The sequence below is a fragment of the Carcharhinus amblyrhynchos genome, chromosome 12 (genome assembly GCF_965287045.1).
Source record: "Carcharhinus amblyrhynchos chromosome 12, sCarAmb.v2.hapA, whole genome shotgun sequence".
In the NCBI taxonomy this organism is placed as follows: Eukaryota; Metazoa; Chordata; class Chondrichthyes; order Carcharhiniformes; family Carcharhinidae; genus Carcharhinus; species Carcharhinus amblyrhynchos.
Genome location: NC_137335.1, coordinates 65792994 through 65937172, shown reverse-complemented (window position 1 = coordinate 65937172; position 144179 = coordinate 65792994). Strand labels below are relative to the sequence as shown.

Below are 144179 nucleotides of genomic sequence, written 5' to 3'. Positions count from 1 at the left end.
TGTGGGAGGAAACCGGAGCACCTGGACGAAACCCACACAGACATGGGGGGAACGTGCAGAATCTGCATAGACAGTGACCCAAGTTGGGAATCGAACCCGGGTTCCTGGCACTATATGGCAGCAGTGCTAACCACTGTGCCACTGTGCCACCCAACCACAGTGCCACATTGTCCCCTGCTTTGGCCTATGTGCCTTCAAATGAGACAACGATAATGTGGAGCCAGCAGAGGCTCCACTTCCTGTCATCGCCATCTCTGTCGTTCTGCTTCATTGTCCTGCCAGCGTTAATATGTTAAATATTATGTTAAATATTTATGTTAAATAGACATTCAGGGCTCCCTGGCTCTTTAACAATCGTTTTGGCAAGAAAGTGGCTGAAAGAGGGCGATTCGGAATCAGGGAATGAGTTAGGGAGCCATTCTTCCTTTTCCTCAGAGTTTGCTGCAACTTCTGGGACTTTCCATAGACAGGCTGTGGAGCTTGATGGACTTTGATTGGACTTTGATGACGTCATAAAATAAACCAGCAGATATTTACAAAATATTTGCACTTTTTGCTTCAGCAAGCCCATTCATCCAGTTCCCTCTGGGAAAATGGAGGCAGGATTGAAAATGCTCTGCAGCTGTACGGCATGACTGGATTTCTCAAAGTCCCAAGCATGATAGATTGTACCCAAATGATTATGCATACTCCTTTTCCTATTCACCTCTCCCCTTCCCTCCTTTCCATCTCTTTTTTTATTCATTCAGGGGAGGTGGGCAGCACTGGCAAAGGCAGAATTGCCGTTGAACTGTGATGCTTGCCAGGCCGTTTAAGAGTGACGTAAAGGCCAGACCAGGTCAGGATGGCAGATTTCTTTCCCTAAAAGTGAACCAAATGGGGTTCTACGACAAGCGGCAATGCTTTCATGATCATCATTGGATGTTTAATTGCAGATTTTTATTGAATTCAAATTTCACCAATCTGCCATGGTGGGATTTGAACCAGGTCCCCAGAGCATTACCCTGGATCTCTGGATTGCTAATCCAGCAACAATACCATAATGCCACTGCTTCCCCCTCCCCTCTTCTCCACTGTCCATCTACCCTCCTCTCCCTCCAACTCTCTCACATTCTCCACCCGTCCTCCATTGGAAATGTGCCAAGGGACCCACAGGTGTGTTGTGGAGGCAGGAAATAGTGAAAAATGAACTAAATAGAGCAAAAGTGCATATAGTGGAATGGAAATCAGCCCAAGAACAAGCTAAGTACAGCAGCGAATGCGCTGAGGAGTACAGAAATATACTTCTTAAGAAGAGAATGACAACTATCCAAATGCATTTTAGAAAAGACATTACAGCCAGCAGATAGGGAAGACTTTCATCTCATCACAGCCTGGCCTTGACTGGAGATGAAAGGTTAGCATCTTAATGATGCTGACAGCCAGTTCCCAGTGCTCACTGTTCAAACTAAAATCCCCAAATCAAAAAAGAATAATATTAGTAAAAGATGCTAAAAGTTACTGGCAATTGACTAGAAATTGCACTTTTTGTAGAAGGCTTTCACTGCTTTTAAAGTAATTAGTATTCATGATTTGCATTGCCAAAAATTTAAAAGTGCTTTAAACTAAAATTACACTGCAAACAGAAATAAAAGATTATAGAGTTGAAATAGTCCCCCATGTGAAAATGTATTCTTTTTTGCCATTACCTGATTCACTGGGGCAAATGTATCACTCGTTTGAACATTTTTATTTACAAACCATCTGTCAGGGAGAAGAAAGCAATATTGCAGATTGTTACTGATACAGTGCATGTACTGCTTTGCCAATAGCCATGGGAGAGGACCAAATGCAAACATCTGGAACAGCTGTCCCTGGCCATGTAAAAGCTTGCAACATTCTAGCCTCATTTCTGATGGGTTTACAACAGGCTCTAACAGGTGTGTAAAAGGAAAGACCCTTTTTGCATGTTAAACAGCACTTTTGTTTTACTTGTTGTCAATTACAAGCTATGGTTGCACCTGTGGTCAAATGGACTGAGAAATTAGGCCCAACATAAAATTGGGCGCATTAAATTAATACAGCTAAAACTGCTTCTCTGAGGTTACCACAGGTCAAAAGCCAACTGGAACACATACCAGAACTGTCTCGCATATCAAACAGGGGCACTACACTTTAACAATAAGGAGGTCATCATGGTCCGAAACCAGAAAGAAGTCTCACAACACCAGGTTAAAGTCCAACAGGTTTATTTGATAGTAAACGCCACAAGCTTTCGGAACACTGTTCCTTTATCAGGTACTCACCTGATGAAGGAACAGCGTTCTGAATGCTTATGCTGTTTACTATCAAATAAACCTGGTGGTCTTTAACCTGGTGTTGTTAGTCTTCTTACTGTGTTTACCCCAGTCCAACACCAGCATCTCCACATCAAAACCAGAACCCAGACCTCTTACATATTGAATAGAGAGGCTCAAGCTTTACATGGGAGCTTTACATTGTTTGGCCTGACCCCCGTCAGAAGGTATTCAGCCAGAAGACATTATGATTGTGCATTCTCTAGCTTTAGCCATTCTCCCTGCTGTTACTCATATCCTAAAGGAGATATGTACAACTAGGCTGATCTGGCCTAACCTCATTGCGTGTTGTGACTCCTGCCCTGCCTTGTCACCCCACTGGCTGAAAGCCTAGGAACATTTGAAGAAGACAGAAACAGCCATTTTCAAGTCAAACTCCAGCGAAAACTCCACCAAACCTACTGTGACCTGGGATGACACAAGAGGGCATGCAAGACCCGAGTTCATTGGTCGCTGTGAACTCAGTCAATTGAATCCAACAGCCCAATTGGATTCACCAGATCGGGTAATATTTATTTCTCAGGCAATTAGCCTAGTTTGGGGAAAGTTAATTTATTATGTAAGAATTGTTTCTTTAATCCGTGAATGATTTTAATAAAGCTAAGTTTGAACCACAGTCCTTTTGTCTGTCTCAGAAAGTAAAAACACTTGAGTAAATGTGTGGTAAATTGCTGGAGTGTCTGTATAGAATATTTCATAGACAACACATATTCCTACATTGAAGACAACCTTGCTGGAAAGGTAACAGCAGTTAACAATACTCCTTATTAATGCACAAACTGAAAGGTTTTGATAATTTTATTCTTTCTCTTCTCTTTTAAATCAGTCTTTCCTTTCCTTCCTGCAGTTTGCTTTCTGACTTGATTCACCTTCACTCACCTTCTTTCTCTATCATTTTGTAGTTTCTTTCTCAATCCATAAATGTCATTGGTTAAGGTGATAGGTAGTTGATCATGTTGTTCACTATGGTCTCAGATGCCCCATTGCCCTTGCTGCACGGTTATCACCAACATTATCAGCAATCTATAAGCAATGTATCACCAACGTGTAAGCAATGTATTCTCCAATATATTGAGGGTAAACACTCTCCAAGGTGGCCTTTACGATACACGACAGCATGAGGACGGCCTCAACTGGGATCTTGGGTTCATGTCACATTATCTGTAACCCCCACGACTTACCTGGGCTTGCAAAATCTCACTAACTGTCCTGTCTGGAGACAATACAGATCTCTTTAACCTGTGCTTAACCCTCTCTCCACTCTCATTGCCTGGTTAGGTGCAATGGCCATGCTAAATTCTCCCTTACTGTATCTGAACAGGTGCCGGAGTGTAACTTCATTGCAGTGTTAATGTAAGCTTACTTGTGACACTAATAAAATTAAAACTAAAAAAAAACCCCGGTGTACAAACATTTAAGAAATTGAGACTTTTCTTGGGCAACCCTCCTCACTACCACTGTTCACCACTGGATCCCTAGATTTGAATATTGATGAGGCATTTTCTGCCAATTTTGTTTGCGTTTCTGAATGGAGGGCTGTGACAAGTGGTGTTCCTCAGGGATCAGTGCTGGGACCTTTGCTGTTTGTAATATATATGATTTGGAGGAAAATGTAACTGGATTGATTAGCAAGTTAGCAGATGACGCAAACGCTGTTGGATTTGCAGGTATTGAGGAGGACCATCAGAGGATACAGCAGGATATAGATCAATTGGAGACTTAGGCGGAGAGATGGCAGATGGAGTTTAATCTGACAAATATGAGGTAATGCATTTTGGAAGGTCTAGTACAGATAGGAAATAAACAGTAAATTGCAGAACCCTTAAAGAGTATTGATAGGCAAGGGTATCTGGGTGTACAGGTACACAGGTCACTGAAAGTGGTAATGCAGGTGGAGAAATAGTCAAGAAGGCATATGGCATACTTGCCTTCATCAGCTGGGGAATTGAGTTTAAACATTGGCAAGTCATGTTGCAGCTTTATCGAACCTTAGTTAGGCCGCACTTGGAATATAGTGTTTAATTCTGGTTGTCACACTACCAGAAGGATGTGCACGTGTCCTTTGTTTGAATAGAGGGGAGTATGGTAGGATGAGAGAAGAATTGGCGAATGTGGACTGGGGGAGTGCGTTGGAAGGTAGGTCTGCTGAGGAGCAGTGGAGGATCTTTAAGGAGATCTTTCTTGGTGCTCAGCAGAAATTTATTCCGATGGTTAAAAAGGACAGTAGGAAGAGAGGTAATAAGCCGTGGATAACGAAGGAGGTGAAGGAAAGTGTTAAATTAAAAGCGGAGGAATTTAGAGTAGCTAAGAGCAGTGGGCGAGAAGAGGATTGGGAAAGGTTTAAATGTCAACAAAGATTGACAAAAAAGTTGATAAAGGAGGGTAGAAGAAGCTATGAAGCTGGGCTAGCGCTTAATATAAAAAAGGATAGCAAGAGTTTTTATAAATATATAAAAAGGAAGAGGCTGGCTAGGGTGAACGTTGGTCCTTTAGAGGATGAGAAAGGGGACCTAGTGGTAGGGGATGGGGATATGGCTAAGGTCTTGAATAACTTTTTTGTTTCTGTCTTCACGGAGGAGGACATGAATAATTTGCCGGGTGTTAGCGATGGAAAGGTGGTAGGACTGGAGGGTCTTAATGACATTACTGTTACTAGAGAGGTGGTGCGCGACAGACTGGAGGGGCTGATTGTGGACAAGTCCCCAGGACCGGATGGAATGCATCCGAGGGTTCTGAAAGAAATGGCGGAGGTGATAGTGGATGCCTTGGTGGTTATTTTCCAGACGTCGCTGGATTCCGGGGAAGTGCCGGAGGATTGGAAAACGGCTAATGTTACGCCGTTGTTTAAGAAGGGTGCCAGGCAAAAGGCGGGGAATTACAGGCCGGTTAGTTTAACGTCTGTGGTAGGTAAAATGTTAGAATCCGTCATTAAGGAGGAAATTGCGAGGCATCTTGAAGGGAATTGCTTGATAGGGCAGACGCAACACGGTTTCATTAAAGGGAAGTCGTGTCTGACAAATTTACTGGAGTTCTATGAGGATGTGTCTAGGGCGGTGGATAGAGGAGAGCCGGTGGATGTGGTCTTTCTGGATTTTCAGAAGGCGTTTGATAAGGTACCTCACAAGAGGTTACTGCAGAAGGTCAGAGGACATGGAGTTGGGGGTAGGGTGTTAGCGTGGATAGAGGATTGGTTGTCAAATAGGAGGCAGAGAGTGGGGGTCAATGGGTGCTATTCGGATTGGCGGTTGGTGACTAGTGGGGTGCCCCAGGGGTCGGTGCTGGGGCCTCAGCTATTTACCATTTATATAGATGATCTGGAGGAGGGAACCGAGTGCAGGGTGTCGAAATTTGCTGATGACACCAAGATTGGGGGAAAGGCAAATTGTGCGGAGGGTGTGGAGAGTCTGCAGAAGGATCTAGATAGGCTGGGCGAATGGGCCAGGAAATGGCAAATGGAATTTAATGTTGGCAAGTGTGAGGTGGTCCACTTTGGTAGGAAGAATGGTAGGAAGGACTATTACTTACGTGGCGAAAAACTGCAGCAGGCGATGGTGCAGAGGGACCTCGGGGTCCTTGTGCATGAGTCGCAAAAACCCAGCCTGCAGGTGCAGCAGGTGGTCAGGAAGGCGAATGGGATGCTGGCCTTCATAGCGAGGGGGATTGAATATAAAAGTAGGGAGGTCTTGCTGCAGCTGTATAGGGCATTGGTGAGGCCGCAGCTGGAGTACTGTGTGCAGTTTTGGGCGCCGCACCTGCGCAAGGATATTTTGGCCTTGGAGGGAGTGCAGAGGAGGTTTACTAGGCTGATACCGGAGTTGAGGGGGTTGAGCTATGAGGAGAGGCTGAATAAACTAGGCTTGTACTCGTTAGAGTTTAGAAGAATGAGGGGAGATCTCATTGAGACGTATAAGATGATGAATGGGATGGATAGGATAGAGGTGGAAAGACTCTTCCCGCTCAAAAAAGACAGTAGGACTAGGGGGCACAGCCTCAAGATAAAGGGGGGGCGGTTCAGAACGGAGTTGAGGAGGAACTTCTTCACTCAAAGGGTGGTGAATCTCTGGAATTCTCTGCCCGTTGAAGTGGTGGAGGCTGCCTCGCTAAATATTTTTAAGAAGCGGGTTGATGGGTTTTTGATAAGAGAGGGGATTAAGGGTTATGGGGAGAGGGCGGGAAAGTGGAACTGAGCCACGACAGATCAGCCACGACAGATCAGCCATGATCTTATTGAATGGCGGGGCAGGCTCGAAGGGCCAGATGGCCTACTCCTGCTCCTATTTCTTATGTTCTTATGTTCTTATGTGGAAGCTTTGGAGAGGGTACAGAAAAGATTTACCAGGACGTTGCTTAGTATGGAGGGCATTAGCAATGAGGAGAGGTTGGAGAAACTAGGTTTGTTCTCACTGTAACAACTGAGGTTGAGAGGATACCTGATAGAAGTCTACAAGATTATGAGACACATGAACAGAATGGATAGTCAGAAACTTTATCCCATGGTGGAAGAGTCAATTACTAGGGGGTATAGGTTTAAGGTGCGAGGGGCAATGTTTAAAGGAGATGTACAAGGCAGATTTTTTACACAGAGAGTAGTGCGTGCCTGGAATTCACTGCTGGGGGAAGTAGTGGAAGCGGATACCATAGTGACTTTTAAGGGGTGTCTTGACAAATACATGAATAGGATTGGAGTAGAGGGATATGGTCCCCGGAAGGGTAGAGGGTTTTAGTTAAGTCAGGCAGCATGGTCAGTGCAGGATTGGAGGGCCGAAGGACCAGTTCCTGTGCTGTAATTTTCTTTGTTCTTTCTTCAATAGAAGACATCCTTTGGTTCTCGGAGATCCATCAATTAAAATACAACCGCAGTGGGTTCGTACCACCCACCATCCCGCCCAACATCCTAACCCCATCCACCATCCTAGACCTGCCCACCATCCTGACCCTGCCCACCATCCTAACCCCACCCACCATCCTAACCCGCGTCCTCACCTGTCAGGAGGGCACAGTTAAATTTCTACCTGCTGTTTCACTTTGTAACTGCCTACTGAGGTCCCACCCAAATATGCAAGTAATGATAAGAAACAACTTGCATTGATATAGAGCTTTAAATGTAGCAAATCATCCCAAATAGCTTCATGGAAGTGTTACCAAACAAATCTTTGGGCACATTGGCCAAGATTTTTAGGATGGCAGGGTTTTCCTTCAACAAGAGTTGAAGGACGTCCGCCCCTCATTCTGTTCCTAGAAATCTGCCAGCCAAGCCCTCTCGACCTTGCAGTACCAGAGACTGCAGTGGGCATGTACGGAGGCTACAAGCAGCCCCCACAGTCTAAGTGCTGGGAGCCTGGGAACAGGTAGGTCTGAGGGGTCTCCGGGTGGGAAGCAGAGTTGAGGTCGGGGGGGGGTTGGGTGGAAGGGTCTGGGGGTGTTGGTGGAGATGCCAGTGAGTGAGGAAGTACCTGCATGGGCCAAATCTTTTGGGGAAGGGAGGCACCCAATGTTAAAAGTAGGCTGATGATGGAGGTGCCTTCTCCCCCAATACCACCACACCCCCCACCCCGTCCTCAGAATTCATTTTCAGTCCCCCCCCCATCTCTGAATACCTCCCAGCAGCCTGGAAAATTGAGGCTGGGTGAGAAATGCTCCTTAAGTGGTCAATAATTGGCTTATTCAGAGCCTCAATCGGGGCAAGGGTTGGCCAACCGGCCTAGGCCTTGTCTGTCCAAGCATTTAATTACAGAAGGTTCAGGGTGAAAGGGGGCCCAATGGGAAGACCATTTAAAAAATTTCAAAGTCAACTCACAGCAGGGACAGTAACATTCTGCCCATTCGGCAGTATTAACATGGATAGCAAAAAACTGGATCAAAGAGGTAGGTTTAAAGGAGTGTATAAAGGATGAGAGAGTGAAGCACAGAAGTATCATAGAATCATCGAATCCTACAGTGCAGAAGGAAGCCATTCAGCTCACCCACCTGCCCCAACCACAGTCCTATCCAGATTGCATCCCCATAATCTCATGCATTTACCCAGCTAGCCCCCTGACACTAAGGGGCAATTTAGCATGGCCAATCCACCTAAGAAGAGAGTTCTGAGGATGGAATTCCAGAATTTGCAGTATAAGCAGTGAAGGCAGGGTCTCTGACGGTGGAGAGATTAAAATGGAGACAAGAGACCAGAATTGAAGGAGGACCAATATCTTGGAGGACTTCAAGTCTGAAGGAGGTGGCAGATATCAGGAAAGGCAGTGGCTCCTGCTGTGTGTTTGTAGACCCATCTAATACTCTTTCCTTGAAGATGCTATTTGGTTTGGGGTGGAAGAATGTACCTTTCTACATTGCATGCCGTGTTTCCAATGAATGTCATATCTTAGAGTCATAGCTGGAGTCATAGAGGTTTACAGCATGGAAACAAGCCCTTCAGTCTAACTTGTCCATGCTGCCCCTTTCTTTTAACCCCACAGCTAGTCCCAATTGTCTGCACTTGGCCCATATCTGTCGACACCCATTTTACCCATGTAGCTGTCTAAATGCTTTTTAAAATACATCATTTATCTGCCTCTACTACTACTTCTGGCAACTTGTTCCTGACACTCACCACTCTATGTGAAAACGTTGTCCATCTGGATCTTTTTGTAACTCTCCCCTCTCACCTTACATCTATGCCCTCTAGTTTTAGACTACCCTGCCTTTGGGAAAAGAACAAAGAACAAAGAATAACCCAGCACGGGAAACAGGCCCTTCGGCCCAACGAGCCCGCGCCGCCGCATCACCCTACACCTATTCTACCCTGCATGTCTACGAATGGGACCCTACTCAGTCAGATTCAGGGAAGAAATAGTGTCAATTTGGTGGAAACCAATTAGCCTAAGAGCACATCTTTGGGGTGTGGGAGGAAACCGGAGCGCCCGGAGGAAACCCACGCAACCACAGGGAGAATGCACAAACTCCCACAGACACAGGCCCAAATCCATGTATCTGCACAGCTAGCAGTGCTAGTCACTGAGCTGTTGTGGAGCCCGTCTATCGGTCCAGGATCAAGCACACACACCGACATGAAGTACTAGGCCACTCCTGGACTTCCAAGAGCAGCCCACGCACGACCCGCCGTGTGCATGCCCCTCGCTTGACACGAGGTGGACCTCCACCTGTGGAATAAAGACAAAAAATATTAATCATACAGCCTGCCCTTCCGGTGTCTCCCGAGGTTTAACCCTATTTAATAGCCCCTACCATATCCCTCCATTCTCGTTTCACTCATGTGCCTATCTAACTGCATCTTAAACGAGTCCAACGTTCCTGCCTCCACCACCCTACTCGGTAGCGCATTCCAGACCCCCACAACTCTCTGCGTAAAGAACCTTCCTCTTACCTCCAAATTATACCTCCCCCCTCACCCTGAAGTGATGACCTCTCGTGTTCGTACCCAGTCTAGGGAGCAGTCTCTCACTATTAACTCTATCTATTCCCTTCAGTATCTTATATACCTCTATCATGTCCCCTCTCAATCTCCGTCTTTCCAAGGAGAATAGCCCCAGTCTCTTCAATCTCTCCTCGTAACCCAGTCCCCCCATGCCAGGCAACATCCTGGTAAACCTCCTCTGCACCCTTTCCAGAGACTCCACGTCCTTCCGGTAATAAGGTGACCAGAACTGGACGCAGTACTCCAAATGCGGTCTAACCAACGTTCTGTATAACTGAAGCATTAGACGGCAGCTTTTATACTCTATGCCCCTTCCTATAAAGGCTAACATCCCATAAGCCTTCCTAACAACGTTCTCCACTTGTGACGCAACCTTCATGGATTTGTGAACCTGCACTCCCAGGTCCCTCTGTACATCTATACTCCTAATCGGCCTACCTTTTATCACATAGCTCCTCTCTGCATTATTCCGTCCAAAATGCATCACCTCGCATTTGTCAGGATTAAATGCCATCTGCCACCTATCTGCCCACTGCACCAACCTATCTATATCCTGTTGTATCACCTGACAATCCAGTTCCGTACCCGCCAACCCTGCCATCTTGGTGTCATCAGCAAACTTGCTGATCACACCACCTACGCCCTCTTCTAAGTCATTTATGTAGACTACAAAGAGGAGAGGTCCCAGTACCGAGCCCTGCGGCACACCACTGGTCACTGGCCTCCAGCCCGACAAGGTACCCTCCACAACTACCCTCTGTCTCCTATTTCCCAGCCAGTTCTCAATCCACCTAGCTACCTGGCCTCGTATCCCATGCGCCTTAACCTTTTCTACCAGCCTACCGTGAGGGACTTTGTCAAACGCCTTACTGAAATCCATATAGATGACATCAACGGCTCTCCCATCGTCAACCGTTTTTGTCACCTCCTCAAAAAATTCCACCAGATTCGTAAGGCAAGACTTCCCTCTAACAAAGCCATGTTGCGTATCCCTAATCAGATCGCAACGCTCCAAATGCTCATACATCCTACCCCTAAGTATTTTTTCCATTAACTTCCCTACCACCGACGTCAAACTCACCGGCCTATAATTCCCAGGGTTATCCCTACTACCTTTTTTGAACAACAGGACCACATTTGCTACCCTCCAGTCTTCTGGGACCTCACCTGTGTCCAAAGAAGAGACAAAGATGTGCGCCAGAGGCCCAGCAATTTCATCTTTCGCCTCCCTAAGCAGCCTGGGATAAATACCATCAGGCCCCGGAGCTTTATCCGTCCTTACGCTACCTAAAAGCCCTAGCACTTATTCACGATATTCACGACCTAGCTGATCTATACCCCTTATTATTTTATAGACCTCTATAAGGTCACACTGAAGCCTCCTAAACTCTGGAGAAAAAAGTCTAGTCTATCCAGCCTCTCCTTATAATTCAAACTATAGGAGCATCCTAGTAAATCCTTTCTAGATTAATATTATCCTTGTTTTAATAGGGTGACCAGAACTATACACAGTATACCAAGTGTGGCCTTACTAATGTCTTATACAACTTCAATAGGACGTCCCAACTCCTGCATTCAATGATCTGATCAATGAAACCAAGCATGCTGAATGCCACTTTCATCACTCTGTCCACCTGTGACTCCACTTTCAAGGAGTTACAAACCTGTACCCTAGATCTCTTTGTTCTATAACTCCCCCCAGTGCCCTGCTATTAACTGAGTAAGTCCTGCCCTGGTTAGATTTACCAAAATGCATCAATTCTCATTTATATAAATTAAACTCCATCTGCCATTCATCATCCCCCTGGCAAAATTGATCAAGATCCCGTTGCAATCCTAGATAACCTTCTTCACTGTCTACTATGTCACCAATCTTGGTGACATCTGCAAACTTACTAACCATCCCGACTAAATTCTCATCCAAATCATTAATATAAATGATAAATAACTGTGGATCCAGCACCGATCCCTGAGGCACACCATTGGTCACAAGCCTCCAGTTTGAAAAACAACCCTCTACAACCACCCTCTGTCTTCTGTCATCAATTCTGTATACATTTGGCTGCCTCATCCTGGATCCCATGAGATTTAACCTTATGCAACAACCTACCTTGCAGTACCTTGTCAAAACCCTTGCTAAAGTCCATGTAGACAATATCAACTGCACATTCCTCATCTATCTTCTTGGCTATCCCTTCAAAAAACTCAGTCAAGTTTGTGAAACATGATTTTCCACTCACAAAGCCATGCTGGTTGTCCCTAATCAGTCCTTACGTCTCTAAATGCCTGTAGATCCTATCTCTCAAAATGCCTTCTAACAACTTACCCACACAGATGTGAGGCTCACCAGCCAGTAGTTCCCAGGTTCTCCAAATAAGATTTCTTTTTTTTTCAGGTGATTGAAGAACGCACCAATCACTCTATCTGAAAAAAGGATAACACCATTCAGAATGCTGTTGCCATCTTCACTCAATACTCGTGCTGTTTTGTTAAATGTAATGAGGTAAGTGATGTTTCATTGGCAGAACACATTGAGACTTTCTCACTCCATTTAAGCATCACTTTCCTGATTGACTCCTCGAGCTACCATCTGTTGTCAAGGCTCAAGCAGGCAAAACTTCAGAAAAAAAATGCTTTACATTCTCATAACACCTAACAACTCTTTTTGACTGGATTGTTATTTCTTAAAATAGATGAGTCCTGGTTTAGAAACCCTATCCCACGTTTTATCTTCCTCCGTGGATCAATTTATTCTCGGCTGCATATGAATGGAACTGTTTGAGTATGTATGTGGCATCTCATGGTGACAGAATGGTTGATGAAATTATTTTATTTCTTTAAATCTTTTGAGAATCGTATCATTTATAATTTGGAAACCAATTGAGGTGTGAATTGCAAATGTAGAAAACCTTGGACTCATTTATAAAAGAGAAGAGGACAGCTATGTTACAGAGAGTGGTTGCACTGGTGAGTTTAGCAAACTCTGACACAGCCATGTAGGGAGATGTTAGAGCATACGATCAAAGGTTTGGTCAAAGTGATATGTTTTAACTCGCATTGTAAAGAAGGAGAGATAGGCAGAGGGGCAAGGGATTTAGAATTAGGGAATTAATGGAGCTTCAAACCAGGGCAGATGAAGGCAAGACTGCCAGTGTTGGAGCAATTGATATCAGGGATATGTAGGAGGAGGCTGGAATTGGAGGAGTGCAGATATCTCACTGGGTTGGAGGGCTAAAGAGGTTACAGAGAGCAGAGAGGTCAGGCCATGGAGGGATTTGAAAACAAGAATGAGAATGTTAAAATGGAGTCATTGGGCAGAATTTTCTGGCTGTCCCCAATCCCCTTCCCCACCCCATCCCTGAAGCGGCATAGCTTCCGATAGCAGCGGTGGGTTGTCATTGGCTGCCATCAGGATCTTCCAGTCCTGCTGATGTCTGCAGCGTTTTATCTGACCCGTCCGTCCTGTCCCTGGAGAACCACTGCAAGGAGTCATCTTTGATGGGACTGGAAGGTCTTGTCAGAGAGAACCCATGCAGGGTCTATTCAGTTCCACTGGGGAAGAGAAAAGGTTTACAAAAGGTAATCTTTGAATTATTTTTGTAAAAAGAAATCTGGGCCATCTCCATCCTGAGGCCCATATCCTCCATCTATGCAATTTCTTCTCCCCTCCCCACACCCCCACACCAATACCACCTGCTCCCCCCCGCCACCCCCCAACACCCCACCTGCCCCCCACGCCAACCGATCCATCTCCTCTCAGTGCCGTGGCTCAATCTTCAGGCTTCAGTCTGGTAAGTTGTGTTGGGACACCTGCTGAGCTCAGAACCTTAAAATCAGGGGAGTCCCTTCACTACCGGGTTAGTCACAACCTCCCCCATTGTGTGTCAACTTGCTGCAGGACATTTCGAAGAGGCGACCTAAGACACTTAAATCTAGAAATCCGTAAGGGACACACGTATTTCCCAGGAACTAATCAGGCACCTAGGCCTCAAAAATGGCTCAGGATACAAACTCTCATTATAGGCCAGAAATGCACAAGCCACCTTGATGTAAAAGTAAGAATTTAGGCCAGGAATTGCCTTCAACCTTCTGTCACCTCCAGACTTGATGAGCTCAATGCTCTTTCTATTTAACCTCCTATTTTCCACCTTCCACAGATTGTAGTTCAGATTGTGCCCAGTATTGCTGCCATTGCTGACTTACATTGGCTTCTGGGAACACAAATGCCTTAAACCTAAAATACTAATTTTCATGCTTAAACCTTTTCAGGACCTTTCCCCTTCCTTTATTTTTTTGCCAGTATCTTCAGTCCTACAACACCCACATCCAACCCACAGAACCTCTGCTATTGACTTTGTCCTCCTGCACCCTCCTCCCTTCACCCCATTGTCACTATAGTAGCGAGCTCCATTACAAGGTGAGTGTCACCAGATCTCCCAATGGGACTGGACAGCATGAACCCTGGGGCTGAGCACAGGCTTGTGCCATCAGAATCGAACTTAGGGCTGAATGAAGAAGGTGCATATTGAAGAACTGTGCCCAGAGTTTGAATTAATGTTAAATCCTGTTGTCAAAGCTTCTCCTCAACAACTGCTCAACAGTCAAGCATCAGGGAACATAGCTCTTTATTCAGTGAACTCATTCCACACTCAAACATTGCCTGCCTATTCTGGGCGGATCCCAACAGCTCACCCCCCACTGAGGTCACTTTTTTTATTCATTGATGGTAAGTGGGCATCACTGGTTGACCAGTATTTATTGCCCATCCTTAATTGCCCCAGATCAATTGAGAGTCACCACATTGCTGTGGCTCTGGAGTCACATGTAGGTCAGACCGTGTAAGGATGGAAGGTTTCCTTCTCTAAAGGACATTAGCAAACCAGATGGGTTTTTCCGGCAGTCAACAATGTTTTCTTGGTCATCAACAGATTCCTAATTCCAGATTTTTTAAAATGGAAATCAAATTCCACAATCCGTCATGGCAGGATTCGGATCCAAGTACCCAGAGTATTAGCTGAGTTTCTGGATTAATAGTCTAGTGATAATACCACTAGGCCATCACCTCTGTTCCCTCAAAGCGGCTATGCCCCAACGCATATAACAGTTAACAACTAGTTGTTGTCAACCTGGTGGTCGTCAATCATTAGGACTATCACAATTGCCGGTTGTAATTTCAGATGTTTATGCCCCACAGTCTAGAACTTCCTTCCTAAGCCCCTCTAATTTGCTGCCATCCTGTAAAGTCTTTCTTAAATTCCATCATTTTAACAAGTCTTTCAGTCGTTTTCCTATTTGTAGCTTGGCATCAATTTTTTTTTTAAATCACACTTCTGTGAAATATCTTGGGATGTTCTTCCACACTCTGGGTGATATATAAGCTCCAGATGTTGCTGTTTCTTTCGAACAGCTGGAAGCAATGCCAAGTCAGCCATTACAGGTCCGGATGGGGAACGGGGAAAGGAAGAAGAGAGGAAGATCCCATGTTGTGCCAAATTAATGAGTGCAGCTGTAAAATGGACTTGTACCACACTGAGTCTTTAGAGCATGAGCAAGCAGCTCTTTTTACAGACACTTAATTTAGTTAATTGGGGAGTATATTGCATATATTAAGTACTTCATTGGAATAGATAAGGAAAAGATGTGTGGCAACATATAAGCTGTCAAGCCCTAAATAATTCTATAAGAGAGTAAGAATGCCTGTGGCAGGTTGTGACCATGCTTATGATTATCATGTGTCTGTATTCTGTTCTTAACTGGAAATAATCTGGACCCAGAATTCTGTCCTCAACTTAAAAGGTTGTGATCAGTTAACTCCTGTGGCTGTATATGGAGACAAAACTGATGATAACCTGTATAAATGGTTCCAATATTTCAGTGTAAATGTCAACATTCATTTTTGCTTTATGGGCAGAACAGGTGCCTGGCAACACCCAATGGCTGGCATGCCAGTTGAGGAGGGAGAAACTGACTCTTTGGCCAGGTGGCACAGTCGAAGTGGAGGGAGGGTTTTGCAAAGCGAGGATTGCCCCGTTTGCCACTCTAAGGCATCCCCCTCCTGAAAAAATGAATGCAGCCCACTTGGAAGGGGTAGAGGCAAGAGACATTTGAGGACACAGCTGATGATTAATGCCACTGTCAGTGCCAAGCATTTTGACGTGGGTGAATTACAGGCTTCCTTGCAGCAGATGGTTGTAGGTATGAAACCACCTCTCTGGTGATCTAGGGAATTGGGGGTCACGGCTTCTTTAAATCCAGCTAAATGTGCTTCTTCCCCATTGAAAACCCCTCAGTCTTGCCACCAGGAGTATGCCTCCAGGCCCTGACAGGCTTTGGCCTCAGTGGGTTGGTGGGTAAGGGAGTGGGGGGCATCTGCCATTGAGAAGACACTGATGACGTCCCTAACTGACCACAAGTGGTGGCATTGTGGAGCTGACTTGGCTGCCCACCGCTGCATGGAGGGTGGCCAATGCGAGTGTCAGTCTGGCCCCACTTTCAGCAAAATTGCCCGGAGGCGATAAGAGTCAGATAGATGGTCCAACATGCAACTTACAAAAATTCCTGCCCAAAGTCACCTTCGTGTGGCCGATAAGGTTCCATTCGAAGACCCTATGCCACTGTCTTCCAATAGTGTGACCAACCACCCCACTGTCTTCCAATAGTGTGACCAACCACCCCACTGTCTTCCAATAGTGTGACCAACCACCCCACTGTCTTCCAATAGTGTGACCAACCACCCCACTGTCTTCCAGTAGTGTGACCAACCTCCCCACTGTCTTCCAATAGTGTGACCAACCACCCCACTGTCTTCCAATAGTGTGACCAACCACCCCACTGTCTTCCAATAGTGTGACCAACCACCCCACTGTCTTCCAATAGTGTGACCAACCACCCCACTGTCTTCCAATAGTGTGACCAACCACCCCACTGTCTTCCAATAGTGTGACCAACCACCCCACTGTCTTCCAATAGTGTGACCAACCACCCCACTGCCTTCCAATAGTGTGACCAACCACCCCACTGTCTTCCAATAGTGTGACCAACCACCCCACTGCCTTCCAATAGTGTGACCAACCACCCCACTGTCTTCCAATAGTGTGACCAACCACCCCACTGTCTTCCAATAGTGTGACCAACCACCCCACTGTCTTCCAATAGTGTGACCAACCACCCCACTGTCTTCCAATAGTGTGACCAACCACCCCACTGTCTTCCAATAGTGTGACCAACCACCCCACTGTCTTCCAATAGTGTGACCAACCACCCCACTGTCTTCCAATAGTGTGACCAACCACCCCACTGTCTTCCAGTAGTGTGATCAACCACCCCACTGTCTTCCAATAGTGTGACCAACCTCCCCACTGTCTTCCAGTAGTGTGACCAACCTCCCCACTGTCTTCCAATAGTGTGACCAACCACCCCACTGCCTTCCAATAGTGTGACCAACCACCCCACTGCCTTCCAATAGTGTGACCAACCACCCCACTGTCTTCCAGTAGTGTGACCAACCTCCCCACTGTCTTCCAATAGTGTGACCAACCACCCCACTGCCTTCCAATAGTGTGACCAACCACCCCACTGTCTTCCAATAGTGTGACCAACCACCCCACTGTCTTCCAATAGTGTGACCAACCTCCCCACTGTCTTCCAGTAGTGTGACCAACCACCCCACTGTCTTCCAATAGTGTGACCAACCACCCCACTGTCTTCCAATAGTGTGACCAACCACCCCACTGTCTTCCAATAGTGTGACCAACCACCCCACTGTCTTCCAATAGTGTGACCAACCACCCCACTGTCTTCCAATAGTGTGACCAACCACCCCACTGTCTTCCAGTAGTGTGACCAACCTCCCCACTGTCTCCCAATAGTGTGACCAACCACCCCACTGCCTTCCAATAGTGTGACCAACCACCCCACTGTCTTCCAATAGTGTGACCAACCACCCCACTGTCTTCCAATAGTGTGACCAACCACCCCACTGCCTTCCAATAGTGTGACCAACCACCCCACTGTCATCCAATAGTGTGACCAACCACCCCACTGTCTTCCAATAGTGTGACCAACCACCCCACTGTCTTCCAATAGTGTGACCAACCACCCCACTGTCTTCCAATAGTGTGACCAACCACCCCACTGTCTTCCAATAGTGTGACCAACCACCCCACTGTCTTCCAATAGTGTGACCAACCACCCCACTGTCTTCCAATAGTGTGACCAACCACCCCACTGTCTTCCAATAGTGTGACCAACCACCCCACTGTCTTCCAATAGTGTGACCAACCACCCCACTGTCTTCCAATAGTGTGACCAACCACCCCACTGTCTTCCAATAGTGTGACCAACCACCCCACTGTCTTCCAGTAGTGTGACCAACCACCCCACTGTCTTCCAATAGTGCGACCTGACCACCCCACTGCCTTCCAATAGTGTGACCAACCACCCCACTGTCTTCCAGTAGTGTGACCAACCACCCCACTGTCTTCCAATAGTGTGACCAACCACCCCACTGTCTTCCAATAGTGTGACCAACCACCCCACTGTCTTCCAATAGTGTGACCAACCACCCCACTGTCTTCCAATAGTGTGACCAACCACCCCACTGTCTTCCAGTAGTGTGACCAACCACCCCACTGTCTTCCAATAGTGTGACCAACCACCCCACTGTCTTCCAATAGTGCGACCTGACCACCCTCCATCTACCTTAAAAAATCATAAGTAAAGGCAGATTCGCAAAGGCCAATGTTCTGCTTATCCCAAAAAACACTTGGTGCAAAGGCTCGATCATCATTTACTTTTAGCCAAGTACAGTTTTGCATTCGGCATGTTGGCACAGTGGTTAGCCCTACTGCCTAACAACACCATGGACTTGTGTTTGATTCCCAGCTTGGGTCACTGTCTGCGCAGTCTGCACATTTTCCCCGTGTCTGTGTGGGTTTCCTCCAGATGTTCTGGTTTCCTCCCGCAGTCTGAAAGACGTACTGGTTAGGTGCATTGGCCATGCTAAATTCTCCCTTGGTGTACCCGAGCAGGCGCTGGAGTATGGCAACTAGGGAATTTTCACAGTAACTGCCCTGCAGTGTTAATGTAAGCCTTCTTGTATCACAAATAAATAAACTTTAAACTTCTCTCCAGATACTATGATAATACAGTGCCTTTAAGAAATATATTTTAATTATGTTCTGTTTAGAAGTGTTTTCATGAGGTCTGGCCTTTTTGTTTTGATACCATATTGCCTGTACTGGTATATTGTATTGTTGCTGAAGCAGGATAATTGAAACAATGTTTACTTTCAATTTAGCCTAATGCAGTGTCCTGGAGTTTTATGCCCTTTTGGGAATGCTGCCTGGGGTTTGATTTACAAATGATTGACACGCACTCCACACTATCCTGCGCAATACTCAGGGTCAATCCAGCCAAATACTAATGTGTGAGTGGATTGACAGGTGAGGAACTGCATGGAAAGTTTTTTTCACAGTAAAGTTCAGGGTTTTAGTTTCATTTTGGTCAGAAGCTGTTTGGACTGCAGACTTGAAGCGATCTTTCTTGTGTCTCTCTCTTTGGAGTGAAACTTCTGCTGTTGGTGGTTTGCTAGCTAGGAGCTAGAGGCTCTTCATCCCGAGGACCGCCTAAAGCTTCAGGACTAAGAAGACCTCATGTTTTCAATTCATCATCCAAAGGATTAATCCACAGCAGATGTTGGGAAGCTGCAAGGTCCAGCATTATATGAGCGTGCTTACTGTCTGTGCCAAGCCTAGAGAGGAGTGTATGCGTATGCGGGTTGTTTGATTTGAAACAGTATAGTTAGCTGTTATAACTTATGCAATGTCATGATTTTTTTTTGTAATTGGTAACAGTTAAGCTTTTTTTTCTTAATATATATCAACTGTATTCTTAAATGAACTTTGTTTGATAAAAGCTTCCAAGTGGGTCACTTGAATCATACCTGGAGTGAAACATCTTATGTTTACCCATGCTAAATTCTAAGTGCAAAACTTATGTGCCAGAATCTTACTGCCATGGGAATCAGAGCCGGCAAGGGATGGAGCAGGGGAAAGTCCGTTGACCTCGGGTGAGATTTTACGGTTTCGGGATGAGTGAGGCTGTAAAATTCCGGTGAGGTCCAGACTGGCTTCATAAAACACCTTGTAGTTTCTGGCCTGGGTCATAACAACACTTAGAGTACTCTCAAGGAAAGAACTGCAATTGCAATAGTTCCAGAAGACAGTCAATTCTCATCACAAGTTAAGTGCTAAATCTAAACAGATGATTAACTTTTTTTCATTTGCGTTACTCATTCACTGTAGACTTTCATGTTTTAGTTTTCATGGAGCTGGGTGTGATACCAAGAGTGATGACAGCTTGAAGAGAGCATGTGTGCATTTTCTTTGAATATAGATAAGATGTGGGAGAAAATGAAGAACATCAGACTGTGAAGATCTTGGAGCAGCAGTGGTTCAGAGGCTCACCTCAACCCAGTGAGTCAGTGTCCCAAACCAACCGCACCAATAGAGAAGTTAACTTCTGAATGTCCATATGGATGCTATCATTCTGTAATGCAGTTTGTTGCCCATTTTATGCTGAACTTATTTTTTTTCCATTGCCTTCTTTTTTCTTTAGAATCATGGATTCCTACAATACAGAAGGAGGTCATTCGGCCCATTGCGTTTGTACCAACCACAATCCCATCCAGGCTCTAACCCCATATCCCCATGCATTTACCCTAGCTAGTCCCCCTGACACTAAGAGGTAATTTAGCACGGACAATTGCTAACGTGCACATTTTTCTAAGGAGAGCTACATTGATGCTGAGGAATTAGATTTGGGTCTTTATTTTTGGATTAGAGTTATTGTTTTGGGCACTTAAGGGAAATAAACTTCTTGGGCCACAGAGACTGAGTAGTGGAGTGGGATTGATTGGAATACTTCACAGTGAGCTAATATGAATTCAATATTCTCTCCATATTTCCTGTAGTTTATTTAGTTGTTTATTAGTCACAAGTAGGCTTACATTAACACTGCAATGAAGCCACTGTGAAAATCCCCTCGTCACCACACTCAGGTGCCTGTTCAGGTACACTGGGGGAGAATTTAGCATGGCCAACGCGCCTAACTAGCACGTGTTTCTCACGCAGACACCGGGAGAGCGTGCAAACTCTGCACAGACATTGACCCCAGGCCAGAATCGAACCTAGGACCCTCCGCTGTGAAGCAGTAGTGCTAACGACTGTGCCACCATGCCGTCCCTATGCCACCATGCTGCCATGTCCCTTCTCTTGCACACTGGCCAGCAGAACAGGCCAGACCATCCTCGTGCCTCCTGCACCCACCAAGCTCCAATAGTTCAGAGGGGACTTCACCAACCCCCCTGTTGAAGAGGTGTCACAGCTGTCACCCGCACCCGGTACCAGCACAGATACTCACACCTCATGGGTTCAATAAGCAGACAAGCTTCTGGGTCACCCACTGGTGAGCAGCTCACAGCTGAAGATCCACAGCAGGCAGAGGCCAGGGCACTCCAGGGAATCGGCAGTCAGAGGGATGCTGGAGCCCGAGTCTCTGCTGAGCCTCTTGCTGATGATGTGCTCTGGGCTTGGTCATCCCACAACTGCTGGAGCTGCAAAGGCAGAGTCGCAAGTATCAGGAAGGGGTGACAGCAACCCTCCTTAAGCGCAAGGCCAATTGGAGGAGTCCGTCGCCTTCTATCCAAGCAGATGATGCCATCGCTGCAGCACACCCACGCCAACATTGTGAAGTTGGCATCCACAATAGAGACATTGGCGTAGGACGTGAACTCCATGGTAGGAGATGTCTTCACCATGGTGCAGGGCTTCAACTGTATGGTACAGACAGTGGTGGGAATCCGTGAGTGCCTTTGCCAGAGAACGGTAGGTGTCCTGGATCTCACTCCAGCTGCTCTCCCGCCATCCCATGGAAGAGCACTGAGGCCCTCAGGAACCCGAGGGGAAGAGGATCGGCAGGAGAACAGCCCGGGACCCTCCAGCCAAGGGACTCTGGGCATCTCCAGCTCATCTGTCCCTGTGAGTGACACATCCTGATACCGAAAAGGGAAGCAATCTAACACCCAAACTTCCTGACAGGTGGTCTGGACCCTCTAGGTCCCTGCCCCCCCTCCAGGGAATGCCCGCCAAGATCATCTCAGGCAAAAGGGCATGGAAGTCAGCAGGTCACCTCAGCCTCAGCTGTTGATCCTGGGGATACATCTCGGCATAGTGGGAGGGTCAGGAAGATTAAGAAATGGTAGCCACTTAGTGAGCACATGTGAATATAGGCACTGTTGCAGTGAGATCACCATTTTGTACTGAATGTCTGATAAATTTCATTTTGTTCACTCACGGTCTTCGCCCTCTCTCTTCATGCTGTCAAGATTGGAGAGAACCATTGTACTCACCGGCACATCATCCCTGTGGAGTGTGAGAATGACAGTGCTATGTTCCTCCCACCCACTTGCCAGCCCCCCACTAAGTAAGGGCACTCCCAAATTTGCGGTATGGACGGCAGGAAGGAGGGTATATCGGCACACACTGAGTATCTGTTAGGGGGTAGGGAGGGAGTCCCGGAGACAGTGTTCGCTAATGACAAGCCCTTGGCTTGCTACTATTCACCACAACGTAGTAACATTGAGTCTAGCATGGAATCAGTGGGCCGCATGGGCAGCACGGTAGCATTAGGGGCGGTACAGCGGTTAGCACTGCTGCCTCAAAGCGCCAGGGACCTGAGTTCGATTCCCAGCTTGGATCACGGTCTGTGCAGAGTCTGCACATTCTCCCTGTGTCTGCGTGGATTTGAACCTGCATCCCCAGAGCATCAGCTGAGTTTCTGGATTATTAGTCTAGCGATAATACCATTAGGCCATTGCCTTCTATGCCACAACTTACATTCATCAGGTCCAGGTACTCAGCAAGTCCCTTCCGAAAGCCCTCGCCTTGCTACTACTCACAACATCAAAATAACAATGAGCTTTCCTGCGGAGTGTTTCACGCCACTCCACTCGCGAGGGGCCGGTAAGATCGGAACTCGGAAACTCGGCATGATTCACACTCCCTGGATTTTGAGTGCATGTCGCCATTCCTGCTGATGGAGAGTGCGAACTCAAAATCGCCCTCAGAGTGTTTCCTTTATCTGTTCCAACTGTCTTGTGGCGTCTGTAAGTCCAAGTGTCAATTAAATATCCAAAATATGATCAATTTTGTGCCATTTGAATTTTTCCTGCACTAAGCATCACTGACTCAATTCTCACTGACCTCACCCCCATGGTTTCAGCATCCTGACTCACATCCTCAATTCTCTTTATAGCTTGATCTTTCCCTGCTTCTGCAAGGCCCTCCACATTTAAGTTCAAGTTTACCCTTTGCATTCTCCTGTCTCTCACTTACCATGGGTATGATGTGATCAGGCTGGGTAAGGATGGCAGATTTCCTTCCCTAAAAGGATTACTGAACCAGGGGGCTTTTCCAACAATTAACAATTGTTTCATGGTCACCAGATATCTTTACTGAATTCAAATTCCATTATCTGCCACAGCAGGATTCGAACCCAGGCCCCCAGAACATTGGCTGAGTTTCTGGATTAATAGCCTAGTGATAGTACCAGTAGCCCATTGCATCCCTATGCCACAAGTTATATTCATCAGGTCCAGGTCTTCGACAAGTCCCTTCCGAAAACCCTCGCCTTGCTACAACTTGCCACAACATAGTAACATTGAGTCTAGTATGGAATCGTTGGGCCAAATGGGCAGCACAGTAGCATTAGAGGTGGCACTGTTGTCTCATAGCGCCAGGGACCCGGGTTCGATTCCTGGCTTGGGTCACTGTCTGTGCAGAGTCTTCACGTATCTGTGTGGGTTTGATCCGGATGCTATTGTTTCCTCCCACATTCTAAAGAAGTGTGGATCAGGCTGATTGGCCATGTTAAATTGCCACTAAGTGTCAGGGGGCTAGCTAGGTAAATACATGAGGTAACGGGGATAGGGCTTGAATGGGATTGTGGTTGGTGCTGACTTGATGGGCCGAATGGCCTTCTTGTGCACTGTAAGGACTCTATGATTCTTCTCTGCCACATTAGCTCTACTGACTCACCAGCTGTGCTCAAAGCCCAGCTCTTGACCACGCTGTTGCTCGTTCTTTTGCCACTATCACTAGGTGTTGGTTGACCCCTCTGTGAAACAACATGGGGCTTTTTTTATTTTAAAGGAATGCTATTAATGTAAGCTTTTTTTGTTGCTGTGCAGGGGACTCATTGAGGCAAAATCACCAATCCTGCTCTCCTACTGTTGAGCCTTCCGTGAAATGAATGCAAGTGAAATCGGGTCATTTTAATCTAATCTACACAGCAGGAAACTGGGGAAATTGGATCCTCCTGATTGGAATGAAATTTACATCAAGTAAGATGGAAACTGGACAACAAATCTGACCCTCTTCCCTCACCCCCCACCAGTTTCTGACTGGGGGATAGGGTTGGTTTAGACGCCGTTTTAGCAATGTTGGTAAAATAACACAGAGGAGTTCCAGTCGAGCATGTTCAACATTTACATCCTGACATCCTGTAGAATCAGTCTAGCGCCTGCGTTTTTAAGAGAGTGAAGAATTTCATTACTTCTTTGCAGGAATGTTTTTATTCAGCCATCGCAGCATTAGAATAATGGGGATGGTACTCAACGAGGGCATGCAGTCTGAAGCAGAATGACGTATGCAGACAGCAACCTTCAGCAGAGAAGCAGATAGGGTTCGATGATGAATGAAGATGTTTGATACGAAAGAGTAACAGTGGGGACAGTTTAGTTCATGGTAAAAGAGGATAAGCTGTCAACGACAACACAGATATTACAATTTGAGTGAAACTTAGGCAGCAAAATGTATAGCTTTGCTAGAGAATCATATTTTGACAATTTGCTTAGAAATGTAAGGTCCTAGATATTATTAATAGCTTTGGAGGTGCGACAGGCAATAACAAATGATTCACTGAAGTGTTTAAGGGTAGATTTTCAGAAATGCATTACAAAGGATACGAGATTATCTGTGATGCAGAGAACCATATCCTTGATCACAGATTGACAAGATCATCAACTTCTAAATTGGATTTTGTACCATGCATTGGTTATAAAGAGGGATTTCATTCACTCACAACATTCCAGCCTTTCTTTCTCCACAGATGCTGCAGCCCTTGGATATCCCATCCAAGTGGGCCACGATAGAACACATCAGGGGAGGGATGGGAAATTTGAAGATGCAGCCAAACATCCATTGACTTTGAGTGGGAATTTGGGCTGCTGGTCCCCGCCTTAGTTTATAAACTTAGGTATTAAGACTGTCAGTGAATGGAAGAAGATCATTGCTGAACCCTAGAATGTACCCACTTATCATCCATGCCTGCACACTCCCCTATAAGAACCATTGGATAGTGAGCGGGAGTCAAAGTGGGTGAATGATCTTGGCCACTCTGCCAGACCTCCATTATAACCTAAATGTTACAAGATGACTGGGGCAGGGGCAATGTATCTTGACTTTGGAAATTCCTCCTCTCGTGTTGCATTAGGGAACCAGCACAAGACTGGAGGCTGACAAGATAGTTAGGGCAGGATTTTACAGCCTCGCTTGGGCAAGACTGGAAAATGTCTCCGGAGATCAATGGAGAGTTCCATTGTCGGACCCACGCCTGCTCTGATTCCATGGCAGGTGAGGTGGTAGCGTTCCGGCCACTAAGTCAGTTGAGATGTGGCACCTTCCAGAAGAACACAAGTGGACCCCACAGGGATAGGGGAGGAACCCTGGCAAGGGAAGTAACTTGACCCTAAAGGCGGCAACAGTTTTTTTGGTATGGACTCTGATACACAGGAGCTGATGGAGGTTGGGAAGGAGGGTGCAGCTGGAGAAGGGAGACAACTGGGCATCTTTGTCCCGCCAACCCACAAGCTAACAAGCAGTATGGGGCAGGCTGGCATCTTTTGGAGTCATCCAAATGAAATTCCCTCCCGTGAACTCCTGCAAACTTGGAGGGCATGTGCAGACATGACCCCCACCACCCCCCCCAACAACACAACACATTCAACCCACCCAGCCCTCCACATCTGCCGGGATTGAGTCCCTCCGCTTTTCTGCTCCACAACTATTTACTGTATTTTTTTCTTTCCTCCAACCCAAAGACGCTGAAGCTAACTGTGGTCCCACTGATGCAATTATCCCAATGCAATACTGAAGGGTTTGTTTTTAATTGGAAGGTATTTATAACATACTAGTATCCACCATCATCCCCCTTTCACTGCTGAAGTAACAGGATGACTTGGTCAGGGAAATAATTGCCAGGAAAGGTCATTAAACATGAATAGCCACTCTGTGAGATGGCGCATTTGGATACAAAGTCCGCATAAGCCTAACTAAGGCCAAGGGCAAAGAAGGAAATTAAAAAACAGAAAGAAGCTGCAATTGCACCAGTTAATGGATTGCTTGATCGGAACAGTGCAGCCTGACTAATATCATTCTATTCATCTTTATTCAGCTGAAACAGACAACACACAGAGATCAGGCAATTAGAAGAGAGCTGCTTAGTAATTTGGATGAGCACTGAAGTAAGCTTATGACACTTAGGTGGGGCTTCTCATGCATTACTATTAATAACAGTACAATAGCAACTCAAAACAATTCCACAGCCAAGGCATCTTCTTTCTTGTGTTTCCTGGTATTTGTCATCTCTGAGATTTACTTCTGTCCTGATCCCCCTAAGTCTGATTGTAGAATCATTGAATAATGTCCTCTCAACCTTCTTTTCTCTGAAAGGGGCAACCTCATCGATCCACATAACTAAAATCTCTTACCCCCGGAACCATGCTCATTAATCTTGTCTGCACCCTGTCCAAAACCTTCACATCCTTCTTAAAGTGTTTCCAATTGGACACAACACTCTAGCTGAGGCCAAGCTAGTGCTTTTGTACTCTGCACCTTTATCTGTACAGCCCAGGATCCTGTTTGACTTTATACTCTGCACTTTCATTTATACAGCTCAGGATCCTGTATGATTTTATATCCCAAGCTTAACAATCATTATAGTCATTCTGATTGTTATATAGACATCTGGTTTACAGCACAGCCTTACTTTACAACAATATAGAGTAGCCTCATATTTATGATGTGATTCGAAATGTGCTCTTCATTCATTTTCAATTTGTATAATCAGCTATTTTATGTCTCAATCTAATTTTATGTTACGTTTTGACTCTTTTACTGTAATGTATAGGCAACCAGGGCTAAAATATATTGTTTGATTATATGACGTATCCTGATTCCATTACTATAATGCAACTTCAGCCTAAGTGTAGTTCGAGTGTTTTTACAATGCTTTTACTCTTTCCCGATTTATTACAACGGCTGTAATATAATCTTATTTTTATTTTTATTGTAATTAGATCCTCCCAAAGGCATGTTAAAATGAGATCTGTTCCACTTTTCTGGGTATTTCCTCCTCTGTAATGTCCAGCCTAACCAAACAGGCAAGGGACCAAATCCAAAGGGTCTTTTTCTCCGTGTTCAATGGTCATGTGGCCCATCTAAGTAAGTTCCTTTCATTCACTTTCCTCTGATGGCTCTTGGTATAGCCAATCTGATTGATATTCTACATTTCACTGCATCACCAGGCAGCCTTAAAGATTTGTTTTAAGAAATATGTGAGTGTGATTATTGCTACAAGCCCAGCTAATGTTAATACTGGTCAGGTCAGATCCCAGAGTGAAACCCCACTTCGTAGGTCTTAGCTTTATTTTCTAGAAACATGGAGAAGTTATTGAACAAATTCACAGGAGTCTGCTGATGAACTTTTAACACAAAGAATAAAATATTTATTAAACAAGAAAAACAAACTATATTACATGAGAGTTAAAAGTTGGAAGGATCTCAATACAAATGCAAGAAGGTGTTTCAAATTCATACTATTCCTTTACCCCAGCAATATCTTTACAGACCCATAACCCATGAAGGGTTACCACTAGCTTGACAAAGAGACTCTTGCTTCGGACTGGCACACAGTGGCGGATTAACTATCACCCGGACCCCTAGGCTGAGCTTTAGTAAGGCCTCCTGACCTTGTCCCCTGCCCTATCCTTCATTTATTTCATATTTATTTGCGTGTAGTACAAGTCTGGGGGTGAAGCTCCCTCTATTTATAGGTATTTGTTATATTAATTCACCCACGGGGTATAGTTATGAAAATTTATTCACCCTTAAAAGGGTTTTGCTCTTGGGTTCACCTCCCTTCTGGATCCCTACTCAGCCTAATGGTTAATCCACCACTGCTGGCACAGTGTCATAGTTTTCTTCTGGTGAATTCCTGAGCATTCACTTTTCAACCAACTCATATCACTCCATGAGATATCCAACCCGCACTCCAGATACATTGGGCAATAACTTCCACCCAGCAGTATGAAGCCATGGTCCGCTGGAATTGCAAGAGCTTAAAGCACATTGGCCTGCTCTGGAAAACTTCATTCAAACCTAGACACAAACAGAGAATGTTGGAAAAGCTCAGCAGAACTCTCTGGAGAGAGAATAGAGCCAGTGTTGCGAGCCTGAGAGTCCAGACTTGAAATGTTGGGTCTATTCTTTCTCTGCAAATGCTGTCAGACCTGCTGAGTTTTCCCAGCACTTCAGGTTTTTGTTTCAGATTCCTGCGTCTGCAGTGTTTTGCCTTATCCTTTCTTCAAACCTTTGCTGGCTGGAGCGGCAGCAAAAAAGTCTCCAAAGCAGAGGCAGATTTACAGTTTGTGGGACCCTGCGCTCACCGTCATTTCCCCCCCTCCAAACTCACACACTGTCCCTGTCCCTGCAAGTCCATAACCCTGGCTAACCCCCTCACACACTCTCATCCTCCCCACACCCTCACACTCTTCCTCCCCACTCCCATCCCCTCACAGTCTTCCCCCACCCTTCACGCTCTCCCATTCTCACAGTCTCGCTCGCCTGGGTTCTTCAAGGCAGAATCCTGCCTCACTTGGCTTCTCCTCGTGATTGGGGCTTGAGTTGGGGCGTCTTGTCTTGTGCCTCGCTGTTGCTGGCTTGGCCTCCCCTGGGTCGAGTCGCAAGCCTGCTCGCCTCGCCTGCCCAGCAGCTCGCGGTGGCTTGAGTTTAGCGCCTCCTGTCTCGCTGCTGCTGGCCTGTCCTCAGCCCTGAGTCACCTGTTGACCTCACTTGCTGTTCCCCTTGGTGCCCTCACCTCTCCTGTTGGTCAGTTTCATTGGAAATCCACAGCGCCCAGTGCAGTGAAAACCAGCCAGGCCTTTTTTCAAACACTGGGTGTTGGGAAGTGGGTAAGTTTAAAGGGCCCAGTAAAATGGAGGCCTGTGTATTTTCTGTTTTCACTTTTTCTTCTCATTTTCTGTTTGTCAAAACGTTTGATAGACAATGAGGGTCTTATGGTAATTGGCACAAGGTGCGACCAATCTGGGCACAAAATGAACGGTTGCAGATCCGCTTGCATCCTGGTTCGATTCCCGGCTTGGGTCACTGTCTGTGTGGAGTTTGCACCTTCTCCCCATGTCTGCGTGAGTTTCCTCCGGGTACTTTGGTTTCCTCCCACAACCCAAAGATGTGCAGGTTAGGTGGATTGACCGTGCTAAATTGTCCCTTAGTGTCAGGAGGACTAGCTTGGTAAATACATGGAGTTATGAGGATAGAGCCTGGGTGGCATTGTGGTTGGTTCAGACTCAATGGGCTGAATGGCCTCCTTCTGCACTGTAGGATTCTATGATACCTGTTACCTGCCTGTCCAATTTCTCTTCAATTCTCCCCGAAGCTTAAAGCTCTGCTCACAATTTCTCGTTTCAGGCTTCCTTCCCTGCATGGGGATAAATTTAAAATTAATTTGCATTAACTGCCACATGGTAATATAGCTGTCAGTTGTAGCGATTGCCTCTCCCTTTTTAATTACCAGAGGAAAGTAGATTCCCTTATGTGCGTGGCTAACCTCACCAACTGAGTTCCTCATTATGAATTCACACCTTATGCATATAAGTAGTTTGGATAGAATGAAAATAGTCGTGAACCACGAAAATAGCACCTTCCACTAATCACTTTTATAGATTTCTTGAAGAGATGCACAGAGATAGACCAAGCTGCAAGGGGGCTTTTTACATGCTGACCTTGGTCCTGACACCATACGTGTTGCAATATTTTAACTGTGAGTGTAATGCAACAAATATACTCAAGAAATTTGTCACATGTCTGGACCAGAGTAAAAAATATCTCATATTTTACTCATACAGGGGACCATGCACCTCACAGATGGATTGCTTGCTCTCCTTTACAAGTGGATTCTTGTTTAATCCCACTCAGGAAGCTTTCGCTCCCACCATCAGCTGTAGAATGGCCATTATTTGTATTCGGGCCTGTTTGACTGACCAATGTTGATCACAGTGTTTATGATCGGTAGTACAGCATCTCGTTAGCAATCCTCTCTAGCACGATAGAGATGTCTTTTCCCCACAGTAATATCAACATTTTAAAAATACATCCCAAGAAACATAGAATCAATCATTGAATCGCTACTGTGCAGAAAGAGGCCATTCGGCCCATTGAGCCTGCACCAACAACAATCCCAACCAGGCTCTCTCCCGGTGACTCCACATATTTACACTGCTAATTTTCCTGACACTAAGAGGCAATTTAGCATGAGCAATCCGCCTAACCTGCATATCTTTGGATGTGGGAAGAAACAGGAGCACCCGGAGGAAACGCACACAGGCATGGCAAGAATGTGCAAATTCCGCACAGACAGTGACCCAAGGCTGAATTGAATCTGGGTCCCTGGCGCTGTCAGGCAGCAGTGCTAACCGCTGTGCCACCTGCCAGCCATGTTTGGCTCAGACAATGTAACTGAAAAAAATACCTTGTTGACAATTTTTGAGCATTTTGCTATTATCACATAGTAGTAGTTATCTGTAAATGTTCTACAATTTTCACAATACATGCTGGACATTGGACTCTCATAGCATCAGAGTAAAAACTCCTATGTGTGTCTTTTGCTCCCAGAATTTGTCACAGCAGGTGGAAATCCACCCCCTGCCCTCCCCCCAACCTGCCCACCCCTCCTAAACCAAGTTCAAATTTTCAACTGCAGGGATCAGTGACCAGGGGGCATTGATGTAAGATGAGGGACAGAAGGTTTAGAGAGGACGTAAGGAAAAACCTTTTTACCCAAAAGATGGTGGGAGTCTGGAACTTTTATTCTGGAAGGGTGGTGGAGGTAGAGCCCTCATAACAGTGAAGAAGTATTTAGATGATCACTTGTGATACAAGGCTGTATAGTTGGGTGGTTTGTCTTTGACCAGCACAGATATGATGGACCGGTGCCCTTGTTCTGTTCTGTATAGCTCAATGGGCCCTATTTTACCATTTTGATTCTAAGTGCTGGGCGGACTTTGAAACTGGAAGTGTTTCAGATCCGACTTTTAGACCCGTTCACAGGTTCCCTCACACACACGCAAAATATCAGCAATTCCATATCGTGCTGCAGAAGCCTGTGGATGGGGCTTAACACGCCCAAAATCCGGCAGCTCCGATCGGTACCTCCAACGTGCATGTGCAGAAAAAAAAGATGGAATGCTGCTCCTCTGCCACATCCCTCCCAGCCCGGATAATGCCTCTTCCTACCTCCCACAGACATTGCCCCACCACCACTACATTACTGACCCCATTATCCCCTACCCCCTCTCACCACCAGACTGATAATGGGCTCTTCCCAACCCTTTCCCTCCACCAATCTCAGGCAGGGTGGTGGTGAATCCCCCCTTTCCTTCCACTAATCTCAGGCAGAGTGGCAATGGACCCCCATCCTCTCCACTGATCTCATGCAGAGTGGCAATGGACCCCCCTCCTCTCCACCGATCACAGGCAGAGTGGCAGCAGAACCCCCTTCCCCCCACTGATCTCAAGCAGAGAGCCATCAGATGCTTGGCACTTACCTCCTCACTAACTGAAGCGCCCAAATTGGACTTTTGTAGAGCATGTCTGTCTCGCACCAATTCTGAATGGGTGAATGTGTTGGTAAATGTTGGACGCGCACCTCGCTTCAGGCATGGTCCAGATTGCGGTCATTTTCAGGGCTTGGTAAAGGGGGAACCAGTGTGGAGGTGGGCAAGGATCGTGCTACTCACCTCATGCCCGACTTCACCAAGTTTTCGCGCCCAAAAACGGGCGCAACTTGATGATAAAATTGGGCCCGATGACTCTCTACGGTTTTCAGTGTCTCAGCCAAAAGCAGAGAACCGTAAGAGAGTAACTTCTTGCAAATATTTCGAACATTAAGTGACCAGATTTGTGGTTACATTTAGTTGTGGTTAAAAGGATTATATAATCTTTCATGAGTTTGTCATGTCCTAAGTTATTTCCAGCTGTGTGACTGCAAAAGGAGAAGAGTGGCTGAGAGCAAGCCAAGGAAACTGGCTGACTATTTGATTGGTTAGCTATTTTGTCTGAATGATAGCTCTGAAAAAAATATTTAATTGCTTGGTAAGACTCAGCAGGCCTGGCAGCATCTGTGAAGAGAGAAACAGAATTAATGTTTCAGAGCTGAAGAGAGGAAGGAATGTGAAGGGTTTGATACTGTTGGAACAGATGGAGCAAAGTACAGGGTCAGGGATAGGTGGGAACTCAGCAAAGATGCCATGGATGCAAGCCAAAGGGATTGTTAATGGTAGTGTTAAAGACTAAAGGAGGTGCTAATAGTGGTATGAAGGTCAGAAAGAAGAATGTGTTAATAGTGGAACAAGGGTCAGCACTGTGTGAAAGCAAAACAAGGCACAGGTAGCGCTCAGTGTTAAGTCCTGAAGGCTGTGACATGCCTCATTGGAAGATAAGGGCATAAGTTGTGGGAACAGGACAGGTCCATTCGGCCCATCGAGTCTGCAGGTGCGGTTGGTTCTTCAGTTTGCATTGGGCTTCACTGGAACATTGCAGCAGACCAAGGACGTAAATGTGGGCACGGGAGTAAGGTGGTGAATTAAAATGGAAAGCGGTGAGAAGGTTGGGATCATGCTTGCGGGCTGAATGAAGATGTTCCACAAAGCACTCACCCAGTTCACCTTTAGTCTCCCCTTTGGAGAGAAGGGTTTGCTCTTGCAAGAAATTGGTTCAAGTAAGGCACTCGCCCAATTTCACTTCTCAGACTGAAAAGAGGGAAGTAACCGTTTAAATTAATCCCATAATATAAGAAACAGAAGTTTCAAAAAATATATTGCAGCTATTTTTTGTTTCATATCAAAGGATATTGAATAGCAAAAGGACCAGAGGCAACATGAAGACAATCTTTTTTACACAGTGGGTGGTTAGAATCTGGAATTTGCCACCAGAGTGTAGGGTGGAGGCAGATTCAGTCACTGGCTTTCGAAAGGAAATTGGACAATCATCTGGAGATAAACTATTTGCAAGCCACAGGGAAAAGGCCGGGAAGTGGGACAAGCTAAGTCATTCTTGAAGAGCATCGGCATGGGAAGGACAGCCTTCTGTGCGCTAACCATCTTGTGACTCATCTAATAAAACAAAGAGTAGTATTGAATAGTAGCTTATGAGACTGGTAAAGGTTTATAGAGGAGTCTCCAAGGAATAAGTGTTAGGATTCCTTCTGTTCCTGATATATATTATTGAGGTGCAACAGTGGTTAGCACTGCTGCCTCACAATGCCAGGGGCCTGGGTTCGATTCCTGGCTTGGATCACTGTCTGTGTGGAGCCTGCATGTTCTCCCCATGTCTGCGAGGGTTTCCTCTGGGTGCTCCAGTTTCCTCCAAAAGACGTGCTGGTTAGGTGCATTGACCATGCAAAATTCTCCCTCAATGTACCAGAATAGAGTGTGGCGACTAGGGGATTTCCACAGTAACTTCATTGCAATGTTAACGTAAGCCTACTTGTGACTAATAACTAAACTTTATATATTAATGACCTAGATCTTGGTGTACAGGGAACAATTTCAAAATCAGCAGATGATACAAAACTTGGAAGTGTTGTGAATTATGAGGAGGACAGGGCAGAATTTCAAATGGGCATGAACAGGCTGTAGAATTAGTGGCAAACTAATGAATGAAAGTTAATGTAGAGAAGCATTAAGTGATTAATTTTGGTAAGAAGAACATGGAGAGACAATATAAAATAAATGGTCCAATTCTAAAGTGGGTGCAGGAGCAGAGTAACCTGGGTTGTACATGAGTATAAATCATTGAAGGTAACAAGACAGGTTGAGAGCACGGTTAACAAAGCAAACAGCATCTTGGACTTTAGCAATAAAGAGTACACAAGCAAAGAAGTTATATTAAACACTGGCCCTGGCCTCAAACAGAGCTTCTGTCCTTTTCTGGACACCACACTTCAAGAAGGATATGAAGGTATAAGAGCGATTGCAAAAAAGATTCAGCAGAATGTTTCCAGGGATATGAGACTTCAGTTGTATAGATAGATTGGAGATGTAGGGACCATTCTTCTTGGAGAAGAGAAGGCTGAGAGGAGATCTGATAGAGACATTCAAAATCATGAGGGGTCTGGACTGAGTAGAATGGGAGAAACTGTTCCCGTTGGTGAAAGGATTGAGAATGAAGGTACACAGATTTAAAGTACTTGATAAAGGAAGCAACGGCAACATGAGGACAAGTGTGTTCAAGCAGTGAGCAGTTAGGATCTGGTGTGCACTGCCTGAGAGTGTGGTGGAGACGGGGTCAGGGGAGCAGGGCTGTGGGGAAATGGCAGGGGAGGGGCACTGGGTAAATTGCTCTTTCAGATGATCAGCGTCGACACAATGGCTGGAATTCTCCATTTTCAGACTAATTGTGGTGCAGGTGACCCTGGTGGTGCCTATCCTGCTGACCAGCATGGTGGGATCCCACTGACCAGAATGGGGGAATCTCACTGACCAGAATGGGGGATCCCACTGACCAGAATGGGGGATCCCACTGACCAGAATGGGGGATCTCACTGACCAGAATGGGGGATCTCACTGACCAGAATGGGGGAATCTCACTGACCAGAATGGGGAATCTCACTGACCAGAATGGGGGATCTCACTGACCAGAATGGGGGATCTCACTGACCAGAATGGGGGATCTCACTGACCAGAATGGGGGATCCCACTGACCAGAATGGGGGATCTCACTGACCAGAATGGGGGATCTCACTGACCAGAATGGGGGAATCTCACTGACCAGAATGGGGGATCCCACTGACCAGAATGGGGGATCCCACTGACCAGAATGGGGGATCTCACTGACCAGAATGGGGGATCTCACTGACCAGAATGGGGGATCACACTGACCAGAATGGGGGATCTCACTGACCAGAATGGGGGATCCCACTGACCAGAATGGGGGATCCCACTGACCAGAATAAAAGGATTCCACTGGCCAGAATGTCAGGATCCCACTGACCAGAATCCCACTGGCCAGAATCAAAGGATCCCACTGGCCAGAATGGGGAATCTCACTGACCAGAATGGGGGATCACACTGACCAGAATGGGGAATCTCACTGACCAGAATGGGGAATCTCACTGACCAGAATGGGGGATCACACTGACCAGAATGGGGGATCACACTGACTAGAATGGGGGATCCCTCTGACCGGAATGGGGAATCTCACTGACCAGAATGGGGGATCCCACTGACCAGAATGGGGGATCTCACTGACCAGAATGGGGGATCCCACTGACCAGAATGGGGGATCCCACTGACCAGAATGGGGAATCTCACTGACCAGAATGGGGAATCTCACTGACCAGAATGGGGAATCTCACTGACCAGAATGGGGAATCTCACTGACCAGAATGGGGGATCCCACTGACCAGAATGGGGGATCTCACTGACCAGAATGGGGGATCCCACTGACCAGAATGGGGGATCTCACTGACCAGAATGGGGGATCCCACTGACCAGAATGGGGGATCTCACTGACCAGAATGGGGGATCCCACTGACCAGAATGGGGGATCCCACTGACCAGAATGGAGGATCCCACTGACCAGAATGGGGAATCTCACTGACCAGAATGGGGGATCCCACTGACCAGAATGGAGGATCCCACTGACCAGAATGGGGAATCTCACTGACCAGAATGGGGGATCACACTGACCAGAATGGGGAATCTCACTGACCAGAATGGGGGATCTCACTGACCAGAATGGGGGATCCCACTGACCAGAATGGGGGATCTCACTGACCAGAATGGGGGATCCCACTGACCAGAATGGGGGATCTCACTGACCAGAATGGGGGATCCCACTGACCAGAATGGGGGATCTCACTGACCAGAATGGGGGATCCCACTGACCAGAATGGGGGATCCCACTGACCAGAATGGAGGATCCCACTGACCAGAATGGGGAATCTCACTGACCAGAATGGGGGATCTCACTGACCAGAATGGGGGATCCCACTGACCAGAATGGGGGATCTCACTGACCAGAATGGGGGATCCCACTGACCAGAATGGGGGATCTCACTGACCAGAATGGGGAATCTCACTGACCAGAATGGGGGATCCCACTGACCAGAATAAAAGGATTCCACTGGCCAGAATGTCAGGATCCCACTGACCAGAATCCCACTGGCCAGAATCAAAGGATCCCACTGGCCAGAATGGAGGATCCCACTGACCAGAATGGGGGATCCCTCTGACCGGAATGGGGGATCACACTGACCAGAATGGGGAATCTCACTGACCAGAAAGGGGGATCCCACTGACCAGAATGGGGGATCCCACTGACCAGAATGGCAGGATCCCACTGACCAGAATGGGGGATCCCACTGACCAGAATGGGGGATCCCACTGACCAGAATGGCAGGATCCCACTGACCAGAATGGGGGATCCCACTGACCAGAATAAAAGGATTCCAATAGCCAGAATGGCAAGATTCCACTGATGTGGAGATGCCGGCGTTGGACTGGGGTAAACACAGTAAAAAGTCTGACAACACCAGGTTTAAGTCCAACCAATTTATTTGATAGTAAACTCACAAGCTTTTGGGGTTTGTCCCTTCATCAGGTGAATGGAGAGTTCTGGCCTCAGACAGAGCATATAAAGCACCGACAGTTTACAGATTACTGATTAGAATGTGAATCTTTACACCTAACCTGCTGTTCAAGTCCTAAAGTGGCCGACAATGTGTGTGGAAGGAGCACTGATCACAGGTTAAAAAGATGTGTATTGTCTCCGGATAGTACAGTAAGTGAGGTTTTGCAAACCCAGGCAAGTCACGGGGGTTACAGATAGTGCGACATGAACCCAAGATCCCTGTTGAGACCGTCCTCATGTGTGTGGAACTTGGCTATCAGTCTCTGCTCAGTGACTCTGCGCTGTCGTGTGTCGTGAAGGCCGCCTTGGAGAATGCTTACCAGAAGGTCAGAGGCTGAATGCCCGTGACCGCTGAACTGTTCACCAACAGGAAGGGAACAGTCTTGCCTGGTGATTGTCGAGCGATGTTCATGGTCTCCTCAGTGTACCATGCTTCAGGACATCCTTTCTTGCAACGTATCAGATAGACAACATTGGCCGAGTTGCAAGAATATGTGCCGTGTACCTCGTGGATGGTATTCTCACGTGTGATGATGTCATCCATGTCGATGATCCGGCATGTCTTGCAGAGGTTGCTGTGGCAGGGTTGTGTGGTATTGTGGTCACTGTTCACAGACCATTGTACGCAGCAAACTACCCAGCCTTCAGGAGAACAGGCAAGTTCCAATCCCAATGATCTTGTGAGCCAGCTGCTGATTCATCTTCCGCTGTCAGTTAGTGGATTCAAAGGTCTTAGCGCCATTTGGAGATGCCAGTCCAGCACACTCATATTACTCTCTCCGACACACCTAACCTCACAAGGCTATAGGAAAGGAGTTAGCAGCCTCAAGAGGAAGCCGATACCTCCAGCCGCTGCTCACTCTCAAATACGGCTGAGATCTGAGATTATCCCAAGATGTAACTATCATGGATGCTCCTGGAAAATGGGACACACTGGCATAATGCGCATCACATGGTCACAGACAATCTGTGCATTGAGGGAGTGGTAGCCCTTGCGGTTCACAAATGGCATCCTATGCCACCATGGGAGCACAGAGCCATGAGGGTGCAGTCAATGATACCCTAGGGGCATGTCTAATATGTGGTCGAAGCCCATGACCCTGGTGTCCTGGCTCACCTGGTCCTGGTCCAAGTTGATGTGACGTGGGCCCTCGCCAATAGTGCCTCTGTCACCTCCCTTATGCACTTGTGTGGGGCAAATTGGGAGACACTGCAAAGGTCATCCAATGCCGTCTCCCCCAGCCAATCACCACCTCCAATACACCCCCCAACCCCAGCCAATTGCTGCCCCGACTGACCCCCAGCACCCCACCATGCAGAGTACCCCCCCAAATAACTACCCCTCTCCCCCCCCGGCCCCCGGCTCCCCTCATGACTCCACTCTGTCATGGATTTCGAGAGGCACTGAATTCTGAAATCAAATATCTTTGCTTGTGCCAGACCCCAAAAGGAAAATAAATTTTTAATAAAACTCTAAGAGCTCTTCCCAATGAAGACAGGTTTTGAATGTAACCAGGTCACATATAAATGACCCACACTGCAAGGAAAGACACTGTCTTTGCTGATGCCCTGTACTGAACTTAAACCTCAGAAAGGCAGCAGGGAATTGTCATTCCACTGTGCATCCGAATTCTAGTACGAAGGAGAGAATGAATGTATTCTTCATTACTTCTTTATTTTCTTTTGCAAGACCACATGAAAAGAAAATGAAATGGAATTAATTTTCCCAGTGGGCTAAAGGACTGTTGTGTCAAGAAGACATGAAGAGAAATCGGACCTGTGTGTAAAAGTTTTATCTTTTTCACTGTTTTAAAATGGACTTCTGCTGAACCACAAAATGGCTGCTACAGGTCACATGACTCACAAGATTGACCAACTGATCTGGAAGATTCCGACAGGGTTTGCCAGAACCAAGGAGTTCCACTCTCAACCGTCTCCAGTCTCACACCCCATTTTAAGGCCACATGATAATCGTTAAACTGGATGACAAACTGGAACTGTCTCCCACAGCTGGAATGATAACTAAGATAGTTGTCAAAATTCGTTATACCCGAAGAGGTGTTAACAGTCTCCATTTTGTTCCTGAGGGAAACAGTGGATTTTAGCCAGGAGAACAGAAACTGCTTGCTACAATTAACTCATTAATGGGCCAAATCACACGATCCGCTGCTTCTAAGCTTTTGGATAATTTTAATATTACATTTCTAATCTCACAGCTCAATCTGTTGATATAATACCAACCAGAAAGAACTCCAGTGGCTCCTGGCTGATCAACCTGCCAGCCAACACCTCTCAACTGTTCGAAGCTCGTTAGATTTTAAAAGTTTCTGTTCATTGTCTACCATGTGCCCTAAAGCACAGAAATGATATTACTGCAGCAACATTCATTTCAAGGATTTTCCATCAGAAACTCATCCGGACTGAACACACACACACATAGGAAATCTCCTTGGGACTTTGATTCCTCAGACATTTCTGTCTTTCTTTTACTGTTTTTGCCCAAAGTTATAAATCTTCCTCATTTCTAATTGCCTTACTATATATGTGTGTGTATGTGTGTGTTGTGTGTGTATGTGTGTGCATGTGTGTGTGTTTGTGTGTGTGCCTGTATGTGTGTGGTGTATGTGCATATGTGTGCACTTGCGTGTGTGTGCATGCGTGAGTGCTTGTGTGAGCATGTGTGTGTGGTGTACGTGCATGTATGTGCACTTGTGTGTGTGCATGTGTGTGTGCTTGTCTGTGCATGTGGGTGCATGTGTGTGCACTTGTTTGTGTGTGTGTGTGTGTGCGTGCACGCACGTGTATGTGTGTGTGTGTGTGTGAGGCTGTGTATGTATGTATGTGAGAGTGAGAGAGATTGCGAGCATTCACTCCCCTGGGATTGATTGTGAAAAGCCTAACCTTCCAAACCTAAACATAACTTGAATTTGCTGTGAGTTATTATTAAATTGGATCACTCATATTGAGGGTTTGGGGAAACAGGTCACAACTTATTTTAAAGATAACTCAAAGACACCTCTGCTTATGGGCAGGAAACGAGATAATAAAGTTCAACATCTCTCCCTCTCCTGTCATAACAGTTCAAATGTTGCCTTCTGTTCTGTAACCATTCGATGACTCTGAACACTAAGGACCAAATAGTGTATTCTTATTCCGTCATCCTTTGTCTGAGATATTTGGTTTATATACCAAATCATCGAGATGTTTGGTGACGTTGTTGGCACAAACATGTTTTTGGAGAGTGGTTCAAAGCACTGACTAGAGTCATACTTGTCTAACCTCATTAAGGTTTTTATGACGATCCCAAATATGTATTCATGACGAGTTACAAATCACCATTCCAACATTTATTCTTCTGTTTTCATAAGCAGCCCAATGGACAAGTGGACTTGAGTAAATCGTTAAGACGCAGGTCAGGAACTCCAGAATGTTTTATGAAGATAGCCTAGGCCCTAAGTTTTTACATTTGAATTTGGCACGTGCAAGCATAAGGTGTTTCACTCTAGGTATGATTCAAGTGACCCACAAGGAAGCTTTTATCAAGCAAAGTTTATTTAAGGATATAGTTAACATATAACAAGAAAAAATAGCATAACTTTTACCACCTACAAGGATCAACCATGATACAGCATAAACCTTAACAGCTAGCTATCTATGATGTTCCAAGTGAAACACCATCCCATAAACATACACCTCTTGCTGAACTTAGCACAAAAAGCAAGTATGCTCACATGATGCTGGATTTGCAACATTCTAACGCCTGCTGTGAATTGGTCCTTTGAATGTTGGATTAAATCTCTGAGGATTCCCAGTCCTGGAACATTCAGCAAGTCTCAGGAGAGCGAGCGAGAGAGAGAGAGGAACACGCTGCCTTTTCCCAACAGTCTCCAACAGCAACTCACTGACAGCAGAATTTTCAACTTCAGAAAGCAGGGAAAACAAGAGCCATTGTTTTCTGTCTCACGCTCAATCTACATCTGAGAAAATGAAGCTAAAACTTTGGATTTCGTTGTGGGAAAAACTGTCTCCATTCAGCATCTGACCTATCAATCATGCTCCACCCAACTATTCCAAAGGCTCATAAAACCCCAGGACACTGCATTGGTCCAAATTAAAATTAAACATGAGGTCCTTTATATTGCTTCAGTAACAATTAGAGGACAGCGGTACAAACATTATGGCAGCAATAAAATCTTGCAAAGGAACTGCTTGAAAAACGTGCAAAGAAACATGGATGAATTACATTCTTTAAAGGCACAGCATTGTCACAAATTCCACTTCTCAGCTTCAGCATCACTCACGACCGTCATTCTAAATACTAGCACAGGTCCACCTACCCTGGGGGATTTAGACTGAGGTGGGTACATCAGGGAAAACTCAGCATAAAGCAGCAGCAGGTGTGTGGGAACAGGAGCGGCAACAATCTGAAACAGAAACACAAAATGTGGGAAAATCTCAGAAGGTCTGACAGCATCTGTGGAGAAAGAATAGAGCCAGTGTTTCAAGTCAGGATGACACTTCACCACAGACCGGACGTCCAGCCAACTGAGCTAAAATGAGCCCCACTGCCCCATGGAGAAGCACTAATCCACTCCCCAGTTTTGGCTAGGGAACCGGATGGAGTCACTTGTTGGGCCACTAGCTAATAGTGGCTTTGAAAGGCAGAAAGCTGCAGCAAAACACAGCTGCTTCTGAACTAAAGGGAAAACACTGCTCCTTTTAGTATCAAACTTGATCCCAGTAGGTGTGTGACTCTGATCCTTGGGTGGGATGTTAGTCACTTGTGGCCACCCTGTGGTCTCCTCGTGAAATGTGCACAGCTGGAGTTCATGATTGAAGCATATTGCCCATATTTTCAGATGTCTGTTTTGACCTGAACTAGCACAACACCATCAAATTCAACCATTTAAAATTGCTGCAATGAAGCCGTCAATACAAATGCAATGTTGAGTCATTTTAAACCTTTCCTTAGCAGATTTAGCACGGCCAGTGCACCTAACCTGCACACCTTTGGACTGTAGGAGAAAACTGGAGCACCCGGAGGAAACCCATGCAGAAACAGGAAGAGCGTGCAAACTCCCCACAGACAGTGACCTAAGCCAGGAATTGAACCCGGGTCCCTGGCACTGCGAGACAGCAGTGATAACAACTGCGCCACTGTGCTGCCGTCTGTTAGCTCTGTTTGCTGGATGGCTGGTTCGTGATGCAGAGTGGCGCGGGTTCAATTCCCGTGTCGGCTAACCTTATTCATGAAGGCCCCACCTTCCCAACCTGGCCCCTTGCCAGAGGTGTGGCGATCCTCAGGTTAAATCATCACCAGTCAGCTTTCCGCCTCAAAGGGAAGAGCAGCCTATGGCCATCTGGGGCTAGGGTGGCTTCACTCTATTCATCCTGGAATAATGTACAAACTGCAGCTCACAAGTGAAAAATTGTGGGAAGAATCTCACAAACAGACAAGGTTCTTATCAGTAATTTGGAAACATGATATATAAAATGGAAAAAGCTGAGAGACACAAGCCACAATCTGACAGCACTGCCAAAGCACAGAGTACCAGGCTTTAGTTTGATATGTTAAGGAAACAGTGGCGGCATAGATATGAAGCTGAGTGAATGACAGGAAACAGAGAGTAGAGGTTTCTCAGACCGGAGGAGGTTACACAGTCAATCCCCAAGGGAACTGCATCTCCTGATCTATATTAACTGCCTAGACTTGAGTGCACAGGGCATCATTTCAAAATTTGAGGATGACAGAAAGCTTGGGCATACTGTGAGCTGTGTGATGGATAGTGATAGATTTCAAGAGGACATAGAGAAGCTGGTGGAATGGACGGACGCTTGGCCTTTGAAGTGTAAAGCAGAGAACTGTGAAGCCATTCATTTTGGTAGGAAAAATGAGGGGAGGCAAACAAAAAGAAAGGTTACAATTCTAAAGCAGGTGCACAGGCAAAGAAGCTGGAGGTAAATGTGTATAGATTGTTGAAGGTGTCAGGGCCAGTTGAGAAAAAGATTTATAAAAGCACACAGGATCCCTGGCTTTGTAAATAGAGTCATGGAGTACAAAATACAAAAAGGTTACGATGCACATTTCTGAAACATTGGTTCAGCCGCACCTGGAGTATTGAGTCCAGTTCTGAGCACCACACTTCAGGAAGAATGTGAAAGCATTGGAGGGGGTGCCAAAACAAGAATATACAAGGATGGTACAAGTGATGAAGGGCTTCAGATCCAGGGATAGATTGGGAAAATTGCATTTATTCTCCTTAGAAGCTGGGAACGTTGGGAGGAAATTTGATAGAGTTGTTCAAAATCATGAGGGGTCTAGGCAGGGTAGATAGAGAGAAACAGTCCCCGTTGGCAGGAGAGCCAGGAACCAGAGGACACTGATGTAAGGTGATTGGCGAAAGAATGAGTGATAGTGAAGTTTTTTACACAATGAACAGTTACGATACGGAATGCAGTGCCTGATAGTGTGCTGGGGGCAGGTTCAGAATTGACTCTCAAAAGAGGACTGGTTAAGCAACTGAAGAGACAATATTTAGCCAGCTTCAGGGAAGGGGTGGGGAGAGAGGCACTCACTGCTTTCCTCCTGATAGACAGCCAGCACAGAGGCATTTTTGCGTTATACCAAATCTCAAGGTGCTTCCCAGAAGCATTAGAAACACAAGCTGGCACTAAGCCACATAAACCAATACCAGGGCAGATAATCAACAGCTTGGTCAAAGGAAGGAGAAGCAGAGAAGCTTAGTGAGGGAATTTCAGAGTATAGGGCTTGTCATCCACCAATGATCATAGAATCATAGGATCTCTACAGTGCAGAAGGAGGCCATTCTGCCCATTGAGCCTGCAATGACATCAATCCCTGTAACTCCACATATTTATCCTGCTAATCTTCCTGACACATCTTTGGACTGTGGGAGGAAACCAGAGTACCCAGATGAAACCCATGGAGACATGGGGGATGTGCGAAATCTACACAGGCAGTGTGACCCGAAGCTGGAATTGAACCCAGGTCTCTGGCATTGTGAGTCAGCAGTGCTAACCACCGTGCCACTGTGCTATCTGATGTCACGATGCCACCATGTTGGAGATTCTCATGAGGTCTGAAGTAAAGAAATGTCAATATCATGATGGCTGTAGTGCTAAACAAAATTATTATATTAATGAGAGGCAATACCATTGGATGTTTTGAGAACAAGGATGAGAATTTTAAAATTAAGGTATTGCTTACCTGGAGGCCAAGCTAGGTCAGTGAGCAAAGAGGCAATGGGTAAATGGGACTGAGGAAGGATAGTAGCAGAGTTTTAGATGACCTCAAAGTTACAGACGGTAAAATGTGGGGATCACCAAGAGTGTACTGAAGTAATCATATCTCAAGGTAACAAAGGCAGACATGCTAAGCTGGAGCTGGCTGAAGCTACAGAGGTGGATCTAGGTGGTATTAGTGATGGTGTGGGTATAGGGTCAGAAGCTTATCTGGAGAATAGAGATGGTGCATTGCAAAGCACTGAGGATTCAGACATTGGTATCTGACTTGAATATTTCCTTCATGATGCAATATGACCATATGAAATAGGAGCAGAAGAAGGCCATTCAGCCCTTCAAACCTGCTCCACCATTCAATAAGATCATGGTTGATCTGCTTATGTTTCGAGTTCCACATTCCCATCTATCCCCGATTACCTTTGATTCCCTTGCCTAGCAAGAATCTGCCGACCGCTGCCTCAAAAATATTCAGCCACTCTGCTTCCAGTGCCTTCTGAAGAGTTCAAAAATTGCAAAACCCTCTGAGAGAAAAGAAATTTCTTCCTTTAAGGATGACCCCTGATTTTTAAACAATGCTCTCTCATTCTGGGTTCACACACAAAAGGGAACATCCTTTCCACATCCATCATGTCAAGATCATTCAGGATCTTATAGACTTCAATCAAGTCACCCCTCTAAACTCCAATGGAAACAAACCTCCTTTGACTCTATTACAATCTTGTAATAAATTGTCAAATAAGTAATGTCACATGACCAGACCACAGTCTCGGGATTCATATGATAAAATTTGCATGCCAAGTTTAGGTTACGTTCTGAACTTCACCAGTCCATTAGAAATACAGCAGGAAATGGCTTCACCATGAAATCACCATTATGATTCCTGCAACACAAACTGAAACCATATTTCCTGGTCTCAAATTGTGAAACAGGGATACAATTATAACATGTAATGTCACAGGATAATCGACCATGCTGGGAATACTCTGACACCTGGACACCATCTGTAGACAGAGAATCAGATTTAACAGCTCTGTAACCTTTCATCGGAAATGTTTCATTTTTGCTCTGTTATTTTTAAAAATCTTATTATAGCAACTGGTTTCAAATGGCTGACAGCAAGGTGGGGCCAACGGACCCAAGTTATACTGCTAACTGCATGTGACACTCTGGCCAATGCAAATGGATTGCACTGTCAGCTTTCTACTAACGTTTTGGAAAAAATATAAACAATATTTCGAACTTTTGAATCCTTAGAAACTTTGCCTTGTTCTGTTCGGTGCTGTAATAACTTCTTGCAATGTCACACTGAGCATGAGCTGTTCTTTACTGAACCATGCATGGTTCCCCACTGAGCTTCTCCAGCACCGTTCTGAGGCAATGCCATTTCATTCTGATTTCTATTAATGACTTAAATGAAGAGATAGAGAGTAATGCATCAAAGTTTGCTGATGATACCAAACTAGGTGGGAAGGTAATCCACGGGGAGGAAACAGAAGCTGCAGAGAAATATAGACAGGTTAACTGAGTGGGCAGCAAGATGATAGATGGTGTAAAACACAAGGAAGTCATTCACTTGGGCTGTAAGAATTGTAAAACTTATTATTTTTCAAAGAGGTAAAACTTGTCGGTGTTGATGTTCAAAGAAGAAGTCTCCCAGCACCAGGTTAAAGTCCAGCAGGTTTATTTGGAATCACAAGCTTTCGGAGCACTGTTCCTTCATCAGTTGAGTGGAGAGGTGGGTTCATATACATAGACTGAGACACAATTGTAAGATAATAGCTGGAGTGCGAGTCTTTACAGGTAATCAAGTCTTTACAGGTCCAGACAGTACGAGTGGAACAAGGGATCATCACAGCTTAAAGATGTGTGAATTGTCTCAAGCCAGGACAGTTAGTAGTATTTTGCGAGCCCATGCCAAAAGATGGGGGTTACATGTAGTGTGACATGAACCCAAGATCCTGGTTGAGGCCGTCCTCATGTGTGTAGATCTTTGATGTTCAAAGACACTTGGGTGCGCTTGTACAAGGAATGCAGAAAGTTAGCATGCAGGTGCAGCAAGCAATTAGAAAGGAAAGTGGCATTTGGCTTTTATTGCAAGGGGATTGGAGTACAAGAATGAAGAAGTGTGTCTGCAATTGTGTAGGGTTTTAGTGAGAATGCATCTGGAATATTGTGAGCAGTTTGTTCTCCACATTAAGAATGGACATACCTGCTTTGGAGGTGGTACAGTGAAGATTCACTAAATTGGTCCCTGGGATGAGGGGGTTGTTCTGTGATGAGAGATTGAATGAATTGGGATTATATTCTCTAGGCTTCAGAAGAATGAGAGGTGACCTCACTGAAACCTGCAATATTGTGAAGGAGCTTGATAGGGTAGACACTGAGAGATTGTTTCCACTGGATGGGGAATGTAAAACATGACAATGCAGTTTTAGGATAAGAGGCCAGGTCATTTAGGATTGAGATGAGTAGAAATTCTATCACTCAAAGGGCTGTGAATCCTTGGAATTCTTCATCCTGAGGGCTGTGGGTGTTCAGTTGTTGTGTATAAATTAGTCTGTGGCAGGTTTTTGGTCCCTCGGGGAATTAAGGGATATGGGGAATTGGCAGGAAAATGGGGTTGAACCTCAAGATCAGCCAGGAATGTCTTGCAGGCTGGATGGGCAGAGTAGTCTATTCCTATCTCTTGTATTTCAGTGTGTCTTTAGAAACTACAGACTTAGGTTAGGGATGCTTGCTTTGATCAATGTCACTTTATATGCAATGAGGTCTGTTTTTATTTAAAAATGCAAAATCTCATGTCCTGGTTCTGTCCCTTAAATGAACGAGTCCTATCAGGATGGTAACTTAGTAACAGTAAAATGTAAAGCCCATGAAGTGGACCTCAAAGGTATCAATAGACTGGCACCACATTGTAATAAATGTCAATGAAACACAGAATATGAATACTGCACATGAATAACCCAGAACACCAAATCAGTTTTTACTTGGGCAATTCCCCTACCTGGTCTGGGAGAACCAGGGAAATTCCATTTCAAATTTCAGCCAATAGAGGATAAACCTCACATGGATTGTGCTGTGACTTTCCCTTCGGTGTGTCAGGCCCCCTGATCCGAATCATTCCTCAATGCAGCAGGCTCTGGGCTGGTGTGTGAATTCAGTCAGACTGGGCTGGTGTGTGAATTCAGTCAGACTGGGCTGGTGTGTGAATTCAGTCAGACTGGGCTGGTGTGTGAATTCAGTCAGACTGGGCTGGGTGTGAATTCAGTCAGACTGGGCTGGGTGTGAATTCAGTCAATCTGGGCTGGGTGTGAATTCAGTCAGACTGGGCTGGGTGTGAATTCAGTCAATCTGGGCTGGGTGTGAATTCAGTCAGACTGGGCTGTGTGCAAATTCAGTCAATCTGGGCTGGGTGTGAATTCAGTCAGTCTGGGCTGGGTGTGAATTCAGTCAGACTGGGCTGGTGTGTGAATTCAGTCAGACTGAGCTGGGTGTGAATTCAGTCAGACTGAGCTGGGTGTGAATTCAGTCAGACTGGGCTGTGTGCAAATTCAGTCAATCTGGGCTGGGTGTGAATTCAGTCAGACTGGGCTGGGTGTGTGAATTCAGTCAGACTGGGCTGGGTGTGAATTCAGTCAGACTGGGCTGGGTGTGTGAATTCAGTCAGACTGGGCCAGGTATGGATTTGCTCAGACCGGGCTGGTGTGTGAATTCAGTCAAATTGGGCTGGGTGTGAATTCAGTCAGACTGGGCCAGGTATGGATTTGCTCAGACCGGGCTGGTGTGTGAATTCAGTCAGACTGTGCTGGGTGTGAATTCATTCAGAGTGGGCTGGGTGTGGATTCAGTCAGACTGGACTGGGTGTGAATTCAATCAGACTGGGCTGGGTGTGGATTTGGTCAGACTGGGCTGTGTGTAAATTCAATCAGACTGGGCTGGGTGTGGATTTGGTCAGACTGGGCTGTGTGTAAATTCAGTCAGAGTGGACTGAGTGTGGATTCAGTCAGACTGGGCTGGGTGTGTGGATTCAGTCAGACTGGGCTGGGTGTGTGGATTCAGTCAGACTGGGTTGGGTGTGAATTCAGTCAGACTGGGCTGGGGTGGATTTTCTCGGACTGTGTTGGGTGTGGATTCAGTCAGACTGGGTTGGGTGTGAATTCAGTCAGTCTGGGCTGGGGTGGATTTTCTCAGACTGGGCTGGGTGTGAATTCAGTCAGACTGGGCTGGGTGTGAATTCAGTCCGACTGGGCTGGGTGTGTGAATTCAGTCAGACTGGGCTGGGTGTGAATTCAGTCAGACTGGGCTGGGTGTGTGAAGTCAGTCAGACTGGGCTGGGTGTGAATTCAGTCAGACTGGGCTGGGTGTGTGAAGTCAGTCAGACTGGGCTGGGTGTGTGAATTCAGTCAGACTGGGCTGGGTGTGAATTCAGTCAGTCTGGGCTGGGGTGGATTTTCTCAGACTGGGTTGGGTGTGGATTCAGTCAGACTGGGTTGGGTGTGAATTCAGTCAGACTGGGCTGGGGTGGATTTTCTCGGACTGTGTTGGGTGTGGATTCAGTCAGACTGGGTTGGGTGTGAATTCAGTCAGTCTGGGCTGGGGTGGATTTTCTCAGACTGTGTTGGGTGTGGATTCAGTCAGACTGGGCTGTGATGCCTCTCCGACCTCGGTTAGGGATGAAGTATAAACTCCAGGACAGTGGCTATTACAACTGGCTTTGGAACGTCCATGAGCTGTGCTGAGTCTCCGAGTGTCTGGCAAGGTGGACAGATTTTCTTTGCAAGGCTAAGTCCCAGGGTTGCTCCAGTCCCTGTGAACGCTTACCGCTGGTAACATTCTGCTTAAGCAGTGGGAGGGCGAGGGAGCTCGATGCAGATCAGGGACGGCGGGGAAGTCACACCTTTGACCTAAATGCAGGGGGACAAATGCGGGGGGAACTACAAAGACCACCTCGCACCCGCCCCCACCCCCCCAAACCATTCCATGCAACAACTCTCTGCAAATGTCAACATCCACACTTGAGAATGCAGTGCAACATTACCAGAAACTGTGTCAGAGATTTTTATTTTCCAGAGCTGGGCACTCCGTTTTGTTTTTAAAAAACCAACAATTTTCAAGCATTAATTGGAAATCAACACGTGCCTGGTCACAACTGTGAACAGCGTGGAGCTCTTTGCCTTGTTGGAGTGAAGAGAGATCTTTCTTGTGAAACGATTGTGGAGGGCAGCCGGCTAGCCAAAGGCGGAGTAGAGAATGAATTCCTTCCAGTGAGAGCTTCGATCTGATCTCTGTCCTCCTGCTGTACAAGGAACTAACAACTACAGGCAGGTAATTGGAATGTGCTCTGCTTTTACCAGTTTGGTCTTGGCCAATGTCGGGGGGTGGGGGGAGAGTTAATGAATCTTGGGTTAACAAGAAATGATTCCGCCCCCCCCACCCCCATTGAACATAAAAGAACCGCGGTGAAAAGGATGAACTTTTTGAGGATAGGAATTGGCCCTCGGTACCGAATAAATATCAGCTATCAGAGTCTAAAACGATTCCATTTTTACTGGGGGTAATCCTTGATAACAATAACTCTTGGAATTCAGGCTCGCAAAACGAGTCAAATCACCTTTCACCCTCTCTGCTATTTGTACTCCTTTAACGTTTATGTTTATGATCAACCTAATATTGAATTCAAAACAAATAACACTGTTGGGTTTAGACTGTAATATCTAACTGTCCGTCTGGGTGCTATCCTCCTCCCTCCAATTATTTCAACTTCTGCTCTGTCAGCTCCGTTCCAGCTAATTGCATCCCCCCCCCCCCGCCCCCCAGAGTTACAGACCAGCAATCCCTTTCCCAATGTGTAAACCTCCCCCCCCCCCCCCCCCCCGCCCCGACAATTCACAATCTTTCATCAGTACATCTCCCGGGCAACGCTGCAGAGAGAGGAACTGCAGCGAAGGCAGCCTTCTTGGGTTAATGTTTAATGAGGCCAGTTGAAATGATCTCTCAAAATAAAATCTCTCCGAGCTTGATAATAGGGAGGGAGAGCAAAACGTGTGATTACTTTTTTCCCCTAGTTATACATAGCAAGCGAGAGAAAGACATGAAAAGGCGATTTTTTTAAAAAAACATTAACTCATATTGAAAAGTCTGATACTCTTCACTGTATCCATGTGATAATAATAAATCAAATCAACATCTAATGGAGAAAGTAAAGCCAGTATAACTTTTTCTGTTATAGCCAAGCTGTGCAGCAGATCTGAACTTGTCTCTCAGACTGCTCGGTACTGTCTGGGCAGTTTCACTTAAACAGGGGAGGGGGAGGAGAGAGAGAGTTTTCTGTTCAATTCTGTATTCACAATAAAAGCTGCTCGATACAAGAAGTGAAAGTTGGTGTTTTAGCGACCCTGTGGGAACTGAGACTGAGGGGGGGTGGTGGTGTGGGAGGAGAAGGAGGAGGCTTTAAGGATGCCCAGATCCTGTTGGGGATGAGGCTAGGGCAAGGTGGGACATTGGCAACGTGAAGCCATCGCCCTCACAGGGAGGGTACTTCCCCTCTTCTGGAGTTGGGGATAGTGTTGGGTGGGGTGGGGTGGGGGAGGGGGAGGGGGTAGGAGGAGAGGGGTGGAGGTGTTGGAGGGGAGAGGGGAGGGGAGGGGAGGAGGTGTTGGAAAAGGGGTGAAGAAGGAAGGACATGCTGAGAACCGCAGCCCCTGTCCATGGTGCTGAAGTGCAGGTTGCTGTTGGTTGTGTGGGGAAGGGAGGTGGGGAAGCGATCCACCTCTCTCTCACTCTGTATCTTTCTCTCTCTCTCTCTCTCAGGCCAGCCACATCTCCGTAGGAGACTCTCACACAGGAATGGACTTGACATCTTCCGGGAGGAGGGCAGCAGGCAGTGCCTTCCACTCTGTGCCAGTGTGCCCCGGGTACCCCCTCTCCACCCCAATCCCTTGCCTGCACCGCAGCCTGGCGTGGACCCTGGGAGTATGACAACTCGCTGAGGGACTGGCTGCAAACTGGGGGACTCGCTGGAAAGGAGTGTCTGATTAGCTGGGACAGAGAGAGAGAGAAAGATCAAAAATCGATGTGACTGTGGCAGCGCTGGAGGGGAAGATGTTGCTTGTGGGAGTCTGAGCGGAGAGACTGCAGAGGGACTGGGTGAATGTTGGAAAGTGAACACAGTGAGGGGAAGGGGGGGCTGTACACCCCAGCCAGGATTACTGGCTGGAAATGTTGGAGTGGGAAAGACTGCAGTTGAAATTCTCCCTGCCTGCAGAGTGTTGAATTGATCCGGGGGGGGGGGGGGTTTGGTTATAACACTGGGGCTGGGAGTTTGCACTGAGTGAGGTTGGGGGAGTTGGGGGGGGGGGTGTTTAATCTGCAGGCTGACTCCCCCCAGCCCACCCCCGGAAAGTAAAGTTTGCTGAGTGCTGGGCACTGGCTGCCCTGGCACAGGCTATGTGTTGCTGCAGTTGATGGGCGGATGATGGGCAGTGCCCGGGGCTGCGCTCTGCTGCATCTGAACGAGGATAACGGGCGCTTCGTGCTGCTGGCCCTGCTCATCGTGGCTTACCTGGTGTGCGGGGCCGCCGTCTTCTCGGCCATCGAGCGGCCCACCGAGCTGCAGGCTCGGGCCAGGTGGAACCGCACCGTCCGCAACTTCGCCCGCAGGTTCGACATCGCCGCCGGGGAGCTGAGCGCCTTCCTGCGGGACTACGAGGCAGCTATCGCCGCCGGAATCCACTCGGACACCCTGAGAGCCAGGTGGGACTTCACCGGAGCTTTCTACTTCGTGGGGACTGTGGTGTCCACTATAGGTAAGAAACTCCCAGAGACTGAGAGTGAGTGAGAGAGTGAGAGACTTGAGAGAGGAGGGTGAGTGAGTGAGACAGTGAGAGAGAGTGAGAGAGTGAGAGAGACTTGAGAGAGGAGGGTGAGTGAGTGAGAGAGTAACTGAGTGAGTGAGAGATTTGAGAGAGGAGGGTGAGTGAGTGAGACAGTGAGAGAGAGTGAGAGAGTGAGAGAGACTTGAGAGAGGAGGGTGAGTGAGTGAGAGAGTAAGTGAGTGAGTGAGAGATTTGAGAGAGGAGGGTGAGTGAGTGAGAGAGTAAGTGAGTGAGTGAGAGATTTGAGAGAGGAGGGTGAGTGAGACAGTGAGAGAGTGAGTGAGAGACTTGAGAGAGGAGGGTGAGTGAGAGAGTGAGAGAGAGAGACAGTGAGAGACTTGAGAGAGGAGGGTGAGTGAGTGAGAGTGTAAGTGAGTGAGAGTGTGAGTGATGAAAGTGAGGGAATGAGTGGGGAGGGTGAGAGAGTGAGAAACTGAGAGACTCAATAAGTGAGGACGGAGTGAGGGAGTGACAGACTCAGTGAGGAGGGTGAAGGAGTGAAAGTGAAAACATGTGGGAGTGAGTGAACGAGTGAGGAGGGTGAGTAAGTGAGTGAGAGAAAAGTGAGTGTGTGAGGAGGTGAGTGAGAGAGTGAAGAGGGTGAGTGAGTCAGTGAGAGTGAGGAGGGTGAGTGAGGAGGGTGACTGAGTTTGTGAGCAGGATAAGTGTGTGTGAGGAGGATGAGTGAGTGAGTGGAGGGTGAGTGAGTGAGTAAGAAGGATGACTGAGTGGAAGGAGGGTGAATGAGTGGGGAGGGTGAGTGAGTGTGTGTGAGAGTGAGTGGAGGGTGGAGAGCAAGGAGAGTGAGTGAAGCGGATGAGTGAGTTTGCTTGAGGAGGTTGAGTGAGTGTGAGTGACTAAGGAGTGTGAGTGAGTGAGGAGGATGAGTGAGTGAGGAGGGTGAATGAGTGAGTGAGGAGGGTGAGTGAGTGAGGAGTGTGAGCGACTGAGGTGGGTGAGCAATTGTGTGTGAGGAGCATGAGAGAGGAGAGTGAGTGGGGAAGGAATGTGAGTGAGTGTGTGTGAGGAGGATGTGAGGAGAGTGAGTGTGAGTGAGTGAGTGAGTGAGGAGTCAGTATTATTTGACTGGGTCACTCAGTCTGCGGATGCCAGTATGAACTTAGCCGTAAATGAAAGTGTCAGAATATCAGGGGGCGAGTTTGAATGGTGGCTGTTTAGTTGGGAGTGTGCACTTACCCAAGGGTAAGGTGAGTGTGTCAATGTGTGAATCTATGAAGTTCCAATATGGAGTGAGTGTGACTGAGTCTGTGGAGGCTCAATCAATGTTTATGTTCAAGACGAACTTCGACAGAGTCCAGTATCATCAAAGAATATGGGGATCCTGTGGGCAATTAGCTGGTTGAGTGAGAGAGCAGACTAGAAAGGCTGAATGGCCTACTCCTGTTCATATGTTCCTGAATGTGTTAATCCCTTGAGTGTAATTTTCATTGTGTACATTTGAATGAATTGCTGTGAATAGGAATATGTAACACACCAATGTTTAAATGGGGTTAAAGAAAGAATATATTCCTATGTGCAACAAAAGCAGACAATGCTGGAAAACCTCAGCAGTTCTGACAGCGTCAGCAGAGAGAGAATAGAGTCAATGTTTTGAGTCTGTTTGCAGAGTCTGGATGCAGATTCAAAATGTTGGCTTTATTCTTTCTGCAGATGCTGTTAGACTGCTGAGATTTTCCAGCATTTTCTGTTTTTGTTTCAGGTTCCAGCGTCTGCTGTATTTTGCTTTTATATTAGTCTTCTGTGTGCCTTGTGTAGCTGAGATTAGTACGTGTCTATGGAACATAAGTGTGTTGATTCGAACCTATTTGTGCTTTTGGCTTCATGAATTAGCTTGGGAATGAGTCCAAGTGTATGAAAGGATGCCTATGTGTTTGGGTGTGTGTATACGGCAAACCTCACTGATTGTTGAGCTGCACTGTTCTGGACGATTCCATGTAATGTAATGAACTAAATTTATAGATTTAGAAATTAAGTATTCTATTTGCCTTTGGGTCATGGGGATTTTGTTGTGATTTGTTCTGACAAAGTGTAAACGTAGCAAAAAGTGTATAAGAATGAACAACTTTAGCGTTGAAATCAAACTGGACATTGCAAGATAAATGTTTGGACTGAGGGTAACACAGATCCAATAATATGCAGGCAATTGTTGACAATGTTTGTGCATGTGTGAAAAAAGCAAGAATGTGAGAGAGTGTGAGTTTGTCAGAAGTGACTGTCTATAAGAAAATGTGAGCTGGATATTCTATTCAGGCTGAAACAGCTTCTTGGCACAACTCACGCCAAATGTGGTGGAAATTTCTTGAGCAGACTATATAATAAGATGCAAATTATGAGAATATATCATATTTTATTTCTCCTATTAATTGTACTGTAGCATATCAGCTTAACCATTCCTTCACGCTTCCCCTGCCCGGGAAGGATTTAATGTACAGTGAATTAACTTGAAGCTGTTATTATATGGGTCAAAGTGCCCACCATTTTACACTAGCAAGAACCACAATAAGTGAATGAATGACCAGTTGATCTGTTTTAGGTGACATTGCGTTGAGTGTTGTGTTAAGCAGGGCACTGAGAAAATTCCATGAAGTAGATGGTTTTACTGGAACGTTAAGGATTGTTTATCCACACAAGTGTACCTGTCCCTTCCCCCCGCCCCCCCACCCCCCACACATCCCATTGTATACCCAATTTGTATTGATACAAAAGTGTGGCCATGATGTTACTCAGTTATGTTCAGTTTTTAATGAATGGACTTTCAAGTTTTGCTAGGAATTTTACTGGAGATTTAGTGTTAAAATCTGTGGTATAATCCATCTTCTATTAAAACCACAAGTCAGTGGCCTTGTTGTTGGTGTTTGACAAGTCCATATTATTCCGATTGTCCTGCGAAGGCTCGACTGAACTTTCTTCTTGAGCCATTGCAGTTCCAACCATGATGGGGTTGGGTATGGGGATTTGAGAATATTGGCCCTTAGTTCTGATTTGTCTGTATTCAAATAGTCTTTGTACATGGGCTTCAAGGTTGATACTAATAAATCTCATCTTAATTTCAATCGTAAGGAAATTTGTATCATGATGAGTTTAAATACCAATGAGTCCTATGTGTCAGGTGCCACTGTGCATTCTTTTCCACGTTCGTAAATGTAACACTTTGAATATTAATAGCAGGCAGCTGTCAAGTGACTGTTATCCCTATATTGTTTAACATTATAAGAATATGATGATCTATCTGGCGCTTTATTATTATAGTGACATTTAGTGCCATTTTAGACAGAGTAGAAAGATCCACAGAGGTGGCACAGTGGTTAGCACTGCTGCCTCACAGCATTAGGGGAATCAGTTTCATTTCCGGCCTTGGGTGGCTGTGTGGTGTTTGCCCACAAACGCCACACAGTTTCCATGTGGGTTTCCTCTGGTTGCTCTGGTTTCCTCCCACACTCCAATGATGTGTGGCTTAGGTAGATTGTCCATGCTAAATTGTCCCTTAGTGCCCAAAGATGTATAAATTAGTGGATTAGCCTAGAAAATGCAGTGATAGCGAGGGGGTGTGGGTGGGCCTGGATAAATGTTCTTCTGGACAGTTGGTGCAAACTCAATGGACCAAATGGCCTCTTTCTACACTGTAGGGATTCTATGGGATTCTATGGATCCACATTTGACCTCTTCTACTAAGTTAGCTGATCTCAGGCATGTTAGTGTTAGACTTACTATACCTAGGATAAGGAGGGGAAAATATAATTTGGGATTTATACTTCCAAACACTATCCAGTGATTCTTCTTGGAAAATGTACCATTTCCTGTGCACCATTTCAGGTTGCACATGACAAATATTACTTGCGTAAATTTGGAGAATGGCCAACAAAATCAGGGTGGCACAGTATCACAGAAGTGGGATGGCATAGTGACATAGGAGTGGGGCGGCATAGTGGCACAGTGGTTGGGGTGGCATAATAATACAGTGGTTCGCACTGCTATTCACAGCAACAGGGACCCGGATTTAATTTCAGCCTTGGGTCACTGTCTTTTGCATGTTTGCATGTTCTCCCCATGTCTGCGTGGGTTTCCTCCGGGTGCTCCAGTTTCCTTCCACAGTCCAAAGATGTGCAGGGTAGATGAATTGGCCATACTAAATTGCAACTTAGTGTGTAGAGTAACAGATTAACGGGATAAAATGCAGGGGGTTATGGGGATTTGGCCTGGGGTGGACTTGGTTAAGATGCTGGTGCAGACTAGATGGGCCGAATGGTCTCCTTCTGCACTGTCGGGATTGTATGATTTTTATCCTATGGAGATGCCAGCTTTAGCTGACTAGGATGAAAACTGAAGAGAAAAAATAATCAGGTTTGCAAATATTCAAAGAATTTGAATTGTCAGTATCACTGTAGCACAATCTTTGTGCTAATGTTTTGGAATAGTTGGATCAATGATAAAGAGCATTTCTTTAGTGTGATCAGGAACGTAGAGAAACATTTTGCAGGGTCATTTACTTTCACTTTGAAGAGTTCAAGCCAAAGTCCTCCAGTTTTCAGACACTAAATGAACTTTCCCAAGGAGTGCACTGGTGTAACATATTAGAGCATTAATGTCTGGTGCCATGGATAGAGGGATAGAGTTCCAATCCCTTGCTGTTTTTTAGTCACGTTTCTGGTAGAAGTTGCCATGGAGATATTTTCTTAATCTCTGGTTGACTAACACTATATGAACAGCTCACAGAGGTGAGAAATGACCAATCAACTTTATTCTCACAGCTATGTATTGCAAGAGTCCTGCATATCGAAAATAATGACTTGCTTATTAAGGGGAACAGTCCCTGCAGCATCTCAATAGCATCCAGGACAAGACAGCCTCTTTGATCAGTATCCAACCACCATGTTAAACACTCACTCCCTTCACTGCTGGCACACATTAACAGCAGAGTGCCATGTACAAGATGCACTCTAGCAACTCACCTGAGGCCCCTTCAAAGACACTTTTCAAACATGTGACCACCACCATCCAGAGGACCAAGGGCAGCAGATATGTGGAAACACCACCATCTGCAAATACTCATCCAAGTCACACACCTTCCTGGCTTGGAACTAAAAAAATGTCCCCGCTGCCACAGGATGCGAGTTCCTACCACACCTTGAAAGGGGACAATCTTCTCGAGGCTGGAGAGAAGTGTCTGAATTCTTCTGGGACACTACCTGGAGTATGCGCTCTCTATAATCGATTACGGCTAGTAAAGGAGTGAATCACATGAGTAATCTTGGATGCCTAATGTATACAGACACTCCTTACATTCAGTGTTGTTCAGATCTGATTATTTGGTCGCACCAACTCAACAAAGCAATAGGGCAATTGTGGGCAGAAGTGTGATGAGATGAGTATCTGCTACAATGTACCAGGTTACATTGTGGGCTCTACTTTACAATTTTAATTCTAAGTGCTGGATGGTTTTGAAACTGGGGGTGTTTCAGATCAATGTTTTACCGATTCTGAGGTGCCCCCATACGCGCTGTACCTGCAAAAATATCAGTGATTCCAAACTGCACTGCAGAAACCAGTGGCTGGGGCTTAATGCACCCAAAATCCTGCAGCTCCGATTGGTGCCTCCAAGTGCGCATGTGCAGAAAAAGAATTGAAAGAATGCTGCTCCCCTGCTACATCTCAGGCCAGATCATACCGCCCCCTGGCCCCTACAGACATTGCTCCAACCCCTTATCATCCCACCACCCCCACCACCCAGACCAATCACAGCCCCCTCTCCCCCTACTGATCACAGGCAGTGGACCCCCCCCCCCCAACTGATCTCAGGCAGAGTGGCAGCAGACCCAACTTTCTTCACCCCCACCAACCTCAGGCAGAGAGCTGTTGGAAGCTAGGCACCTACAACCTCACTAACTGGAGTGCCTGAATCGGACTTCTTTGGAGCATGTCTGTTTCATGTCGATTCTGGATGGGTGAACGTGGTGGTAAAGAAGGAAGTGCTGATAAAATTGGGCGTGCAGCCCATTAAGTCACTTTAAATGCCTGTAAATGAATTTAAAATGTTGTCACACCCGTTTTGGGTGCGGTTTCGATTGTGGCAATTTTCAGGCCTTGGTAAAGGGGGAACCGGCATGGAGATGGGCATGGAACGTGCTACTTGCCTCATGCTCAACTTTACCAAGTTTTCGTGCCTGAAAACAGGTACAACTTGATGGGTCCTATGTCTCAATGGGGTGGGTTTAAGTGGTTCTTTCATGCCCTATTAGGCATGTATGTACACAGATTTTTATTGTGGATACTGTTTTGTGCACCCTGTCCCTACCTGTGTACTAACATGAAGAATAATATTTATAACATAAATTATTTATGGTATTTATTATTATAATAAAATAATATTTGAATCTGATAAATTACTTTTCTACAATAAAGAGCACTATTTTCCCATCATGAACGTCAATGTTTGTGGAGTCATCCAGACTGTATCATATTCATTTAGGCATGAATAATTTACATATTTATAACGAGGCGTGTTCATGTGTAACAGATGCCATAAAATGAACAGAGAAAAATTATAGAACAATAAAATATAGATAATGTTATTCCTAAGTAAGCTTAGGAAAATGAAACCCATTGCCATCTCAGCTCAGATCACATTATACAATTGTCTAAATATCTATTAAAATTGATAAAGTTAGGAATCAAAGTTGGCAGGAGTTCTTTCTCCCAATCAGCCATGCCAATGAAGGCCACGCAAACAGATATAATGGCCCGTAACTTCATGGAAGAATCATAGAATCATAGAGTCGCTACAGTGCGGAAGGAGTCCATTTCTCCCACCAAGCTTGCAACAATAATCCCACCCAGGCCCTGTCCCCGTAACCCCAGGTATTTTCCCTGCTAATCGCCCTGACACTAAGGGCCAATTAGTTTGGCCAATCAACCTAACCCACACATCTTTGGGAGTGTGGGATGAAACTGGAGCACTCTGAGGAAACCCCATATAGACATGGGGAGAACGTGCAAACTCTACACAGACCGTCACTCGAGGTCAGAATTGAACCTGAGTCCCTGGTGCTGTGCCACCATCTTGCTGGACTGGGGCATCTTGCGGCATGCACTATGGGACATTGCACCCTTCAACGTGATGTGCAGGCTGAAAACGCGCCATCAGGAAACTTAGGTTATGGTATGACTTCCTTAATTAACCAGATTGAAGGATTAAAAGTGAAACAGGGAAACGGAAACAACAGAGAAAGAAGATAAACTATCATCAAATCAAATAGAAAAAGAGAAATAAAAGGAAAGCAAGAAAATGTTTAAAACATTGAAATTTAACTTTTTTTAAAGGCTCTAAGAATAATTTGTTATGTACAGGAATGGAACTCAACAGTTTACAATTATTAATAATTATCACATTATCACCTTTTAAGTACTGACTCTAACTGCCCGCAGTGAGATTAATGGATAATTAACATGCAAACCCAGAAATTTCTTAAACTTATTTAAAGTTTTTTTATTCTTTCATGGGATGTGGACGTTGGTGGCAAGGCCAACATTTATTGCCCATCTCTAGTTACCCTTGAACTGACTGAGTCAACCATATTGCTGTGGGTCTGGTATCATGTGTAGGCCAGACCAGGTAAGGATAGCCAACTTCCTTCCCTAAAGGAAGTTCCCTAAGTGAAGAGTGTTTTTATAACAACAGAAGATAGTTCCATGCTCATCATTAGACTTGTAGTTCCAGAATTTTATTGAATTCGAATTTTACCATCTGCTGTGGTGGGATTTGAACCTAGATCCCTATCACCCTGAGTCTTTGGATTACTGCTCTAGTGACAATACCACTGTACCAGAACCTCCAAGGGGAATCTAGTTGCCATTTGTGTGAGGTAAATTGCAGAGGCAATTGTTAGCCGACTTGCTCATTAATAAAGACATGCGTAATAATTCACCCTCATTTTTCTGGCAAGATTCCAGGGCAGCATCGTGGCACTATGGTTAACATTGCTGCCTCACAGCGCCAGGGACCCAGGTTCAATTCCGGCCTCAGGTCACTGTCTGTGTGAAGTTTGCACATTCTCCCCGCGTCTGCGTGGGTTTCGTCCGGGTGCTCCGATTTCCTCCCACGGTCCAAAGATGTGCGGGTTAGGTTGGTTGGCCATGATAAGTTGACTCTAGTGTCAGGCAGGTTAGCAGAGTAAATACGTGGGGTTATGGAAATATAGTCCGGGTGGGATTGTGGCTGGTGCAGACTAAATGGGCCGAATGGCCTCCTCCTGCACTCTGGGAATTCTATGATTCTATTCAAACTGACATAACTGGTCTCCAGAAACATTTGGAGAAAGGATTGATGGTTACGAAGGGAGGACAAAATCGGAAAGGCCAAAATGAAGGAGTTACAATGCCATGTATAACTCATTGTAACTTTTATCTTTACAAATGATTCAGAAAACAAGATTGTCTTTAGAATATGTGCCCTTAAATAATGAGGACATTGCACCAGAATGTTATTTATATTTAACCATCCATAACTCCAGAAGCTACATTGTTGCTCAGGTTTTTATATGTTGGTTTTCAATGCTGTCATACAGGCAACATATTACATATTTCCATGTGAGGCTGAGGATACAAACAACATATTGCAGCTTTATTGACCATTTTTGACCATTTATTTGCTGGATACACAAAATATATTTATTTCCTTTGCAAGAATACTGGTCCTTTGAAATAGAGGAATGCCAGGGATGATTCTGGATGTTGGAGTATTCCATATTGAGACAATGGAATTGAGCGTGGTCCCAAGGGGTAAGAAAATTGTGAAAGGTCTTTAACATACTGAGAGGAATGGATAATATGAATATTTAACTTAAACTGTGATCACAGAACTAGCCAAGTGCAGAACTGATAATTGTGAAGCAAGATTAGAAATGAAAAGGAATGCTATCTCCCTGAAGAATGGTTAAATTCTTTTGAACATATCAAAAAAACAAAAGGCGACAAATTAACAAGTCAATAATAGGGGCCAATAAATTAATTGAGGGTATACATCCTTAAAGGGGCACTGCAACTTAACTTAAAGGGGCACTCAGGGAGGTGATGACCTAGTGCTATTATCCCTAGACTATTAATGCAGAGACCCAGGGTAATGCTCTGGGGACCCGGGTTCAAATCCCACCCTGACAGATGGTGGAATTTGAATTCAATAAAAAAAACCTGGAATTAAGAATCTACTGATGACCGTAGATTGTCAGAAAGACCCAATGGTTCTCTGATGTCCTGTAGGGAAGGAAATCTGCCGTCCTTACTTGGTCTGGCCTACATATGACTCCAGATCCACAGCATTGTGGTTGACTCTTTACTGCCCTCGGGCAACTAGGGATGGGCAAAAAGTGCTGGCCAGCCAGTGTCACCCATGTCCCATGAATGAATAAAAAAAACACAAAACAAACTCAAATTAAAATATTGCGGTGGGAACCAATGATGTACTCAACCCCTATGGTGCCCACTGGTTGCAGAGCAGAATGTTTTATTTGTAGACTGCATCTTCATCAATTAACATGGTGTCAATTAACCTCCTTATAAAGTAATTAGTTATCTGATGAGGCACTGGTTTTAGATTTGTAGGGGTAGATATAGATAGTGACAGCAGGGCAACAACTCCCATTTATATGATGGGTTTTACATTAAAAAAATGCCAAGGAACTTCATGGTGTCATAATGGAAAATCTGATACTGACCCAGAGGAAAAGTTAGTTTATTTCTTAGTGTCACAAGTAGGCTTACGTTTACACTGCAATGAACACTCCGGTGCCTGTTCACTGAAGGAGAATTTAGCATGGCTGATGCACCTAATCAGCACATCTTTTGACTGTGGGAGGAAACCGGAGTGCCTGGAGGAAACCCACATGGACACAGGGAGAACGTGCAAACTCTGCACAGACAGTGACCCAAGCCAGGAATCAAACCTGGGTCCCTGGCACTGTGAGGCAACTGTGCTAACCATTGTGCCACCATGGAGAACCTATTTAGACAGATGATCAGGTACACCCTGGAATGCTTTGTTCTTCTCTTATTGGGCAATGTACCCAGCCAGTTATCACCAGCGGATCACTGGAATGGTTCCTTGTGAACTCTGGAGCCAGCTATATCTTCATCCTTAGCTCATTTCTACTTTTTGGTGATCTCAACTGGAAATGCAATATTAAGTTCCAAATATATACTAATGGAATAGGAACATAGGAATTAGAGTAGAAGTAGGCAAATTCAGCCCTTTGAGCCTGCTCCACCATTCAATCAGATCATGGCTGCTCTCTTCCTGGTCACAAATCCACTTCCCCACCTGTTCCCCATCTCCTTTTAACCTATTTTTAAAGTCAGAAATATATCTATCTCCTTCTTGAAACCATTTAATGATTCAGACTCCGCTGCACCACGGGGCAGCGAGTTCCACAAATTCACCACCCTCTGTGAGAAGCAGTCCTCTTCAACTCAATTTTAAATCTACTGCCTCTCAGTCTATACCTGTGGCTTCTAATTCTAGATTGCCCCTTGACAGGAAACATTTGGTCTACATTTACTTTATCAATCCCTTTTAAAATTTTATATGTCTCAATCAGATCCTGTCTCATCCTTCTAAACTCCAGTGAATATGAGCCCAAACTGTTTAATCTCTCCTCATAGGTCAACCCCTTCATCTTTAGAATCAATCTAGTGAACCTCTTCTGAATTGCCACCAATACCATCATATCCTTCCTTAAATAAGGAGACCAAAACTGAACACAATACTCCAGATGTGTGCAGTTTTGGGCGCCGCACCTGCGCAAGGATATTTTGGCCTTGGAGGGAGTGCAGAGGAGGTTTACTAGGCTGATACCGGAGTTGAGGGGGTTGAGCTATGAGGAGAGGCTGAATAAACTAGGCTTGTACTCGTTAGAGTTTAGAAGAATGAGGGGAGATCTCATTGAGACGTATAAGATGATGAATGGGATGGATAGGATAGAGGTGGAAAGACTCTTCCCGCTCAAAAAAGACAGTAGGACTAGGGGGCACAGCCTCAAGATAAAGGGGGGGCAGTTCAGAACGGAGTTGAGGAGGAACTTCTTCACTCAAAGGGTGGTGAATCTCTGGAATTCCCTGCCCGTTGAAGTGGTGGAGGCTGCCTCGCTAAATATTTTTAAGAAGCGGGTTGATGGGTTTTTGATAAGAGAGGGGATTAAGGGTTATGGGGAGAGGGCGGGAAAGTGGAACTGAGCCACGACAGATCAGCCATGATCTTATTGAATGGCGGGGCAGGCTCGAAGGGCCAGATGGCCTACTCCTGCTCCTATTTCTTATGTTCTTATGTTCTTAGATGTGGCCTCACCAATGCACTATATAACTGTAATAACATTTCTCTCCTTTTATACTCCTGTCCTTTTGCAATAAATACGAACATTCCATTTGCCTTTTTTACTACAAGCTGTACCTGCATACCATCTTTCCACAACTCATGAACAAAGACACCCAGATCCCTCTGCCTGGATGCATTTTGAATCTGCTTTCTGTTTAGATATAATAACAATGACACTCACTTTATCTTCCTGCCACCTCACTCAACTCCTCCACTGTCCTGTGTGGTCAGATTACATATCGCATCAGCCAAATTTCCTTTAGTTAAATATTGAGGAGATTGATGGCATTCTCTTTCATTCCTTTACCACCATTTCCATTCTCTTCCCTGGCCACTGTTTTAACTTGAAGCAGGTTGTTCACACTTTGGCCCTTGACTGAGCATTCAACCCCACAAAGACTATCTATTGTCATCTCTGTAATATTCTCCTTTTCTGCCACTGTCTCAGTCCACCTTCCATCAAACTCCTTTTCCATGCTGTTGTTCACAACTCACTCGGGTATTCCAATTCATTCCTAATCGGCCTCTCATCTTCTACCTACCATAAACTTAAGCACATCCAAAACTCTGCTGCTGCATCATAACTTGCAACAAGTCCCAAACGTTTCAACAATTTAATTTGATTTGATTTATTATTGTCACATGTAATAGTATACAATGAAAAGTATTGTTTTTTTGTACGCTATACAGACAAAGCATACCATTCATAGAGAAGGAAAGGAGAGGGTGCAGAATGTAGTGTTAAGCCATAGCTAGGGCGTAGAGACTTAATGCAAGGTAGGTCCATTCAAACATCTTATGGCAGCAGGGAAGAAGCTATTCTTGCGTCGGTTGGTACATGGCCTCAGACTTTTGTATATTTTTTCTGATGGAAGAAGATGGAAGACAGTATGTCTGAGATGCGTGGGGTCCTTAATTATGCTGGCTGCTTTTCCGAGGCAGCAGGAAGTATAGACAGAGTCAATGGATGGGAGGATGGTTTGCATAAGAACATAAGAACATAAGAAATAGGAGCAGGAGTAGGCCATCTAGCCCTTCGAGCCTGCCCTGCCATTCAATAAGATCATGGCTGATCTGTCACTGCTCAGTTCCACTTTCCCGCTTTCTCCCCATAACCCTTAATCCCCTCTCTTATCAAAAACCCATCAACCCGCGTCTTAAAAATATTTAGCGAGGCAGCCTCCACCACTTCAACGGGCAGAGAATTCCAGAGATTCACCACCCTTTGAGTGAAGAAGTTCCTCCTCAACTCCGTTCTAAACCGCCCCCCTTTTATCTTGAGGCTGTGCCCCCTAGTCCTACTGTCTTTTTTGAGCGGGAAGAGTCTCTCCACCTCTATCCTATCCATCCCATTCATCATCTTATACATCTCAATGAGATCTCCCCTCATTCTTCTAAACTCTAACGAGTACAAGCCCAGTTTATTCAGCCTCTCCTCATAGCTCAACCCCCTCAACTCCGGTATCAGCCTAGTAAACCTCCTTTGCACTCCCTCCAGGGCCAAAATATCTTTGCGCAGGTGCGGTGCCCAAAACTGTACACAGTACTCCAGCTGCGGCCTCACCAACTGTGCTTCATCCTCGACCCTTTGGAGTTTCTTGTGGTCTTGGGCAGATCAGAAGCCATACCAAGCTGTGATACATGCAGAAAGGATGCTTTCTATGGTGCATCTGTAAAAGTTGGTGAAAGTTGTTGTGGACGTGCCAAATTTCCTCAATCTTCTGAGAAAGTAGAGACACTGCACTTGCTGATCTACATTGACTCCCAGTCTATAAAGACATTGATTTGAACACCCTGGCTGGAACTTTCCAGCCATTCACACCCACCACCACTGCAAACAAGGATGGACAATTTGGCGCTCAGTCAAATCTCCATTCACTGCAGTGAGACCAGAGAACCCCTCTGACAAGATTGCCAGAAAATTCCAATCCTTATCTCTTTGACCAAGTTTTTGGTCACCTTCCCTGTGTTTGGCATGGTGTTAATTGTTTGGCCACCTTTGAAGCACCGAAGGGAATGACAGTACATTCAAAGCGCTATATAAAGACAAGTTGTTGCTGCTGTAAATCATATGTGAAAAGAAGCAGTCCCAATCAAATTGTCCAGGTTAAACCTTTGGACTGAAATCTTGGAGTATTCACTGAGCAAACTTAGAGAAAAGATGATCAGTTTTATCTTGAAAGTTTTATTTGTAATTTGTTTAATGCACAAATATGCATTATCTATAATGACTTTAATCAGGCCATTGAGACCTGTTAGAATCTGGTCTCTCTGATTAAGGGCCAAATTGATGGACCAATCCAGGAGCCTCTTGCTTTGTATTTAACCAGGAGTGTCAGTTCCTCTGGGACTCCTAGTGTAGACTGCTAATGGAAAGCTCTCTGTATGCTGTTGTCAGACTCGTAAATAAAGAGATTTTGGTGAAGGGACTTCTGCCTCCAAGGACTTATTACATTATTAAATGGTTATCTTTTAAAATAGATAACTATCTGATCTCAACAACTTCCATCAGTGATACAAAAAAGATAAGAACAGAAATGACTGAAGCTTTAATTTATTCCTTTATAAGTTTGCAAGTTCAATGATGAATCTAGGAGCTAATTATAACCACTGTAACTCCACCAATTAACACAAAGAAAGGCATTTTGGGAACCAATAGCCCAGGAATTTGGTGAAATAGAGGAATTAATCTGTCAAAATGGATTGGATTAATGATCTGTCCCTGTTATAGATTTTTGCATTATTTCTTCCTGTTATTTACCTCCCTGTACATGAGATAAACTGGGCTGTGTGTACAACAATGCAAATTCTATCTAGCTATTGGAATGAGTGGGGTTAATGAGCCAAGTGTTTTTTTAATTCCATGAGAAAATATTAAGGAATTTGGAAGATGAGAGAAGACCATCTGGCCCATTAAATCTTGCCTTGCTCGGCAGAATGTTCCAAACATTGGATAAAAAACTCCTTTAAACTGATTCTAAACTTAATTTTCATTTTAGCCCTCTGATTCCATTTTCTTGGTGCAATTTGAATTAATAAGGGGCAACACAAATGCATCGTCACAAGAATGGTGGTACTGTCAAGGCTGAGGTGCAGACCACTGCCCGCTAGGACAGAATTTTCTTTTATTCAATCGTGGGACATGGGCATCACTGGCTGGCCAGTATTTATTGCCCTTCCCTAGTTGCCCGAGGGGAGTTAACAGTCAACCACATTGCTGTGACTCTGGAGTCACATATTGGCAAAACCAGGTAAGGGCAGCAGATTTCCTTCCCTTAAGGACATTAGTGAACCAGATGGGTTTTTCCAACAATGGTTTCACGGTCATCAGTTGATTCTCCATTCCAGATATTTTTTATCGAATTCAAATGGTGGGATTCAGACCCAGGTTCCCAAATTAGTTGAGTTTCTGGATTAATAATCTAGCGATTATACCACTAGGCCATTGTCTCGCTGAATCATTGGATTAAATTGGATAGTTCAAACGTGAAGATAGCACAGGCCTGGTGAGGTGAACAGCCACCTCCCGGTCTGTTTTTTTTATGCTGGATGAGTCAACCTTATGCCTGGGTGAGTGCAGCTCCAACAACACTCAAGAATCTCAACACCATCCAGGACAAAGCCACCCACTTGATTGGCAACCGTTCCACCAACTTCAACATCTAAACCCTCCACCATGGACCCACAGTGGCAGCAGTGTGTACCATCTGTACAATACACTGCAGCAATTCACCAAGGCTCCTTCGACAACACCTTCCAAACCCCCAGTCTCCACCACGAAGGACAAGGGCAACAGATGCATGGAAAGGTCACCACCTGCACGTTCCCCTTGAAGTCACTCATCATCCTGTTTTGAACAATATCGCTGTTCCTTCACTGTCACTGGGTCAAAATCCTGGAACTTCCTTCCTAACAGTACTGTGGAAGGACATGGACAGCAGTGGTATGAGAAGTCAGCTCACCACCACCTTCTCAGGGACAGTTAGGGATAGACAGTAAATAAATTGCTGGCCTAGTCAGCGACGCCCATTACCCGTGAAAATCATTTTAAAAAGGCTTCTTAAAAAAAAAGAAATTGTTAACAAAAACAGAAAATGCTGGAAAAGCTCAGCAGATCTGGCAGCTTCTGTGGAATGGTTAATATTTTGAGTCTAAATGATGGTGCTTTGGAACTCAGAAATCGTTAAGAAATTGTTAAGCTCCAACTGGGACATCAGAAGCTGCTTTGGTTTGAAAATAAACAACGATATAGGCAGTAAATGATTTCAGGATTTTTTCCAGCTAATGATCCCTTGTCTGTGTCAGTGGAAAATGGTATTTATCTCCAAAGAGTCTGTACGTGGACTGTCAGAAGCTTTGGTGCCTTCAGTATCAAAATGTCTGAGACAGACTGACCTCGATGGACATTTTGATTTGTTTGAAAATGCAATAATAAAGACAGAGTCTGTCTAAGATTCCCAGCGGTGATTCCATGTTGCCCCATACTCTGAGGTGATGTATACTTCTATGCATGTGTGTAGTCATAATGTCTATGCATTGTATAAATCTGAAAAGTGGATGCCAAATGGAGCCCTGTAGTATTGAAAACTAAGACATGTCTAAGCAGATTCCAAATGTTGGTGTGCTTTGTAAATTCTGCAGATGATAATCCACCAATTGCATCAACATTTTAGGTTGCTACTAGTCGATACCAGTCCAAATCTGGAAGTGGAGTTAAAGGGTGGGGTATAATTCAGCTGTAATCCAGTCATCATTTGATCTTCATGCACTTTGTCTTTACCTGTAGTATTATATTTTTAATTACATTTAAATAGCAACATAGTGGGTGGCACAGTGGCACAGTTAGCACTGCTACCTCACAGTGCCAGGGATCCAGGTTTGATTCCTGACTTGGGTCACTGTGCAGAGTTTGCATGTTCTCCCCGTGTCTGCATGGGTTTCCTCCAGGTGCTCCAGTTTCCTCCTATGTTCCAAAGACGTGCTGGTTAGATGCATTGGCCATGCTAAATTCTCCCTCAGTGTACCCGAACAGGTGCCGGAGTGTAGTCACTCGGGATTTTCACAGCAACTTCATTGCAGTGTTAATGTAAGCTTACTTGTGACAGTAATAAAAGGAAATGTGGTAATTGCTGAAGCAGAGAGGTAGAATTGATGGAAGCTTTGGGGAGCCTGAGGAGATGGGAGCTAGCGGCCGCCTGACATCACCATTGTCAGGAGGCTGTAACGATAATGGGGACACAGAAATGCAATGAGAGAATGTGCATAGGCATGAGATTTGAATACATTGCTTGTTCATTATGCATGACACTGCCATCTTCTGCTGAAGTGGGTTAGAGGGTAACGGCCATTGGATCAGGGCTGAAGGACTACACTGAGGGAGGAGGAGATTAAAGGAAGGGAGGGTAAGTGGGGATTTCTTTCTCAGGAGTTTCAATTTGGGGTGGCAAGGTGGTTAGCATTGCTGCCTCACAGTGCCGGGGACACAGTTACAGCCTCGGGTCGCTGTCCGTGCGGAGATTACATTTTCTGATGTTGCCGATGGTGGCAACAAATATATATTTGTTATCAAATATTAACCATATTAAAGAAGCTTTTTTCCAATTCACAGCGACCAACTTGGCAACTTAAAAAATGCACATCTGATGTTCAACCGCCATGTTCCACAGCATTTGGGTTAAAATGAGTTTTTAAAGCAGTTTCTCCACGTGTCTGTGTGGGCTTCCTTCGGGTGCTCCGGTTTCCTCCCATGCTTCAAAAATAGATGGATTGGCCATGATAAATTGACTCTAGTGTCAGGGGGATTAGTAGGGTAAATGTGTGGGGTTACGGGAATAGGGCCTGGGTGGGATTATGGTCAGTGCAGACTCGATGGGCCGAATGGCCCCCTTCTGCACTGTAGGGATTCTATGATTCTAAGTAGAAAGATGTTCATATTTAAAAAGAACATCTTAGCTCACTTGGGGCAGTAAATTTACTAATGAGGAAAATCATGGTGCAACTTCCACATAGTGACTAATCAGGAACAGAGGGTGCTATCAGATATATTGATTCAATAAATGACAATGAAAAGTGAGTGACAAATTACAGTCTTGGAAGTCAGGTGTGATCTCATTGATCACCTTTGTTGAGCTGCGCCCCAGTGAAGTGTTTTCAACTTGTTTTTTGCTCTATATGTGTTCTAAGTCAGTGCCGTTATATATAAAGAGTTTTTAGAGCAGCAATTGTAAGGATAAAGCTGCTGCAGTCCCAGAGGCAACTCTCCCCCTGAAGGAGAAGAGCTGTTTGGTGGTGATTTAACTCGAGGATCACCAGCTCTCAGGCATTGGGCAAGGTTGAGAAGGCAGGGCTGATATGGGAATTGAACCTGCGCTGTTGGCATTGCGTTATATCACAAACCAGCCACCCAGCCGACTGAGCTGACCAACACCAACCCCCCTCCATTGTAATCCACACATGCCCAAGGTAGAGATGGTGAATTTCCTCACCATTTTTAATGGATGGGAAATGTTCTGAGTAAGGATGTTGACTATGTTGGTCTTTTTATTCATTCATGAAACATGGGTGTCACTGGCTGGCCAGCATTTATTGCCCATCCCTAGTTGCTCGAGGCCAGTTCAGAGTCAACTACATTGCTGTGGATCTGAAATCACATGTAGGCCAGACCAGGTAAGGACAGCAGATTTCCTTCCCTAAAGGACATGAGTGAACCAAATGGGTTTTTCCAACAATCGACAATGGTTTCACGGTCATCAGTAGATTCTTAATTCCAGATTTTTTTTATTGAATTCAAATGCCATCAATCTGCTGTGGCGGAACTTGAACCCAGGTCCCCAGAACATAACCTGAATTTCTGGATTAATAGTCTAGGCCAACACCTCCCCTATTTCTTATGGAACTTTCCCATATTCTAGCTGTAGTTTCATTCACATGTCTCCCAGTGAGGACCAGGAAGACAGCAGCTTTGAGTTTCCTAGGTGTGCTTTGCTAGTGCAGCCCAGGTGAGTCAAACTGAGGTGAAGCAGCCTTCTGTATCACCAGGTTAAATATATTTAAGACGTGGGTAGATAGGTTTTTGATAGGCAAGGGGATTAAGGGTTATGGGGAGAGGGCGGGAAAGTGGAACTGAGCCACAACAGATCAGCCATGATCTTATTGAATGGCGGGGCAGGCTCGAAGGGCTAGATGGCCTACTCCTGCTCCTATTTCATATGTTCTTATGTTCTTAAAGGCCCCGCCTTCTCAACCTTGCCCCATGCCTGAAGTGTGGTGATCCTCAGGTTAAATCACCACCAGTCAGTCCTTCCCTCAAAGGGGAGAACTGCCTTTGGTCATCTGGTGACTTTATCTTTACAAAATGGAAGGCAGGCAGTTGTGAGCTTGTAGAATGAGGGGAGATTAAACACTAGACGTGTCACTTTAACAAGGCAATGTTGTAAAACAGGCAATATTGAATCAGCCTCTCATTATGTTATGTCTCTCAGTTTTTATTTCCATCTTTGGATGCCTTCCCTGTCGAAGTGTTGCTCTTGAGTGGTCACCATGCTGTGTAAGCCTAATAGATGGGGCAGCATGGTGGCACAGTGGTTGGCACTGCTGCCTCACAGTGCCAGGGACCTGTGTTCAGTTCTGGCTTCGTGTCACTGCCTGTGTGGAGTTTGCACTTTCTCCTTTTGTCTGCGTGCGTTTCCTCCGGGTGCTCCGGTTTCCTCCCACACTCCAAAGATGTGCAGGTTAGGTGGACTGACCAGGCCAAATTGCCCCCCAGTGTCAGGAGGATTATCAGGGTAAATGTGTGGGGGTTATGGGAATAGGGCCGAATGCCTCCTTCTGCACCGTAGGGATTCTATGGTATTTTGCTAAGACCTGCAGTGAAGTTATTTGAGAATGAAGGATCCACCTAGCACTTTGCTCTTATCTAGTTGTCCCAACCCTGTTAAAGAGAAGAGTATCAGCTCAACCAACATTTTCAAAGCTACCCGGGAATTCAGCTGCTCACGGCTACTGTTTGCTTTCATATATCAAAACTGGAAACAAAGAAGTGTTACTTCGATTCCCCCAACCCCAACCCCTGTCCCACACTCAAAGGTTCCTGCTGCAAATAATGAGTCACTTCAGATCCTCCTGTCACGCCAGGAGAAGTGGTTTCACTGAGATATAAGGGCGCAGAAGAACAAACTCCAAGGGAAGCTATCATGGCCTTAAACATTAAGAAGATTGCTAGGTTTGTTGTCTGGGAGATGTTTTCGTTGCTGATGAGGTGGAGGAATGTCATGTGAAAGAGCAGTGGGGAGATCTCCAAGTGGAAGATTAGTGGAAGTTGTGACGGAGAGTGACTGAGTTATCACTGGAGGATCACAGAATCAGCAGTGCAGAAGGAGGCTATTTGGCCCATCGAGCCTGCACCAACAACAATCCCACCCAGTTCCTAGAACCCCACATTTTACCCTCCTGACACTAAGAGGCAATTTAGCATGGCCAATCAACCTAACCTGCATAGCGTGGGAATGTGGGAAGAAACCGGACACCCAAGCGGACATGGGGAGAATGTGGAAATTCCACACTGACAGTAACCTGAGGCTGGAATCGAACCTGGGTCCCTGGCACTGTGAGACAGCAGTCCTAACCACTTTGCCACCTGCCGCCTCCCAATCCTTGATAGTCATGGATTAATTTGGTAGTGGCTTCAGATCCCAGTAAGACAGAGGGCTCCCTTTTGAAAGCCAACCACTGTCTGACTGCTGCAACAACCCAGTGGTTGCCTCCTGGGAAATTGTGATGATTAGTGGTGATTTCCCCTTTGAGGACAATATGGCAGAGTAAGGGTCACCTGGCTGGGAGGGACCAATTGAGGTGGGGGGGGTGGCATCTTAGTTTGGAGACATGTCAGGAGCTAGGGGGAGCCATGGGACTGCTGTGCTATTATTTGATTGAATAACTCCTTTTGTGTTTTTAATGAAACTTGGGATAGTGCATAATTATACGTCTTTTCAAGCATTGCTGGAAGATTACCAGGAATTAGACCAGTGACATTCACAGACAGGGAGGTGTGAGTAACAGGAGGAACCTGTTGCTTGGGGACAGTTAAGAGTGAACCACATTGACTCCGTGAGCACATTGTTGTGGCTCTGGAGTCACATGTAGGCCAGACCAGATAAGGACAGCAGATTTCCTTTCCTAAAGGACATTAGTGAACCCCAGATGGGTTTTTCCCACAATTGACAATGGTCCTCATTAGATTCTAAATTCCAGATATTATCCATTGGTTTCCCATTATTCTACACCACAGTAGCCATTCCCCGGTGTTCCCGTTCAAGTCGGAAGAAATTGAGGAATTTTTAGTCAGAAAAGAAACACTGGCTGGAATTTTACGTCCTACCCACCGCAGTAATTGGAGCAGGTGAAGGGCGGACCATGGAAAGGTCTAGTGATCTCGGGTGGGATTTTATGGCTTCATAAGAACTAGGAGCAAGAGTAGTCCACCTGTCCCCTCGAGCCTGCTCTGCCGTTCAGTAAGATCATGGCTGATCTTTTTATGGACTCAGCTCCACTTATCCGTCCACTTACCAGAGCCCTTAATTCCTTTACTGTTCAAAAATTATCTATCCTTGCTTTAAAAACATTCACTGAGGTAGCCTCAACTGCTTCACTGGGCAGGGAATTCCACAGATTCACAACCCTTTGTGTGAAGAAATTCCTCCTCAACTCAGTCCTAAATCTGCTGCTCCCCCTTACTTTGAAGCCATGCCCCCTAGTTCTAGTTTCACCTGCCAGTGGAAACAACTTCCCTGCTTCTATTTCATCTATTCCCTTCATACGTTTCAATAAGATCTCCCCTCATTCTTCTGAATTTCAATGAGTATTGCCCCAGTCTACTCAGTCTCTCCTCATAAGCCAACCCTCTCAACTCCGGAATCAACCTGGTGAATCTCCAGATGCACCCTCTCCAGTGTCAGTATATCCTTTCTCAAGTAAAGAGACCAAAACTGTACACAGTACTCCAGATGTGGCCTCACCAGCACCTTATACAGCTGCAACATAATCTCGCTGTTTTTAAATTCCATCCCTCTAGCAATGAAGGACAAAATTCTATTCGCCTTCTTAATTACCTGCTGTACCTGCAAACCAACTCCTTGTGATTCTTGCGTTTCAGGATAAGCAAGGCTGTAAAATCTTGTCCAATTCTTACATATAATTTTAATATATGTGGAGAATGTGTATAAAAGCTAAAAGTGATGTTAAAACCAGAAACTAACAAAAATATAGCACTTTCAAGAGAATTGCAACACAAAAACGTTTGGGATTTTCTCAGAATATTTTGGTTTCAGGTTGCTTCTGTCCTTCAGTGATGAAGACATTAAAAAGTCTGACAACACCAATTGTGAGACTTCTTACTGTGTTTACCCCAGTCCAACGCCGGCATCTCCACTTCAGTGATGAAGGTCAGTATAAACAGGCTGTTTACTCCTCGGGCCTAGGGAGTTGCTTTCCATTTACAACCATTGGGTAGTGATTGAAGGACATGTTCAGTATGATACCCACCCACCTGCCCATTCTGAGAGATTTATAATATTGTACATTTAATCAATGCCCGCAGAATGCCTTTGTTGGACTGATTTTGAAAAGGCAAATTGTATCCTGATCATTTATTCCAAGAATGTTTGGAGTTGATGACAACTGATTCAAAATGCTGGAAAATCTCAGCAGGTCTGACAATATCTGTGGAGAGAGAATAGGGCCAACGTTTTGAGTCTGGATTGACCTGGGATGACTACTCATCCCATCCACTGAGTCCATCTACACTTCCTGCTGCCTCGGAAAAGCAGCCAGCAAATTTAAGTACCCCACACACCCCAGACATACTTTCTTCCACCTTCTTCCATTGGGAAAAAGATACAAAAGTCTAAGATCACGGCTGTGATTCTCCCATCGCGCTGCGCTGGTTTTGTAGCGCAGTGGGCCAGGAGATTCTCTCATTGGCCAATTCATGGGGTTCATGCCCCGCCTGCGCCTCACAGCGCCGGATTTCCAGCAGTGTCAGATCTGCTCTGGGAAATAGCAGAAATGCTCAAAGATCATTTAAATAGTCATTTGTATATGTTAAATGTGATTAGCGTGTCCAAGACTTAAGTCACAAGAAACAATACTTTTCCCTGCACCCCAATACACATGACAATAATAAATCAGATCAAATAAAAAAAACTTGCCACATGTTCAGGTTATTACAAGGCCAATTAAGTCAGCCAGTCAGTTGAATGGATACCAGGTCCCTCTCTCATGTACCTGGTCAGAGCTGCAGGTAAACAGGATTCCCTGTAAAGGGGGCTGACTAATGTAGCCAATCTTTATTTCAGACATAATAAAGTTGCTAAGAGGATGCCTGAGGATGGAGATGGTTCTGTCTCCCTTACTTGTAATGGTAGGCTGCCAGTCTAGGCTTTCTACTGATCTTCCAGTTTCAGGCATCCAGTGACTGTTCTTAATTGGATGGCAAGTCTGGTGTCCAGCTACTAATTGGCCATTCCAATCAAAGTGGCTATCAGAGGCCTGATTCCAGCATGGCGCAAGGCCAGTCCTGAAGTTGGCATAGTGGCACAGTGGTTAGTACTGTTGCCTCACAGCGCTCGGGACCTTGGTTCAACTCCAGGTCTGGATAACTGTCTGTGTGGAATTTGCACGTTCTTCCTGTGTCTGTGTGGGTTTCCTCCGGGTGCTCCGCTTTCCTCCCATGCACTAAACATGTGTGAGTCCATAAAAAGATCAGCCATGATCTTACTGAACGGCAGAGCAGGCTCGAGGGGACAGATGGACTACTCTTGCTCCTAGTTCTTATGAAGCCGTAAAATCCCACCCGAGATCACTAGACCTTTCCATGGTCCGCCCTTCACCTGCTCCAATTACTGCGGCGGGTAGGACGTAAAATTCCAGCCAGTGTTTCTTTTCTGACTAAAAATTCCTCAATTTCTTCCGACTTGAACGGGAACACCGGGGAATGGCTACTGTGGTGTAGAATAATGGGAAACCAATGGATAATATCTGGAATTTAGAATCTAATGAGGACCATTGTCAATTGTGGGAAAAACCCATCTGGGGTTCACTAATGTCCTTTAGGAAAGGAAATCTGCTGTCCTTATCTGGTTGATTGACCATGCTAAATTGCCCCTTCGTGTTAGGGGGACTAGCAAGGTAAATACGTGGGGTTACAGGGATAAGGCCTGGGTGGGATTGTTGTCGGTGTAGACTCGATGGGCCGAATGGCCTCCTTTGGCACTGTAGGGATTGTATGAGATTGGAATTCTGAGGGGAAATCCTGTCCCGAGTCTCATTATTTGTCTCCTTCCATAGAAAACAATTCCTGAGAGAAGCATGGAGATCACACTGCCGCTGTTTGATTCTGAGATCAGTAACATTGCACCTTCGTCCTGGTTTAATTCCTCTCCTGTAGGTTTCTTTATCTAACCATACACAGAACGCAGACCATTGCCTGACCCAAAGATCCACCCGCCACCTTTCCCAATTTTCCTCAGCGTGGCCTCTGCCTCCTGATCAGACAGTCAAAATCGTGTCAAAGCTCAGTGGCGATACCATATACATGAATGAAGATCTTCATTACTTTGTGGCCATACACATTTGACTCAAAGTTATCATTCTGCGCAGCAGGCAGTAAAACTCAACAACCCAAAAGGTAGCGAGAAATATGATTAACTGGTAATAGGATTCCCCTGTACTGCCCCTGGGAATTGAGCTTTACTAAAAACTGTACTCACACCTTTCAGAATAACCAGCCTGTTCTCAATTAAAGAACACATGCACTGAGAGCCGCTGTTATTATTTATGTGGCTCTTTACAGCTTCTATTAATAATCTAGATGTAGGTGTTAGGGCACAATCTGCAAACTTGCAGATGATATGAAGCTCTGTGTGAGGATTGGAGAATGTGCTCAACAGGGATTATGACGTGTGAACATATGAAATAGGGGCAGATATAGGCCACTTGGCTCCTCTAGTCTCCTCCAGCATTTGAAAAGGTCATGGCTGATCTGTCTGTGTTTCAATTTCTACACTCCTGTCTACCCACCAATGACCTTTGATTCCCTTGTCTAACAAGAATCTACCTATCCCCTTCTCTGCCTTAAAGATATTCACTGACACTGGCTGGAATTCTACCCCCTCGCCTGCCACGGAATCAGAGCGGGTGAGGGACAGACAACGGAAATGTCCGTTGACTTCAGGTAGAAATTTCTGGTCTTGCTCGAGCGAGGCTGTAAAATCCTGCCCCCCCCCCCGCCTCCACTGCTTTCTGCGGCGGAGAGTTTCGAAGTCACACAACCCTCAGAGAAAAGAATTCTCCTCATCTTCGTCCCAAAAGGGTGGCCCCAAATTTTAAAACCATGTCCCCTAGTTCTGGACTCACCCACAAGAGGAAACATCCTTTCCATGTCCACCTTGTCAATACCATTCAGGATCTTATAAACTTCAGTCATATTACCCCTCGCTTTTTTAAACTCAGTAAGAAGTCTCACAACACCAGGTTAAAGTCCAGCAGGTTTATTTGGAATCACGAGCTTTCGGAGCACTGCTTGTCTAAATTCCAATGGAAACAAGCCCAGTCTCTCCAACTTTTCCTTGTGAGACAACCCATTCATTCCAGGTATCTGTACAGTAAACCTCCACTGAACCATCTCAAATGTATTTACATTCTTTCTTAAGTAAGGAGACAAAACTGAACATGATATTCGAGACACGATCTTACCAAGGCCTGTATAACTGAAGCATAGCATCCTTACTGTTATGTTCAATTCCTCTCATAATAAAGGAGAACATTCCATTAGCCTTCTTATTTATTTGTGTATCTGCATTGTAACTTTTTGTAATTCAAAATCAGGAACACCCAGATCCCTCTGCACCTCAGAATTCTGCAGCTATTCTCTGTTTAAATACTCCACACTTTTATTCTTTCTGCCAAAGTGAACAACTTCACATTTTCCCACATTGTACTCCATCTGCCAGATTTTTGCCCTCTCACCCAGCCTATCTATATCTGCCTGTAGCCTCCTATGTCTTCTTCATGACATACTTTCCTACCTATCTTTGTGTCATCTGATAATTTAGCTACCATGCCTTCACTCCCCTCATCAAAGCCGTTGATGTAAATTTTAAAACTTGAGGCTGCAGCACAGCCTGCTGCAGGACTCCACTCATCACATCCTGCCAATCAGAAATAGACCCATTTATGCATACTCTGTTTTCTGCCAGCCTGCCAATTTTCTATCCATGTTAATATATTACCCCACTACACTAGGAGCTTTTACTTTCCACAATAACGTTTGATGTAGCACCTTAACAAATACCTTCTGAAAATCCAAGCACATCACATCTACAGGCTCCACAGTGCATGTTACTCCTTCAAAGAAACCCAAGAAGGTGGTTAAACATGATTCTCTTTCACAAAACCATGCTGACTTTCTGATCACCTCTTGCTTTAAGTGCCCAACTAAAACCTTCTTAATGATCAAGTCTAACATCTTCCACACAATAGATGTCAAGATGACCTGCCTATAGTTTCCAGTTTCTCCACCAACTCTCCTATTCCATATCTCCTCTACTCTGCCATCCTGTATCTCCCCCACTCTGCCATTCCATATCTCTCCCACTCTGCCATTCCATATCTCCCCCACTCTGCCATTCCATATCTCCCCCACTCTGCCATTCCATATCTCCCCCACTCTGCCATTCCATATCTCCCTTCAGCTTTTGAAATTTCTTTTGACTTTATATTTCTCTGATATAACCTCTTGAACCGTCCCACACTCTATGTATTTTATATTTCTTATTGTTTTGTAATGTGTGTGCTGGAGTGGTACCCGGATTATGTCTGTACCAAACATTTTCTGCTAGTCTGAGTCAATTTGTAAATATCCCCCTTGGCTCCTTCCCAAACTGACGGTATCACCCTGCAAACAAAAACAAGGAGACAGAGAGCAGTCAATGACAGGAAATGAATTCTCACCCAGTGTTGATCCTCCTCCGCCCAGCACAAGGAAACCTTTCCCAATACAGCGACTACATTCACAGCGTCATCCAATCCTGTCCAAATTAGCACCACTTTCATTTGAAAACAGACACACCAATTACCCATGCTTCATCCAATCCTTTTGGAGTTAGTGAATGAAAATCAGTGGTACCAATCACCTCCCTTGTGGTATGATCCTTGCTCCCAGCACTACTACACACCACTACCCCCAAACTAATACTCCACACATTAATCCCAAACTCCCCTCCCCACTAATCCCAGAATCCCTTCCCCACTAATCCAACTCTCCCTCCACATCGGGTGGCACAGTGGCACTAGTGGTTAGCAGTGGTTCAGTTCCCAGCTTGGGTCACTGTCTGTTCGGAGTCTGTGCATTCTCCCCATGTCTGTGTCAGTTTCCTATGGGAGCTCTGGTTTCCTTCCATAGTCTGAAAGACGGGCTGGTTAGATGCATTGACCATGCTAAATTCTCCCTCAGCGTATCCGAACAAGTACCAGAGTGTGGCAACTAGGGGGTTTTCACAGTAACTCCATTGCAGTGTTAATATAAGCCTACTTGTGACAGTAGTAAATAAACTTTAAAAACATTTAGCCAAACTCTCCCTCGCAAACTTCCTCTGCCCACTAATCTTCACTCCTCCCCTCCAAATTGATGCCAAACTGTCCCTCGTCACTGATCCCAGTCTTGCCCTGAGCCGAGGGAAAGGAGCAGATGTAATATTCGTTGGGAAAGAAGATTGTGGGCAAAAAGTGAGACAGCTTGACATGTACCAACATGAAGTGAGGCAGCTAGACATGTACCAGCATGAAATGAGGCAGCTAGACATGTACCAACAGGAAGTGAGACAACTAGACATGTACTAACAGGAAATGAGGCAGCTAGACATGTACCAACAGGAAGTGAGATAACTAGACATGTACTAACAGGAAGTGAGGCAGCTAGACATGTACCAGCATGAAGTGAGGCAACAAGACATGTACCGACATGAAGTGAGACAGCTAGACATGTACCAACGGGAAGTGAGGTAGCGAGACATGTACCAACAGGAAATGAGACAGCTAGACATGTACCAACAGGAAATGAGACAGCTAGACATGTATCAGCATGAAGTGAGACAGCGAGACATGTACCAACGGGAAGTGAGGTAGCGAGACATGTACCAACAGGAAATGAGACAGTTAGACATGTACCAACAGGAAGTGAGACAGCTAGACATGTACCAACAGGAAGTGAGACGGCTAGACATGTACCAACATGAAGTGAGGCAGCGAGACGTGTATCAACATGAAGTGAGGCAGCGAGACATGTATCAACATGAAGTGAGGCAGCGAGACATGTATCAACATGAAGTGAGGCAGCGAGACATGTATCAACATGAAGTGAGGCAGCGAGACGTGTACCAACATGAAGTGAGGCAGCGAGACATGTATCAACATGAAGTGAGGCAGCGAGACATGTATCAACATGAAGTGAGGCAGCGAGACGTGTACCAACATGAAGTGAGGCAGCGAGACATGTACCAACATGAAGTGAGGCAGCGAGACATGTACCAACATGAAGTGAGGCAGCGAGACGTGTATCAACATGAAGTGAGGCAGCGAGACGTGTACCAACATGAAGTGAGGCAGCGAGACATGTACCAACATGAAGTGAGACAGATAGACATGTACCGACATGACATGAGGCAGATAGACATGTATCAGCATGAAGTGAGGCAGCTAGACATGTACTAACATGAATTATGACACTAAACATGTACCAGCTTGACATGGCAGGGAGGGAGGAAATGTGCCAACAGGTCCAAAAGGGAGTGAGAGATGATATAATAGGGAGAAGAGAGCAAAGCAGATATAAACTGGAGAAGGATCATTCAGAACAGTCGCAGCATCAATGAGAATGTTGGAAGATGGATAGTAGCTGCCTGATGTGTAGGTGGATTGATAGACAGGAAGGATTGGCTTGTAAAGTGAACTGAATTGGGAACAATAGTGTTTCTGTTTCATTGTGAAAGCTATATAAATAATTTAACACCCAGACTTAGCAAAACAGAAAGCATTGCATCTCCACAATACCCTCCAGAAATGCAAAGGAAACTCCTGTCTTTTTTTTGCCATCACTGTCTGTGTGCAGGTGAGGGGAGGATGGAGTGGTGTAAGATTAAGTTAGGCCAACCTTCCTCTGCACTTTGAACATAACCGTGCAGCTGATTTCACTGCGCCAGCCTCAGTCTGGCACTGAACCACCTGCATCGCAAATGCTGCCAGAGAATTTGGGCTCAGCTTGTTTCCTTGTCCTGCTGCATCAGTGGACAGGCTTCTGCTGGGGAGGTCTGTGGGCAGGGAGAGTCTTGGGGGAGGCCCATATCCGGGATGGGGAGGGTACCCTATGTGTGCGGTGTGAGGTCTTCCTCATTTTTAGAAAGGGTGCCCCGATCTCTGGGAGGTCGAGGTTGCTGGCAGGCTGGGCTCAATCAGAGCCCGCCCCACTGGCACGATGTCATGGAACCCACCTCTGGCACTTCCAAAACATAAGGTGGGACAAGCTGGGAGCAGAACTGGTGGTCAACACATGACTTTTCCCATTGAGTTGACATTTGGTTAAAAGAAATGTGGAAATTCTGCTCAATATCCCAAACATTTCCTGGAATCATGCATCATTGTAATGATACATCAACATACACTCTCATTCCAGCTTCCCAGAAGTAAAAGTTTATTGAATCATGCCATTTATTGCACTTGGCCTTCATTTTCTGGTACTTTTTTCACCACTCAGCTGATAGTATCCCCACAATGCTGAAGGAGGCCATTTGGCCCATCAAGCCTTCACTAACCTTGATCCCACCCAGGCCCTATCCTCTTAACCCACATGCATTTACCCTAGCTAGTCTCCCTGACATTGACGGACAATTCAGCATGGCCAATCCTCCTAACCCGCACATCTTTGGAGTGTGGGGGGAACCTGGAGTACCCAGAGGAAACCCATGCAGACACAGGGAGAAGGTGCAATCTCCACACAGACAGTCACCTGATGAGAAAAGTTCACCTTCCTCCCATCATTAATGGGGATGGTAAACTCCCACCTTCCCCTTTATCTCCATTTCCCCACTTCTCCACTTGGATAATCACTCTGACTGCAAAGGAATAGTGCAATAACCAATTATTGGCATAATTCCCATCCTACGGGGGCAGCCGGGAGGGGGGAGGGGTCGGGAAAGTTGTGGAACCTCACATCCACAATCTGCAAATTGCCCTCAGATTGTCCTTTTTGATTCCCTCAGGTAGGCAGCCTTGCTATGCAGAGCCCTGTAAGCGTCTGAACATAAGGCCTCCCTCTCTATACCTTCAAAAGGCGAAAGGATTGTAATGGAAATCCCCATGTTCTAAAGAATGAGCAAGGGAAAAATGTGATTCAGGTCACTGACAGGGGAATTTGTATATGGACAGTAAACTATTGTCCAAAATGCAGCAACAAGGCCTGATACCAGGGTCCTGTCAGGGCTTGTCAGTGCAAACCAAGCTGACTGGATTAGGGCTCTGGATCCATGTAGTCAGGCACTGGAAACCTCCGTAACATCAGCCTTGGAGAAACCTAACACGCCATTCACTGGATGCCAAATGTCCTCTTCCACAGGGTATCGGATTTTGTTAAATATTCCTGGTCCCATCTCTGCTCACCCTCATTGAGGAGGGCCCACTGGTCAGCATTAGTGAAGTCTGGGGCCCTCTGCTTCCTCACAACTGCGTCAGATCTGTGGGAAAAGGGCTGTGCACACACTAAGGAAAGAAATTGCAGGGCAATGGCGAAGGAGCAGGGAGGGGTTGGACTAATTAGACAGCTCTTTCAAAGAGCTAGCACATGCCGACACTATAGTTAAGAAAGCTCACCAACACCTCTATTTTCTCAGAAGACTAAGGAAATTTGGCATATCAGCTATGACTGTCACCAACTTTTACGGATGCACCATAAAAAGCATTCTTTCTGATTGCATCACAGCTTGGTATGGCTCCTGCTCTGCCCAAGACTGCAAGGAAGTACAAAAAGTCGTGAATGTAGCCCAATCCATCATGCAAACCAGCCTCCCATCCACTGACTCTATCTATACTTCCTGCTGCCTCGGCAAAGCAGCCAGCATAATTAAGGACCCCACACATCCCGGACATTCTCTCTTCCACCTCTTTCTTTCAGAAAAAATATACAAAAGTTTGACGTCCACGTACCAACCGACTTAAGAACAGCTTTTTCCCTGCTGCTGTCTGACTTTTGAATGGATTTACCTTGCATTAAGTTGATCTTTCTCTACACCCTAGCTATGACTGTACATTCTGCACTCTCTCGTTTCCTTCTCTATGAACTGTATGTTTTGTCCATATAGCATGCAAAAAACAATACTTTTCACTGTATGTTAATACATGTGGCAATAATAAATCAAATCAAATCACGGGCACAGAGGGCTGGATTGCCCTTTTGGTCCTGAATGATTCTAAATTACTTCAGAACAAATTTTAACTCAATGTAACTTTTAAAAATTGATTTAAGATGAGTTTAACTGAAGACCCACTTATCAGCAAACACCAGATCTTACTCTGAGTTATGGGCTGCCATTTAATGAGGGCTGCAGAAGGCTTGGGGTCCATTACCAAAACTGGTGACCTCCCCGCTGACCCACTCTTCAGAAGCCCAGAGAGAAAGAGGTGCCCAGTTGGCAGAGGAGTTCCTGACTCTTAGGGGCGGATGGGGGGACACATTTAATTGCTGCACCTCCTCCAGCAGTGTGGAAGCCCCCCACCGCCCCCCACCCCCCCCCGCCCCCCCCCCCCCCCCAGAGCTACCAACCAATCAGAAGTGAGCAGTCCTCCATTACTGGCAGTGCCACCAGGTGTGATGGCTGCATCTGGCAATATACTTGGGCCTACAACCAGCAATCATCATTGGATCCTTGGAGAAAGGAAAATGAGGGAGGATGTGGGGAGATCACAGGTGTGGTGGGGAGGGGGGCATCACTAGTAAGAGATCCAGTGGGTTGGAGAAAAGGGCAGGGGTTTTTTTTTTAAAGAACCATCCCCACCCCACCCCTCCCATGCCCCACCTCCTGGTGCCTGGCCCCTCAATCAGAGTGCCTTTGATTGTCTTGCTTGGCGAGACCACCCCCGCCCACTGCTAGTTGAATAGTAGCAGCAAAGGGATAGACTCCTAATGGGGGCCAAATTGCCCACTTAGAAGCTTCGAGGAAAGCTGCCTGCAATCCTTCCTGCCCCAGACTTAATTGGGGTGAAGCGGGGAAGCACCAAGGTCTCTACCCCTCACGCGCCCACCTAATCGAATGTCCCTCTCTGGAACTCCCCTCTGGGTATGAAATTCTCTCCATGGTGTCTGTACTGAGGTTTTGGAGATGCTATATGGTAAATGTGTGGGTCGAATCAGTGACTGTGCCAGTAGGTCTCAGTTTCACCCTCGAACTCACTGCACTGAAGTCAAAACAACATTTGAGGAAATCGAGACATTGATATATTTCACAATTGGAAACCGCAACTGCCTGATTTGCACTAAGTGTCATATTTTACAAGAAATTCCAGGATGATATTTTGCCCCATGCTGACCCCCCCTTGAGCTAAATTTGAGATTAGCAGTCTGAGCATGTGCAGTACATACCTAATTTCAGTACTGTCCAGTAGGCTGTACCGATGGACTATTTTTCTTTACCGTACATACTTTGTGCCCTGCAGATTTTCTTCAAAACATGTTCGAAATTTCCCAAACGTTACTGAGATAAAATATATCATAAATACGTGTTTAAATTCAGTAGTAGCTTTCAGGAGGGAATTTGGTAAATACTTGAACGGTAAAGAAATTTGCAGAAAGAGCGAGGGAGTGGCACAAACTGGATTGCTGTGCCCAGGGAGCTAGCTCAGACTTGATGGGCCGAATGGCCTCCTTTGCTACCAGTAGCTGGGGAGGAATTTAAACGGATGGGAGGGAGATGGGAAGGGAAACACGAGAGGCACCTTCACCCTCATGCCAAATTCAGCACGCAGTCATCGGTGGCCACAGACATACACAAAGGAACAGCGATAGTAAGAAGAGATCAGAAGAAAGGAGCAAAGAGAAAGAGTAAGAACCATTGATCATAGAATCCCTACACAGCAGAAGGAGGCCGTTCGGCCCATTGAGTCTGCGCTGACCACAATCCCACCCAGGACCTATCCCCGCAACCCCATGCATTTGCCCTCCTAGTCCCCCCTGACACTAGGGGAAATTTAGCAAGGCCAATCAACCTAACCTGCACATCTTTGGATTGTGGGAGGAAACCGGAGTACCCGGAGGAAACCCATACAGAGGCGGAGCAGAGGATCAGACACACAAAAGCACAGAGACAAATAAGACAGTGACCATTTTATGCCACTTACTGTGTGCAATCTCATGAGAGAATACTAGTTGTACATTAAATTCAAGACAGAGGCGTACATTTTATTGAATATTTTCATGCTAGCTTTGGCCCTTTGAACCAGTGTGCTGTCAATAGTATCATTAGCACTAAGTCTCTACCCCATTTCAAACAGAGCCTGGAAACTTCAGTCAGCGGATCTCTGTTTGTTCACCCACCTGCCTTCACCTCTCACCCAACATCAAAGAGCTGTGTCAGTCGGGCAATTTCCCAGGCTTCACTCTTCTCGACTGAATGTGGCAGGAGTGCAGAGCTTTGCTCTGTTCTGTTGGTTGTGGGATTGATGAGCTCTGTCTACAGCCCACGATTTTCCAATATAGCTAACAGCAGGCAAGCTATTTCTCTGCCAGTGCATTCCGGCAAAATATATCCCATGGTATCCTTGGACTAGCTCTCGTAATGCAGCAATGGCTCATTGTCATTCAAATCATGCTGAAAGTGAAACTCAGAGCTGGCATCGCGATCCTCTGACATGAAGAGCCTCCTCGGTAAATCAGAGATTTAGAATCATAGAACACCGGCAGTGCAGAGGGAGGACATTCAGCCCATCGAGTCTGCGCCAACAACAATCCCACTCAGGCCCTATCCCCATTATCCCACATACTTATCCTACTAATCCCTCCCAGTGCGAAGGGGCAATTTAGCAAGGCCAATCAACCTAACCCACACATTTTTGGACTGTGGGAGGAAACCAGACCACCTGGAGAAAACCCACGCAGACATGGGGAAAGGTGCAAACTCCACACAGTCAGTCTCCCAAGCGGGGAATCAAACCTGGGTCCCTGGTGCTGTGAGGCAGCAGTGCTAACCACTGTGCCACTGTGCCGCCCCATTCCTTAAATTTTTTTTGGCTGGAACATTTACCAGCTGAATTGCACACTCTAGTGTTAAATTAAGTCACTCAGAGGCTTGTGAGTCTTAGGAATTCTCTGCCCCAGTGGATGCTTCATCGTTGAATACATTTAACGCTGGGACAGACAGATTTCTGGTCTCTCAGGGAATCCAGGGATACGGGGAGCAGGCAGGGAAAATGGAGTTGAAGCTCAGGATGGTTATATTGAATAGTGGGGCAGGGTCAATGAGGCACTCTATTCCAGCTTCTCTATCTTGTGATCATGTACCCTTGTGAGAGACAACAAATAATTGTCTAGTAAATGGTACCTATATTCATACCCACTGCTGCAGTGTTAATATAACTCAGTATGCGTGGCTCTGAAGAGGAACAGCAATAATGGCCACAACAGGCCATAGCACCTAAGGCCAAGATAATCTGAAAATGCCCGATTTCGTTTGATCTCAGAAGCTAGGCAGACTCAGGCCTGGTTAGTACTTGGATGGGACCCTGCCTGGGAATACCAGATGCAGTAGGCTTTGGGGTGGCACGGTGGCACAGTGGTTAGCATTACTGTCTCACAGTGCTAGGGAACCAGGTTCGATTCCTGGCTTGGGTCACTGTCTGTGCGGAGTCTGCACACTCGCCCCGTGTCTGTCTGGGTTTGCTCCAGTTATCCCCAACAATCCGAACATGCTGGTTAGGTGCATTGGCCATGCTCAGTGTACCCGAATAGGTGCCGGAGTGTGGCGACTAGGGGATATTCACAGTAATTTCATTGCAGTGTTAATGTAAGCCTACTTGTGACACAAATAAATAAATGTTGAACTTTATAATTTACCACATTATCAGTGGCCAGTTCATTAGATGTGGCGAGTGATCAGTAAGTGGACCAGACAATGACGTGTCCGGGTGTGCTATTGATATCTATGAAGCTTCTTGGATAGGGAAGTGACTCATGAAGAAGTTTTTATAATCTCAGTTTTATCACAAGATGGGATCATTTCCTGCTGTGGGTCTGGCGCCCAAAAGATTCACACGCCACGGCTTGGAGAGTTTTTAACTCCCCAGCCTTTTTTCAGTATTCAGGCTCCAACTCCCACCTGAATCCAGCAGAAATCTCTGCCTGGTCAGCAGGGAGGAGTGGGAATTCAGGCAGGAGGAGGCTATCCTTAGGGGAACATATCTTATGGGAATATACCTTAGGGGAATGTACCCTGAGGGGTATACCTTAGGGGAATATACCTTTAGGGAATATACTTTAGGGGAATACACCTTAGGGGAATGTACTTTAGGGGAATATACTGTAGGGGAATACACCTTGGGGGAATGTACCTTAGGGGAATACACCTTAGGGGAATGTACTTTAGGGGAATATACTGTAGGGGAATACACCTTGGGGGAATGTACCTTAGGGGAATGCACCTGCTCAGGTGAGATGAGGATGGAAAGTTAGACTATACATAATAAAAACAAAACACTGCGAATGCTGGAAATCTGAAATAAAAACAGAAAATTCTGGAAAAACTCAGTTCTGGCAGCACTTGTGAAGAGAAAAAGAGACTTTGGAACACTGGAGAGATTAGACTCAAAGCATTATCTCGGTTTCTCTCTCCACAGCTGCTGCCAGACCTGCCGAGCCTGTCCACTATTTTCTGTTTTCCTTTTGTTTCCATGTTTGTAAAATAAGTCAAAGGGGAGATGTTGGCATGGGGAAATGTCACTGGGCTAGTAATGCTAATGCTGTGGGCACACAAATTCAAATCCCACCATGGCAGCTGGTGGAAGTTAAATTGGATTAATAAAATCTGGAATTGAAAGCTAGTTTCAGTGATGGTGACCATGAAACTATCATCGCTTGTCATCTGGTTCATTAATATCATCATAGAGTTCCTACAGTGCAGAAGGAGGCCATTTGACCCATCTCTGACACCAACTCTCTGACAAAACATCTTACCCAGGCTCTATCCTTGTATCCCCATGTATTTACCCTACTAATCCCTCTAACTACACATCTATGAACACTAAGGGGCAAGTTAGCATAGCCAATCAACCTAAACTGCAGATCTTTGGACTGTGGAAAGAAACCGGAGGAAGCCCACTCAGACACAGGGAGAATGTGCAAACATCACACAGATAGTCAGCTGGAATCGAACCCGGGTCGCTGTGAGACAGCAGTGTTAATCATTGTGCCACCGTGCCGCCCAAGGAAATCTGCCATCCTTATGTGGTCTGGCCTACACCTGACTCCAGACTCACAGCAATGTAGTTGAAATGGCCCAGCAAGCCACTGGGCTTAAGGGCAATTAGGGATGGGCGATAAAAAGATGAGTATTCCCATGAAAAAAATAGATTTTTATTGTGCCCTCAGATGGAAGATGACTTCAGAATATTTTACAGGTGGACCAAATCTGGGATGTGGGGAGGATTAAAGCGCAACTCCAAAGCACAATCAAGTAGATTGGTTCTTATAAGATGTATGCAGAAAGATAAAAGGCTGAAGTAATTTTAGGGAGGCAGATTCAAAGGACAGCTGCCAAATATTCAGCTCTGAGGGTGTAGTAGTTCAATGATGAGGGGAGGAAGCAGGCCAGAATATTTATCCGTATGTCACTCAGGGAAGGCAAGTTGAAAAAGTGGAGGGATTTGAAAATGAGGATTAGGATCTTGACTTTATTGCACAAATGGACAGGGAGCCAAAGAAACTTTGCGTCAACAAGCATGATGGATAGATGGAAAAGACTTGTCGTTAAGGAACTCTGGATTAACGGGAATTTGAGAAGGAAAGGTAGGCGACAGCTAGTGAGAAGAGGATTAGCAAAATCTAAGCTTGAGGTGATCAGAAACAGGTGTGGAAAATGCAGATGACCAAACGTGGCAGATGATCAGAGGTAGGAAGGACAGCTGAAGGTTGAGCAGAGTGTTGAGGACATTCACCATCTGGCTCAATCGAACAGATTGCCAGTGATGTTAATGCACCAACACCAATTGTCCTGCTGTTAGAATCAAAAATCAATTTTTTTCAGCTTTCTGACCTTAAGCCAGAGAAAATTGTAGCTGATCCGCATCCTGTTACACGATAAAGAATATATCGAGTAGGAATTTCACAGAGCCTTTGGAATGGGCAGAAGAGGAACGGGGAGGACAGGGAACATTAGGGCAGGAGTAGTCCATTCAGCCCTTCTAGCCTGCTCTGCCATTTAGTAAGATCATGGCTGAACTGACTGTGGTTTCAACTCCACTTTGCTTTCAGCCCCCCGTAACCCTCGACTCCAAAAGCTGAACAACTCTGCCTTGAATAAACTTTGATGTATTACCCTCAATCTCTATGTTCAAGTCATTAATATAGATTGTAATTAGCCACGGCTCCATTTTGGCAGGACTCCAATAGTTATAGCCTAACACTTGAAAAAGGTTTCTTCACCCCTACTCCCTCCTGCCTGTCTGTTAATCACTCCTGCATCCATTCTAATATCCCCAACCCCAGGAGCCCTTACCTTGCCTATTAACCTTCCTTGTGGCCTTTATCTACCCAACGAGTTGCATCCTGGAATAACAACCTAAGTTTGTCAAAGGCAATTTCCCTTTTGTCAGACTATACCACTATTACTTCCGAAGCGTACTGTTAAGACTTCCTTATTAGATTCCAGCATTTTCCCAATACCTGTTGTTGGGCTACTTGGCTGTGATTCTCCACTTGTGACACTAATAAATGTTGTTCTAGAATCTAAGGAATTTTGGGAAAATCTTCCACCATCTCCAGAGCTATCTCGCAGAACCCTTGGATGTGGCCAGCAGTTCCTGGGGGCTTGTTAGCTTTTAGTCACTTGAATTTCTTCAATACTTTTACTCCACTTGTAGCAGTTACCTTAAGTTCTTCATTCTTCGTTCCCCTCGAGTTTTGTATCTTAAAATTCATTGTGATTATGGTACAGGGGGCCATTCAGCCCACTGAGTCCACGCAGAGTAATTCAGTCAGTCCCATTTTCCCATTCTATCGCCGTAACTTTGCAAATTGGTTCCTCTGAAGTGCCCATTCAGTTTCTACTGTGAAACCATGTATTTGTTCAATGCCCTTGATATTTCCTCAATCCCCATAACTTCTCCCATCTCTGCCTGCAAGGGGCCAACATTTAGTTTAACTGTTCTGTTTATATATTTGCAAAAACCCAATCAGTTTTTAATTTCCTGATTAATTTGTATATCAGTTTCAATTAACCAGTTTCCTTCCTTTAGAGTTAACTATTAGCCAATACAACACTAAAATGTGTTAGTTTGTTCTTAGACACTTGCATACTTTTTAAAGTTTATTAATTAGAGTCACAAGTAGGCTTGATTCCTGGCTTGGGTTACTGTCTGTGCAGGGTCTGCATGTTCTCCCCGTGTCTGCATGGGTTTCCTATGGGAGCTCCGGTTTCCTCTGACAATCCAAAAGACGTGCTGGTTAGGTGCATTGGCCATGTTAAGTTCTCCCTCAGTGTACCCGAACAGGTACTGGAGTGTGGAGACTAGGGGATTTTCACAGTAATTTCATTGCAGTGTTAATGTAAGCCAATTGTGACACTAATAAATAAATTTAAAAACTATTCTGCCAGATCACTGGACTGAAGAGAAAAGCTCCCAACCATAATGGGTGACAAGTGAACACTGAAGGAGAAGAGAAGGGTGAAGGAAACTTGATTCAAATTGCTTATGTTCAAGACAAAATGTATATAAAATAATTATTTTGAAAGTATTGATTTTTCATCTAAACCAAATCTTAGAATCCCCACAATGCAGAAGGAGACCATTTAACATAGAACATAGAACACTACAGCACAAACAGGCCCTTCGGCCCACAAGTTGCACAGATCACATCTATACCTACCAAGCCATAGAACTATCTGTAACTTCCAATCCCATTAGATCCCATATACTCATCCAGAAGTCTTTTAAAAGGCCCCAGCGAGTTCGCCTCTACCACCACCGACGGCAGCCGATTCCACTCATTCACCACCCTCTGAGTAAAAAACTTACCCCTAACATCTCTTCTGTACTTGCTTCCCAGCACCTTAAACCTGTGTCCTCTTGTAGCGACCATTTCAGCCCTGGGAAATAGCCTCCGAGAATCCACCCTATCTATTACTCTCAACATTTTATAAACCTCTATCAGGTCGCCTCTCAACCTTCGTCTCTCCAGGGAGAAGAGACTGAGCTCCCTCAACCTATCTTCATAAGGCATGCCTCCCAATCCAGGCAACATCCTTGTAAATCTCCTCTGCACCCTCTTAATAGCTTCCACATCCTTCCTGTAGTGAGGCGACCAGAACTGAGCACAGTACTCCAAGTGGGGTCTGACAAGGGTCTTATAAAGTTGCAGCATTACCTCCCGACTCCTAAGCTCAATCCCTCGATTAATGAAGGCCAGTACACCATACGCCTTCTTGACCACATCCTCCACCTGCGAGACCGATTTAAGAGTCCTATGGACCCGGACCCCAAGATCCTTCTGCTCTTCTACCCAGCTAAGACACCTACCGTTGATATTGTACTCCTGCATCCTGTTGGTCCTGCCGAAATGGACCACTACACATTTATCCGTGTTGAAGTCCATCTGCCACTTCTTCGACCAGTCTTGCATCCTATCTATGTCACGCTGCAACTTCTGACATCCCTCCAGACTATCCACAACACCACCAACCTTTGTATCGTCAGTGAACTTACTAACCCATCCCTCCACTTCCTCATCAAGGTCATTTATGAAAATGACAAACAGCAAGGGTCCTAGAACAGATCCCTGGGGCACTCCACTGGTGACCGACCTCCATGCAGAAAAAGACCCATCCACAACCACTCTCTGCCTTCTGCAGGCAAGCCAGTTCTGGATCCACAAGGCCAAAGCCCCTTGGATCCCATGCCCTCTCACCTTCTCAAGAAGTCTTGCATGGGGGACCTTATCAAACACCTTGCTAAAGTCCATGTAAACCACGTCCACCGCTCTTCCTTCGTCAATGTGTTCAGTCACATTTTCAAAGAACTCAACTAGGCTCGTAAGGCATGACCTCCCCTTGACAAAGCCGTGCTGACTATTCCTTGATCTATTCAACAACAATCCCACCCAGCCTCTGTCCCCGTGTATTTACCCTGCTAGTCCCCCTGATAATAAGGGACAATTTAGCATGGCCAATCAATCCAAATTGCACATTTTTTCAGTGTGGGAGGAAACTGGAGCACCTGGAGGAAACCCACACAGACATGGGGAGAACATGCAAACTCCACACAAACAGTGACCCGAGGCTGGAATTGAACCTGGGTCACTGGCACTATGAGGCAGCAGTGCTAACCACTGTGCCACCGTGCCGCCCATAAAATGATTCATGTCATTGTGATGTGGGTATGCCGGCGTTGGACTGGCGTAAACACAGTAAAAAGTCTGACAACACCAGGTTTTAGTCCAACCTATTTATTTGATAGTAAACTCACGAGCTTTCGAGGGGACTGCCTCTTCGTCAGGTGAATGGAGAGTTCTGTCTGTGCTTTATATGCTCTGTCTGAGGCCAGAACTCTCCATTCACCTGACGAAGAGGCAGTCCCTTCGAAAGCTTGTGAGTATATTATCAAATAAATAGGTTGGACTAAAACCTGGTGTTGTCAGACTTTTTACTCATGTCATTGTGCCAGCAGTTCCTAAGGTGCCTGTGCCAGGAGCTCAACACTATTTGAATGCCAATCTCAAACCTCTGACTACAGCAGAGTCTCAGACCACCCTGACTATATGAGGGTGATGTAAGATGCTGCCTCCTGTTTAGGGAGAAGACCCATTGCCTCAATATATTCACTGGACTATTTTCTTTTTTTCTGTTAAAGAATTGACCTAAAGTCCTTACAGGCCATTATTTTTCACTGATAAATTTGAAAAATGTATGGTTAGAAATATTGCAGTTGAGCTGGTAATAATTCTTTAATCGTGTTATTTAATTTCATATCCTTTCCTAATCTCCATTTCCAACTTCTGACTGGTGTCTGCAAGGAAAGAAAAACTGAACCCTGACTATTGCACATAAACAATGTCCAGATCAAAATCCTAACTCTCCATGTGGTACCATGGTCTGCTTAATCCCAATGCAGTGCTGCAAGTGAGAGGTAAATGGGAGCAGTTCTGGGTGATCTAATGTACATCACGCTGCAAAAAGGTGGTGTTATGCAAGTGTCAAGATTCGAAAGAGCTTTCTTCCAATTTCCTCTCTCTATTTTTAAGTGTTGGTTAATTGGCCCGAACTCCACGACTGTGTTTCTTATTCTTTGCACTTTGTGGGTCTGGTTTCCTCATGTCAAGTGCTGAGGGGATAATGAATTCATCTCTGGGAACTGCGGGTTACTAATCCATTTGTGGAGTTCAGTGACACTCATCACACAACTGTGACGCTCACCGACTGTCATTTTTTTCCAGCTCAGAGATTCGATTGGTATTTTTGATTTACGCATTGTGTGAGTGTACGCAGATGAGTGTATGGCTATGATTTTCCGTTCCAGTGTTAACCAAGCCCTAATCACGGTGCGTTCCATGATATATATGATTGGAGCCTAAACCATTTTCCTGTCAGGGCCTCAACTCGACAAGCTATCCAAATCAAATCTACTCCGTGCGTGTAGCCCACTGATCGGGAGAGAGGGAAATAGGATCTCACTGGATTAAAGCAAATTACTGCAGCTGCTGGAATCTGAAACCAAAAAGAGAAAATGCTGGAAAATCTCAGCAGGTCTAGCAGCATCTGTGAGGAGAGAAAAGAGCTAACATTTCGAGTCCAGATGACCCTTTGTCATCATAGGAAGTCACGGCTGATTTGTAAAGACAGTTTGCAACCCCCTGGAAAAGCAGTTGCGTTTCTCAATGGTGAATAACAGGCAATGATAGTGTGTAACAACAGGCAGACTTACTCAGACAAAGGCCCCCAGACCCCCGAGCGCTCACTGGAAATTGGCCAAGTCAGTGGCAGGAAGGAATCCTCTTCCCGGCTCCATAACCCCCATCACGGACACGAAGATGAATGAACAAACATGGAGAGAGGAGATCAAACAAAATATCCCCAGATCCTGGCTGCCATGCAAGGAATCATTCCAAGTTAATTTGATGAAACAGCTTCAAATGATGAGTAGAATGGCTTGGCAATATTTTACACAATTAGCATTGCTTAATTCACAGAGCAAAACGCAAATGGCACCACGGGATGAGATATTCTATTTGTTCCGACAGGTTGTGCCCAGAGTCCAGTTCGATTGGTTGAACCAGCACAAGTTGCACCCACCAAGCACTCCTTTGATTTGCCTGGAAGATGCTCTGTCCACATCCCCGGGACAGGATTTTTCAACCCTATCAGGTTCAGGAACAGAGATAGACGAGTGTTAAACCTGTTCCCAACTGCCCTGGGCTGTTTTACCCAGAGGCAGGAGCAGAGGCAGGGGCAAGGTTACGAATGGTGGAGGGCCGGCTGAAAGAGCAATGAGGCCTTTTGTGAGACGCTGATTGGGATTTTCCAGTTAGCCTCCAGGATCCGTCAGGTGGCAGGGTCAGCCATGGAGGCAGACCCACAAAACAGTATGGGGGGGCAAGGTGCGGGGGGTTGCAATTCTCCATACAATCAGGCTTAGAGACTCCCCATATCTGCCTGGTGCAACAGCATCCACAGGCCACCCTGTAAAAGTTTATTTATTAGTCACAAGTAGGTTTACATTAACACTGCGATGAAGTTACTGTGAAAATCCCCTAGTCGCCACACTCTGGTGCCTGTTTGGGTACACTGAGGAAGAATTTAGCATGGCCAATTCACCTAATCTGCACATCTTTGGACTGTGGGAGCAAACTGGAGCACCTGGAGGAAACCCACGCAGATATGGGGAGAACGTGCAAACTCCACACAGACAGTGACCCAAGCTGGGAATCGAACCCGGGCCCCTGGCGCTGTGAGACGGCAGTGCTAACCCATGTGCCACTGCCCCACCTATAGAATGGCTGTGAGGGGGTGGTTCTCTCTCTCCCCTCCACCCCACCCCAACCACCAACCACAGTGTTGCCGCTGAATCTATTTTCTATTTGATAAAATTGTAGCTATTCCGTCTCCAGTTCAATTTGCCCTCTCCCTCACTTAGGCTGAATGACGTCCTGCTGCTGTTTTCAAATGGGAAAGCTTCCTATTGGCCCTCCCTCTTTAAGAACCTGTTATTTTTGATCATTAATTGGCCAATTCATTGAAAAATCAACACTGGTTAACCATTCCCCACAGTGTGGGCTCTCACCCCCATTTGGACAGGAAAATCCTGCCCTAGGTCAATAATGTGAGATTCTATTGGTTACAGTAGTTCAAAACAGCACTTCCTTACTAATACAATTAACATCCCATTAACAGATTCCCCTCTTTTCCCCAAATCAAAGCTTTATAACACACAGACAATATTTCACATCAAATCAAAGAAAATAATGATTTTCCATATTCTGTACATCATATCAAAACACATACTACAACTTCAGGAGTCTCTTTGTGCAAACAGACTCTTTTGCAAAGCATTCCGACAATTGACAATTTGCATCACATATTTTACTTGGAAGTTTATTTTCTTTTTAGCATCCCAATTATACTAGCAAAATCAATCCTTAATCTCTTCAGCTACACCTTTTTCTGAACTTACATTATCCCACAAGGAATGAGTGTCTATTCAATAGGCAAACTGTTCTCAGAAATACCCTTTGTAAAAAAATTTCCTCTAAAACATTTGACAAGTAAAATCCCAAATCTATTGCTCCTACAAGAGTCAGTGTTACTGCAGCTAAAATACTTTTAACCAGAACTTTTAAACCTAACTTAAACTTTTAAATACTTTTAAACCAGTCTTTATTTCCTCAGCTTCCCAAGCCAAAGGATAACATTTTCCATTTTCACTCATTAGGAATATCATAAAACCAGCTGTACTCTAATACCCATCTGGAAGATTGGCATGACAAGTGTCACTAAAACTGACTAATTTCATGTCTTTTGGACCCCCTAAGGCTAAAAACTTGGATATGCATTTCTCAATATTTAATTTTTTTAATGTTTTATTTGCCCATAAAACATCCTCAATTGTAGTGTGTTTCATCATGGTACATCAAAGCTAGCATCTGGTCTTGTCTGAGCACTTAGCCAACTCAACTTTTGTTTTTATTCATTTGTGGGACATGGGAGTCGCTGGCTGGGCCAGCATTTATTGCCCATCCCTAGTTGCCCTTGGAGAGCAGTTGCAAATCAACCACATTATTGTGACTCCGGAGTCACATGTAGGCCAGACTGGATAAGGACGGCAGATTTCCTTCCCTAAACTGCTCATTCAAACATTTTACCTGCTTCATTTCCTCTTTAGATGTAACACCACTTGTGCCATTTCTGTGAAAATTTAACAAGATTTAATTGGGACATGAGTAACAGTCTCTTGATATGATTTTGACTCAAGTTTATTCCAGACTTATTCTGCTTTAATGTCTAAACTTACTTATGAAAGATGCCAAAGCCTAACTTCCCTGTGGGGCAGCACAGTAACACAGTGGTTAGCACTGCTGCCTCACAGCAGCAGGGATCCAGGGTTTGATTCCTGGCTTGGGTCACTGTCTGTGGAGTTTGCACGTTCTCCCTGTGTCTGAGTGAGTTGGCTCTGGTTTTCTCCCACAGTCTGAAAGACGTGCTGGCTAGGTGCATTGGCCAAGCTAAATTCTGCCTCAGTGTACCTGAACATGCAGCGGAGTGTGGCGACTAGGGGATTTTCACAGTAACTTCATTGTAGTGTTAATATCAGCCCACATGTGAAACTAATAAATAAACTAAATTCCCCTTTAAATTTATTTATAACAAATTGCTCAACTTCCTCAGATGTCTCTTCTGAAAATCATTAACATGCATCATAAGATGTGCGTGTTGTGCGGATTGGCCATGCTAAATTGCGCCTTAGTGTCAGGGGGACTAGGTAGGATAAATGCGTGGGATTATAGGGATGGGGCCTGAGTGGAATTGTGGTTGGAGCAGACTCGATGGGCCAAATGATCTCATTCTGCACTATAGGATTCTATAAAGTTGCCTGAGAATTTCCCTTTGAGGCATCAGTAGAACACAGTTGGATCTGCTTCAGTTGAGTATTGCCTACAATCTGCAAGACAGAAATGACTGAGAAATACCGTGCGCTTGATGCATCATTCAGTCTGTAAATGTATTTGTTCAATTTTCAGGGTTTACTTTTACTTGGCTTGCCTCATAAGATATTTTCAAAAACATTTCACAGAAATTTTTCACCCTGCAAAAAAAATTAGGCTTTTATATTGAGCGACCTATATTCCTGCAAATAAGTGATCAACAGAGCTAGAAAAATTCAGGATTACTTTTCTCGCCATGGGGGAAACAACACTAACATCTTGATCTCCAAGCCTGTCTTTGAAACCCTGTGCCACCAATCTCACTCTGCATCTTACGTGTCTGATCCAATATATCCATCTATGAGATGAGGCTGGTTGTTCCATATGTGACATTTCAGACGAGAAACGCAATTTCTTCCAACTATCCAACTCTTTTAGTTTTGCCTTTCTTATTAATTTATCTTCTAATTTATTAATCATCCCAGTTTCTAGATTGTTCTGTAGTCCTTGTTCTATTGCATAATCAAGTCAAGACATAGAGTCTATTTGTGCCTTTCTAGACTACTGCCATAAGATCTCTTTCTCTCTCTCTGCCACAAATCAGAGGTTCTATAGACCAGATATGATCCTTTTCTAGCTCAAAAATCAGTCCCAGATTAATTCTGAGAACTCACGCTGCACCTTCATGCCTTTCATCCATTCACTCATTCTGTCAGTCCATAAATCGTACTTGTCCATCATCTTAGACAATTAGCCAATATTTGAACTTGCCAGTGGCTATCCCTGCCCTCCATATGCTGCGGGAATTTTGCAGCTATTCAACAATAGTGTACATCACTCACTGTAACTGACCCCGCGACACTCAGTGTTTAAGTTTATGATCATTATTCAAGCTATAGTAAGGATATCAGCAGGCTACTTGGGGCTCATTGACTCCCTGAACAAGGACATACAATGGCAATTATACTCTGGCTTAACTACAAACAATTAACATCTATAAATCAAAGGTGTACATTGCCTATGTCCATTCCCAACAAATAATTGGGATTACATAATGTATAACAAATGAGAACTGTTGTCCAATTACAATTTGAACATATTTACTTAACCATAATATGACCAAACATTTTGATTTAAGTTATTATTGTCTCATACATTAGTATGCAGTGAAAAGTATTGTTTCTTGTGCACTATACAGACAAAGCATACTAGACACTGAGAAGGAAAGGAGATGGTGCAGATTGTTGTGCTCCAGTCATAGCTAGGGTGTACAGAAAGATCAACTTAATGCAAGGCATTCTTTCTATTTATCTACTAACTTACAGACCTAAGAATGATAAGAATATGTTTTGTGCATCGACAATGTATCAGCTTCCCTGTTCTTTAGTTTTAGCAGACGTACACAAGTTGTAGCTGCATAGTGTTCAATTGGATTCTTAAGTGCACATTGTGTGAAGAAAGCCTCCCTTATAATTAATGCAGCCAGTCCTTGACTGTGTCTGTAGCTAAGGCAAATTGTTTCTCATCTGGAGTTTCTCTGTCTTTGACAATGTTATGATGTGGAGATGCTGGTGTTGGACTGGGGTAAACACAGTAAGAAGTCTCACAACACCAGGTTAAAGTCCAACTGGTTTATTTGGAAGCACAAGCCACTAGCATTCGGGGCTTTGCTCCTTTGTCAGGTGAGTGGGAGCTCTGATCACAAATAGAGATTTAAAGACACACACTCAGATTACAGAATACTGATTAGAATGCGAGTCTTTACAGCTAATCAAGTCTGAAAGGTGCAGACAATATGAGTGGACATAGCATTAAGCATAGGTTAAAGAGATGTGTACTGTCTCCACAGGACAGTAAGTGAGATGTTGTAAGACCAGGCAAGTCATGGGGGTTACAAATAGTGTGGCATGAATCCAAGATCCCGGGTGAAGCTGTCCTCATGTGCGCGGAACTTGGCTATCAGTCTCTGGTCAGCGACTCTGCACTGTTGTGTCTCATGAAGGCCGCCTTGGAGAACGTTTACCCGCAGATCAGAGGCTGAATGCCCATGACCGCTGAAATGTTCTCCAACAGGAAGAGAACACTTTTGATTGTTGAGAGATGTTCATTCATCCATTGTCATGTGTCTGCATGGTCTCCCAAATGTACCATGCCTCGGGACAAAGATTGGCCATGGTAAAATTGCTCCTTAGTGTCAGGGGGACTAGCAGGGTAAATATGTGAGGCTACAGGGATAAGGACTGGACCGGATTGTGGTTGGTGCAGATTTGATGGGCTGAATGGCCTCCTTCTGTACTGTAGGGATTCTATGTAAGTACCCAAACATTTCCCCTTGGGGGGCTGAAGGGGTCAAGGGAACTGGGGAGAAGGGAGACCAGGATATTGAATTCGATGATTAGATATGATCAAAATGAATGGCGGAGCAAGCTCAAATGGCCGAATGGCCTACTTTTGCTTCTAGTTTCTATGTCTCTAACAGTTATTTTCACTGTCCAACTCAATAGATTGACAATTCAGACAATCAAAAGACTGAAAATCAGCTATGCTTCAGGGATGAGCTCGAGTTCCAGCCAAACTCCTCGTAATCAAACTGCTGCCTTCTCACACCCATCACCTCGTACAAAAATAGAATATTAATGTCATTAAAACATAATGGCCTGAATTCTGAATTTTACAATCAGGAGCGAAAACCTCATTAATAACGTCTCTGTGACGAGATATTTACATTCTCTCTGCAGGAATTGACTGTAACATTCTTTCATTGGGATTTCCCTGTGATGTCATCAAGCTGCCCAAGCAGCCAATCACATTAAAGAATTCTCACAGACAACCAACCAGGAAATCAAAAGTACTAAAATGAAATTGCTGAAAAGTTACATGCAGAAAAATAAAAACCAGGACATTGGCGAAGAGTGAATATAAAAGCTGAAATGCGAAATAATGTAAAAAGAAGAAGTTTTAAAAATTAGCTTGGAAAATTAGGCAATCAATCATAATGGAGACATTTAACAACAGTCCACAAATGTTGAATTATTGGCCCAATTTTGCCATTTTGATTCAAAGTTTTAGGCAGACTTGAAACTGGGAGTGTTTCAGATCCTCGGGCTTCCCATACGCACTCTGCCTGCAAATATATCAGCAATTCCAAATTGCACTCACGCTGTAAAAGCCTGTGGGTGGGGCTAAATGTACCCGAAGTCCTGCAGCTCCAATCGGTGCCTCCAACTGTGCATGTTCCCTTACCACATTGCTCCTGGGCTAGATAATGTCGCCCCCTAGCTCCCACAGAATTGCCCCATTCCCCCCCCCCCAACATTACTGACACGCTTCTCCCCTCCCCCCCCACCACCACCACCCAGACTGATCACGGGTCCCTTCACCCTCTACTCCCCCCCCGCCCACACTGATCTCAGTACAATGATCACCCCTCCCCCTCCCCCCTACTGCTCACAGACTGAGAGTCAACAGACCCCCTTTCATCCCCATTGATCACAAACAGAGTGGCAGCCTTTCTCCCCCCACTGATCTCTGGCAGAGTAGCAGTAAACCCCCCTCTTCCCCTCCACTGATCACAAGCAGAATGGCAGTGGACCCCCCATTTCCCCCTCACCCCACCAGTCTCAAGCAGGGAGCCATATGTGGAGCTACCAGACACTCAGCACTTATCTCCTCACTGATGGAGCACCTGAATTGGACTGAGATGGAGCATGTCTATTTTGCGCCAATACCAGATGGACGAGCATGGTGGTAAAGGGGGAAGTGCTGGTAAGGTTGGACGTGCAGCCTGTTTTGGGTGCGGTCCCGATCACGAGCATTTTTGGGCCTCAGTAAAGGGGGAATGGACTTGAGAATGGGTGCGGATCGTGCTACTTGCCTCACGCCTGACTTTATCAAGTTTTCATGTCCAAAAACAGGCACCATGAGATGGTGAAATCGGGCCCATTATTCCGGGACCAGATCAGTTCTTCATCAATAGCCATCACTCAGATCACTGTTAAGCACAGTTATACCTGATGGAATGAGATGTAGTTTTTTTAATGATATTTGTAATGGGGATATGAGTGGAAAAGGTGTTGTTCTCGGCACATTCACTGCTTCTGGATGACCGATGGGGATTGGGGGAAAGGAGCAATGCCTGTGGCAGAGTTGTGAATGACAGAGTGGAATTTCAGGATTTCCATGTTAATCTGCCCTTGTGCTAAAGCCAGTTTGTTTTGGAGTGATAACGAGACTCAATATGCACTCACAGTTCACCATTAAAAGCCCCTGCAGAACCAAGGTCAAGTCCGATTTTTGCGACAGTGTTACTGCTGCCACAATGCCAAATAGGCTTACCAGTGTAAATTGATCAAGAGGGTAACTGCATGGAAATATCACTGGCAGTACATTCCCCTTTGCACTTGCCTTAATGCACAATTATGTCAACATGCTTAAGACTGGTTATCGTCCTTTAACAATGTCCTCAACCTCTGAGCTTCAATTAAACCGCATGGATTCTTGAACACGAATGAAAATACCTTTTAATAATTGGTGTGATTTCAACCGTCATGTAACAGAGGATTGCTTTTGTACTAATTATATAATCAGTCTGGGACACGCTGGCAGGTCGAGGGAAATTGTAGTCTCCCTGGACTAATCGGTTTTGTAAGTTTGCAGCTCACTCACAATGAGGAGCAAACCATAATATTCCAGTAATAAATCTACTCTTAAACATTCTCTTTCAGCACTACTCAACTCACAGTTGCAGTACATGGGGACATAGATGCAAGCTTGTAAAAAAAAAGTATGAAAAAGATGTTACGGAACACTTATTCACATTACGAGTGTACAAAACCTGCAATGGTGATCTGGGGAGGGAGAATAGAGAAAAATATTTCTGTAATATAAACATTTAACCATGAGAAGCAATGATAGAAATTCAGTTTTAATTGACAGGTAAAGGTAATCTTTCTCTTCATCCTATCTGTAATTGCAACACTGGACTCTAGACCCTCTCCCTCCCCCCTCCCCAGTGTATTCTATGAACTGTATGCCATGTCTGTAAAGTGTGCAAGAAATAGTACTTTTCACTGTATCCCAATACATGTGACAATAATAAATCAAATCAGTAATGAGATGAAATAAAGAATTTAGGAGGAATTCTTCTACAGCGAGAGTAGTGAGAACATTAAATGGTCAAAGCATTGATTTGTTTAAGTGGATTTCTTTTATTCATTCATGGAACGTGGGTGTCACTGGCTGGCCAGCATTTATTTCCCATCCTTAGCTGCCCAAGGGCAGCTGAGAGTCAGCTATATTACTGTGGTTCTAAAGTCACCTGTAGGCCAGACCGGGTAAGGATGGCAGATTTCCTTCCCTAAAAGACATTAGTAAACCAGATAGATTTTTGTGACAATTGACCATGGTTTCATGGTCACCAGTAGATTCTTAATTCCAGGTTTTTTTTATTGAATTCAAATTCCACCATCTGCTGTGGCGGGATTCAAATCTGGGCCCCCAGAACATTAACTGAGTTTTTGGATTAATAGTCTCGTGATAATACCACAAGGTTCTCGCCTCCCCATACGCATTCACTAATAGGGAGAATGGAATTGAGGGATAAAGGGATGAGGTGGGGAAGGTGAATTATGAAGAGGGAGGACTTATGCAGGATGCAAAAAGACCAATTGCACCTAATATCCTGATTCTTGTGCTTTAGGACAGGACTTTGTGGTCCCACCCACCCTGGTATTTGCTGTGGGCGGGACAGAAAATTCAAGGGGGAGAGGGGTTGGGGGGGGACAGCAGGAGCATCAGGTCCCGCGGCAGCCGGGACTGGAAACTCACACCCTTTAATTTACATGTCAAGAATCCTTTTGGAAAATGAAGCATTTACGTCTAAGATTCAATTCATATCAGCTTTAGATCTGTCAAAGCGCACAAAAATATTAAAATAAAATTCACTCACAAAAACCATGCTCCCATTTCCTTCAAACAGTTATGCTGACATTTAGTCTGTTGACGGGGCTGTCTGATTGATGGAGGAGGCAAACTATTCAATTCACATGTAAACATGCTGCATCATTTGCTCAAATACGTGTCTAATCATCAGCTTTTTGAATTTAGTAAATAGCTCTTTTAAATTCCACTTGGCTGCAGTTACTGTTTTTAAAGAGATGGATCAGCCTGATCTTTTCGCATTAATAAATCTGTGAGACTTGCAAAAACGCAAGAGGCCGTCCCTAATATAAAAAGAAAGACTTGCATTTATGAAGCACCTTTCGCCACCACCGGACATTCCAAAGCACTTTACAGCAGAGGAAGTACTTCTGAAGTAAAGCCACGGTTGTAATGTAGAAAAAGCAACAGCCAAATGGCACATTGAAAACTCCCGCAAGTAGCACTGCATTAAGACTGATTTTCAGAATAACAGGATTAACATATACAGGAAGATCGGATCGACTGGTCTTGTGCTCACTGGAATTTAGAAGAATGAGAGAGGATCTAATAGAAACATATAAAATCCTGATGGGACTGGACAGGCTAGATGCATGAAGAATGTTCCTGATGTTGGGGAAGTACAAAATCAGGGATCACAGTCTAAAAATAAGAGGGTAAGCCATTCAGGACTGAGATGAGGAAGAGTTTCTTTACTCAGAGAGTTGTGAAGCTGTGGAATTCTCTACCACAGAAAGCTGTTGGGACCAGTTTGTTAGATATGTACAAGAGGGAGCTGGATGTGGCCTTTGTGGCTAAAGGGATGAAGGGATATGGAGAGAGGTATGGATACTGAAAGTGCATGATTAGCTATGATTATACTGAATGGTGGTGCAGGCTCAAACAGCCGACTGGCCTATTTTCTATGTTTCTATGTTTCTAAGAACCCCACGGATGTGAGGGTATCCCAAAATCTGGAAGGGTAACTTGAAATATCGGTTTCTAAGCGTGTGTGATGTAATGCAAAGATGGAAATGCAAACCAGTGAGGGAAAGGTCTACTCTTGTAACCGCTCAAATAAAAGAAGGTTTATTAACAGGTAAAACACACAACAAGAAAGGCCACAATACAAAACAAAGATACACTTAACTAGAATAAAGGCTACACACGCTATGGGCGGGATTCTCCAGCTGTTCACACCAGTGGGATTCCCTGGCTCCACTGCAATGAATGAAGCTTTGGCTGAGCGCCAAATTCTCCATCCTTGCTGGCAGCAGCGATGGAGCTTGAGTGGCTAGAGAATTCCGGTCTATATTCTGGACTTAACTCCGTTCCCATCTATCTACATTCCTGAACTCTGAGAAATGTGCCTTATCCCAAAGCAACCATCCTGTAAAGCGTATCAGCTAAATCCATCAAATAGTTACCACCCACGAGTTATCTTTACATTTATAAAACTTTTTCTACAAGGTTTTCAAATCAGCAGCTCCAGCCTGGAATTCTGCCTTCTGGGAGAATTCCCGTTTTATAACTGGGCATAGCTGTGATTGTAACCAACTGCTTGTCTTCCTTCTCCTTTCATCTCCCCTGTCAGTACAGATCTACGCAGCTACTGATGTACCGTACTTCCCTTTTGATCTGCTCTTATCTAAATGACTTGTTTTAGAAGCCAAGCTTTTCATGGCCAGAACTTTACTGGCAAATCCGCCCTGGAATCCAGGCGGACAAGGCTCACAGAATGGTATTCTTCGTTAGATTTGGGCGGGATCTTACAAGCCTCGGGTGGGCGAGGTGATAAAATTCCAGTACATATCTCCATTTGGAACTCATCTCTTCTGCAACTTTAACACTTAAAATTCTATACACCTATTGTATATCACTTTGCTGAAGTAAATATCTATTTACCTTGCTTTGATGTTAATTTGCAAATCAAAACCCCTGTAAACAGCTGCAATGCCTCTTGATTTGATTTATTATTGTCACATGTATTAACATACAGTGAAAAATACTATTTCTTGCACACTATACAGACAGAGTATACCGTTCATAGAGAAGGAAACAAGAGAGTGCAGAATGTAGTGTTACAGTCATAGCTAGAGTGTAGAGAAAGATCAACTTAATACAAGGTAAGTCCATTCAAAAATCTGACAGCAGCAGGGAAGAAGCTGTTCTTGAATCGGTTGGTACATGTCCTCAAACTTTTGTATCGTTCTCCCGATGGAAGAAGGTGGAAGGGAGAATGTCCGGGGTGTGTGGGGTCCTTAATTATGCTGGCTGCTTTGCTGAGGCAGCGGGAAGTCTAGACAGAGTCAATGGATGGGAGGCTGGTTTACGTGATGGATTGGGCTACATTCACAACTTTTTGTAGTTCCTTGTGGTCTAGGGCAGAGCAGGAGCCATACCAAGTTGTGATACAACCAGAATGAATGCTTTTTATGGTACATCTGTAAAAGCCGGTGAGAGTCGTAGCTGACATGCCAAATTTCTTTAGTCTTCTGAGAAAGCAGAGGCGTTGGTGAGCTTTCTTAACTATAGTGTCAGCATGGGGGGACCAGGATAGGTTGTTGATGATCTGGGCATCTAAAAACTTGAAGCTCTTGACCCTTTTCTACTTTGTCCCATTGATGTAGACAGCCTTTACACTTCCATCCCGTTCTTCAAACTTTATTTTATCCCATTTCTTTCAATCTTTATTGTTTCCCATTCTTAAATCTTGACATTATTAAAGCCCTTGACAACTGTGATAATGACTCAGTTAATATACTTTTGTGGTGTTAACTGAGGGACAAATATTGGTCAGGACTCTTCTACTCTTTGAAAAAGTAGCAAGGAGTTTTTTTTATATCCACCTAAGATGGCAGCTAGGGCCTCAGTTTAACTTTCCATTATAAAGTTGGTACCTCCAGCAGCACAGCACTCACTCAGTGCTCTTTGGGAGGAGCAGTGGCACAGTGGTTAGCACCGCTGCCTCACAGTGCTGGGGTTCAGGGTTCAATTCCTCAGGCTTGGATCAGTATCTGTATGGAGTTTGCATGCTCTCCCCACGTCTATGTGGATTTCCTATGGGTGCTCTGGTTTCCTCCCGTAGTCCAAAGATGTGCAGGTGAAGTGAACTGGCTGTGCTGAATTCTCCCTCAGTTTACCTGAACAGGTGCTGGAGTGTGGCGACTAGGGGATTTTCACAGTAACTTCACTGCAGTGTGAATGTAAGCCTACTTGTGACTAATAAATGAACTTTACTTGAAATTACAGCCTTGAATTTTGTGTTTAAGTCTGGAGGGACTTAAATTCACACCTTTCTGAGCCAGAGGCAAGTAGACCACAAACTGAACCACAGCTGACACTGACCTTTGAAGCAAATCTGTCAGAAATTTCCAAACATCATTAGTTAGGACCTTCTGTGGTTAGTGAGGAGATGAAGAGAAAATCAATGTACAAAATGTAATTCAAATGTAACTTAGCTTAGAAGGTGCAAGTTATTAATGAATTTCTTCAATGGAGTCAACCATTTTTGTGAAAATGTATTTTATATTTATTCATACCTCACAAACCTGCTTGGCAGTTGAAGCTGAAAACTGTGTCTGATGGAATGCAATTTATTCTCAAATTGGGAAACTGCGCAGTTTGTATAAATGAATAAATTTATAGAACTTTACATATATTAATTTAAGTGCTGAATTTTCATAAATAATAGTGATTCAACTTTGAAGTGTTAATCAGTGCAACAGTCAACCTTACAGGGTTTGCTGTAAGTTCCATTTGGTTTATATAATTCCTCAGGGAGGTTCTCTGATAAATGGCTCCCCACAACCCATACAGAGGACCGTGAAATGTGTAATACAAAGCCATAAAACTCACTCTTTATTCTTTGTTTCCTTTTAGGTTTTGGCATGACAACTCCAGCAACGGTGGCAGGAAAAGTGTTTCTGATATTTTACGGCCTACTCGGATGTGCAGGGACCATTCTGTTTTTCAACCTCTTCCTGGAGCGCATCATTACCTTGCTGGCTTTCATCATGAAGGCATGCTACCAGAGGCAGCTGCAGAGGAAGGGTCTACTGCCGCCCATCATTAGGAGGCAGTCAGCCATCATGGACACGGCTAATTTGGCGGGATGGAAGCCATCTGTCTACTACATCATGCTGATCCTCGGGATTGCAGCGATTATAATCTCCTGCTGCGCTTCAGCGATGTACACTCCCGTGGAAGGATGGAATTACACCGACTCTTTGTATTTCTGCTTTGTCACCTTCAGTACTATTGGCTTTGGGGATCTGGTCAGCAGTCAGAATGCAGCCTATACAAATCAGGGATTGTACAGATTTGGTAATTTTGTATTCATACTCTTGGGGGTGTGCTGTATATATTCACTCTTCAACGTCATCTCCATTGTAATCAAGCAGTTCCTCAACTGGCTCCTGAAGAAACTGGAATGTAGGTGCTGCCCCAGGTGCCGGAGAGGAAAGATGCGCACAGGGCGGCGGAACGCTATCACCCCAGGACAATCTCGTATCCGTAGGAACCATGACTTGGCAGATGCAGAGGGGCCGTGTGACAGTGACGGAGAGGGAAGGAGGCTCTCCGGGGAGATGATCTCCATGAGGGACCTCACTGCCTCCAACAAGGTGTCACTGGCCATCCTGCAGAAGCAACTGTCAGAAACTGCCAATGGTTATCCTCGGACAGTGTGCGTCAACACGAGACAGAACGGTTTCTCAGGTGGGGTGGGTGCTTTAGCCATCATGAATAACAGGTTAGCAGAAACCAGTGAAAATAGGTAATAAATAAAAAGCTTTAGTGGCAATCAGGGCAGTCAGGTTTTTAATTCAGAAAATGTGCAAAGAGTTCCAAGGCTGAGTACACATCCTTGTGTTTTCTACAGCACATTGCATGGACCAGGACAACGAGATCATGATCCTGAAACTCCCTCACAGCACTAAAGGGTGTACCTACACCACGTAGACTGCAGCGGTTCAAGAAGGCAGCTCATCGCCACCTTCTCAAGAAGAACTAGGGACAGGCATTAAATGCTGGCATCGCATGCCCACATCCCCTGAGTGAATGTATTTTAGAAATCTCCATTATACTCAGAGTGATTCAGTATACCTTCCTCCACATAAAATCCCAAAGTCTACAGGACCTCACTTACAATATGTACATTTCTGAGGAAGCATCTATTATTACCAGAGTTTTGAAACTTCCCAGTTGCAGTATTTCCTGGTAGGTTTACGTAGTTCTTTCCAAAAAGTGGAGATTATGAGCAAGATCAGTGAATGTGCCACAATGTGCAAAACTTCCACCAAACCTTTATCATCTGACTTTTCTCTGATGACTAAAATGTGCATGGTGAAGAAACTTTACTTCGTATTTTAAACAAGGTGTCAAACATTGCCAGTTCTTGCAGCCTCTACCACCCAAACACAAAGAAAGTCTGATACTTGTTTTATTTACAAATTGGCATCGGTCACATTTGTGAAACCCTGGAACTATCGGCAATGCTATGTTATTCATATTCTAGTCATACCAATGATCAGGAAATCGGAATGTGCCGCAGAAAATATTGCAACGCGCTGTACCCTGAAAAAGCAGTGTAAGAAGGATTGTGCGAACAACTGTATAATGAACAGGTCAATGAATCACAATCGGATTGGCAAAGAGGTAACTGGAGCAGATTAAATGGTTCCGTCCAATTATTTACACCGCTCCAAAATTGTGTCAAAACTAAATTCCCCACCAGATCCCCTCTTGATAAAACAAACCTCATCTACCATTACAGGTTTTTTTTCAGCATCTTCCTCATATGTCCACAGGGGTCCACACAAATGATGTGAAATCCAGTCTAATCCCTATATAAAGTTCACTCAGATTTATGAGTAATTGGTCAGTCTGTATTTAGAATGCAAACTCACCAAGGCTCCTTTGACAGCACTTTCCAAACCCATGACTCCCACCAACCTGGAAAGACAAGGGCAACAGATGCATGGGAACACCACTATCCAAATATTTCCCACTAAAGCATCCTGAATTGGGATTATGAGTTGCATATTATAGGGTTGTGGGATATATCAGGCAGCTCATTCACCCTGGGATGCTGCCAGACCTGCTGAGAATTTCTCGCATTTTCTGTTTTTATTTTAGATTTCTGCAGTATTCTTGCTTTTCCTCACATTAAATAATGTCTTGACGAAGCATTGTTACTTAGGACTGTTTAGCAGGTAAACAAAGAGGCAGCTGGACCCTGAAGAATTGTGTAACAAGCACTAAATTTAAAAGCGAATTATTATTATTTGTGAATTGACCACTTGCAGAATTTGTAGCTGAAAGAACTTCAAAGGTCAATTAGTTTTGGAATTAAAAGGATTTCTGAATTTGAACAGGGCTGATAAATGAACAAGTAAATACAAGGGTGGCCTAACACTGGATAGTATATAGTAGAGACTATGGACAAAAAGACCAGTTAGGAATGAGGTGTTGAGAGTGGGACGCTAATGAATGTTACAAAGTTTTTCTCAACTTGTTGTCTGAAGGTTAAATGCAGAACATATCTTTGCCTGGCATTGTGTCTTAGCCTCATCTGAGAAGGGCACTGTACATCATGGGTATAATTTCCTGCACCATCTGACCTGTGCTCTCTAAGCACGGTAAGAAGTCTCACAATACCAGGTTAAAGTCCAACAAGTTTATTTGGAATCATGAGCTTTCGGATTGCTGCCCCTTCATCAGGTGAGTCAAACCTGAGTTTGCACTCCCCTGATGAAGGGGCAGCACTCTGAAAGCTCATGATTCCAAATAAACCTGTTGGACTTTAACCTGGTATTGTGAGACTTCTTACCGAGTCTATCCCAGTCCAACGCTGGCATCTTCACATCACTCTAACACTGAGATTGCCAATTTACTAAAGACATTTGAATCCCTGCAGTGCAGGAGGCCATTCAACCCATTGAGACTACACTGACAACAATCCCATCCAAGCCCTATCCCCATCACTCCACGTATTTACCGTGCTAATCCCCCTGACACTAAGGGACAGAGCATCTTACCAATGCCAATTTAGTGCCAATTGGTTCCAAATTGAGGCAGTTTGCCATTTCTTGTCCAATATTTCTGTGTCATTGGGATGCAAATAGAAGATGAAAGGAGAAGAGATCAATGGTGACTGGATTCACACTTTTCAAGCATTTTCTTGGCCACTGTATTTGTGACTGGTGGTGAGTATCAATCCAGCCAGCCATGAAATGCACCACTGCAGAGAAATAGAAATCGACCAGCCATTACAGGGACCAAGACATTGAGATCATGATTGGTAATGTATTGGAAACAAAGTGCTGAATGTTTTTAGTCTGAAGCTGAAGGTTCCCTGGGGAGGAATGAGACATCCAGAAGGTTATACTGGATCACACCAGTGTCTGAACAGACGTCAGCAAGGGTTCTACAACATGATAGGAGCACAAGAGGTGATGCAAGAGTACTACTAAATCTTAATATGCATTGAAGAACATGCATCAAGGTTTCCTTTTAGAGCATTTTGTTAAACATTAATTAAATAAATATATTGACGCAGTCAAATGAATAAATATAACACCATAAGCCACAGCCAGTTCAAGATCATGTACCTTTTTAAGGAGTGAAGGAAATATAATCCTCACATGGTGAAATGAATGAATGAACTGCCATTGATAATTCACATTGTTCTTATGATTGAAGGCCAACTTGTCCTGAACACTAGAGCACTGTATGAAGCAGGACTATCTGGAAGAAACCTTAATCAAAACATGATTAGCATGGTTGCAGTTCGAAGGAATAGGAGCTCTCAGAGGGAGGAGGGATGGTACGTATTGTATTAATTACATATGTCATATGTGTTATACGCATTTGGTGCAGAAGTACTTCAGAATTGAATGAACAAAGTATAGTCTCCTGTTGGAGAAATATGCTTTGGTGCAAATAATGCCCCATTTGCTGAGTTTGCAGAGTTGAAGGAACCTTTTGGTCTTCAGGTTATAAAAGTGCAACATCAGGCACTTTCGCTGGGATTTTCTGGGCCTGCTCGACGCAGATGCTAATCCCGTTATGGCAGCTAATTCTCACGATCTTAAAGATCTCAAAATGAGATCTTTCCCACCTGCGCTGGAAACATGATTAGTCCAAAGATATGCAGGTTAGGTTGATTGGCCATGTTAAATTGATCCTTAGTGTCAGGGGAATTCGTAGGGTAACTACGTGGGTTACGGGGATAGGGCCTGATTGGGTCTGTTGTCAGGGCGGGTTGAATGGGCCAAATGGCCTCCATCTGTACTGTAGGAATTGTATGATTCTATGAAATGTTATCAGGCTCACATCCAACAAGGGCATAAACCTGATACCATCAACTTGAATACTTTTAAATATGCAGCAGTCGAGATGACCACGCCAGGGGAGCAGAGGCCAGTATAGCCCTCAGGTTGTTAGGGGCATGGCAGGGCACCCTGTTTGGCATTGGGCAGTGCCAGGTGGAGTGCCAGGTTGGTACTGCCAGAGGTGGGACCTTGGGCTGTCTTAGGGAACTGACACAAAGGGCAGAACCAGGGGCTGGGCCAAGTGCCAGGGGACAGGGTCCAGAAGATGGTGGGCAATAAGAGAGTGCTGGTGATCATAGAATGTGAGGGAGTTCCTGATGTCCATTAAGGGGGCCCTGTCTCATAATGTTGAGATCAGTGGCACCCTTTAAAAATGGTGCTCTGATCTCTGTGGAGTCGCCCTTGCTGACTTTAGGCCCTGCCCTGCCAGAGTTACGGCATCCCCCAATTTTGTTTTGACAGAACATCAGAAGATCTGGGCAGAAAACCTGGCTGTATTTCTAGAGAGAAAGTTGCCGGTTTTCAGTCAGACAGTTTGTCATTTTTTTGGCAAATTCTGCCCTTTGCGCATAATATCTGACAATGAGAATGAGGCATTATTGGTTCCTTCAGCATATAGAAATTCAGTGTCCCCCTCAGACAAATATATACCTCATAAGGTAATACTGTCCAGTAGTGTAGAGAATAGTGGCCTGTTGTGTTTCCTGTGAAATTGACTCCAGTGCACTGTGTAAGAAAACATTACAACCCCAGCAACTGGAATACCCATTATATGGCATTATTGCACATACATCAGTGTTGGTCTCAAATGCAAGTTAGCAGGCTTTCTGAGTCAGAGCCAGCCTGTCAATGAATCAGATCATTGCTTTACCTCAGTGCAGGAGCACTCGGAATGGGGCAGCACATGAATCACAAGAGGCAATAGAAAATACCACAGAAAAGCTTCTTTATTCTATATGCCACCAGCCCACATGAACCCAATTCCCACAAGTTTTCAAATATTGCATGTACTCAAGACACCACATGCATTCAGTCAACAACATAATTGGCAATGGTGAAAGTATCTTAATGTCTATGATTTGTTTGTTGGACTGAACAGTAAACAGGGTAGATTTTGACTTTGGGCAGTGGAGTCAAAAGGTTGACAGTGACTTTGACAATCTGTTTTACATCACTCTCCAGTTTCCATTCCCATTGAGTTCAATCAAAATAAACTTTGAAAGAGATGTAAAAATGACGGTTGAGTCATTAACTCCAATTTACACTAACACACAAACACAATGGGAGGCACCATGGCACAGTGGTTAGCACTGCTGTCTTATAGCAAACAGGGATCTGGTTTCAATTCCCAGCTTGTGTCACCATGTGGAGTCTGCTCGTTCTCTCCGTGTCTGTGTGGGTTTACCCTGCGTGTTCTGGTTTCTTTCGAAAGACGTGCTGGTTACTTGCATTGGTCACCCTAAATTCTCCCTCAGTGTATCCAAACAAGTGCTGGAGTGTAGCAACTAGGGGATTATCATAGTAACTTCATTGCAGTGTAAATGTAAGGCTACAATAATAATAAATAATAAATAAACTTTTTTCATATAGTAGAAGAGAATGAATAATATGCAGCCGAAAGCAACCAGAAACCAGAGATCTTGTGACTGCAAATATATCTAGTTAAAAGTTAACTGTGTTAATAGAACAAATACTTGATTTTTTTTATTTGATTATGGGATGTGGGCATCGCTGTCTAGACCAACATATGTTGCCTGATCTTAGTTGGCACAGGGCAACTAGGAATGGACAATGAATAAATCTTAGAACAGTGCTGCTTCTCTGTTACGATCAAATGGAATTTGTTAGGGACAGCTTTGCATGGTTTTATTTTACAAGAGTTTTTCACTTCCACACAGATTGTATTTTTGTACCAATTATTCGATACCTTCAACATCCTCTTTGTTTTAATTATTTTTTGTGCGTGTAGACATCTAGCAGTGTTATATAAATTTGATTTATTTTTAGACACTAAGTGCTAACTCTGCTGAAATCTCCCTCTCCTTTCAATTTAACTAACTGGTGTGAAGTGAATTAAAAATTCAGTTTGTTTTCAGTTCCACCCGCCTGTCAATTTTTACTGGTTTCCTGAAGTTTGCCATTCACAACGACTTAAAAATCTGTAACAAACAATGTTTCCAATTTAACTCATTTTAAGAGTTTGCGTCCCATGGGAACAGGGGTAGAAACCATTAGGTCATGGAGATGTGTCAATAGTCCCTTTATTGGAGCTGCATGGTGGCTCAGTGTTTAACACTGCTGCCTCACAGCACCAGGGACCGAGGTCACTGGCTGTGTGGGGTTTGCACATTCTCCCCATGTCTGTGTGGGTTTTGTCCGAGTGCCCCGGTTTCCTCCCACAGACCAAAAATGTGCAGGTAAGCTGGATTGCCCCTTAGTGTTGGGGAGCCAGCTAGGGTAAATGAAGGGGGTTATGAGGATAGGGCAGGGTGGGATTGTGTTTGGTGCAGACTTGATGGGCCGAATGGCCTCGTTCTGCTGTGTAAGGAGTCTATGATTTTGTTTAAGTTGGATTAAGTCCACTAGATCCCTGCTCTTGACTTATTTCTAGATTCCCTTATACTGCTGGTAATTTATCCTCAGTGAAAAATGATACAAAGTTCCCAAGTAACAAGTTTTCCAATTCCTTATTATCCATTATAACCACAGCTGCTTCAGTCATTAGGCCCACATTCATTTTAATCACTCCTTTTTCCTGTATATATTTATAAAATCAATATTTAGTTAGCTCTAACATCTCTTGCAAATGTTTTTATATTCTTTTTTCACTGCATAATACATTATTTCTGTCCTGTGCTTGCTTTACATCGCTCTCCAGTCGACTGGATTCTCACACTTCTTTGTTTTTGTCTAAACCTTTTCTTCTGGCGTGATGCAGTCTCTCATCTCATTTGCTGATCACAGTTGCCAACCTACACAAGCAATATTCATGATTTGCACAACGCAATCTTCCTGTGTTGAATCGAATCAGGTGTCAACCACTGCAACCGATAAATCTGCAGTTTACAACTGCGATGATTTTTCTTTAGAAATGAGGCAGGATCTAATATCACCAGTTGGAAAGTGTGATAGATTGGAATGTATTGAGGAAAGAATTATTGTAAAATCATAGAATCTCTACAGTGCAGAAGTGGCCATTCAGCCCATCGAGTTTGCATTGACTCTCTGACAGGATATCTTACCCAGGTCCTCTCCCCTGTGCTAACCCTGTAACCCTACACATTTACCATGGCTAATTCCATCTATCCTCTACACCTTGCGACACTAATTTAGCATGGCCAATCCACCTAACCTGCTCACAGTCATGTTTAAATATCCCTGGTGTACATTTGTTGTCAACGCTCCTCCTGCTACATCATGGGAAACAAGCAAGGCTCTCCGACATGTGATGCATTGTCATTGTCTTGTTACGTTAAAACTGGTGCCGCCCTCAGAAAACCCATCCGAGGTTAGCTGAGAGTTAATAGGAAGAAATTTCCAATATTATGAAATTGTCAGATTGAGAGATGTGAATGCAATGTGTGATCCATGCTGCAGTGTTCGCGGTTTGATGTTTTTGATTACATTGGTGGCGTCCTCGATTCTCGACATCTTTCATGTCTTTCGGTTCGTGAACCATCTATGATGCCTTTCGTTCGCCATATCCAGGCAGCTTCGACCTTAATTTGGTCGGTCTGCCTGTAATTCTGATTCTAGAAAGATCTCGCAGACGATCCGAAAAGCCTGTTGAGATCCCAATCAGAAAAATGGGGTTTACACCACTGTCCACACCAGAGCTATATCGCCTGTGATTAGACAGCCTACTCACTGCTTGACAAGTGTGTACCAGTGTAGGCACCCCCCAACTGACCAGCTATAAGGCGAGAATCTCCACACCACGACAAGCTTAATCTAAGGGAAGACAATTCAGGTCCACCTGCCAGTATTAGTCATTCATTTACAGAAAGACATAAATGTTAAAGAGTTCTTTTTTCTGCACAAATAAAATAAAATCTTTTTATCCTTAATATTCAATGCCACAGAAGACTCTGGGGGCCAGGTCATTGAGTGCATTTAAGACAGATAGATAGATTCTTGATTGGTAAGGGATTAAGCATTACAGGAAGAATGGGGTTGAGAAACTTATCAGCCATGATTGAATGGCAGAGCAGACTCGATGGGCTGAATGGTCATTTCCGCTCCTATATTTTATGGTTTTATGGTCTTATATTTTATTATTTTCCACTTCAGTTTTTTTATTCTGCCCAAATGTAACAAACATCAATCTAATATTCCAGTCTAATATGTCACCTGTCACTGTATTTGTTCTTATTAACACTTTATTCGCATGCTGTGAAACAGCAGGCTCACAGCATGCAGTTTGGCTGCTATTTACATTCCATTTTTTTACTTAACTTCTGCCATTTTAGAAAATGGACTCTGATGTCCTTTCACTCTGGTCGGTTCTGTTTCTGTGCCAAGTCAGCAGGTGTGGAGGTGCATGACGGTCAGAGACAGGTGTACAGTTAGTAGGGCCCTGTGCTCTCACCTTCATTTCTGTCCCCACTCCTATCCCCACCCAACAATCTCCCTCCTTGCCACCCACCCTTGCCCCAGAGATGGCAGAAAACACAGAAACTGTTCCATACTTTGAACCTTTTGCAATAAAATGAGAAACTATCCTTTTGCTTAGCTTTGTTCTCTTGCCTGGTCTTCGGGTTTCTGAGTTTTTGACTGCCAAATTGATAGTGTCGCTTCATTTTGCTAAAGAAACTCATCTTGATTTTAAGCAACTAATAATGAATCTGAAAAAGCAGGTGTTCGCACAGTTAATCCCACCTTTGATCAGGTGCTCGCTCTGCAAAATGAGATTCATCTTTTAACCATGAAGCTGTGATTCTACTCATGGATTTCAAACAACATCACTATATGATTCCCCCCACCTACTCCCTCACAAACGCTCCCCCTCACCCATTCCTCCCACACAAACTCTTCCCCCCTGCCCATTCCTTCCTCCCAAACTCTGCCCCTCACCTCCCACAACCACCTCACAAACTCTCACCCCACCCCCACCTCACAAACTCTCTCCCGCAACAACCTCACAATCTCTCCCCATCCATCCCCACCTCACAAACTCTCCCCCTCACCTCCGCAACCACCTCACAAACTCTCCCCTGTCCATTCCTGCCTCACAAACTCTTCCCCCCTGCCCATTCCTTCCTCCCAAACTCTGCCCCTCACCTCCCACAACCACCTCACAAACTCTCCCCCCACCCATTCCTCCCTCACAAGCTCTGCCCTCCCACCTCCTGCAACCATCTCACAAGCTCTCCCCCTGCCCATTCCTCCCTCAATCTCTCCTCCCCCACCCCCTGCAATAACGTCATAAACAGGGAATAGAGCTCTGGATGAAAGCTCTGCCTATTACCTCAGGACTTTTAAACATTCTTATTGCACCTAGCCATATGTAGAAGATTTAAGTGGTGGATCGAGGTGATACCAGAAATATCTTGTATAGGTGAATGGAATTTGATGAACTGATTTCCTCTAGCTGCAATGTAAGTAAGCTTAGTCACATTTCTTAGACGCTGGTTAAAATTCCCAGAGGGCCCGATCTTACCGCCTGTTCAGGACTCACTCCAGTTGCAGTGAAGATGGACTAGTTGATGGTCAGCCAAATCCCTGTTCACTGCAGTGGATGGGAAACTCCCACTGTGTGAGCGTTTGGAAATAGATGGTTTTCAGGATTTCTGCCTGGGCATTTGCTGAAAGATTTTGGCTGTGATTCACCCAAAAAATTTCTAAGTGCCGAATTTCTTTTCAGCAGGATTTTCAAGATGAATCTCCCACACTCTTTACATCACAGAAAGCCCTAGTGTGAATCTCAATAAAAATCTGTGGGCGTGGCCTATTCCCGCTGGAGAGGCCGGCAGCATAGTGCTGAGTGGGCCACTGCGCACGCACCAACCTGTCAGAGTGGAGATAAGCACATGCACAGTAGCCCACACTGCTGGCCTCCCAATCGCTGACCAGTCCCATTGCTGATTCCCCCATGCCCCGATCGCTGGCCTCGCAGACTCTCTGGGCAAGCCCCGATGTCACCCCCCCAACCCTGGCCCACCTTGACCAATGGTCCCACCCCCCCCTTCAGTCTTTGGCCCTCTAATGGGAATGTAATTTGAGTTTAAATATTTTAATCATCTCCATGCCAATTTCCACAATGCCAGAAATCTGGCGACCAGAGATGCGAAGGGGCTGTGGTGCCCAGCGGGAAGCCCGCTACACCGCCTCCACTTATGTCTCCCGGCCCCCTGCACTGCTTGAGCAGCACAGCATGCTGGGAGAATCGCTCCCTTTAGATCTGAGAGCTCCCATCTAGAAGCGGCCAATGAACTATCAATCAGTTATACAATTAAAGATAAAATTAGCTATCAGAAATTAGGTGCTCTTAAGTGTTGGCTGATGTGATAACTGCACTGTAAAGATTTGGACATTAAATAGTTGTTCCAGACATTGGGAATTCCCCTAACAGGATCATTGTTTCTCTGTATTTACCTTATCAAATCTTTTTTGTCATTTTATATACATCAGTCTTCTAAACTCGGGCAATTCAGCCTAAAACTTGTCTTCATGTTTTAAGCCTTTAAACTCTGATATCATTCTGGTCTCACCCAAGGCTACACTTTCTAAAATTGGCTACAAATTCCAAAATTCCACAATACCCTCAGATGAGGTTTGACCAAGGCGCTATATAATTGAAACATAAATCTTTCCTCTTTGTATTTCAGCCCCTTGAGGTAAAAGCTAGCATTACACTGGTTTTTTCTGATTACTTCTTTTAATGATTTGTGCACACGCCCACCTAAATCCCTTTAGTTCCTCCAGCTTCTATCTCTTGGCATTAAGAAAATATTACGATTTGTCTATTTTGTTCAGTCTGCCTCAGTTTTGCCCATTCATTTAACAGGCTGGATCTCCGCCCCTATCAGTGCAGAGTGGGAAGCACGGGGAGCTGAAAATTAACCCCACCAATCAACGTGCCATTTCATCAGCTCCATCCTGGTTTTGAACCATTTTTGTGGAGGCTGGAAGTGGGTCTAGCAGGGGTCCCCACTCACACCCAATGGGTAGCTTGACTGACTCATTAAAAGCCTAAATGATGGCACTTGAAAGAGGCCAACTAGAAATTTCTCAGGTCCCCGCAGAAAGTCCGTTTAGGTGGCAAGGGGCAGGCAGCTGGTGGCAGACCTGGCAGAGCTAGAGGCCCTCGCTGCTTGCCTGGGTGCAGGAGCCACGCACACTGCCCAATAATGGTGGCCTGGGTACTGAATACATTTGTTTTTAAGTGTACTTAAAGAATTACTCCAAAGATGTGCGGATTAGGTTGATTGACCATGCTAAGTTGCCCTTTAGTGTCGGGGGTCAAGCTAGGGTAAATGCATGAGGTTATGGGTATAGAGCTGCATGGGATTGTGGTCAGTGCAGGCTCAATGGGCCGAATGGCCTCCTTCTACACTGTAGGATTCTATGATACTATGATAAGCTGCAGAGAGGATAGCTTGAAGCAACCATTCCTTTACTCATCTATCACTGTACACTGATCCTATCAAACAAGAAGGACTCTGATTGGCCTTCCAGTTTTGAGAGACATCCAGCATGTTTAACTGGACAGTGAACCTGCCTTTATGTCCGTAATTCGCCGCTCCGGGGAAAATCGTAGGGAATCATTGTTTTCCATTGAGGGAACTCCGATGGCTACTTCCCATTGGGCGGGATTGCCGTTCACTCAATAAAGCAGCTCCTAATCCATGAAGCCCACTGGTAAACCTATTTATGACTTCCCCCCACCTCCTGCGGCCTTTATGGTCATCATAACAGAAAGTGAAGAAGAAATTGCACTGATGTATTAAAATTGTTCTTCTGAGTGTGGGGATGAAGGTAAATTGTTGTAGTTCCCTTTCTCTGCAAATGTTGAAACCGTAACGGGCTTGGTGGGTTCTGATTCTGAGACTGGATGATAAAAGTGGGACAGTTTTGTCCCCCCATTTCCATCCCCCACACCCAGCGCAGTATTGGCATTTTTGCACTCTGATGAACAACTGAAGACAGAACCTCTGGCAGTTTCTACCCATCGTCTGATATTGTTAAGCTCTTGAAATCACCAGATGTCTCTGTGAAGTGAGTTTCTACAGTCTCTGTCACTATTTTCAGATAAGAAAAAAATTATACTCATCATACTTAGAAATAGCAATTTCATTCCACTTGTCATTTTACTGATTTCCCATCAACTTTAGGGCAGGAGACTGGGATTTCTGAGTCAGATATTTCTATTTTACTTTTAATTACAACTATACTACTGAAGTGAAAGTTTGATGATGGCTCTTATTAAAGAGGTGCCCATGATCTGTATTTCTAATTGTCGGTTGACATTGAGTTTGATATAAGCTATTTAACGCCTTTGCTGCATGTCCAGTGATGTTCAAACTAACAACCGCTTTCTATTGATTTCTGCAATTTTGATGGGTCATTTTGAGACTCCTTTTATCCCAATGTAATAAATCTTCAGAAGCAGAAGTCCCTTCATCAAAATCCCTTTATTTATAAATCTAACCACAGTACACAGAGTGTGAGCAGTTAGCAGTCTACCTCCAGGGATATCAGAGGAACTGACACTCCCAGTTAAGTACAAGGCAACGACTCCCTGATTGGCCCATCAATTGGATCCTTAAACAGGGCATTCATGCTCCAATAGGTCAATCTCAATGGCCTGATTGAAGTCATTACACCTCAGCGATATCTTTTCCTTAAAAATAAAACCTGCAAAAAAAAATTAGAAACGTACACACAAGTGTTTTGGCACAGAAAACGCATAGAAGAATCACATCACCACACATTTAGATCCCATCAGGTAAGTGGGAGTAGCCAAGATGTCATGGACATAATGTTCTTACTTCCCATTCACAATATGTTTTGCATGGAAAGAGATGCGTCTTTCTTAACCTTGGATTATATATTCCAATTAAATAATTCAGTAGCAAGCATTTGTGAGTTTGAAATAAAATTATTTATTCTGACATACTTATGCCAGATTAATGCGGCTTCACACACTTAGTCTCAAGCATGTACATATATACACAAAGATTGGCTACAGACAAAGATACTGCTCATAAACAGATTGCAGTTAATTCATTCTCTGATTTACGATCTCCAATCTACCATGTGGCAGGACTACAGTTTCTTGAAGAGACTTAATATTTAAAACTGAAGTGAAAGTCTTAGAAAGTGAAGAGTTTGCAGCAGATTTTGGATAAGGTTTCTTGTTGTCAAATATCTAGGAAGTTGTTTCTTAGCCGAACTTTGAAACTGAATAGTTTAAGTACTGTTGCTGCTTGATGACTTGCAGTTAGTTTCAGGGTCTCGTTCTCAGACTGGTTGAATACCTATGGTCCTTAAAAGACAAAGATGGCACAGCCTTTTCTCTGCAGTTTTCCTGCAATCTGCCCAGGCCTCTTCTGGGTTTTGGGATGATAAGGAATTTCAATAGCAGAAGCCAATTTCAGTCACATAGTCCGTAACAGTTGTCCACACAGAATGGCTTAAAGCTAAATGGCCATTATGTACAACAGTAGATGGTGGTCTTGTGCAAATAACTGGTCTGCATAGAAACATAGGAGCAGGAGTAGGCCATTCAGCCCCTCAAGCCTGTTCCACCATTTAATAGGAGCATGGCTAACCTGTGGCCTAACTCCATGGCTGGAATTTTACTGTTCTGCCCACCACAGGAATCGAAGCGGGTGAGGGTCGGACCATGGAAAGGTCCATTGACTTTGGGTGGGATTTTACAGCTTTAGGACGAGTGAGGCTGTAAAATCCTGCCCCATATACATTTCTTTGGCCAATACCCCCTAATACCTTTGTTTAGTGAAAAGGTATCCATCTCAGATTTAGAATTAGTAACTGATCTAGCATCATCTGCTGTTTGTGGAAGAGAATTTAAACCTCTACTGAGCTTTGTTGAAAGAATCTAGGAGTCCACTAAACTTTGAAGAATGGCCGGTGCGAATTTCACAGTTAACATTGTCTTTGTATGGCCATTCCAGGGGGTGGCCCCCACCTATGGTTATTCAATCTGGAATCTTCCAAAAGTTCAGTAGTCTGTGTTGATTGTGATAAGGTCACACTTGACCCCTTTGGGGTTGGGGGCGGGGGGTGGTGTTGGTGGTCATGTTAACAGTTCATCAGTGCCTATTTTAAACAATGTGAGATAATTCTAGAGCTTGGAGGTCTGTTAAGAATATGACGTGCCTTTAGTGGGCAAGATACATGACTAATAAGCCTTTGGCAGAAATGGCAACCAAATCTTCCTGGATGAGGAAAGGATCTGAATATTGATTCCTCCCTCCCTCCAAACTCTTAACAGGAGTCTTCTTGTCAAATTTAAAAACAAAACTGTTCCTCACTTTCGGGAGTCCAAGCCCCAGTTTATAAATGTTAAATCCGAAACTGTGGCTGGGGGGTATTCCTCATGCGATTAATGAAAGATTAAGAATGGTGGGGTGGCAGGGTGGCATAGTGGTTAGCACTGCTGCCTCATAATGCTAAGGCTCCTGGTTCGATTCTGGCTTTGGGTCACTGTCTGTGTGGAGTCTGCCCGTTCTCCCCGTGCCTGCGTGGATTTCCTCTGGGTGCTCTGGTTCCCTCACACAGTCCAAAGATGTGTGGGTTAGGTTGATCAGCCATGATAAATTGACCCTTAATGTCAGGGGGATTAATGGGGTAAATACATGGGCTTATGGGGATAGGTGTTGGATGGGATTGTTGTTGGTGCAGGCTTAATGGGCTGAAGAGCCTCCTTCTGCCCTATAGGGATTCTATGAACAGATTCAGGATTCAGTACAAATTAACCGAGTGATGGTAAGTAATTGATAACTGCCAGTGACCAGGATGTGTTGTGTAACTACTGCAGTCAATGTACAAGTCAGTAAAAACAATGTTGATTTTTTTTTTGGATAAGATTCCATTCTTCCATCCTTTTTGGTATTTTCAATTCTGCATGTCCGCAGGAAAGCTACCATCAAGGGAGAAAAGGTCAGAAATGAGCTTCACTCCCTGCGAAGGCAGCATTGTATAATTTACCAATCGGAATACCAAATAACATGGGAGTATTTTAACATTTAGAATGGTAGAACTAGTACACACTTATCTTTTTTTCTTTTCATTACAGCAAGCTCTGCAGTGTTAAATCAAGATAATGTTATGGTGCAAATTTTCTCATATTATTCCCAATCCCTCAAATCCCTTTTGTACGTGTTAATGTTCTTCTATCACTAACTGCTGAATTCCACCCACATATTGATATATACACGCATAGATTTACAGCGCTGTTCACTCTGCAGTATTGCTCTTTCATACTACCAGGGAATGCACTTGATTCATTTTAATGGTCCCACATGTCCCTCATTTTGGTCTTTCAAGTTAAACAACTTGGTTCAATGCATCTGACTAAGCAAACAAAGTCCATCCCGTAGATCGTTACGTTTCAACTGACCCAAACCGATAGCACACAGTTCACAGTCTGAAAGGGGGAAAGAAATGCAGAAAAGCAAAGGTATTCATAGACGACTGGTAATCCTTTCTACAATCACTCATAATTGTTGCCAGATATGAAAGAAAACCTACATTGAATCAGTGTGCCAAAATAGTCAACCAAGTCCAACAGGCTAGTTCTATCTGATCTCATTGTGTATCTGTCTTTGTTGGATTGTAATTAATACTTCTTCAAGGCACAAATTCAAATTGATGCACGTGTGCATGTAAAGGAGGAAAAAGGTCTCCTGGACACCTCCAGGTGGAAGGTCACAAAGACCCTTGATACTTAGGAAATACTTTAAGAGGATTTTGCTATCTGTACAAAAGACGCATGCCTGGCTCTGTAACTCTGAAAATGACAATTATTTTAAATGCATTAATTTGATTCCTTTCGACTGAGAGTCTTTTTAATAAGTAAGGTAGGGTTGCCACCTCTCTCATCTTGGACTGGACCATCTTATTTTGTGAGTCTGTAAATTGCTCAAATTCACACCAGACATTCTATGTATCCTTTTGTACTTTATCAGTCTTATGATGTGAAGATGTCAATCATTATGTTTAACACCTCCAGTAATCATTCATCAGCAGCAGAGAAAGCATTAGCATCCAAAATATGGAGAAGCTGTGTCCCCACCTCCCCACCCCCCAGTTCAACTTCTGTGCTGGCAAAAGGTGGCAACCTTAATGGAAAATAAACATTTTCCTAACTCATGATCACATTTCAATTGTTTTTGCATTGGCAAAATGCATTTCCATTGATTACAATGGATCCGAGTAAGCAATGTGCACATCCTTCTCCAAGAATGATACAACGGTTTTCGTACATGCACAGCAGTGAGGGAGATCCAGGAGATTCATGTGTATATTTTTCTTATGAGTAATGTAGTGCTTGCATCCTGCTGCACCAATGTATGCAAAATGAATACTTGTTGCAAGTTGCACATTTATACCAATGATTGTACTTTTATATTTCAATAAAGCTGAAATTGAAGTTTTGATAGTGAATGTTCAAAGACTTCTCAAACAGATCCCACTGAGTTATCAATAATGTACACAAGAACAATAAGCTGCATCATTGCTAACTTGGCGCTCTTCCCTGTTCTTTTTTGTATTTTTTTCTCTTTCCTATTTTGTGCCTTCTGCCCTGCAGGGGAGAGGAATGTAGAAGCAAGACCTGGTCATTCATACTCTTAAGCGTGGTCTACCATTCAGTTCAATCATTGGCGATCTGTGCTTTTAATTCCTACAGGGTACCTTGTTGTAATCTTTCAGTGTCTCATCATTCTGCCTGTGTGAGCCTGTATGATAGAAGTCAGCAGAAGTTGGGGGCTCAGTCCAGTCCTATCCCGACCTGATGTCTATTCATGGACTCTCATCGGTGTAGGTGACTGCGTAATTGTCAGGAGTGAGAATCACATGTAATTTTGTTCCCTTGCTGGAGCAGAAGACTCTACCAGCATCCTGGCTGAGGCTGGCTAACCCAACACAGGCAGTGATCAAAGCTTTGGTCTAAGGTGGGTCACTTCCACTCAATCAAATATTCACTCACTGGGAGAACATTGCTAATTTTACAGTCTAAAAAAATCTTACATTCAGATCTTCAGCAACTTAGACCCTGCTTCTCAGTTTCCATGACTCAGTGTGATTCCCTAGTCTTGAGCTGACGCGTTGGAGGTTATCCCCGAATATTTGGACACTGTATAACTTAGCCATCTAGCATGGTTCCCTAAATACACCTCCCTGCATGTTGAAGTTTATTTATTAGTGTCACAAGTAGGCTTACATTAGCACTGCAATGAAGTTTCTGTGAAAATCCCCTAGTCGCAACACTCCAGCACTTGTTCGAGTCCACTAAGGGAGAATTTAGCATGGCCACTGCAGCTAACCAGCATGTCTTTCAGACTGTGCGAGGAAACCAGAGGACCCGAAGGAAACCCACGCAGACACGGGGAGAACATGCAGACTCTGTACAGACAGTGACCCAAGTGAGAATCGAACCCAGGTCCCTGGCACTGTGAGGCAGCAGTGCTAACCACTATGCCACCATGCTGCTGTGTGTGCTGAAAATGCATGAGTTATTTTTGCTTAAAGAAGGGAGATGCTACTTTCCAAACATGTTTTGTTAAAACCTGGAGTTGTTCAAAGGTGCGGTTAAATCAAGTTTGGTAAGGTATTGTGGAAAGGCATGTTATTCATGACTCAGGCAAATGAAAGATGATGGCCTCAAATCTAGCTGCTGTTACATTTGTAGTTGTAAAGTATTACTGATGACAAGTTAATTAAGGTAACAGGGCTGTGGACTGTGAAAATAGTTGACACGTATTGTTGCCCACCATTCGAGTCTTTAAGGTTAAAGAAGGCACTCTATCAATGAAACAATCACCTCAAAAATGTCTAAACCAGCTACTGAGATTGGAGATCAATAATGTGGTTAAGAGCAAACCCTTGGCAGTGACATTGTTGTGCTATTGTGAACAGATCTAAATATAATAACAGGTACCGCAAAAAGTTGCCATTACCACAACAAGAAAGCATTTCATTACAGTTGCATAAACATGTAATACTGGAATGGCATAAAGACATCTCGTCATAATAGCAGGAAGGCAATCTATTCTAATTGAATTATACTCCTTAATAGCACTCAATATTTTCTCGCTGTTTTTCTCCTTCTGATGACAATGACTCATACTGGTGCATAATTCCACAGGAAGTACCAATCTCCAGTATTCACTCAAGTGGCTATTATTTAATTGTGGTTCTATCTGATAAAAGGGTTTATCACTGTCCTCACTTGACATATGACCTACAAATTTGTTAACGCTGCACCCCATTGTACACATGTGAAATGGATGCCTGAGTCGTATGGGGACCATTCTGCACAGGGGAGACTAGATTTTATTAGCTCCTAGGGGTGGGCTAAATAGGTTATGCAGCAAAATGGTGGGGGAAAGTGAACTAAGGGTTACCCATCATCTTCACATTACCAGGCCATTTTGCTAGCAGAGGGGAAGTTGGAGGATGGCCCTCCTGCCCAGAAGGCAATTGTGCCAGTTATCTGGTGAATTAAAGGTCTCTTCTGTCAGTTTACCAGTGGAGGATTGGTTTTCCACCCGCATGGGCAGACTAGCTGATAAAGCATCATGGTCTTCCTGCGGTTTGGTTGGGGGACCTTCTGATCGGGCAGCCTATAACTCATGGAGGGTGCCATCGAGGCAATGGCTGCTGCACCTGCTCTCACCAAACAACCCATACACCCCCATGCTAGATCTCTGGCAACGCATAAGACCATAAGACATATGGGTAGAAGTAGGTCTTGCGGCCCATCAAGTCTGTTCTGCCATTCAATGAGATAATGGCTGATCTGATATGATAATCCTCAACTCCACTTTCCAGCCTTATCCACATAACCTTTGGTTCCTTTACTGATTAAAAATTAGTCTATCTTCGCCTTGAGCAGACTTAACAATCCAGCCTCTACAGCCATCTGGTAAAGAATTCCACAGATTCACTACCCTCTGATAGAAGACATTCTTCCTCATTTCTGTCTTAAATAGGCACCTTCATTCTGAGATTGTGCTCTCTAGTCCTAGACTCTCCCTTAAGGGGAAACAACTTCTTAGCATCTACCTTTTCAAGCCCCAAGAACCCTATGTTTCAATAAGTTTGCCTCTCATCCTTCTAAATTCCAATGAGTACAGGTCCAACCTCCTCAGCCTCCTCTCATAAGAAAATCCCTCCATACTCGGGATCAATCTAATGAACTTTCTTTGGACTGCTTCCAATGCCAGTTAATCTTTCCTTAGATAATGGGACCAACTGTTCACAGTGTTCCAGGTGTGGTCTAACTAGTGTCTTGTATAACTTTAGTAACACATCCCATTTTATACTCCATTTCTTTTGAAATAAAGGCCAACATTCCATTTGCCTTCCCTACTATATGTGGAACTTGCACGCTAGCCTATTGTGGTTTATACATGAGGACCCCCAAATCCCTTGGTGCTGCAGCTCTCTGCAGTCTTAAATAATATTTAATCTCCCTGCCAAAGTGTGTAACTCCCCTCAGCCATCACTGCTTGCTCTTGGCTGGGTTCACTTCCAGCAGTGGTCACTACTTCCAGTAGCGCTGCTGAGACTGAAGAACTGCTGACCCTCGCATTGGCGACAGATTTTGGTCGGGTTCATAGAGTTCCCCCACTTGAGGTTCACTTGCTTGACCCCCCACTTGAGCATCTCCATCCCCAGAACACCCCCATCCATCCAGTCCTTTCCAGGATCTATCCAACCAGCTGCTGCAGGGATGGCAGCTGTCCTGACCTGGTTCCTGGCAGAATCTGAAAGCTGCCTCCATCCTGTTGCCCAGTTGCTGCCTGCTGGTAATAAGCTGATTTTTTGGGCAAGCCTTGGCTTAGGACTGACATGTGTGCAAGGGACTGACCACATCCTGAACACCACATTGGACATGACTGGCACAGGATGGCCAAGCCCTTCTTCTCCCTGTGCCAAGGGCAGGCTTGCCAAGCACAGCCTTCTAAATGGGTGTGCAATTACCCAGGTTAGTCTATGTTTTCTGGTCCCAAATAACCTCCCTCTCCCCCTCTATACTCTGCTCCCCCCAACAACTGGCTGGATCCAGTCAACACCCATCCCAAGTCAAGCCTTTGCCTTCCAGCACCATCCCTTTGCCTTCCCACTATTCTTACCTTAGCATCCTTGGCACAAAGTCAGAGCAGCGGTGAGTGCAGTGCAGTGACAGTAGGCGAGAACTGTGTACACAGGCCTTGATGTCGCAAGTGAAGTGCGGTTTGCAGGGTTTTTTTGTATTCATTTGTGGAACATGGGTGTTGCTGGCTGGCCAGCATTTATTGCCCATTCTTAGCTACCCTTGGAGGGCAGTTGAGAGTCAACCACATTGCTGGAGTCAAATATAGGCCAGACCAGGTAAGGACAGCAGATTTCCTTCTCTAAAGGACATTCATGAACCAGATGGGTTTTTCTGACAATCGACGATGGCTTCATAGTCATCAGTAAATTCTTAATTCCAGATTTTTTTTATTGAGTTCAAATTCCACCATCTGCCATGGAGGGATTCAAACCTGGATCCCCAGAACACGAGCTGACTTTCTGGATTAATAGCCTAGTGATAATACTGCTAGACCATTGCCTATATATCACATATGTCATGTCACATGTATCAGGTTGTGAATCACGCTGGAAAATTTAAACCGGGTTTGCATGCCAACGGAAAACTTTTGATTTTTGATTTGATTTATTATTGCCACATGTATTGGGATACAGTGAAAAGTATTATTTCTTGCGTGCTGTATGGACAAAACATATTGTTCATAGAGAACGAAAGGAGAGAGAGCAGGATGTAGTGTTACAGCCATAGCTAGGGTGTACAGAAAGATCAGCTTAATGAAAGGCAAGTCCATTCAAAAGGCTGGTGGCAGCAGGGGAGAAGCTGTTCTTGACCTCAGACTTCTGAATCTTTTTCCCAATGTCCCGTCCCCCATACCACGATACCTGCTGCCAGCGGAACTGGAAAATCCTGCCCTTAGTCTCTGCACCTGATTATAAACTTTTTGCTTCGTTATTTCTCACTTCTTACCTACTTTTGTGGATAAAAGTAATTGAAAGTCTTTAAAACCTGCATTGTCTGTGCAAATAAATAGGACAGCTGCTAGAATCAGTGCTTACTCACAGCAGAAGGGGTTTCAAGGCACCAATATCCCTTGACATAGCATTCCCTCTGTTCCTGAAATCCACAGAAAATGAATTTAATTATAGCTTTACTTGGTTCTGATAAAGCATTATTTCACTGGAAGATTCTTGAGTTGGGTGTATAGTTGGCACTAACTAAGAGAGGCATATGTGTTTTTTAAAATCAGAGGGTATAGTTTGTCCCTGCTTTCCTGTTCTGTGGGTGAAACTCTGCTTCCTTCCACTGGTAGCTGAGCCTGTAAAGTCTAAATCCAGCTCCTCCAAATGTAAAACTCCCAGCCACCTGGCATTTTAAAAAAAACATTCATGGGATGTGGGTATTGCTGGCTAAGCTTGCAGTTACTGTCCATCCCTAACTGCCCCTGAATCAAATGCCTTGCTAAACCATTTTAGAAAGTATTTAAGAGTGACCACAGTGCTGCAGAGAGGGGAGGTGGTGATGTAGTGGTATTATCACTGGACTAAAAATCCAGAGATACAATAAGTTGATCTTTCTCTATACCTTACCTATGACTCTAATACTACATTCTGCACTCTCTCCTCTCCTTCTCTATGCTTTGTCTGTATAGCATGCAAAAAACAATACTTTTCACTGTATACTATTACATGTAACAATAATAAATCAAATCAAATCAAAATGCTCTGGGGACCCAGGTTCGAATCCCACCATAGCAGATGGTGAAATCAATTTTTTAAAATCTGCAATTAATGACTCCAGACCCACAGTGTGTGGTTAACCACCCTCCGAAATGGTCTAGCATGGGCAATATGAACGAATATATAATCTGGAGTCGCACGTAGGCCAGAGCAGGTAACAATGGCAGATTTCCTTCCCTAAAGGACATTAGTGAACCAGGTGGGTTTTTGCAAGAATGGTTTCATCATGAGCCTTGTATTTCCAGATTTTTTTATAGAATTCAGATTTCACTGTGATGGGATTTGAACGCAGGTCCCCAGAGCATTATCCTGGGTCTCTGTACTACTAGTCCAGTGACCACGCTACTGCTTCCCCTACTGAGCATGCAATAGCTTGTCAGGAAGCCTACTGATAGTGGAAAGAAAAGGCTGTAAGAAAAAAGAGGATTATCTGAATTCTCATCACTTCTTATAACTTACTAATAAAATCAAATGAGTGTGCAGTTTTGGATTATGTAATTCCTGTGTGTCTTACTTCATTAGCAGGAATGACAAAATATCAACAATTTAACAACATGATGTCTTCACAAAGAAAATGACAAAAACAGATGCCAAACCAAACGGGATTCTAGGAGAGGTGGGTTTTAAGAAGGTCTTAAAGAAGGAGAGTGTGGTGGAGAAATAGTCAGGTTTAAAACAGAACGTCTAAGGCAAAGGAAAGCATGGTCACCAATGTTGGAACGAAGGAAGTGGGGAATGCATAAGAGACCAGAGTTGGAGGATTGCAGAAAGTGTAGAGATGGAAGAGGTTACAGAGTGAAGGAGGAATAGTGACACAAAGGGATTGAAATATGAGTTCTGTATCACTGTGCAGGCTGTGCATCACCACCTCCGAAAACAAGATCACAGTCATTTGAAAAAAGGGGACTCTAGGCTCTGCAGCACGTACCTCAGTGATGACGGCATGGTCTCTGCCCGATAGTGGGCTCTGCAGTCACCAAGTATGAAGACAACGAAGTCATGTACAGCTTGGACATTCTCAAATAATGAGGGGTCTATTACCACCTTCAGAAAGGGAGCACGTAAGGAAACTTCTACACCTAGTTTAAAGTTAATTTATTTGTGTCACAAGTAGGCTTACGTTAACACAATGAAGCTACTGCCTTAAGCGCCACACTCCGGCGCCTATTCAGGTACACTAAGGGAGAATTTAGCACGGCCAATTCACCTAACCAGCACGTCTTTCAGACTGTGGCAGGGAACCAGAGCACTGGGAGGAAACCCATGCAGACACAGGGAGAACTTGCAGACTCCGCATGGACAGTTACCCAAGCTAGGAATTGAACCCGGGTTCCTGGTGCTGTGAGGCAGCAGTACTAGTCACTGTGCCACTATGCTGCCCCATGGAATATATTGTAACATGCAAGAGGCAAAACACATTAAGCATGTACATCAGTTTCACAGCACAAGAAAATAAAATGAATTTGCATTGACTTTGTCATGCAGTCTCTAATTCTTTCATGGTGGAAAATATTATATGGCTAACCATTTTGCAGGTAACTGGAATGACACCCTGGAGTTAAGTTGAAGGAACTGATGACCTTCACTACTGCACGACATTGTAAAAGGCAGGTTATCCCTGCAGGGCATTGACAGCAGGCAGCACAATTCAGTCTTAACCACATTGTGCACTGTTCCTCCACCATGTGCAGGTCGCTAGGTAACTGACTACACTATAATATGCTGCTGTGAGATGCACACCTTCTATACTCTCTGTGGTCACCAACCACTCGCTCCCACCAATTACACTTTGCAATACAGAGTACCTGCAATGGTTGTCACACACATTTTCTGACACTAAGGTGCGGACCTTATATAAAAAATAAATACTTTACAATGTCTGAAACTAACAGACCTCACTTTGAATCAAAAGAACCGCGATCCAAAGGAAAAATGGTTTAAAGATATTCAGGGCAGGACGACATTGCTAACTTCTAGAAAATATCGTTTTGCAACATTTTTGATCCACTGCAATTTTATGGATTGTTTAGAAGAACATAAGAACGAAGAGTAGGAGTCTGTAATTCAGCCCCTCGAGCCTGCTCCGTCATTCAATACTATCATGGCTGATCTTGTCTCAACCTCAACTTCACTTTCCTGCCAGTTCTCCATAATCCTTCAGCCCATCACTAACTGAAAACCTGTTTAAGTTCTCCTCAAGTTTACTATAGCCAGATTTGCAGATGACACTAAAATAGGTGGGATAGTAAGTTGCAATGGGGAAAAAATAAATTTACAAGTGGATGCAGAGGCAATTTGGAAGCGGTTGTAGATTGATTCCAGAATGTGTGGCGACATGGTGGCAGAGTGGTTAGCACTGCTGCCTCATAGATCTAGGGACCCAGGTTCAATTCCTGACATCCACCGCATTCTGGGGTGGTGAATTCCATGCATTCGCAATACTTTGAGAGAAATAGTTTCTCCTCATCCCTGTTTTAAATCTGCTACCCTTTATCCTGAAGCTATGACTTCTTGTTCTAGATTGCTCCACAAGAGGAAGCATCTTCTCTCCATCCACTTTGTCAATACCTTTTATCATCTTATACACCTCAAGTAGATCTCATCTCATTCTTCTAAACTCTAGAGAGTATTGGCCTAAACTGCTCAATCTCTCCTCATAAGAGGAAGCCCTCATAGAATCCATACGGTGCAGAAGGAGGCCATTCAGGCCATTGAGTCTGCACCAACAACAATCCCACCCAGGCTCTATGTCTGTAACCCCACATATTTACCTGTTACTCCCTTTAACTTATGCATCCCTGGAAACTAAGTCGCAACTCAGCATGGCCAATCAACCTAACCTGCATATCTTTGGATTGTGGGAGGAAACACACGCAGACACGGGGAGAATGTGCAAACTCCACACAGACAGTCACCCGAGTCGGGAATCGAACCTGGGACCCTGGAGCTATGAGGCAGCACTCTGCCACCATGTCGCCACTCTTCTCTGGAATCAATCTACAAACTCCCCCAAATTGCCTCTACATCCATTTGTAAATTTCTTTTTTCCCCATTGCAACTTACTATCCCACCTATTTTAGTGTCATCTGCAAATTTGGCTATAGTACTTTTTGTCCTTGTATCCAAGTCATTAATGTAGATTGTAGGTAGTTGGGGTCAAAGGACCGAGCCTGTGGCACAACCCTAGTTATATCTTGCCAACCATAAAAAGACCCATTTATCCCGAATCTCTACCTTCTGTTTGTTAGCTATTCTTCTATCCAAGCTAATAAATTGCCCCTAACCCGATCTGATTTTTTTACCTTATGTATTAACCTTTTGTGTAGCACCTTATCAGATGCCTTCCCGAAGCTCAGAAATATATATCTACATTATCCACTTGTCTTGTTACATCTTCAAAGAACTGCTGCCAGCTTACATGCTAGGGACCTGGGTCACTGTCTGTGTGAAATCTGTACGTTCTCCCCGTGCCTGTGTAGATTTCCTCTGGGTGCTCCAGTTTCCTTCCATAGTTCAAAAGATGTGTTGGTTAGGTGCATTAGTCATACTAAATTCTCCCTGAGTGTACCTGAGCAGGCTCTGGAGTGTTGTAACTAGGGGATTTTCACAGTAACTTCATCACAGTGTTAACGTAAGCTTACTTGTAACACTAATAAATATTTAAAAAGTAGTCAAACATGAATTAGCCTTCATAAAATCATGCTGACTCTGATGGATTGCGTTTTGACTTTCCAAATGTCCTGTTATTACATCCTTAATAATGGAATCCAACAATTTCCCAATACTAGACATTAAACTAACTGGTCTAAAGTTCCCTACTTTCTGCCTCCCTCCCTTTTGGAGTAAGGGCATTACATTTCATTGTGGCAATGAGTCAAGCAGGTAGAGGGATTGAGGAGGTAGGATTGCAGGATCCTCAGCTCTTGTCCTTGTCCAAAGTTTCGAGATGCTTGCTTATTGTGTGGATGAGAGCGGAGACTGTGGGGATGAACAAACTGCCCACAGCACTGTGATTCAGGGAGCCATTCAAGTGGGTGGGGGGGGAGGTAGAGAGAAGAGAAATGTAGTCATAATCAGTGATGGTATAATGAGGAACTTAGACACTGTTCTCTGTGACCAGGATCAAGAGGCCCACAAGTTGTGTTGCCCACCTTGTACCAGGATTTGGGATATCTCACCTGGACTGCAGAGGAATGGAGTGGGAGGATAAAGATCCAGTTGTCATGGTCCGAGTAGGAATCAACAACATAGTTAAAGCATGGATAGAGGTTTTGCTGAGGGAATAAGGGCAACTAGGGGCTAAATTAAAAAGCAGAACCAAAAAGGTAATAATCTCCAGACTCCTATCTGAGCCATAAGTTGATTGGCCCTGGATCAATAAGATTAAAGAGGTAAATGTATGGCTCAAAGACTGGCGTGGGAGAAATGAGTTTGAATTCATGGGACATTGACACCAGTACTAGGGAAAGAGGGAGCTGTGCCGATGGAATGGACTTCACCTGCATCATGGTGGGACCAGAGTCCTGGCAAATTGTATAACCAGGGATCCAGATAGGGCTTTAAACTGAGCACTGGAGGGGAGGGTTCGGCTGAATTAGAAATTCAAAATTATAGGAGAAGGTCGGAGTGTAGGCTAATGAAGAGGCAGATGCTTACCAGAAAATGAATGGAAGGGACAGAATGTGTGAACATCATTTCACAACAAGGAATTATACAAGAGTAGGGAAAATTGATAATAGAACAAACTTAAAGGCTTTGTAGCGATAGTACAGAATTGGTCATCTCAAAGGAACCTGAAACCCAATTTAAAGGTTGAGTGGGTAATAGGGCTAGTCAATAGGTTGATGATGTTCTTCAATCTTCCAAACATAAAAGCAATTAGTGGGGTTCTGATTGATTCCTGGAAACTATTTCCAGGCATATTATCCACCTACTGAAATCCCCGTCATTTCACTGAATAATTGCCCTCCCACTCCAATCACATGGATATTTCAAAAATTTCAATTAGACTGCTTCCCATTGTCAAATAATACCCTGTGATACGCATTGTGACATTGTCACAAATAGCCTGATATTTCTGTGAAAATGCACAAAATAAAAACTATGCAAAAATATCTTGAATTCTCCAAATTTTATTGAGCGTTATTGCAGATTCCTATCCCAAAATTAAACTAATCTGTGCTCGCGCTCTGGGAATCCACGGCTGGATTTAATCAGCTTGTGTTAAGGAGAGCAAAGATCACAAACATCTCTCTCTAGGTTCATACATGAAAACGATCACTCAGGTACGGCACTGGAGAGTGGGAGCAGTAAAGGTACAGTCCCAAAAGGAAAATACCAATTGTTTTAAAGAACAAAGAACAAAGAAAATTGTAGCACAGGAACAGGCCCTTCAGCCCTCCAAGTCTGCACCGACCATGCTGCCCAACTTAACTAAAACACCCTACCCTTCCGGGAACCATATCCCTCTATTCCCATCCTATTCATGTACTTGTCAAGACACCCCTTAAAAGTCAGTAGACTTTAGATCTGATGTGGGGAAAAGCACCAATGCCTGAAATTCTTTCCACAAAGTGAAAGCTATAACTACCTACTGATGAATTTGAGTCAAAATATTTAACCAGAAGCCAAATATATCTTCATTTAAAAATAATACTCCAATAGGATTCCAATAATTTCACTGCCTCTACAGGCAAATAATCAGGATTGGCTGTCAGCCATGTAATCATTCCAATTAACCAAGCACTATGCTAGGAACATTGTATAGGAATGTGAGAAGAAAGGAGCATGGGTAGGGAACTCAAGCCCTCAAGCCTGTGAGGCCTACACTTCCCGCTGCCTTGGAACATCAGCCAGCATAATTGAGGACCCCATGCATCCTGGACATTCTCTCTTCCCCCCTCTCCCATCAGGAAAAAGGTACAAAAGTCTGTGATCACGTACCAACCGACTCTAGAAGAGCTTGTTCCCTGCTTTTTTTTATTCATTTGTGGGACATGGGTGTCACTGGATGGCCAGAATTTATTGCCCATCCTTAGTTGCCCTTGGAGGGCAGTTGAGAGTCAACCACATTGCTATGGATCTGGAGTCACATGTAGGCCAGACCAGATAAGGACAGCAGATTTCCTTCCCTAAAGGACATCAAACTTCAGACTTTTAAATGGACCAACTTTATATTAAATTGATCTTTCTCTATACCCTGGCTATGACTGTAACACTACATTCTACACTCTCACCTTTTCCCTTATGTACTCTATGAATGGTATACTCTGCCTGTACAGCGTGCAAGGAACAATACTTTTACTGTATCCCAATATATGTGACAATAACAAATCAAATCAAATTTGCTTAGATTATGGCTGATGTGAACCTCAGTTTCAAATTCCATATTTGATCCATATTATTCATATCCTGACCTAACAAAAAACCTGTTGATACCATTCATAAAATGTTAATCATCTCAGCCTCCACAACCCTTCATGAATTCCAGATTTTAACTATGTGTAAAAAAAAACTACTTCTTGACGTCCATTCTAAATAGTTTGATTCTATTCCATCTTGTCCTCAATTCCTTCACTAGAGAAAAAGGGTTTCTTTATAATCACCAAATTGAATCCTTTTATTGTTATAAAGATCTTGCTCAGATGAGGTGAGACTGTGGCATAATGGACACTGGACTAGTAATCTAGCGATGCATAGCAATGCTCTGGGGACCTGGGTTCGTATCCCACCATAGCAGATGGTGAAACTTGAACTCAATAAATTAAAATCTAATGATGAATGTGGTTCACTTCCTTCCTTTTATGGATAGGTTTATGGACGAAAAGGGATTGGTATAGGCTAGTGGGTCATTGTTTTTGTAACTGGTCGGCGCAACATCGTGGGCCGAAGGGCCTGTTCTGCGCTGTAATGTTCTATGTTCTATGTTCCTTTTAGGGAGGAAATCTGCCATCCTTATGTGGTCTGGCCTACATGTGACTCCAGATCCACAGTAATGACCTCTGAAATGGCATAGCAAGCCACTCAGTTCAAGGGCAATTAGAGATGGGCAACAATGATGCCCACAGCCCACAAATGAATAAAATAAAAAGATTAGATTGTCCTCTCAACCTTAAATTCAAGGGAATACAAAGGAGGAGTCTGTTATCTCCAGCCTGGAACATGTGGGAGAATTGCACAAATGAATAAGTGCTACACTTCCTGCGAGATATCGTAGATAGACCATCCCCAATGCACCTTGGCTTAACTTTGTCTGATCTGACTTAGGTCCAATTAAATGATCATGTCCTGGTTCACACAAATTTGTCGGTTAGTCCGATATGTAACAAAACTTTGTAACAAGGAGTGTAAAAGATATTCCACTCTACAGATTGTTAACAAGGGTTGAAGTCTAATGTTCAGTAATTAGACTTCATGCACCTTTTGTTAGAAATATTCCTTCCTAAGTATTAGCTGTTCCATTAATCTAAAGGAAAGTCATTCATCAATTACAGACTGAAAGCTTTAGTCAAGTTTAATACTTTTGAAATAAATTATAAAAATCAGCAGTGTTTTCATCCAGTTTAAGAAGGTTAGGATCTATGATCTGTAGTTACAGAGGAATGTAAACAGTACAGAAAACCCCACCAGCAATTACTGGAGGTCAGGATTCACTGTTGTGAGTTTAATTTGATTTGATTTATTGTCACATGCATTATCATATAGTGAAAAATATTGTTTCTTGGGTACCAATCAGACAAAACATGCTGTACATAGAGTACATCGGGGAGAAGGAAAGGAGAGACTGCAGAATATAATGTTGCAGTTATAGGTAGTGTGAATAGAAAGATCAGCTTAATATATGATACGATTATTCGAAGGTCTGATGTCAGCAAGGAAGAAAGTGCCCTTAAGTCGGTTGGTATGTGTTTTCAGGCTTCCGTATCTTTTTCCCGACAGAAGAAATGGGAGAATGCTCAGGGTGCCTGGGGTCCTTAATTATGCTACCTGCTTTTCCGAGGCAGCGGGAATTGTAGACAGAGGCAATGGATGGGAGGCTGGTTTGCGTGATGGATTGGGCTATATTCACAACACTTTGTAGTTTCTTGCAGTCTTGGTCAGTGCAGGAGCCCATACCAAGCAGCTCTACATCCAGAAAGGATGTTTTTTATGGTGCATCTGAGGAGTGCTTGAAATTCCTCTTTGACACGGCTGTTGTGTAGCCATCATCTATTCCTGACTTAATTCAAGATTATAATGGAATTGACTTCTTTTCTGAAATTGTTATAAAGCATAAAACGTATGCATTCAGGAAATCTCTCTGTTCTCACTGGCAGCAGCGATGGGACATGAATGACTGGCGAATTCCAGAAAATGCTGAACCTTTAAAATGTCAAATTCCACATTGGTGAAACAAGCCACCAATACGCAGGCTACCAGCTATGTAGAGAGTCAGGATGGCCAAGTGGTCTAAGGTGCTGGTTTGGGTCACAATCTCCTCTGGCATTGATCCCACTCCTGACATTGACATTGGGGCAGCACAGTGGTTAGCACTGCTGCCTCACAGCACCAGTGACCCAGGTTCGATTCCTGGCGTGTGTCACTGTCTGTGTGGAGTCTGCACGTTCTCCCCGTGTCTCCAGATGCTCTGGTTTCCTCCCAGTCCAAAAGATGCACTGGTTAGGTGCATTGGCCATGCTAAATTCTCCCTCAGTGTAACCGAACAGGCGCTGGAGTGTGGTGACTAGGGGATCTTCACTGTAACTTCATTGCAGGGTTAATGTAAACCTACCCGTGACACTAATAAATAAGAAAGGGAAAGTATGATTATTACATATAATCCATAATAGTTTCAAATCACTGGGTCTGTAAACACAGTGTGTGACAAATGCTTTTTTTGTAAAGCAATTCTAGATTTTATTCTTATGCTATAGTTACTTCACTCATATCATTTTCTAATCACCATTTATTGGTTTGCAATCTACAGTGGATATTGTTCAAAAGGGAGCTCTGTTGATTGAGAAAAAGCTTGAATCTGAAGATCTATAAATCAGATGATTGAGTCCATTTCATTAAGTGTTGAATTAAGTACAGGCTGTGCTTACCCTCTGTCCTGCTATTGGTATCCTAATGAAGAAGAAAAGAAAAAGCTTGGCGACCTCTGTAACTGCCTGAAATTTGATTGCTACTTCTTTGACTTGTTTGCCAGAAGAAACTTTGAGCCCAGCCAAAAACCTTTTAAGATCCAAAGTGCTAGTGCTATGAACTGGGAAAGAGGTTGGCTTGACAATTTCATTAGTAAACTCTGACTCATCTGTTACTCTTCGTCTGTACTGTGGCTCAGTTGGTAACAATCTCAAACCTGAGTCACAAGATTCTGGGTTCAATTCCCATTGATTTGATTTGATTTATTATTGTCACATGTATTGTTATACGGTGAAAAGCATTGTTTCTTGAGTGCCGTACAAAGGATATTGTACTAAGAGAAGGAGAGGAAAGGGTGCAGAATGTCATGCCACAGTCGTAGCTAGGATGTAAGAAAGATCAGCCTAACAAGCTTAATGGGTGGTACAGTGGTTAGCACTGCTGCCTCACAGTGCCAGGGACCTGGGTTCGATTCCTGTCTTGGGTCACTGTCCGTGTGGAGTTTGCATGTTGTCTGCGTGGGTTTTCTCCGGGTGCTCCGGTTTCCTCTCACAGTTTGAAAGGCATGCTGATTAGGTGTAGTGACCCGATCAGGCGCCAGACTGTGGCAACCAGGGTAATATCACAGTAACTTCATTGTAGTGTTAATGTAAGTGACTAATAAATAAACTTTAAAGGTAGGTTCATTCAAAGGTCTGATGGCAGCGGGAAAGAAACTGTTCTTGAGTTGGCTGGTATGTGACCTTAGACTTATCTTGAGCATCTTAAATTTTAATCAGTCCACATTGGGGAGAGGGATGGAGTTGGTGGTGGCTGGGCCTACACTCAAACTCCCAAATTCCCTCCATTTAGATTTCTCCGCTTCTATGTTTCACTTTCCTCGTTTAAGACACTCCTTAAAACCTAGCTCTTTGCCTGAGCTTTTGATCATCGGCCCTTCTGTGCTCCATTTCTGACTTAGCATCACATTTTGTTTTAATTAAAGGAGTTATATAAATACAAGTTGGCATAACCTGCGCAAGCTAAAAATGAGAAGCAAATCGTTTTGTTTCATAACTTTTTATATAAGAGCAATAACTATTTTCAAACAACTGACCTGCAGTCTCTTCAAGTAAGCACAGGAGACAGATTTGAATTGTATTCTGTACTGGGAATTCAAATCGGTGTTTGATGGGCTGTGAGGAGAATAGAAATGCACTCATTATACCAACATTGTGAAAACAAACAAAAAGCAATAAAAGCTTACCTATCCATTGGGCCAGAGAGACGATCGACTATGTTGTAATGTTATGATTCAGAACGCATTATCCCCCTTAAAGAAAAGCTGCTTACATTTGTAAGTGGTGTCAATAATTTTATATACTAATTAGACGCTATAGAACCTTGCAATGTGAAATTGTTTCTCAGTCTTCAGACCTCTGTGAGAGTGCAGAGTTTCCACCATGCTAACTGATTAGAGGTGTAATTATCATTCCTGAAACAGCAAAAGGACTTATCTTTTAAGGTATTATTCTCCGTCACGTCCAAACCAGTCGACCTTTCATCATACACATGTAAAACTGATTACTCACTGGTCAAGTACCAGAAAGTGAGATGTCTACAAAACCATTGAGTGAACTGGTAACAGTTACGATGTATTTGAAATTGAAATCTGCATCACCCTTCAGGTGTTCAAAAGAAAAGTATCATTAAGTGGCCATGAGGTTTCCATATAAATTAAACCACTCAGATTTTACTAATAGAGGTCAGAACTAGACATTAAAGTCTGAAAATGCCGGTTTGCATCCCCACAGGTTCTGTTATGGGATATCATAACTGTTGTTTATTTCTTCAAATATAATTTTACTGCACCACTCCAAAGTATATTTTTACAGCAACAAACTGGCATACAACTATTATGGCTAGCATTAAAAAAAACATAAAAGTTCTTTATTTTAGCAGAAGAGTATCAAAGCTGAAGTTGTCAGGAAAGAAACAGTTGCTGATCAAAATACAGCAATGCAATAACAATACAATTTTAATTTAATAAAATGACCAGAATGTGAGAGGATCAGTGTATGGGGGGGTGGGTAAGCGGGTGCGTGCTAGTGTGCGGAAGTGAGTGAGAATCCTGACACTGAGTGTAAGGCAGATTCAAACTCACTCTGTCACACTCATCTCTGCACACTCACTCACTCTTTCGCTCTCTCCCCCACACTCACTCATTCCCTCACATCCATCCCTGCACATCCACACACTTGCTCACACTCAGGGTTCGAATCCCACCAAGGCAGATGGTGGAATTTGAATTCAATATAAAATCTCTGATGACCATGAAACGATTGTCAATTGTTGGAAAACCTCATCTGGTTCACTAAGGTCATGTAGGGAAGGAAATCTGCCATCCTTATCTGGTCTGGCCTACATGTGACTCCTGAGCCACAGCAATGTGGTTGACTCTCAACTGCCTTCTGAACAAGGGCAGCTAGAGAAGGGCAATAAGTGTTGGCCAGACAGTGACACCCATGTCTCACAAATGAATAATAAAAAAATTATTAGGATGTCCCTTGGCACAATTTATATATTGAGGGAGAATTGAAGAATTGGGGCCAGAGCCTCTGCTTATTCTTCGCTTACTCATTCAAACAACTAACAATGCCTCCCCTTAGGCCCCAGCAGTTTATCGATACTGGTATTTTTTTTCAGCACCAACCCTATTTCTGTAGCTGGCTTTAAGAAATGATGCATATCCTTTCACTTCTACCATCATTTGTAAATGCCAATGAAAAATACGGTTAACTCAAGTACCTTTCAAAGTTATTTTTAAAATGTTTTGTTGATGACAAACATAAAGCAGATCTGACATTGATTTTCACCCATTACCTTCTTATTTCTCTGGCTGTCAGCTGCACTCATGAATTCATGTAATGCAGAATGCCAGCCCGCTCTAAGGTAATGGTTATAATTTAAACAGCCCCAGTCTCCATCATAAATAATGACTCTGCTCCTGTAGGTAAGAATGTCACATTGACCAATGGATAAGATGTATAGTGGTCCCATTGGAGCAGTAATTACTGCAATGTAGACACACAATTCTTGATTTATAATCTTCCTATAGTTGTAGGCTTATTTTTAAAAAAAATCCGCATTTCACTATTTATCTGTATTAAATGAATTGTAATGTTTCAGACAGAAAACAACAAAATGAGGCCACAAAGACTCTGCTCTGGAGTAAAAGGTACTTGTTTGTTAATTTTCAAGCAGTTTACTTCTGCTGATGACACCCCTAAAAATGTATATATAGTTCCCTGAGAGGCTGACCATTCTCCAGTATCTCACCTAAATGGATGATTCTGTGTTAAACTAGACAATGAATGTCACTAGTGTATTCACAAACCAGTCCAATTCTGTTCTAACCCAGCAGCCACTGGTTTGGAGACCAAGTCCGAAGTCTGGGGGGGAAGTCATAGTAATTCCCACTGGGTGGCGGGACAGTTGAACAGGCACAATCTCCCGCTTTTCAGCTTATTATGCAGCGGAGAGGAGCTGGGCAAATCTCACGGCAGGGCAGACAGGATGTCACCCACCCCGCCATTACCTCATGAGATCAAAGGCCCTGGCACCATGTTTAAAGAGCACCCGAACAGCCATTCACTCAATGCTTGCAAAGGCTTGGAATTACTCAAAGTCGTTGCAACTGTAACTGCTACTGGAGAAGCTGGCAGATGTCAGCAACCACAAATCAGGACACATGAAGGTGCCTCCAGCTTTGCCTTTTGCTCACCTCTGGATAAGATTTTCACAGTAACTTCATTGCAGTGTTAATGTAAGCCTTACTTGTGAGCCAGGCCAGTCAGTAGACCCTGTTCACCAACATCTTGGTGTCTTGCTGCTCAGGGCCTTTTTCCCCTGATCCTGTGCCAACTGGTGACAGACGCCCCTCCTCATCTGGAGGAGAACCATTACCAAAGTAGGGCATCCTGCAGCTTGAACCTCCCAGTGGATCCATGAATGAATTGAAATGGTCAATTTAGTAAGCATGTCCTTTACAGATTTACCTCCATCTCAAAGCCAGTAGGCCAGTGCCAAGACCTTTACCATGCCTCTGTCTAGTCATGGCAACCCTGTCCCATCCTTTCCAGGTGAAGGACACCCTGGATGACCAGAGGTGGGTGTTCCTCCCATTCATACATGATTCAGCACAGAGACATTGCTTTTGACGAGAGTCACTATGGATGTATAGATCAGTCTATTGAGGTGAATGATAGCCATGTGCATGAAGCCTTCCTTTGACATGATTCAGCTTACCTTCACTAACTTGAGACTCTTTATAGAGACCACTGTCTTGGCAGCATACAGAAACTAACCATATGAGCCCTTATCAGATATAACCACACACCAGGGAGATTGGAGGTTAGGAGTTGACTGTTGTCCACCAATTGTGCCAGTTGGAGCATCCACCTCCCTCCCTCCTTCATCCCTGCCTCTGACAGCAGCAGACGGCAAATGGCACACGATGAATGCAGCTCCACACTTTGCTGGGATCTCAGTGTTGAGACCTGTGTTGCTGCTGTGTGGACTTCACCATGGGGAGGAGAACACAACTGATCCTGGTTGACATCTAGTTGCCTCATAATTATTAGGATGTCCCCTTCATTGGCCACTTGTGCTGGTCTTGAACTCTGTCCACTTGAAAACACTCTTCTCCTGACTGACTAACTAAACGTGGTCAAAGTCAGACTTGAGAAATATTGTGGGCCAACTTCTAAACTCGTTCCATCACCTTCTACTCTCCCTGTCACCCACCAACACACGCCACACCTCTTTCCCCATCGTCATCATTCTTCACCCCTCCAACAGTTGAGGCCAAAACGTTTGATTTCAAGAAGAAATTAGATATAGCTCTAGGGTCTAAAGGGATCAAGTGATATGGAGGGATCAGGATATTGAATTTGATGATCAGCCATGATCAAAATGAATGACGGAGCAGGCTTACTCCTGCTTCTAATTTTGATTTCTATGTTTTTATATCACCATTCTTCTCCCCTCAGTCACCCTTTAACATTCCCCCATTGCCCTATACCCTATGCTGATTCATCTCCACATGCCTTCCTCTTCCTCAGAGCCAACATCCATTACTGTCACCATGCCCACCCTGACCCTGGCCCTGCTCCCACCCTCCTCGGTTATCAAGGCACCTGCCTAGTACACCATTGTGATTCAACCCCACTCCACCCCCACCCTAGGCTTCACCCTGTGCTATCAAGTCATGCACGGCCACAGCCTTCCAACATGCTTGTATCTCTGTTGAGTGTAGCATAGTCCTCACCTCCCATCTCTGAGGGCTGATTGGGCCCAAGGTTGGGGTGTGGTACGGTGAGGAGTGCAGGGACCTGTGTGAGACACAAAATAAGTTAATGGGGCATGGCCCTCTACATTGTGAGAGCATGCTCTGATACATGCCGTTGCCTTTAACTTTTGAAGCAACCCACATACCAATATCCCCGTGTTACCACCACGTTACAAAGTGTCTCTGCCACTGGGTTGATTTATCGTCCCTGACAACCAGCTGGTGAACATCCAGGCAACCTCCACTGTGGCCTCCTCCACATTACAGATCATAGAATCCCTACAGCATGGGAGGCCATTCAGCCCATCAAGACTACACCAACCACAGTCCCACCCAGGCCCTATCCCCATAACCCCCACATATTTAGCTTGCTAATCCCCCGACACTAGAGTAAATTTATTGTGGCCAATCAACCTAACCTGCACATCTTTGGACTGTGGGAGGTTTCCCAACATAGGTGCATGTCAGATGTGAACAATCACTTGGACCTCTACTTGTGATGAACAACTCATCTTGTCACAGCACAGCAAGTCATGGGACCTTGTTTTCCATTACATCCAAGAATATCCATGGTCTCTTGCATTGCCAAGTTGGTGGCTAGTTATTGTCATGCTGTCTTGGTCTCAGTGGGTGGGTTGCATTGGCCCAGGGATACAAAATGGAGCATGGTCTCTGTATCACTTCCACCAAACACTGCTGCTCTTCGTCGCTGAATCTGA

The 144179-nt window shown here is 44.5% G+C and overlaps 1 protein-coding gene across 1 annotated transcript; it reads left to right on the top strand.

The window, feature by feature from the left end:
- Positions 1-51531: 51531 nt before the first annotated feature.
- Positions 51532-107447, top strand: kcnk12 (potassium channel, subfamily K, member 12). Its single transcript, XM_080199828.1, has 2 exons — positions 51532-51865; positions 106549-107447. Exons 1-2 carry the CDS (start codon positions 51532-51534, stop codon positions 107445-107447), a joined length of 1233 nt encoding a protein of 410 aa, XP_080055954.1.
- Positions 107448-144179: the final 36732 nt, after the last annotated feature.

What these genes read in the sequence shown, in the direction of transcription:
- kcnk12 (XM_080199828.1), top strand. Translation starts at nt 51,532, where the DNA reads ATGATGGGCAGTGCCCGGGGCTGCGCTCTGCTGCATCTGAACGAGGAT. An exon ending in GACTGTGGTGTCCACTATAG is followed by an intron (nt 51,866 to 106,548) that starts GTAAGAAACTCC and finishes GTTTCCTTTTAG; the next exon opens with GTTTTGGCATGACAACTCCA.